Below are 144,179 nucleotides of genomic sequence, written 5' to 3' on the forward strand. Positions count from 1 at the left end.
CTCAGCACTATGCCCACCAGGAGCAGCCCCTGAAAGTCAGACAGCATCAAATCAGGTATTTTAGGAGAACTGCTACAAGGTATTTTCTTCTTTTGACTGGCTGAGTCAGGCTTGCTAATTTTTTTCATTTACAACCATCAAAAAATGAGGATGAAATTAAACAAAATAAAACTTTTTACTTAGTGGTAAATAAATATGAAAATGCAATGAATAAAATTCTCTATTTCTCATGTATTCCACTAAACATGCAATCCAATCCAGCCTTTACACTTCAAAGCATGACTTGTATTTCACATGCTTTCTAGGGCACAGAGTTCTGTGGCACAATTAATACAGGCCGCAAGTTTGAAACATAGAAGTTCAACTGGTTCTTCTGAGGTCATTTATTTGGTTGGATTCCTTTTGAGTATGAAACATTTTTATAATGTCTGACAAAATATGGAAACATTCTCAGATGAAAGGATACGTGCATTCCAGAAAAAATTCTACTGAAATCTAAAGGAACTCTTATTGGGAATATTGAAGTGCAAACTCTTCATTTATGCAATTTTAATATGGTGGAAAGAACGAAGTGTAAGCTATTAAATTTGTTTTAAAGCTTAGAAAGAAAATTAAAACAAAATAACATACATCTTATTAATGAATAGCTACAGTGCAAGGTGCGTAATTACATGTTAATTAAATTCTCTCCTAATTATATCTGCAGTGCCTCAAAATGATATTTTCTCTCTATGTATTTTCCTTGTAGCAAGCAACATTTCCTGAAAAAAACCCTAGGTGTAAAGCAGAAACTGTTAAGTATTTCACAATTGGAAGAATGAAACTGCAGCTTTTTTTCACAAAGTTAGAATTTGTATTCAGAAATAAACTGAACTTCAACATGTTTTAATTATGTGTCCTTCTGTTTATAATCAACTGAAGTCTAAACTAAACAACATCACTGGCAGAACACCGTAAATTTGAGGGACTGGGATGAAATACTACTGGGATGAAAATCTTTCCAATACTGTTAATGAAATGTTAACCATTTTCCTCTACACAGAAATAATTTGGTTCAGGTAGCAATAGCAAGCCAGCCTTTGTGAGTACCATCCCCTACTGCCCAATTCCTGAAAAACCCAGCACCATCTTTCTTATCTGGCTATTTAGGACTTGTTTTTCTGTTCTCCAAGTCTAAGCTTCTTCCTGCATTTGCAGCTTTTCATTTATGGCTGCCTGTAAAGAAAATCAGAAGAAAGAAGTGGTTATGATGAGCTATCTTAGGCTGCACATTGTCTTTGTGGTTTTGACACAGTGTAGTGCAGCAAGGCAGACATTATCCTCCACCTTCCTGTTTTGCAGACAGGACGATGTTCCAGTCTATCCTATGTGATAACACGTTATCATATTGCTGTGCACAATTCCGATGGATGGCGTAGCTGCCATGAGCAGGAAGCGATCTGGGACAGACATTCGTCATGTAACCTTGTCTTGTGAGACAGGCTGATTTTCCTCTATTCTCAGATAGCCTTTACCAATAGACACCCAACCAGAAAAATTGCTTTGGGACCTGGTTGTTGCCGTTGTTTTCCTTTGCTGCAGATGTTTGTTCTCCACTGCAACATATTTTATTGAAACAGTGCTGGAATTAAAAAGCATTACTGAAAATGAACAATAAAAAAAGCGTATTTCTGTGATGCTACTTGTCTGTCTTAATTACAAACACAATGAATATGTATCTCATTCTGGAGATCCAAACTGCTGTAGACACTGAGTGTTTAATTTGCAATGTAACATTTGTGGGGAAGGTACAGGGGTTGTGATGTATTCTAATGAAATCTTTGGCAGTGATAACGCACAGCAATCTCTGATTGTATGGCATTTGAAAATGTGGGATCACTGTAAAAAGGGCCACAAACACTGGTGGTTTTATGGGTAATTTACGTATATTTTTCAGTATGAACATTGATTTCTGCAAAAATACAAGAGAAATGGAAGGAGTGCAATGACAATACTTCAAAGAGTCATCAAGTTCAAACAACTGGGACAGGCTCACAGGTCTTCTACAGAGTCTGCGTAAACTGTTCCAAACCTCAGAGTTACAGTCTTAATGGAATTCAGGTAATTTTGATAAAGCAAATGGATTCTTACCAGAAGAGCTTGCAGTAACCTGACATTTTAGGAACTTTGTGGCTTGTCAGTCCTAGAAATCCCCATTAGTGCTATTCTGCAGTATATCAATGGGTAACCACAGCTGAAATGTTTTCAAAGTCCTCAGTAGCTCAGATTGGAACCAAAAGTCTGGAATTTCTCTCTCAACTTTGTATTTTTGGGGATGGCCTTCACCATATTCCCATATTCAATCCAAGTATCATCAAATATGTCTTCATCCCTTTATGTGATGTGTGTACTTGGTTGCTGGAACAGTGATCCTCTAGATCCTCCAGATGCCACCACACTTCTCTATGGTTGCTGAGACCACTGAGTGTCAGCACTGTCATAGCAGACTAAAAGTTCTTTTCTAGACTCAATTAGAGCAACAGCTGTCTTGTTAACGTATATGTCGAGACATAATACAGATTGTGAAACCATATTTCACATGTAACAAAATATGGTATGAGTTTGATCACGAATCAGGTAAAAATCCAATTATAAGATTACTTTGGAAGTCAAGAAACTGAGAGAACAGGTTAAAATGATACACTGGTGAAAAAAATAAAACCTGAGGGGAAATTATTTTCTTTGTATACAACCAGAGTTGCAAAATGAAGAAAAAAAATAAAGCATTTTTCTCATCTGTGCAGTTCTGTAAAGAAAAAACACTCTTAGCACTGATGTTAATGGCATAAAGGTCAAGTGAAAACCAGGTATTTACTGTTTTCTATTGGTAGGGACAGGAGTAAAATAACACAGGCCAGAGATTCCCTCCCATTTCTAAGGACATGTTGAAATGGAATATAAACCCAAATAGGTAGAGCTAATGATCTAATTATTCTAATTCATACAATAATTCTAATTCCTGTTCCCCACTGATGCATAGTCCAAGACAATTTACCAATACCACAGAATTTTCAGATAATATTAGGTATTTATTAAACTGCTGCTTAGTCAATAGTGTCTAATGTGCTGTATCTAAAGTTCAAAGTGCCTAATGCCACCTGGTTGTTGCCAATAAGACCAAATTCCAGCAATCCCTTGGTGCAAATCTGTTCTAGCAGGTTGACTTTCAATCATTTCCTGTTAATTCCAGTGACAGTAGCTTCCTTCCCTTCCATGAGCCTCACAGAAATCATGGACCCCTCAGAGTCTGTAGACCACTTACTGACAGCTGATCTGTTTCATTAAGACAGCTCTTGTGTAGTCACACACCTACCAGAAAAAGCCTAAAATTGGCATAAGTAATTTTTTACACAAACTGGAGGGCATGTAACATAGATGCATCTAACAATTTATAGGAGGCACACATTGCATATACTCCAGCACAGCAGCTGGTCCTGAACCCATAAGAAGGAACTTTATCACTGTCATCACTGAGAGCAGGATTTGGCCCATGCTTTTGACACATAGTAAGGTTGAAGATATATGTTGTCATATTTCTGAGTATTTTTTATCTTATCATATGTAAGCTGACTAAACTAGGAGTTATTTATAGAGGCTAATTCACATTTTTACAGCATATGAATGTGCTTTTTGCCAGCTTTAGCACAAGCACAGTTTATACTCATTAAGACTGAGCTAGCTAATTAACCAAAGACAGAATTAGTGAAGAGCTTTCTAGTAATAGTACCTCAAGGTTGCCAATAATTTCATTTGGGATTTCACACACTGCAGACTTCTCATCTTCAGCAGCAACTCCAGCTACAGCATCCACCTCGGAAGATGCTGCCTCTGGACAGGACTCTTGCAGGTAATCCCCCTTGTCAGACCCCTAGCAGCAACCAGCCACAGTAAAAACTAAGTTAAAACATCCTCCTGCCCTCTGTTTGACCCAAAAACACCAGCACAAAGGCAACAACACACAGAGCTGCTTTTGGGAAGTGCTGCCTTGACAGACACCATCGTGATTTGCTCACACTGCCTAGGCCAGGCAGACACAAACTCCCACAGGGTGAGAGCCCAGAGTGGCTCACTCAAATAAATGTCCTCTGCTGTCTGACTAATGCACTATAAGTAATTTTATTTAATTTTATTCAATCTTAGAAGAGAATGTATGGTATGTTTTAGAGAATAAATCCATCAGTGACTGGGATCCAATGGAAATTTGTAGAAAAATAGCTTAAAAAAACCCCAAAATAAACTAAAAGGAACAAAACTATACCTGAGATTCCATCACTGAAGCTGAGGGAGAAACTGCAGGTTGGTCAAGTTCAATCTCATTCTGGTAGTATTAAATAGAAAAAAAGAAGAAAAAAAGTAATTCATGTTTAATTATTGCTCAGAGGTTTCTCACAGTTTTGTTTTTTTTTTTAATGGAAATGAAATGGCTGGCAAACATCAAAAAACATTACCTTTTCTGTTACTATCCAGGTGCTCAGAACTGGAAAGCATTCTGAAAATGATTATAGATCAGCTTTAATTTCTAGTTGAATCTCAAGGGGCCTTCTTTATAATGCTTGCAAAGAACAGAAGATTTTCATAATTTTGTAACAGTACAGCTTCTTACTCATGAGGATAATTACGTTTAGAAAACACAGTGCTTAGATAACATTCTGTCTTCCCAGTGCAAATTTGTCACTCTTGAACAGGGATATTGTTGCAGTTTGGAATTGCAGGGCAGTATCAAAGGAGTAAGTTGGTGTGAAGTTGCATTGAACCAAATAAGGCCCTTAGGCAAATATTTTAATATGCAACTATAATTTGAGACTTGTTAATGGTCCAAGTTTCAGTGCTTCATCTTGTTCCTTTGCTGTGACCATAGGAACCTCAGTGGTGTTCTGCTGCTGTGTGACTTGCAGCTGCAGGAATGCTCTGACAAGGGCATGGCTTTTCCCCCTTGGAGCAGCTGGATGAAGCATCAAGTCCATGCTCAGGTTATCAGGAGTGATGCAGAAGGAGTGATGCAGCCCTGTGTCCTCTAAATGGATAAGGTTTTGTGTCCTACTTTAAAAAAAATGGATGACAGAGAACGTATGTGCCAAATAGGGTGAAAAAGGCATTTGTCACCAAGCAAGGAATAGGGTACAGCACTGAAATGGTGTGTTTGAAGCCTCTACAGGGGAAGTGCCCATAGAGAATACAAGGCAGATGTTACAGTTCTGAGTCAGTGATTACAAACAGGATTTTGCTTGGATGGTATAAATAAATGACATTAATTCACATCAAGGTAATTGCAGTTCCCATAAATTAATTTTCTCAAACTTTTGAAATTGTAGCTAGGTTGATATTTGATTTGGGTCATTAAGTTATTTTCTAGAGTTAACATGCCAAAAATATTAAAGCTTCTATACGTCTGCAGAAGTGATAGCAACAACTGAAAACAAGAAGTTCAACCTAGCCACTTCATTACAATAGAAATCTCTTTTTTCAGTCCTAAAAGCTTTTCAGAACTTCTGTTTGGACTCTGTCACTACCTACAAGGTTCCCTGCTATGTGTGAGCTCAGTAAAGTAGGTAGATAGTATTAGCCATGTTTATAAGAACCTAAAAGGCCGACACAAAGATTTGCAGATTTTAACTGCAAATAAAAACAGTTATAGAATAATTTTCCTCTATCACTTGTAATTCAAATTTTCAGTACTTTGTTAGTGCTACATACTCACAGAAGAAATAATCAGAAAGCTTGGGTTTTGTATCAAAATGAAAAAAACTGACCCAAATTGTGCTTCTTTCAAAAATAAAGACACTTTGTTTTCAAATTCCACTTTTTTAAAAACTAGAGCTTTTTTGAGTTAACAGCTATTTCCATTTTCTCTGATTTCTTACCTTATATTTTCTTATTAAAAATATTAGCTGAAGTAGATGAGAATTCAAAATTCCTTTCTGTTTCCTTAAAATACTATTTTTTTGCTTAATTAGTTACCTATTCACTCAAAATATTTTTTAATTTAGATTAAATTATTATTTTATTTATTCTCTCCAGTCCAGCAAATTTAAAAAAAAAAAAAAAAAAAAAAAAAAAAAAGAGTCAAAAAATATACCAGGTTTATAGAATCAATGCCAAGCCAATCAAATACGTTTTTGTTGCATGGATAAGATTTTCAGAGGCTCTGTTTTTCTGAATAATATTTTTACTTCACTGCATCTTTTTACAGAGAGCCATTCTTTACTCATCTGTTCCATGTCTAATAATAACCCTTGGATCATTAAGAAATAACTAAATTACAGCAGAACTAGTCTCTTTAATGAGCCATAATAGTCCCAACATTCAGCCAAAAGTTTTTTTAAAGACTGTGAAACTTCAATGTAGAATATCAAGCATTTTGTTTAGTAATAACAAGTTTATGAGCAGGACTACAGTTTACAGCCAAAATACAGTAACCTAAAAATGCCATTCACCATTGCTCCTTTCTATACATTGTGTCCTTAACAAGTCCAGGGGAAAAGTAGAACGAATTAATTGTGGTGAGAGCCTGAAGCCAACAAGCATATTTAAACTAATCCTTCTGATGCAATACTTTCCTTTAAAAAATACAATTAAGTCTTTGTGTTTCCTTTGAACAAAACCTCATGTTTATTAGCACCAATGGCTCTGTAGTAAAATCTATTTAAAAACAGAGAAGGAGACACAGTAAGTTTTATAGTTACAGAGGTTTTAAAAAATGTTGCTAGTTTCTGAAGTCTGAGTAAATTTATGGTGAATTACTTCCACTGACCTACATTAAAAACTTCACCCTCCTTTTTTAATTCCTGAAGATTTGTCATTATGTGAGCATTATTCACTATGACAAAGATGTATTACTCAAAGTGTTCTCTTGAATCAATATAATTATCAAAATGTGAGAAACAATTTTGCAAGATGATAATGCCTTAAAATTAATTGGCAATATTTTTCTGCCCATTGCAGTCCAGTGGGTCCACAGGAATTCAAACATAAAGACAATGTGAGGCAGTTGCACAAATGTAGCCAGCATATCAGTGTCAGCTGCTCTGAAAGAGATTGAAGGGACAATTAGGTGCACTATTCTTACCAATTCTGAGGCGAAGTGGGGTGCCAGGAGACCACCTGGCCAGGAGAAGTCAGCACAGCTTGACATGGGACTGTGGGTCAGCACCACTTACCCAGCCCAGTGGCACCAGCCCAGCTGAAAACTGCAGCTGGTGCAGACCCTGATCTCAGAACACAGCCTCATGCCACAATCCTATTCTGGGATTCTTTCTGGTACAGGTGTGCATAAAGACATAAAAAGCACTGTTTTGTTCTGCATAAAAACTCACACACTTCCCTTGTTGAGAGGTAGCAAATTGCCTTTTTACAAATGTAGGCAGAGAAAAGACAGTAAAATAGTACACAGGGAAATTTCTAAAACAGAATAATGACAGGAAAGAAGATTGGTAAAACATTCTAATAGATGAGTTCCACAGATGTGGTAGTTATTATAAAATTAGCTTTGCATAACTTACCAATATACCATTACATTTTCCCCCCAGATGTTATCTGTTACTTAAATTAATTTTTCTTAAGTTACTATTATTGCAGATTTTATCCATGCTGTATTTTATTATTTAAAGTTTCTGCGGCATATAACAAGCCCTGGCTGATACCGTTACTTTTAATAACATATATATAAGAGGTTTTAGTATTATAGAAATGGCTGCTGGGTAATAGTCATAGCACAGAACGTCTGCTCTCAAAATATTATGTAGATTAAAACTAGCTATTTACTTACACTCTAATGCATGGCATTGGAAAGGTTTGCAGTATTTATGTATGTGGTATGAAGGGGAACAATCTACTCCAGGAATAAATATCAGAGTTTGGAAATTAGCAAACATAAGGTCAAGGTCAGTTTGGCTTTACTAATGTGCTTGCTGAAAATGAGAATTCACAGTTTATGTTTACTTATTTCATAAACAAGAAAAAAAGACTGAGGTGGTGATGCATTTGCCTCTTCAATAGAAGGCTTTTGTATCACAGAAATATTTTAAAACCACCTTCTCATCTTGATATTACCTGAAATTCTGTACCCCTTTCCACACAGTCTTAAAAAATTCTCTGCAGCTTACCAAACACAGGAAAATAATTATTTATAAAAATTGGAAGAAAGATCCCACATTCAACATGGACCATTTCTAAAGCCTTGCAACATCTTTCCAAGCCTTTCAATTGATATAGGTTTGATTTATACAAATGGCAGATGAGTTTCAAAAAGGGAGTTCTTTGTGCATTATTCTCTATATTCCTATCACCTTTGTAGTTTATACTTATATGCCATGGGACCTTATGCTACCAGATGCCTGCACAGGTTTCTCTCATATATATGTGGTATTTTCTATCAAACAAACTCTGTAATACAGGACTTACATTAGTTTGCTACTCATGCTAAGCATGGCTGGCCACACACTTACTAATGAGCTGAATTTCATCTGCTGTAATAAAAGGCATTTTCCAGAGATTACATATCATATTAGAAGCCCATATTTCATGTGGTTGAATTTGAATGGATACTTAATGGACAGAGATGCACCGACTCAAACCAGCCTGCTTTTTTTTATCCCTCCCCTTTAACCTGCCAGCATATACAAACACAACAAATCCACCCCACCTGCCTGTGGAGGCATTGCCCATGAGTGATGGAGGTTCCTGGGGGGCTGCTGATAGTTCTACAAATACATCTGCCATCCTCTTTTGCAGCATTTAATACATGAGGCCCAAAGGACCAAAGGATTTGATGAAGTACTCAAAAACTTAATCCAGATATCTGATCTCTGTGACATGACTGAGGTGGCAGAGCTACCTCCTGCACACCCTTGCTACACCCATTTGTATTAAAAGTAGATTTAAGATCAATGAGGGCCTAAAACACTGCCTCTGAAGGATGTTTCCCAGTTGCTAATGATGCACATGGAAATTCTGTGTGTATGTTCCTGGGCAGGAGTTTTCAAACCCCTATTCCTACAAGAGACAGAAGTTCAGTGAGTCAAAGGTAGGCTTTATGCTCTTTTTCCTGCATTTCAAAATCCAATTCAATATGTTCTAAAAGAATTTTCCATGTTTGTGATCTGTGATGTGAACCGACTTTTTGGCAATACATTAGTAAAGATAATAAAGATAAAGATTCTAATCTAAAATAGCTATTTGAAGCAATTTGGTGCCTACATTGACGAAACAGGATCTCCTCCTCCCCCCAGGAAGCTGTAAATCAGTTAGTGACATCTGGCCTCAAGGACATCAGAGTCATCTGAAATGTGGTAATTTATATTAATGAATATCAATATTAATTTTTAAATAAAAAGAATTTGCTACTGCCATTATGTTTACATAAGAAATATTTATAATTCCTCCTTTCCTACATTTTGTCCATAAATTACTGTAAGGAAACACAATGTCACAGTTATAAATATTTTTCCTTGGAGTTAAAGCTTTTATATATCCTCTTACTGTTTTCAGTAACTATATGAGGACAACAACCAGGATTTTCTTGCTACTCCAGGAACTGCTGCCAATTTTAATGCTTGACTGAGTAGAAAAGGGTGCTTCTAAAAAAACAACCAAAGCCTCTCTCCTCTCCAGAGATATCTTAATGCAGAGTGCCCTTAATACCTTGATTCTATTGGAATCTATCTGTCTTAACATACCAGGAAAAAAAACCAAAACAACAAAACCCCCTGATTTTACTAGGCTGCAGTCTTCTACTGCTTTTACAAAGCTTCCAATTATTGCTGCCAATTTGCAGATTATTTAGAAAGACAAAATGAGAGACATAAAAAAAAACCAAACCAAAAATCCCCAGTTGGCTTTAAAGCTGAGGACACATCACTAAATGATTCACCTTGGAATGGTCACTCTAAATTCACATTGTATTTATCATTGCCAAATCTCCTAGAGTTATGGGATTACAAGAGAATCTCAGCTTTCATTTAAAAATAAAGTTAGCTCTTATGATTGCAGAGGAAAGACTGGAAACATAAATCTTGAAAGTTCAAAAACTAGACTGCAAGGAAAAGGAACCAAACCATTATTTTTAAGCCACTCATGATTTTTTGGGATATGTCTCATAATTTTAAATGCTCAAGGCTAACATAACCCTTTAAAAAATACATACAGATTTTAAGGAGGGGTGAAGGATTATTTTTTTTAGTTCTTGAAAGTGCAACTCTTGCATGTCTGTACTCTTCAAAGTACCAACACCACCTTTCCACTTCAAGGACATCCATCAAACAAGCAAAGAACAGCCAGCTCTTATCCTTTCTGTACAGGCATAATCAACGGAGATCTAAAGTCATTTAAAAAACAAAACAAAACACACCCCACAAGCATCTTTCCCACAGGAACCACCTATCTAGAGCTACAAATGTTTTTAAAAAATGAAGGCCCTTTTAATTATTTATTTTATTTTTTATTATTCATGTGATCACAACTGAAACCCATAAAGGTAAGTTCTGTTGAACCCAATGAACAACAGGCAGTGGCAACCTTTATCAGGTTGGAGCTTTACACTTCCTTGTTGTGCATCTCTTCTCCCACGTTATTTAATCAGTATAGAGCCAATATGAATGCTGAAAACATGACAAAAATGTGAAACAAAACTTGGCCAGGTGCATTTTCATACCTCTTTCTGGGACCAGGATTCAAATATTTTATAAATACTTGCTGCAATTCCATACTCTCAGAAAACCAATTTGCATGAGGGCATGTGCCTTTGGTAATGAAATGGCCTATAAGAATTAAATTGCTTAGGGGGCTGGTATTTATCACACCTTTAGGGGCTCTGTCAACCCCCTAAACTCCTCCTTTCAGGAAGTGCAAAGACAATTGCCTCTCCTTAGAGACAGTCAGAGTAACTAAGATGAATTAAGAACCTAAAAATTCTTTAATGTACCTGCCCTGGACAGCAGCAAGCACAGCTGGCTCTCTCACATTTTCCCAAGGGGTACCTAGGAAAGCTGGCTTCCTCACTCAGGGTCCCTGGTTTGCCTGGTGCTGAGAAGTATGAAATATTCCCTTTTTTATTCAAATGGTGATTGTAGGAATTCAGAGATTATCACCAGCACCCCTGAGTGTGTAGGGGAAGAGTCAGACAGTTGATGGCACTATCCTGGGCTGATTTTTCCATGTGTTAAATCTGAGATGCAGTACTATCTCACCAGCTCTTACTGCTCCGCTGTGCTTTAGGTCGGCCCTAATACTTCCAAAATAAGCCTGCTAATGTAGACATGCCTGTTTCCAGCACATGTAAATCTCCAGTGTGTCTCATGCTCTGCACACACAATTTCAGAGCAGCCTGTGTGCCCCTGGAGCTGAGCCTCACTAGATTTCTCTTAGTTCAGCAAGCACAGACTTCAGGCTTTACCTAAACAGGAGTGCCATGTACAGGAAAAAAAAGGCACCAAGATTCCAAAAACCTCAGAAAACTTAATCCCCCCCCACCTTTTAGAACCAAAAGTGCTCAAGAAGAGCCTGGGGCTCTTGCAGAGAAAGTGTGACAGAAGAAAAATAGCGTTTTGCTGTTGATAAAGAGTAGTCACTGCCTGATGCTGGAAAGAGGTCCCACCTCCTGCCTTTGTCTGCCACTGCTCTTGGACAGCCTTCCCTTCCTACCCACCTCCTCTGAAATCAGCGTTTTCTCCACACAAGATTGGTCATGGACAAGCCCCTCACACAACTGCCCTATGCTCTGCACATTCTCTCAGCACCAAACGGCAGATGAACAAGCTGTCTCCAAACTGCTCTCAGTCATTAACTGCATTAGATGTGGATAGGCTTGTCTATATTTATTCACCCCCAGCTAATGCTACAGAAAATAGCTGTACTAACATTTGAAAGACTGCTTTAAAAAAATCCCAATCCAACACAACCTAAGGAATATTGATCCAGCACTAAGACGGGGAAAAAACTGCTCACATAATTTAAAAAATACAATATAGATTTTTTTTTTAAGAAAAAATGCCACGTTAGAAAACTTTCCACAATATATGGCCACATAAAAATGGGGAGCTTGTGTTCTTTGTTATTAAACCTAAAACATAAGGTCTTCTCCTGCATGTGTAAGTTTCTGTTAAAACAACAATTTGTCCTGTGGACTGTAAATTCAATTACTGTTTTTATTGGAATCACATTTTGCTTTGGAAAAAATCACGCAGAAAAACAACCAGTAACTTAGACATCTTAAAAACATCTCAGAACAGGCATGGCTCTGAGAACAGATGAGTTATGGTAATTCTTCCACTGTGAACTGCAAGGTCTTTGAAATCCATTTCCATATTTTTAATTAACACCTAGTTAAAAAAAAACCTTACTGTAGGTCATTTTAATCAAAAATGGGAAAACAAATTTGTTTTATCAGAAAACGGATTCAACACTATTTTAGGGACTTATTTTTCATGTTTTTATCTTAAAAATTAGGCCATTAGCACACACTTCCCAATTTGGGAATGCAGAAGCAAGCCAGTTCTCTGAAATTTCAGAATTATAGTTTTCAGTCGCACTTCTCTATGTGAAACCAGTCTATTTTAACACCTGAATATTTGATCAGCACACATAAACCCCCACATAAGTCTAAGGTATTGGTACTTCTTTACAACTTCATTTCTATATAACTTGAATCTGCAGTGTTCTAACCATAGCCTGTTAGTCAAAAAGAAACACCTCTTTCTTATGTGACACTTGGATTTTGTGCCCCATTGTAAAGAGGCTCTTCTCATTATGTGTATGATCATAAATCTGTTTATGCCGCATCTCAGCATGAGTGCCCATGTTTATTTCAACTCTTCCTTATAATCCTGTCATTCATGTTAGATAAAAACGCAGCTGTGGGTAGGGGCAGGGCTGGTCTGGTGAATGCAGGAGTTAAACAAAGCCTTGCCTCAGCATAGCTTGGCTAGGTGGGTGATTTGAAATCTAGTAAAGCTTCCCCCTGGTAAACTGCCAAAGCCAACCACACCTTGGATGATGCGAGGTTGTTTTTGAGAAGGTAACATCTCACAGATTATCTCCTCCCACTTCAACTTGGATGGTTTCTGAGAACAGTCATTTCCATTTCTGCTGGGGTATGAAATGATTTCTGCTGAAAAAGAGCATAAATCTCATTCTGCTTTGACTTGTTAGGAAGCTCATGACAAATCATATAATCCAATGTGGATTTGTAGAATTTGTTGAAGCAATGCATGAGAAGAAACAAACATTTCTACTGAATAATTTTTTTCTCCAATTAAAAAACCAAACAAACAATAGTCTCTTATCTCCTTATCAACTCTGTTAACTATATCTTCTAGAAAATTACCATACACACAAGTAACAGAACCAACAAAAATCTAACATTTGCTCAAAGATTTCCACAATCATTCAGAATTCTATCACAACTCAGAATAGAGAGCAAATACTTCCAACTCCGGAGTGAAAATCTTGAGTCAGCCATGGAATAAGTAAAGCTAAAGGGTACTGCATTCAGTTGTACACTGCAGTCTTTCCTCCCATTGTGCTTTGTCTTTCTGAGAAACTGTTGTACAAAAATAGGCAAAGAACATGTGGTCACAAAGTTTGCATGCAGTTTGCCTGATGAGATAAAGACAATGTGTCAGTTTTTGATGGGGAAAAAAACTAAGCAATGATGCCAAAGGGTCTTATTTATTCCTTTCAGCAGCACCTTTTCCTTGGCAGATTTCCTAAATAGCAATGTCATAGATACCTAGAGGGAGCAAGCACCCAGTGGCAGCATCTTCTCTTGAGAATGCAGAGCCATACCCAGAAACATGACATCGCCTACTCTGAAGTTGCTGTCTTTTGATCTAACCCTTAGAAGAAAGTACTCAGCAGGTGTTCAATGTGTCTGGATTGCCAAGCAGAGAAGTGGAGAAGATAGGAAAATCATTAATTGCTGGGAAGCTTAGCTGGCAACAGATAGAAAGGCAGGCTGGATGAGGACACAGGACTTAATTTGATGCTGTGGAAGAAAAGAGGAAGAGTGATGAAAAGCAGCAACCATATCTCATGGGTGGAGGAGAGGCAGTAAGGCTGAGCATAACCTGGTGATGAGATCAAAGATCACACTCTGAAGACTCCTGGAGGTGGGCCCTATTCACTTCCTTACCTACATCAAACTTTTTCCCTCCAATAGTCTCTAGCTCCATCTAGACAAAAATGTCACATATCCCAGGTCCTTCTATCGTGTGACTTTCCATATTGGTTTTAAAAATTGGCAGAATGTGAAGCAATTCTCACCACTATCACTGGGTTTGTGCTTTTATGCTGGCCATAAATATTGCACAGAAACACAGTCCATGCACACATATATGTATGCAACTGATAATTGTTTTTTAACCCTGGAAGGAGTGAAAAATAAAATTTAAAGAAGGCTTCTGAAGAAGGAGTACATACCAAGAGCTGAAAACGAAAATTACTCAACTGGAGACCCTAAAGGAAAAAGACCTTACCAAATATAATAGACAACTTTTCAAAAAATACCCTCTGTACAAAATATTTTCACATTTATAGAACAGACGGGTTTAAGAGTTCTTTACAGGTGTCCTTTGTATCATGTATACACCCTAATAAATCATACTGGATGCACAGCTCCATGTGGAAGAAATAGAGCTGATAGGAGGTACCTTTAAAAACTTGGCCTCAGAACCAGAGACAGGTTATTTTTCCATGTCAAGTAATAGATATATTTCTCTCTCTGTGGTAAATTAGTCTCAAAGCAACACCCTCCATCAGGGAAAGACCTTAAGGTGCTCTTATAATACAAGTGAAAGCCAAATTGAGCACTTTAACTAGATTTTTTAACAGCCCTAAAATTATTAAAATCGTTAACTTTAAATAATTATATTTCAAACAGTGGTTTACTAGTTCTCTCCCTACCTTCTCTGATTTTAATTTTCTCACTTGTCAGTATGTCTTGGCAGTGAGAACAAGAAAGACCTCAAACCTTTGCTGATTGCTTTCCATGCAATCTGATTTCTATAAATTAGAAGTTGCTGATGGGAAAGCAGACAGCAGTACCCTTTGATCAAGATACACATCTTGATCCCTTTTATCATTTTTTAAAAAAACAATAATATTACAACAAAAAAACCCCCCATCATACAAGCTTTTCGATCAAAGTGTGTCACTGTCTGCTTCCTAGTCAACATACTGCCAGTAAATTGGCAAGGTGCCCAGAATACACAGGCAGCAGCTGGTGGGTTTGATTACCATCTGTATAGCCACTAATGAATAAAATATTGTGTCTCCATCTAGTGGGCATCTGCAGTTTACAGGAAATTTGAAAATGGGTTGGAGCCGTCTTCAGTGGGTATGGGAACTGAACCGGCTGGGATGGATAGTGGCTTAGCTCAGGTGACTAGTACGGAAGGCATGAAACCGAGACTATGGGAAGCAGGATACTGAAAGGATGGAAACTAGGATGCTACTGGGACCATTCCATAATAGGCCATGTTCCTGGTTCTGGCACTCAGTTGGTTCAGGACCTCCCACATATAAGGTCACATCCCTGGTCCACATTCACAATTGGACCTCTGCCTTCAGGTACCCCTAAATACTGTTAAGTTCACCATACTCCTTGGTCTTTGGAACTTGCCCCCAGAATGTACGGTTTCTGCAGTTTGTTATTTTACAATCAATAAATTTTTTGGGCAACTCCATTGTTCCCATCACTCTATTTTTCCATGCTCGCATGGCCAGACCAGACTTGGAGCCACAGAGAGCCGACTGTGACACGTGGGCAGCAGAAGGAGCTTCTCTCAACTCCCCACCAGCAGAACTGGGCTATTTGAAACAAGGAAGGCTTTGGAGCCCCGCCCTGGTTCCATCCCTGTGCTGGCACTAGACTTTGAAATAATGTTTTCTGCAGAGGCATTCATAGAACGACTATTTCTGTTCTCACAACAAACCTCTTTCCAGTGCTCTGCATCACCCTGGGAGTCTTGGTGACCAAAATTGGAAAATGCAGAAGAGGTAAAAGGAAAAGGAAGGTGACAGCAAGGATGCCATTAATGACCAGAACTCCTGAAATAAACAATAAGAAATGAGATGAATATGTCAAGACAATGTTTGCTCTTATATTAAAATATTACAAACTGCTCCCAAAACTACTTAATGGCAGGACATGGAAAATGTCTCTTAATTCTCTCATATGGTTTCTGATAACATCCTTGACTGAAGAACAACAGGACTAACACAAGATACACAAACCTGCTTGTCAGGAGAGTGCCACAGAAACAGTCCTTGGGACACAGATTTTAGAATCCATGTTGTCACCCAAAGGAGAAACTCAGGCATGAGCTATCACTATGACAGCTCTTTCACAACAGTCTCAGGACCAGAACAAATAGTTAATAAAGATGAATTCTACTCCACTCATTACACCAAACACCTTTTCATTGATTACCATCTTTTTTGACAACTACTCCACTAGCAATGTACTGACTGAGCATATTATATGCACAGCCATCTCCTGTGAAAACTGCATCCTAATGAAGAATATCGGTACAGGAAAATGAAATAAAAACCAACAAGATCATCCTATTGATTTTCTCCATCCACACAGACCAGACCTTAATTCCCTTAGCTCGAGAAATCTGTTGAGATAACTCTCCAACATAGCATGATTACATTTGATTTAATGACTTTTCTGAATGCATGATAGGTCCTAAAACAACTCCTCTTGTTTTTCTGAATATCTTTTAATAAAGTTGTGCTAGATGTATTTTAATTTGACACCTAAACTGGTTACAGTAAATTTTTTATCATATTTTTATCATATATTCTGTTACATTAAAGTTTATTACTCAATAAATAATTCATTCAAAGGAGCTTCAGTTTAACAGCACTTAATAGACACAGTCACTTAAGGTAGCACGCTGGCAAATTTCAGCTTTAAATTAGAAGCTGATCTGTCTTCACGTAACAAAATGGCAACTTCTCAGAAAAAAGCATCAGATTTAAGAAACCCAGGCATGAGCACTTAAAAATGAAGTCAGTACATGCCAACAGCTTTTGTACTAATTTGTTATATTGCTTGTTTGTGCAAGAAGGGGATGAGATTTGTTTCAGTCTAATCTCATACTCTTTATTTCAACAGAAACTAGAAGAATTAGAAACGACTGTTGCTCCCCCAGCAATTTGCTGTCATAGAAGCTTTATTTTTCAGGTCAGCATTCTCCATTTTTGATTGCTCAGTGGGAGTACCACAATGGCTAAAAAAAGAAGGCTCTGAAACTTCAGGATATAGAAACTGCTGACTACCTGGTGAAGGAATAATGATTTATAATATATGAATAGGGGCAATAATTGGATAGCAGATTCTACTCAAAAAAGACTTAATTCACAGTTCTGACACCAGAAAGGCATAATCCATTGATCTAGCATCAGAATGATGGATTATGACTATTTGAGAACATGTAGATATGTCAGCTTCATGAGAATTCCAGGAATCATAGTCCAAATTGTTTTACTGAGATTATTTGAACAATTTCAGCTTTTTCCAATAAAGCTGATGCACTAATATTTTAAAATATAAAAGTTTGGTTGTTTTTCTTTTAAATCCTAAAAATTCACCAACTAAATATCACAGGTTGCCATAACCTGAGATTGAAGAATGTTTTTTTAAAATTACTTGAACTTGTGTAGTTTTCTAACAGAGATGACAAGTTTAAATCCTAATTGCTTTTTATGTCACAAAAGTTTTGTATTCAAGTTTGGCGGCAAAATAAACAAGGTGCAAAGTGACAGATTAATTATCTTGTTTTCTTTCAGGAAAGAACTGACATATCCTCTGTGTGTTTTCCCCCCTGGGCTACTTAAAAAAAAAAAAAGTTACTATGTGGATTTAGATAGAATCCTTTATGAAAAAAATAATACTCTTGCAATGCTTTAATACCCAGAGGTTGAAATGTATGTTTTACACAGAAGCTTTTGACATTTTAAATTTTAAAAAGGCAATAGGAACTTCACTTTGCCCATAAAAACAAACATGGGTTAAGTTTATTGAATAAAATATTCACGAAAGTCCCAGAGATCATTTCACTGAGCATTGCATACTTATTTAAAAGTAAACCACAATCTCATTCATAAAATTCCATTGCAAAATCTTCCACTGTCTTTTCCCCATTACAATTAAGTGAAACAACCTATCGATTAACAACTGTGACATTAGATTAATATAGTGCCTCAGATGGGTAAGAGTTCTTCCAAAAATGCTTTCTGTTTCAGTGAAGTGTTGAGAATAAAAAGAAAACCCCACATTAAATGTAAGATATTACGAAGTATTTTCAGTGTATACTCATATTAAAACTGTAAAAATCCTGTGACTAAAACGTCTTCCAAAGGTATAAAAACTTTATGTTACACAAGTAACCAGGGCTAAAGGCCAAAAGAAACAAACCAAACCAAGCCAGGGTCTCATATCTCTGTATTTATTTCCTGGAAATTCATTTGTCTAGGAGGTCGAGTTTCTCCTTCTCTGTTTTTTCCTAGCCTTATTTTCCTTACTTACAAAATCTTCTAAAGGGGGCTTATTAACAAAATAACTACTTCGGTGGAGTTTTTTATTTGATTCCTACCCCCTGCCACTTTTGCCTGTGTTTCTGAACAAACGTACCACAGAGGAAGTGTCACAGGGCTCTTTTATAATGGCTGAAATAATTTCTTCCAGTAAGCCCCATGTATATATTAAGTAAAGACATCCTGGGTCCAGTGTCAGCCCAGATTTCAAAGCAAACAATGACAACAACAAGACCAAAGTAAGGGAAGAGGCTGAAGGAAAAATAATGCACTTTTTAGAGCAGACAGAAGCAATTTACTTTGTTTTGACAACTAAATATGAAATGGCTAATAAAAAAATCACTGCCATGTTCCACAAACTCCTTCCTCTAAACACACCTAATGTTCATAAAGGTCTCACATAAAGGAATCACATCACTGAAAAGCAACTACTTCTTTAAATGAGCCTTAAGCAACAATCACACTGCACAACTGATCAAAAGAGAGAGCACCTCATGAGATTAACTTTTCTGGGGAATTACCACTGGCAGGCTGTAATTACTTGGAAGGCAGTCATGAGGACACCATGGCCAACTGTTTTCTGGCTGTGATTTATAGGCCTGAAGTAATGACCAGTAGCAGTTCCCTTCAAAGAGTCTGTTGTGCAGCAAAAAAACAGGTTCCCTATTATTTCATCATCAAACCATCTTCTACCTGCATTTTCCTTGGATCCTTTTTGACCTAAGTATTTACCCAGCTCAACTCAATTAAGTTTATGCCATCAAATGAGAACAAGTAGGGTAGCTACAACCTTTCCAAACTGAGGAAGGACTACAGCCATTAGGACTGCATGCAGGGGGAGACAGGAGTACATTTGGTATCTCCCCTTTTTTTGAGGTGTGCATTAGTCCTAGCCTTTTTCTTGTTATTGAACTGGTTGTTTCCTTTCCTTGTCTCCACTAACTCATTTAATGTATGTTATGAAGCACCGGTCAGATGTTAACTTTCTGCCTTTAATGATGTGTCCTTGAACCAATGACCTTGAAATGCAAAGCTGAGCAGATCTTTATCATTCCCTCCATAGCTAAGCCTTTATTCATCAACTTTATAAGCAAAACCTGTGTGCAAAAGGAACGCTTACTCACAATTACTATTATGGTCATTCTGCTGGGGCTGTACATTGCACTGAAAGAATATGACTTATAAAGTGCATGAGTTAGTAAAATTTAAATCAAGCAAATGTTTAATATTAAGCCATTTCATATTTTTCCAAAGTTCAGCAAATTTTTTACAAAGCATTGAAATTGAACTTCAAGCCCTAAGGCTTGCAGTGTTGGAGCCTGCCTGATTAACATAATTAAAAGAATAGCATAACTGAAAATTTATTAAATAATTAAATATACACAGACTTATTGTTTACTTCCAACTGATAGTATGATTCCAGCTAAAAATTTCCTCTGCTTCATAGCTGAAAAGTTACTACAGCACATCCCCTTTTTCCTGCTGTGCATATGATTAAAAAAGCAGAGGTTAAACACAGCAATAAAAAAAATAATTGGGGAATTCTGTTTTTGTTCACAGTGGTGCTTAGTTTTTCCCTTTCTTTTTTACAATAAGCAGGTGCTGCTGAAGAGGTGAAAAGTCTCATGGTAGGAGGACATTGAGTTTGAAAAGGGTAAGAAATTGCTTCCTTGAAAAGAATCTTCCTCTCTTCCAGAGTCAATACATATCTTGTACTGCATTTTTCTACCTGAGCCAACACCTAGCTTGCAGGAGAAGCCATGCTATATCCATCAGATTAGTGGACATACACAGTTTGTGAGACCTGATCCAGAAGATTGCTCAACAAGGGCAAAGCTGACAATTTTATGTGGCATAAAAAACCTGCCTTACACAGTGCTTGTGAGCCACTCACACCTGCATGGCCACAGAGGGCTCCCAGAGGTCACAGACAGGTTTTATGGGATGGAAATCTTATTTTCTTGATTCTGAAACCACAGAGAAAAAAAAAAAAAAAAGACTACTTTTTCTGCAAATGTTGCCTGCTTATCTTCATTTTCTCCTGCAACAATTCTGCATTCTCCTTCAGCCACTGCACTGATCGGCAGCCACTCCGGAAATATGAGGAGGAAAGCCAACGACAAAATTAAAACAAGTTGGCAAATGTACTTATATATACATATTTCATGTTAGCACAGTTATGCTTTAGAAATTATGGCAACAGCAATAGAATTCTGCTGCTGTGATCATGGATAATCAAAGCAAACGGAAAAAAAAAAGCCAGTGCTGAAATATTTTCAAAGGTATGAAAGTCTTAACTGTTGTGTAATTTAAATTTACTTGCCATCACTTGAAATTTTCTTTCATCTGCATGATTAGAATTTAAATGCCCCCAAAGTACATTAACGAATATAATTCTCATTATACTGTAGAAATACTGCAGCAACCTCCTCTTAAGGCTGAAAACTAACTAGGCTCCTAAATTTGTTACAGAAAATACAAAGCATAATTAGTTAAAATGTTTTCAAATGAAGTCTTATTTGGGAATGATCCACAAGATGAACCAATATAGCACTTTCTACTCTACTTATACATACATACACACACCTACACATCACAAAGCTGTAGTAGTATTTTCTACAACTGTAAATATGGGATGTTTGCATTTAAGAGAGAGTATTTTTAATGCAATAGCTTCTAGTTTGAGGCCAAATTTTGCTGACATTGCACAACATGGTAATGTAGTGTTTATTTTCGATACAATCCTAGCAGTTCCCCTGAAATTACTTGGGGCACGGTGGATTGAGGAAACATGAATTGAACGGTAAATCTTAGCTGCTCACTCAAAATTTATACCTGACAACAGTAACAGAAGGACAGACATTACAAGCCTTCTCATGCATTATTGCATGATAAATTTATCTATAAGTCACCATCCCAAATTTTTTTACTTTTCAAATTCAAGATGTTTTTGATGAATAGAAATTACTGTTCCCCGAAGACAGAGTTCCAGAGCACATTAGTGTCACATTGAAGATTTTATGCAGCCTGGGTAAATTTGGTCTTAATTGGGAAGTAGTTGACAGTCAACCTGAATGCCAGGTAAACATGAAGCTGCAATACCCTGCTGAAACACCACTATTTATTGCAGCATTGGTCAGGTTTAGTGTACTCTTCATGAACAGCTTTAATGACCCACCATAATGATCTTATCAGATTTGACATGCAGAATCCTGTAAGTAGCACAAATTTATAAAAATGACCTTTTACGTAACTGAATTCCACAGAACAGGGTTTAGTTTGTTAGCTCATGCTACCTTTTCTTTACTCTTTGTCCATTCTTATCCAACTGATTTGGTGGAAGGAGAAAATGAAAATAAAAAAAAAAAATCAAATTCTGTATGTCTATATATATTACAGTTATTTGTACCTATCTGATTAAGCAATTTATTTTGCTACTAAAATTGCTATAGTACATTAACAGATAAATGTTAAGGAAGAAAGCAGATTTGTCTTTTTAATTGTACTGGTTCACTAAAAAATGAAACAAAACCAACTCATGTAATGGTCTGCAAAGCTGTAAATGTATTAAAATGGCAATCAAACTCTGAAAAACTTTAGGGCTTAATTCCCAATTTCCAGAGCAACCCAGTTCCCTGTGTAATACACCATGCCCTGTTGACCATCTAATGTATAACATTTAAACTTTCCTGTTACTTAATAAGCTTCCTTACTACAGACTTCTACATTTTATTCTAATGCACATGGTTTGCCACTTATTAGTTTGTGTAATGTTCCCACTACTATGAAAGAAATAAAAAACCCCAGCAATTCAGGAGACAAATTCTCATTTTATCTTACACCCGTCAAATATTAACTCTCCTAGTCTGTCAGATTTCTAAGCTTGTCTAATGTCTTTAATTTGTATCCAAAATTAATAAAATTTATTCCAGTTGCTCTGATTCTGATTATGCACAATAATTTTTAATTTAAATTCACAAAGATTTGCCAAAGTCACAATGTGTTTATGTTGTCACTTCTAAAGGCTTGGCCTTTTTGACTCTGATACCAAAGCCCTGTTCTTTCGGGTTCAAGTAACACTTGGACTGACCAATTACTGCTGGTAATTTGATTATGTACCTCTTTCTTTTATTATTTACCCATTTAACTGAGGATTGATCAGAACAAAGAGATAATTAAATATACTGCAATAAACCAGTATGACTAACAAGAGTAGGAATTGAAGACAAACCAGCAGTAGTTCAGAAACACAGAGATAAGACTGAAATCCTGTCTTTAACTACTCCCATTATGTTTGGCCATGTTAGGCTTGCAAAGAAAAGGATATTAATTTTACACTCGGTATTTGCAAGAAAGGAGGATGGACAAAAGATAAAATCTGTGTCATGGCACAGTAAGTTACATCTGGCTCCTTACTTCCACCTTGACAATTTCTTGATTTCTCAAACAAAACGTGAGTATTAAAAAGAAATTAATGGTTCAGTGCATGCAGTATCAATAGACTCAAAGGGTCATTCTAAAAATCCACAGAAACATACCGACATTTTTGCAAATTCCACCAGAGGGCACCACAGTGGATGTGGACCAATGGTAGGATTATTTAAAACAATAGATGTGAAAAAAAAAAAGTCACACAAAAACCCCAAACATCCTCCCCCCCCCCCCCCCCAATCCCTCCAAAGTCAGCAACCTAGGCTCTAACCCTCACTTTCTTTTGATCTAGGCCTGCCAGGACAACATTATACTAAAAATTGAAAATAGCTTATTGTGAGAGTAAAACTTTTCAATACTTCATTGGAAATCTGACCATTACAGGTAATTTAACATTTCTCCAAATGTAAGTCTTCAACTACATCCTGATTCTGGAGGAATACAAAAAGCTGGCACAACATCCTTCTTAGAACAAATGAAAATAATTAAGATCCTAAATGTATAACAGATAGAAACAAAAATGATAAATGGGTACCATGAATACAAAATGACTGCTAAGAAAAATACTGAGAGACAGTAAAGCAGATATTCAAATTTGAATAATCTCTAAGGAACATACCTAGCACTCTTTGTTTTATTACACAAGAGTACTATACACATCGGCTGCAATGTATTGCAATCTTTTCACAACATACAACATCCAATAAATCTAGAAATAGACCTGAAACAGCCTAGATCAATGCAAAATTCAAGATCCCTCAAGCACAGGATATTCTCACAACTCTGAGACCATATTTGGATGGCCTTCTAAATGAAGCATTCAACATTCATCTTTATCACTTAAAATCTATGCCGTTTCCTTAGATTGTGTTCACAAGCCAAATTTGATATGCACAGTCAAAATAGACAACAGTGCAAGTACACAGGAGATATTTTCCATGCCTAGTGTTATTCAAATAGAACCAAAACAACACATCAAGCACAGGAATTCTAATACTAAGAAAATAGTCATATGCATATCAGCATGTAATTAATGCAGAATGTCCTGTTCTGTGGAAGTAGTAATGATATTTTCTGCAATATATATTTACAATATTGTGGGATTCTTGTAGAACCAACCAAAAAGTCAGAAGGATCACTTGTCATAAAAGTGGAAAGCAGAACGTTGAGGTATTTCAGCCAAAATCATCTGCATTTGTTTAGGTTTTATCCTGGACACAGCACTGTATGCAATGTAACTCTGCAGAACCTGCATGGGTTCTGACATAGGCTTTGCAGTCAGAGTTCAAAACATGAGGATGAAATCGCCTAAAAAAATAAGTGAACACTCACCACATAAACATCTTAAGGTCAAAGAGTCTTCCCACTCTAACAATTAGGAAAAAGCAAACATTAAGTATAAACAAATAAGTATTTCTTCTCTTTGCTTTAAGTTGGCCAAGAGGAAATTCAGGATGAGCTCACCACCAAATTTCCAACAGCACATGTAGAAAGCCAAACCAAAAAATACTTCAGATAATAGTCTTAAATGTGAAGAACACCAAAAGGCTCCAGCTGCTCTGTTTTCAAGCCTGTCCTGAGGAGATACAGTATATTCTACCTATTCAATGTTTTCTGAGTGCTTGAAACACATAATGAAGTCTCAGATTCCACAGAAATGCAGTGGATTTGTGGGAGACTCAGGCAGCACAAGTTTAGCTAAGGTTGATGGAAGTCTATTTCCCAAATCAGAAGAGGAGACAGGAAGGCTCAGTGGGCTGGAGCTGGTGGGAGCTGGCCATCAGCCCACACGGAAGAAGGGATTGAAAGGACAGAATTTCCACCCTGCTCTGTCACTTGCAGCTTGCAAATGACTCCTCCCTTGGGATCAAATGATGAAGGAAACTGCAGACAGGAGAGAAAAGGGCCAGAACCAAGCCCCTGCACTGCTGTATCTGAGCTACCTCAGCCTGGTGTCTTTGAATGCTCACCAGGTGCAGGGAAAGGAGCATTGAGAGCACACTACCCCCAAGTATGTATATGGTTCCCCTTCCAGCACCATTTGGCACCTTACTCCCATATTTCTGGTGTATTACAATATTGTTGAAGTGTATTCAGACTCTTGTGAAAGAATCAAACATGATGCTTTGGATAAACTCCATCCCTTTGCCAAATGTTTTCCTCATTAAAGCGCTATTAAAAATATTTTGAATGATTACACTGAACTTAAATGGTTCTGAAGTCTTCCAAAATTCTAGCAAGCTACAAGGAAGAAATAATACAAATGCTGAAGAAAACAGTTGTTTTGTTAATATTCTATTTAACACAGCTGGATTCTTAGGAATTTTATCCATCTGTATATTGAGTAAGCAAGGCAAATTAATGCTTAGAACTGGCATTTCCTCAGTGAAAAACAAACAACTAAAATGAAAAAGCTCCCCCACAATCTGTCTCTCTCTGCCCCGTTCCAGATAGACATGCACACCTCCCCTGTAGCCATTGAACCATGAAGTAACTGGAGAGGATTCTTCACAGACAGACGTAATTTATAACAAAGGCAGGAAAAGGCAACCCTAACACAGAGCTTGCTGCCCTTCCTATAAAGTTCACCTCCTTACCAAAAAAAAGCAGAGAATAATTTGTTTGGTTTCTGTACTCAACTCCTTTTTCTTTTATTGTCGAAAGTTTCCATTGTCCTTTTATGTTTTGATTATTGAGTAAGTCTCTAGACTTGCCAAATAGTCCTAGATTGTTAACAGACTACCACTATTTAACTTTGAATGTTTTGACAAAATAAATGCACAGTTCACATTAATATTCTATACCCTCATTTTATTTATTATCTTTCCTTTGAAACTGAAACAATTTTCTTAGCTAAGGTTTATTAAATGTAAACCTAAGTAGCAATATAAGTTACCTCACATACCAATCAGACATCCTATAAAGCTTAGCTTTCTAATGAGTAACACCACATTTTGCTGAGCTTAGCATATTTATAGGAAATCAAAATAATCTTTTATGAATTAAATATTGAAATACAGCAGATTCAATGTTCAGTAAAAATACTTTATGTTGTATCTTATGACAAGTTGTAAAATTCAAGGTAGAATTAGAAGACACACAAACTTTCTGGTGCATTTTGAAAAGGATCATTAAAGGATTGTAAAACTCATCTGTTATATAGACTTGGATTATATTTGTCCTCATAGCATCAACTAAATGGATGAAAATTTATTAAAATGTATATTGATTATAAATCATCATGGTAAAGAAATGTCATGCTATTTATTTACATGAATAAGGTCAACATGTTATTCATAACATAAGGTCCCAAGATGTTTGAATTTGATACATAAATATTCACCCATGGGGATACATTCCTATGAAATATCACATCACTTGCCCATTCCACAGATACTTTCATGAATACAATTTAATTTTCAAGATGATGAAAAGCTGCACATAAAGGCAATGGGTACAAAACAGTTGTTAATTGTAGTATAAGGTCATGGATTTCTGCCTGCCAATTACCAAAAATTATGCAGGAAATCTTGGAAACAGGGCAACAGCTCTGGAAAACCAGTCTCCAGTAAGTGAAATTATACAGGCACCCAAGTAGTACCTGCTGGCAAAGAACTTTTTAAAAGGGCAGCTAAATTTGAACCAGCAAAATATTAACAAAATGTGTCACATTCTTGAATTACTGCTTGATGCCTGCTACATTACATGGAAGAGTTTAATACTGAAAATAGCATTGTTCTGCAGCAGACATAACGCACTGGGCTCAAAATAAAATTTGGTTTTGGAAGATTCCTTTCAGGTTCTGTTCTTTGAACTTCCTAAAGTTTAGTTATTGTGCAAATAACTTTCTGCCAATGTGCTAGCAACAACCTACCCAGCTCTCACCAGCTTATGTAAAGCCCTTCCAACAGTTTGCCACACTGGCTGATAAAGAATCCTGTTTTCTAGATTCCTGTCTCCCCAGCATCATGCCCTGTGGCAACCTGAGGACCCCTAGATCATGTGGGTCTTGCTTCAGCAGAGCCAGCTATGCTGTATGGCACGAGGATGGAACTGGGGCTCTGAAATGACCTTCAAAAGCACTACTTTTGTGTCAGGGAGTTTAAACACAGACATGTAAAAATAGCAATTCTGTTAAGTGTCTTTTGGGGTTTTTTTTTGTTTTAAACTGGAATTAAATCAAACTGCAAAATTATCAGATTCTCCTATGAAACAAAATTACTGATCTTTGCTCAGCTCCAAGTACTTTCTTTCATGTTGGTCAAGTTAAACAAATAGAATTCCCAAAGGGCATCAACAGAGTGAGCTGTGTCTAGTATCTGGAATACTAGAAAAGTAAAGCGAAATTCATATCCTAATAGTCTGCCTTCAGTTTGCTTAACAGTCAGTTCAGTTTGCTTAACCACTTTAATACTTCTCCAAATCAATACATTTCTGCCAATCTCAATGTCTTGAATTAAAATTTACAGCTTGATTGATAACCACTTTTAAACATGCTGTAGTCTTCTGATAGAGCACTTCATCATTTGGGTCATAGAACATTTTGATGAATAGCAGAAACAGGCTGTCATTAATGTACTGACTATGCTTCCAGTCAAAGTCTACAATTCTTAGTTGACCTGCATTCCATCAAATAAACAAGCCATTATTACTCTTATGACAATTATGTATGTTTACACACATACAAACACATATATGTAAACACACAGAAAGTAGAAATCAAGCCACTTTCTAAATAAATAATTAAAAAACTCATAGAGCACATCTGTGTATATATCAATTCCTGCACAGTTCGAGAAATATTTTCCTGCCAAGAATTCAAGTTTTTTCCCTCTCTCTAACATCATACAGTCAAAAAAGGTGGTGCTTTGTCAACTGTACAACTGAACTAAACAGAATTGAACTCATAGATCATGAGCCTCTTTTTTTCTCTAGTATCTTTAGCTTTTCATCCTCTAGGGCGCTGAACAATGTGACCCCAGTCGCTTTCCAGTTTAATTCTGCGTATGCGAATAGGTCAATTCAAATTAAAGTTCCCAAGTTGTTAAAAAGAGGTGCTTGATGAAACTCTGGCCGGTCAGAACCATGGTGCTCTGTACAGTGAAGGCATAGCCCATGTCAGCTATTTGGCACTTGTCCTGCCTGAATTCTTTTCTTTCGTGACTTCACATGTTACCAAGTTAAAAAGCAGGCTTGTTTTGTATCTGATGTTTCTTAAGAAAATAATTTAAAAAATGTTTTGTTAATCATTCTCTAAAGCATTGTAAAAGTACTCAGCACTGGCTAATGAATTCCACAAGCTCTCTGGAGCTCTCACCAGCTTTTAGGGCAGAGCAGTTCAGCTACCAAAACTCAGGAATGTTAAAACTGCATTAAAAGACCATCAGTATGTGTCCTACATAGAGCTGTAACTGCTAAAGCTCAGTGTAGCTCTCCTACTGACAAATGAGTATATCAACACTATCTTTGGAAAACAAAGGCTGTTTCTATTAGACAACAGATGCTTAAATATTTGAAGTACCACTGCATACAATTCCAACAGACTCCACTTTTCATTCAGACTAATCACAAGTCCTTCAAGATCTCTGTTTACAGCCATTGCAAGCCTCAAGACCAAAGAGCTGGATATCTGTGAATTTTGTCAAAAACCCACTGGCTCTCCAGCTGCTTACTTCAGTAATCTGGACTTGGGTACAGCACACTTCTGTAATGGACATCAAAAATTTCCCCTCAGACATCAAAAGACCAAGTATCAGTTTTAAACACCCGTAATCAGAAAATAATGAACCTACTCCTGAAGCTGTAGTTTTGATCTTCATAGCAGTAAAGGCCAGAGGAACATGTTTTGAAGGAAAAAAATGAGAGCATGGAAACGAAAGAGAAATGGAATGTAACACAACATCAGTTTATCAAAGATACATGATGCCAGACTAATTTCATAGTTTATTAAATAAATAACAAATGCAATGTGAGAGACATGATCAAATTATGAGCGGGCAGGAATACCACACAGATGAGCACCCTTGAAGTCTATTCACTCTTGTATTCAATGACAAATTGGGAGGTGACATTGTGGGAACATGGGACATCTTTTTTTTAAAGCCTACAGGGCACTGGGAATACCTCAGCTAGAAAACACAAATAACAAAGGAGAACTAAAATAGCAGATATACGATGAGATAGCCACAAAATACAGGTATAAAATGTGCTTCTAGGACCTATCATGTGGGCTATTCCCAGCACAGGAAAAGAAAGCGCTATTGATATTTTACAAGGCCTTGCTTTTATCTCAGCAACAATATTATGTCAGTTTGGTCACTTATGTTCTAACAAAATTGATTTAAAGTGGAACAATTATAGAAGAAGGCCAATAGGATTACAAGAGGCTGGTACGAATGTAAGCACATGTGTATCAAAGTCTACCTTTAAAGCAAAGATCAGAGAAGGCTGGCTTTTCTAGTCAAGCTGAATGAAGGCTGACAATCAATAAGATTGCTGTCTCTTTATACACTGGAAAAATAAACACTGGGGATGGAATGAGAGCTAAAGGTAAATACTGACACAAATTGGCACAAGGACAAATGCACAAAAGCTTGTCATGAATACACTCAGACCAAAACTGAAGTTTTATAACAATTACAGAACCAGGTACCAGGCTCCCTAACTAAAGGAGCAAAGACGAAAAAAGAGTAACTTTTTAAACTGGAGTTTGACAAGTTTCTGAAGAGGAATATGAATATTTCCCTATGAAAAAGCAGCATGAGAGCTGACAATTGAAGACATCCATTCCAGTCCGATGCTCTTCTTCATATCTTTGCCATGGTGATATTTAGAAAACAATGCTACAAAAAATCAACTCACTGGTTTTCAGGCACTAAAAATATCTGAAACCTCCAAGCTTTGAAAAGCACTCCATTAGCTGGGGAATGAGTTTCCATAGTGTGAACTGATATGCTTATGGAAATGTTCTGGTTTCATACATCTCTAAAATGCAGTTCTCAAGAAATTATGGAGCAAATTTGTTTAAACAGTGATTGATTAACCAATCTAAATATGTAACACCTAATGAGGATTACGTATCAAAGTTAAGTCCCAGACTTCAGGGTTTTTGGCATCAGAAGAAAAAAAAGCTTTATTAGCCTTCAAAAAGCATATTCTTCCTATCCACCTCCTTAAATTCAAACAAAGAAGGGATTCTGTTCAAACTTAAAAAAAAAACCCAACTCAACCCACAATTGGATAAGGACCAGACACAGTCCAAAAGCTTAATGCTTCAGAAAGTAAGGAGTATATGGAACCAAAGCATTAATGGAGACTAGTCTGGAACTCTAAGTACAGAGGATGGTATCTCGTGACTACTATAATACTGAATCTATACTGCCATTAAATTTAATACTCAATATTCTTGTTGCAACCTGACCCACTACGACATCTCTAAAGAAAATTACACTGTACACTACTATTTCAAGAAGTCAAACTTAGCTAGTCGTCTGGGCCATAAAATAGCAGGTTACTCCATCAGGCTGGCTAAAGCAACTAGGAAAAAAACTAGATTTACCAACCACATTATTTTTACTAGGAAATGTTTTAAAGCAGACATAATCCCAAAAGACCTTATCCCCATACCATTCAAAAATACACAACAGAGAGCAGCAAAAAACATGAACTGCAATGTAAGGTTCAATTTGTAAATGAGAGGAAAAAAATGTAAAATATATTGTATTATATCATCCTATTAAAGCAAAATAAATTAACTAAACATAGAAATAGAAAAGAATAAAAACTTCTACACAATTCATGTATTAACAATTTAAACCTTTGTAATAAGATCTGACATGTTAATAGGAATTGCTCCACTGAATCCCTGCACATTAAGATTTAGTCTGTACTCCTTTTGCTTTCCTTGAAATTGCAAGCTAATATAGGTGTACTAAATCACAGCTAGAGAGCAAAATGTCCAGAAAAGGTAGAAAGAAAGAAACCAGTATCTTTAACAACAATATTCCTGAAGAATTCTAATGGTAGCACAACTTGCATTTTATTTTGGATCATAGCCACAGAACAGCTAAAGAATAGCCTCTTCTGTAATCATTCTAAATGGGGGGAATTGCCCATAATAGTAACAGGGGAAAACAGCAATTAATTTACTTGGCAATGTTAACACTTCTCAGCAATTCTTTATACCATCATGTTTTCTAACAGGTATTCATGCATACATAATATATAGGTCTGTAGATCTGGAATGAAGGAGAAGTAAGGGACTTGATATCTAGAAAGGTAAGTTTTAAATTTTAAGTACTGTCAAAGTAGGTTATGTGTGATGTGTGTTTTGTCATCTAACCAAGAATTTATTTCTTTCTGTTTTAACCTTTTTTTTCCTAGGCAATATGATCACCTCAAGCAGTTTGAGGTTTAAAGGCTTTAGCCAATGTAAAAAAAAAATTATATATTTAAATTAGCCCGGCATTTGTTACCTTTTCTTAAAGACTTGAACACTGTGTTTTACAGAGGTGGCTTTATTATACTAGCTGCATCAAGTGCAGAATATTAATCAGACTGTGAAGCTGCACTAATTATGTGCTACATTTAAATAACTTAGATTTTGTTAAGTGGCACAACCACAGTTGTATGTATAATCTGAGTTTTGAGCCATTTCTCTTTTCTCGTCTGATTTTATTCTACACAGGAAATGACAGGGTCATTTGGAAATAACTGCAGTGAAAGATCAAAAAAGAAACTTGATTTAGAACACTGTATAATTGCCTGTGCTAGAGAAAAAAAAGTTCCAATGATTTTACAACCCATCACTATAAGATTTCTCTGGGAAACACACACTGTGGTCTCCCTAAAAGGATATCCATTACAACATTGAGTACAGCTTTTATTTACTGTACCTTCTTCTCTTTTAAAGAAGCAGATCTTCTCCTGAGGCTGTTGGGCTTTTATTCTGTAGGTAATTCTTTCGGCACACATACTCACTGAGCTAAAGCCATTTCAGTGGAAACAAATCAATTCTGTTGAAGTAATTTCACTGACTCGTCTCAAAGTGTTCATTTGCAAAAGGAGATAATGCTGTAATTAAGCTCTTGGAACACCATGGTTCTTGTTATTTAGGCAAATCTGGCTGTTACAATTTACAGTGTCTTATTCCAAAAAAACAGGCTTTTATTGCTGGAGATAAAGGAAAACTTTTTAGACATTAGTTGCACTCAGCTTAGAGTCAGGATCACGTTCTGCTTTGAGCTGTGGTGTGCCTGCAGTGGCTTTTTTTTTTTCTTTTGGTAAGGCATTGGTCTACATAACATGACAGCAGCCAAACTTTCAGCACAGATTTACTATCTACTTTCAGGACATGGATTTCCCAGTTGATCTCCTGTTCCCTGAGCAGATGGACTGCAAAGCAAGTGACCCCAGGTGTGCCCCTACCACAGCCACACATCCCAAAACACTGCAGCCCAAAAGCTATGTTCCTCTAAGAGACTGCAAAATAGAAGTAATGATCTCTTTTATGCTTAAGAATTTTTAAATAAAACAAAGCTACAGCGAAAGAACTTGAAGTTTATGCTGAGTTCACCTCTCCTCACATTTTAACACATAAAGTGCAAATAATGCCATAAATTTGTATGTGCAGCTTCAATACCTTAAACTTTTACTTATTGAACAACAATGTCTCACCCTATCAAAATGAACTCTAATAGAATATAAGTATTGATTTCCTTGGGTGTTGGAGTGTACTTGGACAAATTAAAAACTCTCTGACATGGAGCTCAGAATACAAAACAGATGGATTAAAGTGAAGTGGCACCATAGGTAAGAAAAGGCCATAAAGGAGTTATAGCTAAAGATTGTCATGCAGGGGTTTGTGATAGTTGTAGCTGCAGATGACACTTGTTGCTTGGATGGACCATCACTGAAGTCATTCCCTGAAATTCATTTCTACCATTGCTCAGAAGTACTGGTACCCTCAGCAGAGGTGGTGCTCCCCAGCAGAGCCTGCCCAGGGCAACCCCTGTCCTGTGGCTGGGAGAGTGCATGATGATCTCACCATCCCAGAAATGAGACTTCAGGAAACACAAAGACATTTCTTTTAAGCTAGTCTAAAACCTTCTAAGATTCATGACTCAAGTTTACACAAGAATTACTTAATCAAAGCCTCATTAAAATCAATTTTACCAATTAAGGAGTGCTAACCACCCACTGATCTAATTACCCAATATGAAACCCCCACCCTAACATAGTAATGCTGAAGTTCTGCTCCACCTTTGTATTGACAGTTTTGTCACCAATTTCATCATAGTTGGAATTTTAACCCACCTTGTAAATGAAAAGAATAATTTCCAAATATTTCCATCCATGCCAAGAAATAATAATATATATAATATATATTTTATAATATATAAAATTTTTATAATATGGCTACTTAAAAGCAACATGGAAAGCAATTATCCCACATCACCAGAGTCAAAAATAACAGCTGAAAGTGTAAAGGAATATTTCCAGTGTACCAATTTTAACTTCATTTTGTACTGATAAGCTAAATATAGGTACCATATTATACTACTGTGCCTCTCAGGGCGATCAGTTAGCTCCTAATACAAATTTAAGATGCAAATATTTTTTAATTTATCATAACATATATCCTCAAAAAACACTGTCAGGCTAAAGGAAGGTTTATTTGATTAACCTGTCCATTTCATTAAAGGCCACATTCTGCATCAACACATTTTCTTATGTATTTTTTCACATGTAAGTTAGGACACATGACAAAGCTCACTGTGAAACCAACTCACTATTGTTAAGCAAACTCTTTCAAAATGCTCAGCTTCTAGCTTGCTTCTTTCTTTATAGTCCACCATATATAATACAATTCTATATAATTAACTCTTGGTACAATAGAAACAAAACTCTGTATATGCACATGCATACATCTCTATTAGGGCTGTGGTCAGACTAGGCAATGGCACATGACATTTTATGATTTTGATTGCTGATTTTAAAGCAGACTCAGACTAACATTGCTAATTCAAATTACATGCATCAATTTACAAATACCTATACGAAAGTGTTCCTGATTTACACAACTTAACCAATGCATTTACACTTTTTTGAAATCTCAAATTAATTTTGAATATGAGGATCCAAACATCTTAACTTGGGCTCTTTATTCAGGCATTTTACATTAGTAATGCAGGGATGTTGACATGAAGTTGCTTTGAGCAATACAAAACACATGCCATGATGCACTCGTTAAGTAACTGCATAATGAGTTCCATCTATATAGATGACTCACCTCATTACTTATCACAGGTTCTTCTCCACGACTGTGGAAGAGGTATTCATACGCTTTATAGTTTTTAAATAAGCTGAAAAACAAGATAATACAGATTACCCCAGCTGTAAATTTTTGGAAAGGTAACAATATTGTAAGTTTTGTTAAACTAAGAGTTACCCTCCAGCATGTAACATTCCAAATTTTAAAAATAAAGAGTTGTTTAACTTCAGATACAAAAAGCAGCACATTTAGTTTGCAGGATTTATTATCAGATGGCTGTAGAAAATACAGTGCAATACTTAAAAATACATCCACTTAGTCCTTATGAAATTGAACTCTGAGATGACAAAGTTCTACTCTGAAAAAAGGTAATTCCTGAAACACTTAGCACCAGGATACTTACACCTTTTATTATCAGCAACAGCAGACAAGAAGGAAACAAAGCTAAATCAGCTTTCAGATTCTGGGACGGGCTACCAGTACAGGGAGAAAGTTTGATCTTGGAACACCAAAACAATAAAGAATAGAAGTATTTATTCTCTCAAGGTCACTTTGAAAAATCATTGTAGTATTTCCTCAAAGAATAACTAAAAAAAACTAGATTAACACACAGCAGTTTTATGTATTACAACAAAAGTAATTTTAAATAGACTTTGTCAATGGACTAAAATATTTATCTTCCTTAAAACACGTATAGCTATTTCACGTTTTAAATAATTTTGTTTCCTTTTCTAATGATCAATGATATAGCATTTGTTTAACCAAAAGTTTTGCTTGTCACAGTCCATCTGTTACAATTAATTCTTCTCTTACAATCATGATACAGAACTCCTGCCTTCTGTCATGTCATTTCAACATATGATTTAAAACTCTGTGATTTCATATAAAGTCCAGGTTGAAGAATGATTCCAAGAATTTACCACAGTCCTGCCTGCTGTATCCATGAAAGGTGTGGCAATATTTGCAGGGAACATCTGTAACTGGTTCCTGTGCTTTCTGGCTAGGGACAGGACACAGGCTCTTTTCTTGGAAGACCCACCAGTTGGGTCAGCAGTACCACTGGCTTGGTACCAGCAAGGCCCATGTAAGAAGTCTGGCTGCCATCAGCTAGAGGCTGCCTTCCCCCAAACCCAAAGCACACAGGAAATGAATTAAGTTCTGACAGAATTTGCAATTTAATTTAAGTACATTTTTATTGCAACACTTCACCAAAGAATTCCTGACATGTTTCATCAGAGACACAGAAATTATGTTTAAAGAGAGTTCAGGACTTAACCTGGAAATGACTCACACTGATTTATGTAAATCTATGTTCCGTTTCATACACACCTGTCATTTGGTAAAATTCTAACACGGATTATATGAAAAAAGACAAAAAATATTTTATGAACATCACAGACACACAGGAAATAAGATATATATCCTTCCAATCAGATTGACATAAATTAATATTTCAAATTTGTTCTCTTATCCAAGTGCTTTGGAAATAATCCTGATTTACAGCACCTAAAAGTCAGGTCTTTTACTTCCCCTTTCCCCCCAAATGTGTTATGGTACTCTTTATGAACTATGCTACAGCTACGTATGATTTAATATAAGTACCCAAAAATATAAGTAATTATTTTTGGCATTTCTGAATTTTATGTCTCTATTTTTAAAAAGATCTGTGTTCAACCTGGTGCCCATAATCCTGTATGAAGGAAAAAATTCCTCTATTTAATGCTCTTTAAATCAAATCACATAAATTAGACATCAGCATTTATTTAGAAAAAGCTGTAGTTTTCTTTCTTCTATCAGGCATTATACAAAATGCCCCTTTTTGTTTATATTTGTTGTGAACAATTGAAAAATTCCATAACAGTGTTTCTAGCAATTACACAGAAATAATTTTACTTGTTTAAGTAATACTGTTAAGAATAGGCCCTCCTATGATGTCGTATGAGAATCTGAAGATGATTAACAATGACATATTTCCCCAGCTCCACTGCTTCCTGAAAACAAAATGTCAGGAGCTGTGTTAATGTATATTTGCCCAAGAAGACAAGATAAAAAGATGATAACTGTAACCTTCCACCAAACCTGAAGGTGTCATTGTAGTTGCTGCACAGTTTCTGCCAATGTGGTTAAACGTTTGTCCCTGTTTCCATTCTAAATCCCATCGGTTTACAGCTCATTTGTAAAAATGTGATCTGAACTACAACATGTCATACTGTTTTGAGTAGGAAAAAAGCTACAGGCTTATCATCTAAAATTAAACAAGAAAAAACATATAGAACTAATACAATAATTTGAATTGTAGTAAAACTTAACCTACTTCTGAGTTCATAAAGTTTAAAGTACACCCATTTAAGTGTTCTAATTCCATTCTTATTTAGAAAAAAAATATTCCAGTGACTGAAACAATAGATTGCATAAATTGGACACATATGATACATTTCAGTGTATGTGTGTACATCCATGACATCACCACAGCACACATTTGTAATAAATTGAGTAGTTTGGACATGCAACCACATATTTGGTGGCCAAAATAGCACTCTGCTGCAAAAGTTTTGCAGTTTGATTGCATTCCTGCCCAGCTAATACTTTGATGGAAGTAGGATGGAGCACCTAATTTCTTGGATGAAATTCTTCCAACTGTGAAGGAATTACTTCATGGACAAGATACCTCTCAATAGATAATTTACACAAGAGCTATAGATATGCTGTTTGGAAAGAACATTTGTTCCATATAAATATATAAAAGACAGACAGGAAGACATAAGTAAAAGGAGCCGAGACATCTTAAAATGCCAAGTTTCCTTTTAGTTTAGGGCTAGTACTTGGCAGGACATTAATTTGCCTTGACGACAGAAATTAGGGATTTAAAGAGATGTTCCCACTTCTTATGGGAAGAACCTTAAGTGTTTTATATTTTCCATGAAAAAGCAATGAAAGAAAAAAATCAGACAGCAGGAGAAAGGGACATATTTTATAGTCCAATCATAAGAGAAATTGTCTGCAATGGGTTTAAATCCCCATCTGAATCCAAGTACTCTAAACTGGAAAGCTAATAGCTACCCTAGTATTTTACCTTTCTTCAAGAGAAAATACTTTTCTGCATTCAGGAAAACACTCTAAAAAACCCTTCTTTGCTGTGTTAAACTTTTCCTAAAAAACAGTCAGAAAATTCCCAACAAATATATATATGGATCAATCATGATCTTACCCAATTTTTATGCCCATATGCCACAAATAGCCCCACCCCTCCATCACCCCCTTTCAGGTCAGAAAATGGGCTGAAGAGCTACAGCTGCAGTGCAGTGGATGAGCATATACTACAGGAGTAACTTACTAATTTTCCATCTCCTTGCCCCTGACATTCATGGATGGTTAAACAGCTTGAGAACAATTCTGTCCATCATGTACCGCGAACAGGGGTACATCAGTACAGCCACTGCCTTAACCACAGCATTCCAGTGGAAGAACATGTGTACACATTACCATACAGTAAAAACTTTATACAGGGGCATTACTGTTGCTATCAGACTCAGTAATTTTCTCAAATAAATAACAAATTTACTGCTGTTTGCATCTCTTTCTGTGTCTCTGTTTAAAAGCTAAGACCTGTCACAAAATATTTTCATATACATACTTAATTTTTGCTGATTTTGAAATGCAACATTTTTATGAGTCACATATGATCAAAACCTTAATTCTGTAAGTACAAAACTTGAAATCACTTCAGTCCCCTATAACTGTCAAGGCCAGACCAATACTTAGAATAACAGAGTCTAGAGAAGATGTAAATAAGAGAAATAAGAGCTAAAATTTTATTCAGATGGAATGTAAAAGTAGGTTTTAAAAGCAAAACAAGAATATTGTCCATCCACCACTCTTTTTTGTTTTAGCACGTGAAACAAAATCCAAAAGTAATATTTTCAGCATAATCTTACATTTTGATAAACTTCCAGTCTAAATTTATTTTCTGGGCTTTGACATCTGAGGCCAGATCTTTACTGTTCCTTGCATATTCTCTCTCCTTTTTCATGATATAAAGTTTGGTGTTTGCAATACATTGGCATAGTTGGAAGGTATCCAGTGAAATAAAAGTAAAATACTAGTAGTAGTAGTAGTGTAATAATAATAATAATAATAGTAATAATAATAATAATAATAATAATAATAATAATAATAATAATAATAATAATAATAATAGAGTAGTTGATGCTGTATTTGTTGTTAATGCTATTTTATCAGTCATTTCCCCACTATATAGGTTACTGAAATAAGAACAGATTCTGCAGAAATAAATACCTGGTAACCAAGTAATCAATGATTGCTTTGGCTTGCTCAATGCTGAATAAATTCAGGTCACCTCTTTCTGCTGACTCAGTTTCTCCTATTTCAGCCAATGCTCTTTCAAGTTCTTTTAAATTATCTCCCAAGGTCATATGTTTGCCTGCAAAGTAATCCCAAAGAACAAAAGCCATGTATAAACATAACAAGGTGGGATTGGATTTTTTGGCCCATTTTAATTCTAAGACTTCTTGAAGTTTTAGTTATGACCCACGACTTAAAAACCAACAGCAGTCAAACCATTTTATTGCCATTATTCTCATCAATAAAGTGTCCATTAAAATTCCACTACAAAAGCACCACTCTGCCTCCACAGTGGAAGGATCGCATTAATGGGTGTTCAAGATACTACAGCTTCACCTCTTACCTATGCTGAGAGAACCACAGGCAGAATAATATGCAATTTTGAGAGGCAGAGTATGTTTTTCCTTAAAATAGTCTGGTGCTTATGAATTGTAAAAGATTATTCTTCTGACCATGCCTCTTGCAACATTAGCCATTAATACAGGAACAGATATAAAAAAGGATGAAGACTATTTTAAAGTGCTTCCAGTCATAATAGATTAAACATGAATATTCATAAGACCCTGCATGTATCATCAAACTTGGAGATATTTGCATCATTCCAAACAAGATAATTACTTTACATTTTTACCCTGGAAATCAAAACTAAATGCCAAAACAGGTTGGAATTAGAATTTAAATTCTGTTTGACAACTGTCTTGACAAAGAGGACAATCTGAAAGAATCAGCGCTTGATGAACCTCTGAAAATAAAGGATTCATCTTTCTGATTTGCACATAGCGCATGCTGTTATAAGTAAACCAATAGTTGTAACAAGTTTACTGATTGTTAACATTGGGTTATAAGTTTATGGTTATTTAATATGTTTCTAGTTAATGGTTAGCATTTGTTGTTAGGGAGTTCGGGTTCTCATGGTTTTATAAGGGTAATGGGCAAGGTCTGATGGTTGGTGTGGGTGTGGTCAGGTGGAGTTGGGGGTGGCCCAGGGCTGCCAGGGTATTGTTGGGCAGTATGGAGGATTCAGCAAACCAAGAGAACACTCCAGAACATGACCTCCTAAGAGTGACATCTGTATCGTAGACAAGCATTGGTGGAAGAGGCGACAAATCACTCAACGCCCTGGAGGAATGATTGGCCTGGAGTGCACCCCATTAAGAACCAATGAGAGCCCTGGAAATGGGCCAGTCAGAGAGTGGATCGTAAAGAGACCAATCCTGGACAGAGGGGAGTCTATAAGGGTGGCAGTGGGACTTCACTTGTGGTCCTCCTATGGAGATTGATATTCCAAAGGAGAGCGTTTGGTATTGTTGTGGTGGAACTCAGGCTTATCCTGGGCTCCTGCCTCTGTCAGTGTTTTTTTTGGTTTTTTTTTTTTTTTGGTTAATAAAGGATTTGACTTTGTTTTTCACCCAAAAAGTCCATATAATATATGCCACCAATAGAACCATAGGAAGTTTAAAAAAAAAAGCTTCAAACACCATTTATTTTTTCCTTTTATGTCTAAAAATATCTACAGAAAAACCGGGGAAATATCCTCCAGTGGTGAAATAGAATTATTTTCCTCATTGTTTTATCTCTACTGATACACTCCTTGGGTTTTTTCATACAGAAAAGAAAATACTTAGAAGACTTCTGTTTTTTCATAGTTTTGCCCTTTAGTGGTACAGCAATCAATGGCTTGAAAACTTTACATTACTTTTCGGTAAGAGAGGCAACAAAATATAAATAACCATATGGGAAGGGACAAGAGAGAAACACAGAGAATGCAGAGGAAATAGAAGCCATAGGAAATGAGGAAAAGCAACAGAACCAGAAATAGCACTCTTTGTAGGGAAGAAAAGGCACATAACAGGATCACTTGGGCCCTGAATATGTTGCCAACTCAGCTAAATTTTCTCTTTCCTCTGCACACACCTAATTTTGAGTCCCAACCACCTGTCTCAGGAAGACTCATGCAGCATTTCTGTGAGGTAAGGAGCACTTTACCCTCAATGGATAGAAGAGAATCAAATCATCAAACTCATTCTGACTCCCCATTAAGCAAGGCCTCCCATTTTCCTTGCTGCTTTACCAGCCTTAAATGTATTTCCACTACCCTCCTTGTCTAAATCTATTCTTCCTGCTCTCTGCTACTCTTGCTATTATGGCCAAGTCAGCTTAATTCTTCAGGTTGACTGGGTCCAGTGCAGGGAAAAGAAATGAAAGGGTCATTAACATAAAAGACATTAGAATTTTGCTTTTAGTTGAAATGTTTGATAATTACAAGAAAATACATCTCAACCATGGACTGTGAAACAAATATAAGAAGTTTTCTGCAAGCATTTATAACAATATTTTCTTTCTCTAAAAAATATGTATATCTTAGCCAAATCTAAATGGATTTTCAAAGGACAGCAAAAAGCAAATTCACAACAATTGCTTGCCAAGCCTTTATCTTTACCTCAAAGCACCAGGGCTTTAGACCTGTTAAAAATAAAAAAAGACACAAAATAGTATAATTTTTCCCACAACCTCTGTCTGCAAGCCCACTGAACTGGTTCAGTTGCAATTTTATATATAAAAATTTATCAAAAGCAGTCAGGGCCACAGAAAATTTCAGCTTAAAGAGTTAAAAGCTTGGCAAAGCGTAATGCAACTAAGATGACATTCCTGAAAAACATCAGTCAGCTTTAATAACTGGTTGTGCTTCCAGCCTGTCTTGTACACTTGTATTACATGGACTCATAAAACTAATTTCTGACGGGTTTTCATTGTGCTCCATTGTTACAGTAATATAGTTAACATATGTTAAGATACTTTCTCATTGGAGATAGGAAGGGCAACTCGAATTCCAATGATCATAAAGCACATACTTATTCTGTCAAAATTCCAAGTCAGAAAGGCCCTTGAACTAAATTACAGTGAAAGAGTACAATAACTATTATGAGTTTGATTTTAAACATTTGCCTTCTCTTTTAAATGAAACTGCTGAGTCCTTTCACTCTTTCTCTGGGATGGACTTTTCTTAACATAATCATCTTCAAAGTGAATGTTAAGCAAGCATTAGAATCTCTGACAAAGAAGATTTTAGAGGACAGTGCTACCATTTTTTTCAGGTTATTTAATTTCCAGTAGACCAAGCTTGTGCTTTGTGGCAAATTTCCTTGTAGCCACAGGAGCTAAAGTCCTTTCATTGTCATTTTTCATTCTCAGCAGCAATGCCAGTTTACTTCCCTCACCAGCCCTTAGTTAACATAAATTCTGGGCCAGAAGTGCAGCATTTGCCATACAAAAAGCTGAGAGTTGACCTCCAAGGATAAAAAAAAATGTAATTCACTTGCTGTAATGTAAGCAGGATGTACTGAATATCTTGAACAGCAGAGAAATGTGCCCAAGGCTACAGTGAATCCGTCACTGAGAAAGCTGGAATTGGAATTTAGGAGCTCCTTGCTCTCACTCTACTGTAATTATTATTATTTATTCTACTGTAGCAAAGGAAAGGTCTCTTCAGGACCTCACCCATTTGTACCACATACTGTACAAACAAAGAACAAGGAATATCCTACTCAAAAAATTGTGATATGTCAGTAAAAATTATTTTCAGGTACAAGGTCTAACATACCTATATTCAAGAGGAAAATAAATCACTTCACAATTACTTGTAATTAAATATCACTTTATTAAAATGACTGGGAAACATTCTTGCCTTCCACTTCAGATATTTATTTTACAGTTCTTAATTATACTTACTGCTGAGGTTCTCCAAGGTGAAATTTAATAGATCCATGAATCCTGAGAGTTGCATAAGACTGAAGTTCATTTCTTTAGCCCACCAAAATCCTGCAGTATAATAATCTAGTAAAATAGCTTCTTTCAAAGATGTCTTTAGTTGTGTAAGATTCAGAAATTCTTCCATCTTCCTAAAAAGTTTGGAGTAAAATAATGGAATTAAAAAATAAATTCCAAAGTCATACATGGTCTGCATGCAATTATATCTAAAACATTTGTTTAGTTGCTATATTATTCATATGTGCATATAATAATACACATAATTTCTTAAATTACGATGTATATTATCATTATTAATATATAATAATGAATTAAATAACTATTAATTTATTACCAATATAATTATTAATAGTATTATATTAATGATATACATAATTTCTTGAATTTAGCTACATCAATTCCTAGATAACATTTATGATCAGAGGATACATCAAAAAGTAAACAACTACCTACAGGTTTCAGCAGACACTACTGAAGTGTTAAGATATGACTAACAAATAACAAAAATTAGAGCATTACTGTCATGGTTTTAAAGCATTAACTAAAAAAAATACTAGAAAACTTACTTATTTCTTGCTGTGAGATATGGATTAGAACAAGAGCAAAACAGGCTTAAAACTTAAAAGGAACAAAGAAAATTTATTAACAAAAACTACAAGAATAAGAAACCAGAATAAAACATCCAGAAACCCTCTTTTCCCCACTACCCAGCCATTCCCCTGTTCACATGACAACATAGAGACAAAAAACTTGGTGGTTAAAACAGTCTCAATTTTGCTATAGTATTTTCATCAGTCTTTGTAGAGAAAAAGAAGTCCTCTTCTGCTAATCTATGGAGTTTTTTCACAAGAATACAATTTTCTTCATGGCTTTCTATTACTCTGATGCCAGCTGCCCGCAAATTCTGCCATCAGTTCTCTCCTCCCATTTCACATCACTCTGAGATGTGTTATGGGTCAATGAGTCAAGATGGGGCGTCATTTTTAAGGATGAGTTATTCAAAGGCAAAAGTTCTCTTCATCTGCTTTTGTGAGCCTCTCTGGAAACAGAACTTTTCTCTTTGTCTCTTAAAGGCCACAAATCTTCAACTATTACTTCTCTTTTTCTGTTCCAGCATCTCATAGGATCACGACTACTTCACCATTTGCTTAAATCTACACTTTGAAATACTCTATTTCCCCCAAAATACTCCGTCACGAATTAAAGGAGTTTTTTCAGAACACTATTGTCCATCTCCACAGCTTTAACAGAAAAATATTTCAGCTTATTAAAGCATCTCTGTATTTCTCTTCCCCCTCTGAAGCTTAATTCCTTTCTTCACTGTCTTTGATAGTTTATGGTGTCTCTTTACATGTTGATCACTCTCTCTGGAAAAAAAAAAGATTAATCTGCAAGTCTCATTTTAAGATTAAAGAAAGAGTTAAAATCTTGCCCAGGCCTTGTAGATGGTTCTGTGATCTCTGCCAGAGCAGTGGCTGGAGCTGTCTACGATAGAAGATTTTTTTTCACAGCTGCTCTGGAGGAATGTGGTCACTGTCTCAGCACGCTGCAGGTCAATGGCTTTCTCTCTCCTTACTTGGCAGTCTCTGGTAAAACTCAGCAGCGGCAGAAACTGCAGCTGAGCCAGGGACTGGCCTGACCTGGCCTGGTCCCACTTCCCTCCCCTGCCCCTCCTCCGCGGCCTTGTCCGGCCTGGTAGGGGGAGGGAGGAGGCTGAACCGGAGCTCTGTTACCTCTTCAGAAGCCAGAAACCAAAGTGAATGAGAAATTCCCAGGCTTAGGTCTTAAGGTGGTGTTCACAGGTTGATCTCACTTTTCAGTGGTCAAAACCACTGACAGTTCGCAGAAATTGCCAGTTATTGGTCAGGAGAAAAAACTCCCATCAGCCTCCAACAGTTTGAACTTCCCTAGCTCTCAAAGCTAATCTTAAAGGTGAAGAACTTAATATATAACATAAACCAGGCGATTGAGGATACCAGTATCATAAAGTCATCCCAGGACAATTACAAAATCAAAGAGAAATACATTGAAAATTCTGGAGGAAAAAAAGTGTTTCATCAGGAATTGGTTTGTGGGATGAAATGACACAACTAATCTCCACTTTCCACTATCATGCTTTCATTCTGATTTAGATGGTTTTACAGTAGTAATATGATCTTGTTGCCATTTCAAGGTTATTTTTCATATAGCTTCTGATTAAAAATTACATTTGAAAATTAATGTAAATAATATAAAATTACTAAAAGTAGCTAAAATATTTAGAAGTTTAAATTGCACTTCCATAATGGTCAAAAGATTTAAAAAGAGCCTTATCCCATTTTACTGGTACATGATAAAATTTTTTCTGCTTAATTTAACTTGCAAAATTTATGAAAAAATACACTCCCTTGTAGGAGACCATACTGTTGCTGATACATTTATGTCTACTCTATCCAAAAACAGAATTAGTTACGTCTTTTATAATAGCTGTGTGCTATTTTCCACATGAAGAGAGGGGATTGGGGCTAGGACTTGGTTTCAATTCTTCCAGTATTAACTTCAGACATGTCTCAGTCAGTTAAGTTTTACATTAAAGCAATCCTTGGCTTAACTACAGCTGAGGATACAGGTGCCAGTGATCACAGTTCTCAGTCCCCTGCAAAAAAGCAAGGTTATCTCAAGCCCTGCTGCCTTCTCATTCCTTCCTAAGAAGGACATTAATTCCAGACCTACTGATAGCAGCCACAGTACACATACGCTGTCAAATGAGATGAGTTTCTTTCTTTAATTACTGACTCAATAGCTAACAGAGGAAATCATATAATCTAATCGGTTTTGGACTTGGAATCCAATCCAGTTTTTTCCAATACATGTTTTAAAATATGCATTCCTTTGTTCTGCATGACAAATTTGTATGGCTGCACACATGCAAGTTGGTTAAAAACACTTAACTGTGTACTGGAATAGAAGTGGAACGTGGCCAGCTGAACTTTCCAAGGTTTGAAACAGTCCATATCCTCTCTCTCTGAAGCTTCTGCCAACTCTGTGTTTTCATAATCAGAGTTTCTCAGGGCTTTAGATTTTCTCTGATTCTGCTAAAAATGCCAGTTCTCATCTTTTCAATATTGAATATTGAATATTCAATATTCAATATTCTGTAAGTAATTTCATTCTGTAAGACATGTCACTGACAACAGTATCTGTACATGATTGAGAAATGATGGGGCAGTTAGATTTCCTAGTTATCCTCCCTGCTTTTTCTTTCTTCATAGGGCTCAAGTCTTATGAAGATGGACAGCAGTACAAAATTCCCTGATAGACAGGACTGCAGGACATCAAAATTCTCATACTGAATCAGATCTAGTCTGATTTTCTAACCTTAGCTATGGCTTTCAAACTGCTCTTGTAAATAGACACAATGCACTGTGGTAAACAAAATTTTAATGCTGCTGCTAAACTGCTTAGTGTGCATAAAATACCCTGTAACTATGCTACTTCCACTCAGATACAGTATATACTTTACATTCCCCTTGTACAGTCTGTAAATATAAATACATATGTGATCAGCTGAGTCTAAAATAGCATATGATCTTTCAGTGCTTTTTAATCTTAACGAGAAAGTTGAACAAAGAATTGTGTCATTAAGCACATTTTAGTCTCCATGAGTTGTACACTTCAGTCTCCTCTAAATTTAAAGAGGCCTATTGTGCAAGAGAGAACAGGAAAGGAAAGAATTTTTGTATTGTTATTTGATGGTAGCAACTTTTCTTTCCAGTTTTCTTTAAAAAAATCCAGGAAGACCTTTTCTCCCTAGAATAGTGACAAATAGGAAGAACAGAATATGTTTCAGGAATAATTTAATCTCTGGTAAATGGTAACCTATTCAGAAGAACAAACCTGGATTTTATATAACCCCCACCTCTTCCTTCCCAAACTAGACCAGCAACCCAGCCCTTTGGCTTTCAATTCCCTAAGAACCTGCTAACAGACACAAGTGCTCCTAAATAATTCTTGCACTTCTGAAAAGTCCCATTTTCATATATAAATCTGGAGCCTCAGGTTGAACTCCTGGCCTCCAAAATTTAACTGCTATTTAACACTAATAACAAGGGAGAGTGTTGGTACAGGAAAGACAAAGACAGCCTGACATCAGAAGTCTTTGGCTGCCTCCTATTACTCCACTGCACCATAATGGTAACCCACTGTTACCTTTTTAAGCTTTCCATCCCTTGCTGAACTATTAAGACCTTTTTGATTTTTTGGTAACTTATGTTAAAGTACAGAATTTTGAATGTTTTAGCAAAGAAAGTTACCCAGTGAGACTTACAAAGAACATCTCAGCATCAGCCTGATGTTCTTATTTACATCTTAGTATTTTGTCTACAGCATATTTAAAGCTATTGTGAATTCAGAAACCACAACAAGGTGAAATACAAGTGGAAAAAATGGAGTCTAAGCAAAATCAAGAGCTATAGGAAAAACAGTAAACCAAACTGGATCTGAGATCAAAAGTATTTCTTCCATCTTTTGTGAATAACATTAAATATCAATGATTTAACTGAATAATTAAACACTAATGACATAACCATCACAAAAGAAATCTAACAAATAGTGTACAACTTTTATTTCATTATTATATGGGTTCCAGCATTGTTCATTGTTACTTACTTTTCAACTCCTTCCAGATTTTCTTCTGACAAGGCAATAATTTGGGAAAGAGAAATAAATGTCCTATTAGTAATCTTCTTTCCACCTACATCATCCTGATCTTGGACTTCATCCTGCATACAGGTATATAGGAATGTAATTTTAAAGATGTTTATTTTATTATATCAGTAACTTAGCTAAATAACATTTTTATATTGAAGAGGTATACAAGGGATTAGTTCAACAAATGCCAAAAATGTAAGACAACTGTAATTATACAGCAGTAGCACAATACCTTAACACATTCTCACTAGAGAAAAGCTGGGCAGATACATGGAACATAGTATTTTTATCATAAATTCATATGGGAATACATTGACATATTATGTGCTGCACAAGATTAAATTAACTTGCAAGTAAAAACAACAGAGATTTAAAGGTGCAAAAGAACCCATGAATCTAAATTTGACCAACATGATACTGCATTGCACAATAATTAAATTTTTAAATTAACATTCTCCTAGACATATGATGAGAATAAACACATATTACTATGCTATTTGCTCTCCACCATGCACTTGATTGCATTTTCAAATTTACTGTCTACACTCTGTCCTTCCCCTAGCCATAAAAAAGTCAATGATGTTTGTTGCAAAAGAATGATACACAAGTATCTGACACTACTGTTTCTAGAAAGGATGCACATGTTTTAGGGGATAACAAACTGAGCATGAATTAACAATGCAGTGGTCTATAAAAAAAAGTAGGAATATTTGATGATATTTTCTTTTGTGTTGTCATTGACAAAAAAGAAATTTCAGTAAGAAATCTATGAAATGCAAAAAACAGTAGGAAAAAAATCCCATAAAACTGTTTCCCAATAGAATATGGAGATGGCAAAGTGAGGTGTGAGATGAGGCAGCCCCTTCAGAGAGGTGCACAGCAGGGGAACAAGGGACAATGGTCACGGGACAGTGCTCCAGGTGAAAGAGATCCACAGTAGGGAATCATAAGGAAAAATACTACACTATGAAAATATTTAAGCGTTAGAACAGATACTTCAGAAAGGCAGAGGAATCTCCATCCTTGCAGGCCTTCAAAACTAAACTGAAAAGAGCCCGGCTGGGCACTGGGTGCTGGCCCAGCTCTGATGGAGCAGCTGAAACAGTTACAATATGCCTTTCTGTTGCGAGTCTGCCAGGCCTGACCAACACCTGTCACAATTTGCTAGTAGCAGGTACGCTTGTACACCTGCAGGACCTGGTGTTTAGAGAAGTGCAGCAAGGCAAAGATTGCAGAATCCTGCTTCCAGTTCACATAGGGAGAGCAAAGCAGAATTCCTGACATACACTGATTTTTGAGCCTGACCAGCACTGCTCTGAGCTGCTATCAATTCACTCCAGCGCCAGTCAAGGAGAGACCCCAAATAAAGCTACACTACTCCCCCTGCTGCTGCCAAGCTACAAGATGTATTGAAATCTCTGACTAGCTGAAGAGTTAGTCAGGCAGGACAAAACAAGACTGCAAGCAACAAAGAACATTCATTCAGTGGACAGACTATTCTTCCCCTCTCTAATTAAGTACTAGAGTACTTTCACATATATTTCAATAAGAAAAATTATTGTTCCCAACTGTAAACAAGTCAGTCTCAGATACAGTGTCTCATTGGAACAAGAATGGAGTAACTGAAGGCTTCCTTCACATAGTTAAAAGCATGATGTTAGCTCACTTCTATTAGCAGTAATTTACACAGAATAAAAAAAACCCCAACTCCTACAGTCAGTTATGCTGCTATAATTGAAGCTGAAGGGAAAAAACAATAGCAATTCATGCTAATATTCTACAATTATTGAAAGGCATATTTCAGTAAGTAGAAAAAGTATAAATGCTTTCCTGCAGTGGTGTTAGAAACCTGTTGAACATGAGATTCTTTAGAAGCTGTGGGAGCTGAATTAAATGGATAGCTGATACTGATATTTTGAAAACTGAATTAATGCTCCTCTCTCACTTTCTCTCAAAATGTTCAATACATAGAATACTTCAGTTTGGTGACCACCACTATATAAATTACATATTACTCGTATGGGCATAATTGTCAGTAAGGCATAATTACATCTCACTGGGCATAATTGTTAGTAAGGCAAAATGTTAATGTTTTACAAGTTGCAGTTTAAACTGAAGAGGTAGGCAGTTGCTGTAACTCAGTGCTGCAGATAAGGCTCCGTAATCTGCACATCAAAACACAATAATTTACAAGGCAAGGTGAATGCCTCCTAAGAAACATTTCATCACCTGGAGCCTGGAACAACATTTCCAGTAGCAACATTCTCACCAGTGTATTACTGGTTTTGTTAATGCTTATGATAAGGATGGGGTTGGGGTGCCACTGTCCACTATAACAGGCACAGGTATCAGATAAGAAGAAATACTGTTACAAATACTGTTACAAAGATGAGGAGCTATGGGAGAGAAAGCACATGAATTTTTTTTTTTTTAATCAGCAATGTTTCTGTAATTTAAGAAAGTAGTGAAGGTCCATAAATCATTTAAACAATTCTATGTTTACGGACAGCTTCTGTTTGGGTTGAACCTGCACACAGACCTGATGAAAAGCTTATAATTATTTTGACTGATTATTTTTGTCTCTTGATTGCTGTCTTTAACCACTACTGAAAATACCAGGAGATTATTTTCATATGCATTCACTGGTGTCAAAGAATTTAGTGTTCATTTTAGTGTTAACTGCAGTGACTGACTGAGGTAATCCAAGGTGAGTTAATTCTAGTAATGCTGTCTTCATGTGTCACGCTCCTGAAACCACTCCTACAAATGCCCATTCCCAGCAGTAGACAGCCTACTTAAGTACAAGCTACTTCTAGAGAATTATTTGTTACTGTTTTATTTTTCTTTGAAGGATTTTCAACTGTTCTGAATGCATAATATGTTCCTGCCTATTCAACACATTATTGCAAGTGCTGTGGGCATCCCTTGTTAACAGCATAAAATCAAGATACCAAATCATACATTCTAAAATAAAAGAGTAAGATCTTCCTAAATCTCTCAGCCAGTGTCCACAAACCACCATGAAGCAGGAAACAGCAGCAGCAGCATGATATAGTTAAACAGCAAATTCCTAAAAACCTCTGTGTTTACAGGGGTAGGGAAGAACTCTCAAAACTCCAAACACATACTGAGCCACCCCTGGCTAGGAAAAATGCCCCACCACCTGCAGTTTTGGTGAGAACCTTTCCAGAGTGGCCAAACCTTGAAACACAGCAATGGAAACGAGCATTCCTGAAGAAAATATAAGCTTCTTCTTTGGCATGAGCCCTCTGCAGTGGTTGAAGATAGTATTTGCATTTGTTTGAGAATACACCACCACGCTTTGCAAAATCATGGCTTCCAAAAATATACACACAAAGGAACAGCTTACCAAATCCTGTCAACTGTAGCAAATACTGAAAGTGGAAGAAACCCAAGATCCTGCTGTCCTCACCCTACCAGAGAAATCAGACTGTACTCAACTTTCCAGTAGCTCATGTAAAGCAAGCTCAACTACTCTGCCTGGGCTGACAGCAGTGCAGATGTACCCTAGAAAAGTGTTGTATATCAGTTACAACTATAATCAAAGTGGGAATGAAAAAAACCAAACCAAACGACACCAGCAACAGAGGCTGTTATTTGTATTATTATACACATTTTGTTATCAAGCTGTCAAATGCTTCAGTAGTGGCAGAAAATCCTGAAGCTTTCTCCATAAAGAGTTAAGACAGAAACAGAAACACATTCACTCTGTTTTTAAAGGCCCAGCTTGTCTGCTCCCACAATGGGAAGATCCAATAGTTGCTATTTTTAGTCATAAACATTTCTTTTGTCATCAAACAAATGCGGAAATAAAAATAGCAGCTCTAGTTTCAACTACCTTCAAAAGGGGAATATGCAGATGTGTCAAATGCAAAAGACAAAACCTATAGGCAAAGAAAGCTTTCAAGGACCATTATAAACATCATAGTGTCCTTTTAATAACAAAATACATTTCAAAAATTTCACAGTCAAAATATCAAGATTTATGGTTGACCAAATGTATGATGACGTTAAATTTTACTGATGTTCTCACAGCTGCAGACCACTTATGAGAAAAAATGTTGTTAAAAATAAAGCAGCAGCAGCAAGACTTGCTAAGATCAGTACTCAGATTTTCTAATAGACCTTCTGCTGAAAGTCATTACAAATTGGAACAGTTATAAAAATATTCAATTTAAATCAAAAGGAATTGTCTCAAAATGTAAGAAATTATATTTAAAAACTATCACAATTCAGAATTTCCTACACCTTACTTACGGACCATGCTAAGCTACTGTCAGCTAAAACTAGAGACTATAGAAGGTGATTCATAAAAACAAACAATTCCACAGGGCTTACAATAAAAAAAAAATCATAAAGGAGAGACAGAAGTATCACAAAGATAAGCAACTGTGCTAGAAAAAACTTCAATACATAAGGAACAGAAAACACGTGAAAAAAAAATGTTCACTGAATTCCTCTAAAGATTTTTTTATAAAGGCATGAAGTAAAAACTACAAAAATTTCAGTGGTACATTTTGAACAGATGTACAATATATTTTTGACAGCCTGTCGGTTCCCATTGAGCACACGCTGTATCCTTTCACTGTGATTTGACTGCATTACCCCAGTGTTACACTGCTCCAACTGCCAAAATATTTACAGAGAGCGTTAACGGGAGCACACAGTGAAAGATGCATATATTTTTCATAAGGCATTTAGAATACTTAATAACACATTTCACATGGAAGAGGGTTTATTTATTTAAGGAAGCCTAAATGGTAAGCTTTTTGTACTGACAAAGACACAACCATGACACTACTCCACATTAACCACTCCCGTAACAGTCACAGCATATTCTCCACTGTCTCAGCCAGTGGAGAAAACAAAGCAGTTCAACCAGAACAAAATTATCTCGTAGTAGCTACAACTACATAGGTAAGCTTGAGGGAGAAATTCTGAGTTGATGCAACGCCTCATACATTCTTGGGAAGAATAAATTTTATTCTTATATCCCTTCACATGCAGCATGAGATGAGCTGCCTGTTACAAACCACATCTCTGTCAACCAAGTCAAAAAGGGAAACAGGAAAAAAACAGGGAGGAGGCCTAAGCAAATAAAGCAAATACTAATGCAAACACTGTGGATTTGTAAAATCCTCCAGAGCACTTCAGCTACCTAAGGCAATGAAAGGCAAGAAATACAACTGTGATATTGCTGGAAGGAAAGTGTAAGCTTGCTTCCACTCCCCCAGTGCCCTTTAAAAGGAAACCACAGGCCTTTCCCTCAACAATCAAAAATTGGAGACCCCTGCCACCACAAAAAAGCTAACTATGGTGGTTTGACCTAGGCTGGATGCCAGGAATTTACCATGGCCTCTCTGTCAGCCCCCTCCTCAGCTGAACAGGGCAGAGAAAACATAATAGAAGGCTTGTGGGGAAAGATGAGGACAGGGAAAGGTCACTGACCAGTCACTGATATAACCAAAAGAGTCTCAGCTTGGGCAGAAAAATAATAATCCATTACCAATTAAATCAGAGTAGAATAATGCAAAATGAAAACCTACATTTCAAAACACTTTTTCCCCACCCCTCCTCTCTCCCCAGGCTCAATTTCACCCCCAGTTTTCTCTACCGCCCCCCCCCCCCCCCCCCAGGAGCACAGGGGAATGGGGTAAATTTCTTGCAGTCATTTCATCACATGATGTGTCTGACCCTGCTGCCTCCTCATGGGGAAGATTCCTCACACTCTAACCCTGCTCCAGCATGGGGTCCCTCCCATGAGGGAATCTTCCATGAACTGCTCCAACATGGGTGTCTCCTCCGCTGTGACCTCCATTGGCCCCGGGGCACAGCTGTGTCACCATGGGCTGTAGAGGAATCTGCTCTGGTGCCTGTAGCACCTCCTGCCTCTCCTTCTCTGCTGGCCTTGGTGTTCACAGGACTGTAGCTCTCCTATATTCTCATCCCCTTCTTCTATCTACTGTTGTATGGTTTCCTTCTTCCCCCTCCTAAATCTGTTTTCCCAGTGATTCCTCTCTCTGGTGAGGTTAGCCTAGGCCAGCTGTGGGTCTATCCTGGAGCTAGCTGGCATAGGCTCTAGTGGACATGTGAGAAGCTTCCAGCAGCTCCTCACAGAAACCACTCCTGTAGCTCCTTACTACCAAATCCTTGCCACACAAACCCAACATACCAAGAAATAACCATACATTTGTGAAGGAGCATCTGTAACCAAGTGAAAGCTGGTGAGGCAGAGGAAGGTCAGAGGTAGATGAGGCACTCACCAGCAGTAGCTCGGGGTGAGGTGAGAGGGGTGAGAGACAGACCTGGCTGGGCTGTGCCAGCCCAGGCTCCACAGTCTCTGCTGGAAGAACTGCCTTGCTAGGGCTGGCAGTGTCTCTCCATTGAACTGCCTGGGGGGGTGACAGTGAAACAGGTGTACTTTTATGTATACATATGTATATATTTACAAACATGCACAGCATTTTTAACACCACACTCTTTTCTACACAAAATCACAGAATAGTTTGAGTTGGCAGAGACCTCTGGAGGTAATACAGTCCATCCCCCAACCGAGATGGGTGGCAGAGGAGCATGTCCAGGTGGGTTTGGAATGTCTCCAAACATGTCTGTCCAGAGATGGACACTCTACAACCTCCTTAGATAGCCCGTTCCAGTGCTCTACCACCCTCAACATGAAGTTCTTCCTCATATTGAGATGGAAATTCCTCTGTTACGGTTTATGTCCATTGCCCTTAATCCTGTCAGCGGACACCACTGAAAAGAGACTGGCACCATCTTCCTGACCTTTGAGACATTTAAATATATTGATGAGACCACCTCTCAATCTCCTCCAGACTAAGCAAGTCCACCTGCCGCAGTCCCTCGTCACAATCGATATGCTCCAGCCCCCTCACCATCCTTGTGGCCCTTAGCTGCAGCTCAGCATGGACAATTTAACATAAAACACCCCAACACCGGCTGAGGCCCGCCACTCCCCTACCGGCGGTCCCTGCGCGCTCTCCGCCATGGTCACCCAGCCCCGGCACGGGCGGCCCCGCCCCCGCTCCCCTCAGAGCCCAGCCCCGCCCCCGCTCCCCTCAGAGCCCCCGCCCCGCTCCCCTCAGAGCCCCGCTCCCCTCAGAGCCCCGCTCCCCTCAGAGCCCCGCCCCGCTCCCCTCAGAGCCCCGCTCCCCTCAGAGCCCCGCTCCCCTCAGAGCCCCGCTCCCCTCAGAGCCCCGCTCCCCTCAGAGCCCCGCTCCCCTCAGAGCCCCGCCCCGCCACTCACGGCCGCGCTGCCGCCGTGGCAGGGCCCGGCGCCTGCTGCTTTTTCTTTAATGAACTGGCAACAGTTGTGAACTAAAACTGCGTCGAAACGTTTTCTTTGTCAGCTTTCTATTGCATGCAGCAGCAGTAATTCAGAGTAATAGCAATTACCTCCAAGACCAAATAAAATGCAAGCATTTGATAGATGAACAGTAATGAAAACAAAGAATGATCTAACTTTGTAAAGTTTATGGATGTGCTGAGGGAGCTGGTATGGCAAAACAACCTCTTTGTAGTGCCCCACATAAAGCAAGGGCCTCCCGGGATTTTCTGCAGCTGTTTCAAGCTCTGCTACTGCTTCGGAGCAGTGTGCCACCTTCAGAAGTTTGTCAGCCTCGGCTTCTTAAAATGTGCAAACCACAAAGTACAGTGTGTGTCCTAGCTGGGGCACAAGAGACAAGAACATGCCCATTACCCACTAAGATTGTGATGTATAGTGTGACATTCAACACGTCTGTAGCTCCTGTTCCTGCTCAAACACCCTGACCCTCACTGACACAGGTAGACCAATCACACTTCCAAAAGGAGTCACAAATCTTTGAGGTTCAGAGAGCTGGATCCTGCAGTGTTTTGTAGAATTATTCATAGTATTTTAAAGAAACAGAGCCCACACTGTGAATTTTAAAGAAATAGAGACCATACTGTGAATTCCTACAATTTGTGCTGTGCTCTGTGTCTGATAGCTGTACAGCTGCGTTACTTCCCCTTTTTCAGTGTATATAAATCTAATCAAATAAGAACATTATTCAGAGCTGCAAGCACTGCACATAGTTAGGTGTCAAAACTGGGAAATTAAATGTGGTATTTGGATGCAATGTAACATTGGGTACATTATTATGTTATCTAGTTGGTACCAGGTAGATTCTAGACTTAACCGTGCATTCCTCTGAACTGAAAATGCCCGTTGACTTCCATGAACATTTTCAATGTAAAAGACTTGAGGGCTTAAAGTCTTTAGAAAGATCTAATTCTGTTTCTCTTGCTCAATATAAAAGGACTGAATTCTCGCTTACACAAAACCTGAACTGAGCAGGTGATTGAAGCTGAGCAATGATTGAAGCTCAAACCGCGTTTCCAGTAGTGAGCTCCTAAACTTCCTACTTTTCAATTTAGATTTTTAGATAGTTGGTGTCAGAAGGCTTAGAAATAAAATAAAAAAAGGATTCAAGAGTCACATCAAGCCATGCCATCTAATTTCATGTGGATCCTTCATGTTTACAAAATCATGTTCATGTGTACGTGAATAGTTAAGGTAGCTTTTTGATTTCCTTCAAATACAAAACTTGTTAAGTGCAACACAAAAATACTGAACCTAAAATGCTGACATAGTCTTTTCCTACTACAGGTAACCATGGTAGATTTCCTATGATTTCTAATGGTCACAGAGACTCCAGGTTAGAGGAGAACAGCAGAGCTCTTTCTCCACTGTGCAGCTGTTTTTGATGCAAAGGTTTCCTTAAAGTGTCTGTCATTTAATATTGAAAAAGTTTAATTTAAACAGAACAGATTTCAAAATCTGGGTTTACAAATAAGTGCTCTTCTATTTCTCTGAGAAGCAACCAGAGTTCAGGTTTGGGAGATGTTTTGCCAAGTCTGGTATCACTCAGCACATGAGGATCTTGGAAGGAGCACTTTCTTTATCTTCTGTCTTTGATTAAAGCTCTTTAGCTCATGGTGACTGGGCCACCTCTAGCCTGTACAAGATAACCACCACACAGCCCACTAAAACTCAGCCCTGGCAATGGCTGGGCAAAGAGCTGGTTGCTCCCCTTAATTTTCTTCAAGTCCTCAGATTTTCATTTTGTTAACTATGCACTGAAGCATCACCAATATAGCATCTCCACACTGCTCCCTGCACAATGAACTACACATGTCTTTGTAGAAATACTTTCCTCTTCATCACTCCATCTTTTGGGCAGGGAGCAGATTACTTGCATCACACAAATCCATGTCAAAAGGGGAATAAAGGTCACAGCTGCAAATAAAGCTTTGATAGTGCAAGCCACCTGCAATTGGAACACAACCAGCAGCTGCAAGTTCTCCAAAATATTCCACTGAGTCTTCAAAAGTTTTAATAACCAAGGTGATTCCATCTGATTTTGTTACTCATTGCAGAGATCCTGGCTTTTCAGGAGAAAGTGAAACTTAATTTAATAAAAATAATGAATTTTCAGAAGTTGCAATTTATAAAGCAAAGGTTTTGTAACACAAAACAGGCCCACATAAATATCCTTATATTGACAGAGATCTTATAAAAATGTCAAATTTTATCACAAACACATTTGCATTCACTTTTAGTTAAGCATCATCAAGCATAATAATTAGACATAGGTTAATTTAAGATGAAAAGCATATGGAAACTCCTAGCAGAGCCTTGCTTGTTACATCAACATCAGATGGACATACAGCTCCTCTGGCTGCCAGCCCTCATGACAACAAATTTCTTATACTCATGCCCTGTGGTTCAAGAATTGAGAAGAAACCATGGGCGTACGTGGAGAACTTGCACACAGTATTTGGATTTGACCCTCCTAGTAATAAATGGGTAATTTGTGAAAGCAACAGGACATCAGTGCTACTTGACTCTTTATTAAGAGCCCTGCATTACTGTACATGAGTGCATTAACATAGTAATTAATCATCCCTTCCTAGCTCCTTTATAACATTATTCACAGATAATCTATCCAGGGAACAGCATTCCCCCTAGGTAACAGCATTCCCCCTAGGTAATGTTCTTATATTTTACATATGTAGATACACACCTTCAGAAAAAAATTCTGGGCATGATTATGTACTAGGAAAAGAAAAACATAAATCCCAGGTTGCCAGGGAAACTTTTTTTAAAACAAAAAGATAATTCTGCCATTTGTCAGTCAGTATCCAATTAAAATGAGAGACAGGTATGAGAGGATAACTGCTTTGGTGTATCAGCAGCAGGATAGACAGAGCTTCGAGTTATTTAGGGAGAGATGCTGCTTCTTTTTTTGTTCACTGTTTGTCAACACAATCTAGCTCAGTATGTCCCTTCCTGTTTAATCAATGGGTAGGCAAAAGTTTCATGTGATTTTACAGTGATTTTGAGAGACTTGTAATGTTGGCCCAGCAATAAGAAAGTACTAGTTAAATGTAGCAAATCATAACTTTTCAATTATTCAAAACAATATGCTTACGGAGAAATGAAAGTAGTAAAATGTGTATTGTATCAATGTTTCCATTATCTTCTTGCCATAAAGAGAGGTGGCTCAATGGAGGATAAAAACAAATTTTAGATTGATTCTCTTCTTGATTATAGCCAGAAGACTGCTATATCTATTGCCAAGAAATTGAATTGAGGTTCATAGAGATCCTAAAAATTAGATAGAAAATACCTAAAAGAACATGTAACTCATATCCAGAGGACCTGTACTTTTCCTTGTCAACAAGAACTTCAAGCAGAAATAGGAATTTATTTAATCCAGTAGTTCAAGACAGCTCCTTACTATGTATTAGATTGCAGGAATGATGTAAATGTGTGTATAACAGTAGACCATCAGCAGGAACTAAGAAAGCTTAGGTTTTTCTCCTCTCTAAGTACCTTTTAGTATAAAAACCTGATGCATAAGGTAAAGCAAGATGGATAATTTAGAACACAGCTGTTTCAAACTACCTACCCTCCACCAATTGATAAAACAAAACCCAAAATCTCTATAGAACTCAAGGACTCCTCACAGTTATTATTCAAACCATAACAATCCACTCAGAAGTCTCAAATTCAAAACAAGAGACAGAAAGAAGAGCACTGACAATTGACTGACTCTAGGTCCCCTAAGTCTTTAACAACCATGAGTACACTGGTGACAGTGGACAAATAATTTAACATAAGGATAGTGTAGGGTTTGGGGTTTGTTGAGAGAACTGTTTCATTGATAGACAGCTGCATTCTTCAGGACATTCTTTGCAGAACATAATTTGCCAATTAATGTAGTGGTGAAAATCACCAGAAAGAATAATTTAGATAGCAAATAGAAATAAAATTTGTAAAATACAGGAGTAGATATATTCATATTCTATATAAAATATGAATATATAGAATTTATATAGAATATGAATAAAATATAAATATATAATATATATTTAAGTATTGGTTCTATATAATACATATGTTTATATTCTCTTTTCAGATTTCTACTTGCACTCAGTGGAAAATTCCCATCTACTCTATATCTTTTCTAAGGACATAAAGTATCGTTAATCTTGGCAAGTTTACATGAACTGGAGTATATTTTACTCCACAAAAAAGATGAGACATTAATCTTCTGGGCAAACTCTTGAAATTTCATTTTGATAGACAAAATTTGACTTTTTAGTTTGAACTACTGTTCCATTTTGATGCAAGACCAAAGATAAAAAGATACAACTGTGGGAAGTATTACAACTTAGTAACAGAGCAAAGTTTACAAAAAAATATAAATTAACTGATTCCTTTGTCCTTGCCCTTTTGTCCCCAAATGGGAAAATAATTTCTTCCAAAGATTTCATATTTTACTCCTTTCATGCCTTTGTTGTGAAGCTCTATTGATTTTTTGCCACCTTCTCCATGTGATGTTAACCAGCTTATAGAATAACATATAACAATTTAGGGCAGCAAATGAAAAAATACATCCAGCTGAAATTACAGGGGGATTTTCAATAGAGAGACTATAGTTATTCAAGACAAACGTTGTTTTGTATACTAAAGCTGACTGAATTTTTTGTTTATTTGTGAATTGTTTTCTTGCTGGACCACACAAACATCTTCCAAGGTGTCTCAATAATTCTTTAGTTATTTAATAAGGGCTGGCAAGCCTGAATTACTGGGACATAATAACATCATGTTTAAGTGATGTCTTGGAGCAGGATCCCAACTACAGCAGCAACACCTGAAGAGTCAGTATGGCAAATGTATCTCCATTTTATAGAGAAAGGTCTGTCCAAGAGGGTGAAATGTGTCACTCTGCAGTCTAGCAATACATCCTAAGCATCCCTGCCACCAGATCTAAGGAATAAATTGGGTTAGGTGTCACGTCTCTTCTCCTTGTGTACTTGGAATCACAGAGTACAAATCCCAAGGAGTGGATGAGCATATCCAGGAAGAACATGTCCATGTAGTCTCCTTAAATATGTAAGCATAGAGGCTATTCCATGATCACTAGGCAATAGGGTTAAGTTATGATGAAGCTGTTTGTTATTGCCCTTCCCCTTTTCTTCCCTGACTCATTTGAAATTATGGACTCATCTTGGCAAAGTACATTAAAATAAAAGGGTATATAACTCAGTAGTCAGTCCTGGGAGCACTTCCTGGATTCTAAATTTGAAGAATCTGCTGTGCAAGCATATGTTTATAGAGAGCTGAAAGGAGGCGTGTCCTAGTTTAGGGCAAATTAGGGAGGAAAACTCCAAATGGGGGTTTCTCCAGGGAAATGACCCCTCCCCACCAACTGGTCTGGGAAAGGAAAAAAATTTTTTGGAGAGAAGTGGGAAAAGCTGTTTATTTAACAGAAAATTGAATAATATTAAATAATAAAACCTCTTGCTGTTCGATGGGATGGCAAATCTAGGAAGAAAAGTCCTTTTCATGTGGTGTAGCTCGGCTCGCTCAGGTTCTTATCAGTCCTTTCGGCGCTGGAAAGTGCCGAGGCCCAGGCCCCGGTGGGCCACAGGCGTGAGCTCCCGGGGTTTGGCTGGGTGTTCAGTCCAGAGGAGGCTTGCACAGATCAAAGAAAAAAAGGGAAGAAACAAAGGTCCAGGGAACTCCTCTGCCTCAGCCAGCTAAAGCTAACTAAAAACCAGAGAGAAGCTCTGTCCCGCTGTCTGTCCATGCTGCAGACACCACAGTCCAGGAGCGGGATGTGTGGGAGTGATGTTTTTCTTTAACACAAACTGCGCGCTGCTTCTTCCCCCTCTCACTTTCAGAGCCAGTCTTAAAGGTGCAGAACTTAATATATAACATAAACCAGATGATTGGGGATACCAGTATTATAAAGTCACCACAGGACAAGGAGTTAATGTCCATATTCACTCGAAAAAGATTACGTAGTTGCATGTAATAAATGAATTTGCAGAGCTCTAGAGAGCTTAAGTATATTTCTTCTTGTAAAAATAAAACTCATTGAGCAGAGGACCCAGTAAGGGCCAGTACATATATTTTGCTAAGAATATCACTTTAACTGATACGAATTCTGCATGTCATGTCATACAGAACATTATGGGTTTCTTCTAGAACAGGGGTCATTCAATAAGGTATTTATTAATGTAATTTATTGATTTAGCTGAGGCAGAATTAGCCTGTTGTAGAGTGGAAGTATGATTAATCTAACCCATTCTTGAATTCCTCAGTATCTTGGAACTCAAAATTCAAAGGAAGAGAAAGACGGGACACAACTCAAATATACTCTGCTGACACTTGTGACTTGGGTTATGGAGAGTAATGGTATATCTTGGTCCACAGGGAGCAGAGTTACCCACGTACTTATCCTAGGAAATTCAGAAGGAGAATGAAAAAATTCAGTGCACTGTTTGACAGTGTTCCTTTTACTGGAGCTTATGCTTTTCTCATTTACTTGAAATTTGAAAGAAGATGATAGAAATTAATGAAGTTTCATTATGGTAAAGCAATGTAAAAGGAATTATCCTCCTTGTTTTAACATCTGTGAACACAGTCTTCCTCGCAAACAAAACACACAAGATTCTTCTCAGTTTTAATGCTGTTTGGCATCTGTGCCTAAACTGCCAGAGACATTCAGAACCATTTACATTAACAGCAAATATTTTTACTCTAAAGAAGGAAACATATCCTTATTGATATTCAGCAAGTGGTGCATTGTTGCAACCAAGATATAATTTACTCACTTGTCTGACTGGATTACATTACTCCATGCATTTTGTAGTTTCATCTGTGAATAACTGAACTTTAGTTCTACAGCTGTCATTTCCCGTAATTCTTTTAAAACAATCCATGACAAAAGGATAAAAAAATATCTCAGATAGAAACTGCTTCTGGGGATGGCATTTGAAAGGACATTATTTAGAGTTAATGAATTAGACTAAGAATTTTGTCATATTCTTTACATGAGCTATGAGTCAGACTTTGTATACAAGTGTTTGTGTACTTTGTAAAGGCCATGACTCCCTTTGTTCCCTTGGAACCCTGCAGTGAAAACATTTGTCTTCAGAAGCACACAGCTTTGTTAGGCTGCCTGGGTAATATTTCCAGTTGCTCTCCTCAACCTTTTTTTCAGTTCTCTCCTCAACCAGAACCAACGATGCACCCACCCACTGCCATCCCTTGTCAGGGCCCCCCTATCTCAGCACTGCAGCCCCTGAGCAGGGCAGCAGCTCAGCAATTCACAAGAAAAGTCACAGGATTTCAGCCAGTGCAAGGTTGGGAGGACTGAGCCATTACTTATTTATAAAATTAGCAATTAGAACTCAACTGCAGTAAAAATGAAAAGTCCCCAAAATGGAGGATTGGGATTCTCTTTCAACTCTGATTTCTGCCTCTTTACTTCCTCTGATGTAGACTTTAAAGCTCCCTTTGATGAAAAGAAGATCAAGCTCCAAAACCAGACTAAGCTTCAAAAGATGACTATAGACTTTCCTACACAAAACTGACTCAAAGTTTTATTTCCTGGGTTTATCGCACACAAGGTAATTTTTCTTCTACCTCTTGCTTTTATACTAGCACATGGATCACACATTCCTTCTTGGTAACTACCTTTTGCATGTTACCCAACACAGACATTTTTCTTGATAAATGACTATTTAAATTTTCACTGCCTCTGCTGTGTTTCAAAGTATAAACTGTAACTGAATGTTTTATACATATATCAGAGAAATATTTTTCTCACAGCTACAGTGAAACATTTTGTTGAAAATATAGAGAAATTAAATGCAATCCAAATAAAGCATTTTTTAAGTTGAACTCAACCATATAACTTTTTGGTGCCAAATAAGAATTAAAATCAGAGGCTGCAAGTAGGGGATTATGATGGAAATAATTTTTCCAGTGCTACCTATACCTTTTGCTGCTATGCTTAAGTCCTGTTATCACTCACATAATAATTATTTCTGTATTGACTAAAAACATTCCCTGTATGATTTCATCTGATGGTAAAAAGTAAATTATTATACAAATAGACACTTTCTGTCTGCTTACAGAAAAAAAATGGACTCAATGTTCTTTCTCTCCATCCTATATAATTAAAAAAAATCAGACACCAATTTTTAGCCAAGCATTCATCAGAGTATGTATTGTTAACAGGTGTTGTGTATTACATTTCCCATGCACGCAGTGTTGGAATGTAAAACTGTAATACTGCTACTAGGAACAAGCAGCATAATTAAAATTCTTTGTGAGTTTGATTTACTGGGTATTTTCTTCTTTTAAAATAACCACATTGCAAACAAGAGCCAATTTCCTAGATTTGATCTACAGGTCATACAGCTTATACTCCAAGTTCAAAATGGTGATTTAGACAATAACACATACCAGCTGAATAGTTATTTATGATGGCACAGCACTTGTGGCAGATTGTCAGCTGAAAAGGCCAATCTAAATGCTTTTAAATTTTCTAGTGTATTATGATAGCAGTAGTAGTGGCCACTATAGTTACAATAGTTAGGCATGTAATGTAACTTTTGTTTCTGATTGCTTGCCATTTTCTCAATTTTATTCTTCTAAGACTGAAAATGTTCATACTTAGTGTCAGTCCATATGCATTTTAAGAAGCTCAGGCACAATTTAGCTTGCTGGTAATTTTGGGGGCAGGGAATGTCAATGAACTTAAGTACTAAAGAGAACATCAAACTCTTTTCTCATAATTTTAAGATCTTCCACATTTACCAGACCATTACACATGCATAATTAACACAATTTTTTTTTTTTTCATCTTGATTAATGCTGCTGAGAACTCTGGAAAAATTTGATCTTAAATTTTGAAATTGTAAAGACATTTTTCTTACCTCAATGTGTGCCAGGATTTTTCTATAAGCCTTCTAGCAGAAGCTCCCATTTAAAAATCTCAAATTGTGCACATGCAGTTTCCTTTTAAATTTGGTTCCTTCCTGGACTGAACCCAGCATGGATCGTTTGTGTGATGATGTGCTAATTCTGCAGTCATGTGAAACACATGTTAGGAAGAAATGTAACAGCTTGTTGCAGCAGACCCAGGCCCATCCAAAACCATCACTGCACTGATGTAAACCTCCACCCACAACAGAAAATCCATTTAGATACACAGTCCTCCAAGTAATGTTCAGGTTTCCACCAGAAGGAACAGCTGGGATATGAATGTGCAAGGATCATTCCCAAAAGGCAAGCACTCTAAACCCATTAGAATTTTCCAGACAAGTCAGAAATTTAACTCCTTTTGTCTATTAAATATCTATAAAATTACCTATATACCTTCTGAGTGTTGGGAGGCATAAAATGGGCCATGTGCTTTGGGATCTTTAGTTGGAAGGTGATAGACAGTCCAAGAGAACATTTCTACAAGAACAATCAAAGCCATATTAGAAAAACATAAACAGAAATAGCACTTGTCCCCAGATAAAAGGAAAAATAGTTTCCAGGGAGCTAATTGCTTTAGAACACAAACAATAGAAAAAGAAAATAAAGAAATGACTGCTCTGTAATAGAGATCTGGAACACAGGCTAGGAAAAATCCACTTGCTCTGGGGTTGATGGGGTGATGCCATTGACAATTAACATGAGTGCTTTGTTTTATAATATCCATCTACTCACTGTATGACCTGTTTTACTGTACACCTCAAAATCATCTTTGGAGTGCTTCCCCTGGAGCTAAGGTAGTTAATCCAGGAATTAGCTGCATCAGTGAAGTAATTCATACGCAACAGAAAGAGTTACAGAAACTTCATTGGAAAAGAGTAATGGAGAGAAATTCATGCATACTATAAATCTTCTTGGCTTTGTGCTAATGTTGTTTATCGACTTGAGATAGTTACGAGGTTCTGTGATGCGTGCATACTGTACAATATGGGACAGTGGATTTGCAATATAAACTGTCCATTAGTAATGCAAAGTAACTTATTTTCATTTGCTTAATCATTACTGCAAATTTTTCTCTCTAGTTTTGATATTATAAATCTTAATGAAGTCCACATTTGTTCTCTTATCTTTTACTTCCATTTAATTCACTCTATTTTAAATGTATGTAAACACACTGTAAGACCACTTAGCTTTTTGTAATTTCAGGAGGGCAATGCTTCCACTCCTAGGAAGAAATTGATGCCTCACATCAGCCTGCTGGCCCAGTTGGGGTCAACTCAGACGTTCCTCTGAGTTTCCCTCACTTCACAGTGCCTGTACCACAGGATAGACACAAAGGATTTAAATGGGTTGAAGCACAGTTTGAGAGAGCTGAGCAGAGCTGTGGTACCCAGCAGATATCAGGGAGCAAGGTCTAAGAGCTTGTCAAGCATCCCCTCCCCAGCAGTGACCAGTGTCCTGGTGTCCCTGTAGAGCTGCGAGCACTCAAGTGCCTTGGCAGCAATACATGCTGAAGCAGCCTTGGCCGTTTGGAGGATGGCTGACTCAGGGCTGGTTCACATCCCGTTCATCCTCCCAGCCTTCAGGTGCATAAGCCTTCCTGGCATCACTTCTGTCAATGTAACACTCCAGAAGTGCTTGCAGGATGTGTGGCCCCAATGACACCAGACAAGATATGACCCCTCCCACCAGCTCACAGAACTTACCTCTCAAACAAGCTGCTGCATGGTCAGTTTGGTACACCTGGGTTTATTTAATACAGTCACAATATTCCCCATACTCTTCTGCTAATAAAGAAAAGATGGAACGCAAGAAGCAGTAGGCTGCTACTCACTCTGGAATTACTTCAGGTCTGGTGAGAACTGTTGGGATTGTTATTAATCCTTGCCTTCACTGCCTATGCAGTACAGACAGATGTACTTAACTACTTGCCAGGGATTCCTCCAGCTGCTTCTCATAAGTAAACCTGTGTCACTTTGGTGCAGCAGAATCCACATTGTTGCACCCAACTCATTCCCTAGAAGAGAAGTTGTATGCTAAAGGAATTACATGGTGTTCCGTTGCCAGAATTATTTTCATACCCTATATTATTGTGATTACCTTATAATAAAGCATTCAAAGAAATAATTGGGCTTTTGTAGGACACCTGTCCCATTCCATTTCCCACTGCAGATCTGCAGCCACAGCCACTGACAACTCTTCAATGTTACTGTGGTTTCTCTATAGTTTAATGTTGTTTTTATCTAGGTGCTACTGTAGCTGCTATCACCAAACATTCAAAGCAGGTGCAGGAGACATGAGCTTGCTGCTGCAGTTGGCTTTTCAGCTAACCTTGGATATATAAGGTCCAGTGAGGCCTGTGCCTAGTATCTCATCATCATCCACAGATCCTATAGTGCAATTTCTCTGAAAATTCAAAGCTGGACCTACTGGCATATCAAGCCATTTGTATATTTATGGAGTAAAGAAAGCTGGAACAAAGTCAGTCCAATGCACACAGGCTGGTTACGGCAGAATAATTTTAAAAATGAAAATAAGGACTTTCATTTCCAGCTCTTAAGTTCTCACTAGTTTTTGTGGTTTTGATCAAACCACTAGCAGTTTTTAACTTAATGCCGCAAAACTCAGCACTCAAGATTTTTAATATCATCAAGGCACTAATGTAACTTAGAACCCAAAATGTTTTTAAAAATCACTGAAGATATGTATTGGAATCTTCCAAGTAAACTTAAATTTTTTTTCAGGGTTTGTCTCCACTTCCTTCAAACTCTTGATTTCATTATGTAATAATTGCATACTTTCTAAATATCTTCTAAGTTCAAAATGCTCTACTAGAAATTATTTTATTAATATTTATAGACTACGAGTAAAGCTGTAAAACTCTTTTTCTTACAATAAGAATTATACTTTTAGCATTGCAAATATATATATATATATATTTGTAGGAAGTATTTATTGGATTTAATAATCAGTAGTCTGTGGTAAGCCAGCAAAAATTAAGATATAGCTTCTTTCTAGGACCTTTATCTAGGAAATCCTGATTACTGGAATCTTTTATATAAGAAACAGAAAAGTAATGCGGTTTTACATTCTCTTTAGGGATAAGCTCTGAAGATCTGGATTTTCCCTTCTTTGGACAAACACCTCCAGGGAATTTCAACCCAGGAATTAGAGACTTTTGCTTCTTCCTTTCATTCTTTTTCGTGCACATAAGCCATGTCCACTCTTTGAAGACTATTAAATAGCTGGCAAGGAAATGTCCTTTATTGTTAAATAGCAGTTAGCTCATTAAATAGTTCACTGACTAATAATTACAGGTTAATAAGATAAAAGCATTAAACACATTATCTGTGTGCACTTCACCTGAAATTCCCAGACGCTTCCTGCCATACATGAATAGTGCATTTTGCAGGATAACCAAACCAGAGCCATTGGTAATTGAGCTGACATCCCCTTGTTGCAGTTCTCAAGAGTTATAAAGGCCTGTGTATATATTCCACCCGTGTCTGTGTTACACACACTAAAATGAATCAGGGTTCTGTGTGCTCTAGTTCTGTTCACATTGGCTCCCAGACAGGCACGGTGGGCCTGCCTTGAGCCCAGGATGCTGCCATACTCCTTACTGTGGACACAGGGACATGGAGCAGGCACTTTTTTCATGCTTTCCTAGTTACCAACATCACTCCTTTTTGGGAGGAATCTGTGATACAGCCCGTCACCATGACCTGTTGCCAAGCTAACAAGAATGCAATTTTTGGCTTCAGGCTCCAGAAAATGTTAAACAGATCCCTTGCAACTTCCCCCTCACTCTGGTAGGCAGGAAATGCCTTTCCTCTGCCCACATCTATGAGGGAAGGTTTGATGAAAGATGATCCTATACTATCAAGCATTTACCTTGAAGTGGCAGAATCACATTGACCTGCTATCCCACACCATGTGATGGCAGTCCCCATGCTACAAATACCCTCTCTTAGATGATCACTGTAAACTTGACAAGCTGCCTGACAGCAAAAACTAGCCCATAGGTTGTCTTTGACTATTGGAGATAAACAATTTGTTAACAACAATCCATCATATTTCAACCCATTTGGCAAAAGGCAGAGAAATTCTTAAATGATGTTGTAATTATAATGCTGAGCAATTTCTTAATATTTATTTTAACAGTATGGATTTTAAAGTGCCCTCTGGGAGAAAAAAGATGTTTGTAGAGATAAAGCTGTAGGGAGCAATACATTCATGCCAACACATGTAGCTGAACTACCAATTTTGCTTTATTAATTTAGTTGCTGGATTTGTTCCTGATATCTACAGCTGTATTATTCGCTCATAAAGGTGGATGAGTGGGCGGGCAGAGGTTGATTACAATTGATTTAGTAACCAAAGAGTAAATTTTTCCATTGTTTGTTCAGCACATTACTAAACATATGGCGTAATTACAGTTGCCTTGTGTTCTTTTCAGTGTTGTGTTGCTTATTTTACTAAACACTGATTTATGCAAAATATTAATTGAAATAGGAAACAGACTTGCTATGATAGCTGACATCCATAGAAACATTAGATGCTTATATTTTCCACTGAACCTATTTGACTTCTCAGGGGAATCAGTGTTTAATTTAGAACAACACGGGCTCCCTCCCTCCAGAAGCAGTGGTAGAGCATGTACTGCAGTCTGGAGCATGGGTAAAAAATTTACTTCTATCAGCAGCTGCAAAGGGAAATCCTCAGAGTTCTTGAGCCAAAGTCTCAAAAATGTGCTTAGGTAGCTGTTCCATTTCAGTGTGATTGCAATAATTGTATGCAAATATCTCATTAAAAGTAATTCAACTTTATATATCTATAAATAAGCTACTATGCTGTTATAATGTGTTTTCAGGCCATTAAGTAGTATAATAAAGATGCATGGATTCTCTCAATAGATTAGATAATCACAAAACCACCCACCCCCAAAATCAAGCAACTATACATTGGGAGATCTTGTTTTGTTTTCAGAGTCATCTTTATAATTAATCTATTTGGAATAAATAATTCACCAAATATAAATATAAAATAATGTTCAGTCACAGAACTCATGACTCAATATATCCAGGAGGAATGCTTTTATATTTCCTATCCAGGATTTTAATTCAATGCACTGAATTTTGCTGTCTCTTTCAAAAACCAGATTTAATATACATTCAACTTTATAACCAGATAGTCAGAATACAGAATTAAATGGTTTTGCAGAGGCACTGAAAAAATCCCCCCAAATATTTTTAGGAGACAGTATGAGAATTTTGTAACCTTCACTGCCCACTAACAGGATTCAGATATCCACTGTGAAATGATCTAATAATTTCCTGGGTAACAGCCTCTGCAGTTATAATACTAATATAAAAGAAAAAAAAATAATACACATATCACTATCCTGTTGTATAAAGATAGTCCTAGGAAGCAAGACAAGACAATGAGGGAAAGAAAAAGCAAGCCACAATATCAAAGTCAGCAGGACTAGCAAAGAGAAGGGTTTGGATACCATCACTGAGACCACATCCAAGGGCTGGCAAGAATAAAAAACATAGATCAAACCAAATTTAAACTTTGTCCTATGAGGAGGTGAAGATACCAAATCTCTCAGTGGGGTCATGAGCTGGAACACCACACATGGCCAGTACACACCATGTTAACCACAATTGCTGCCTCCCATGGGCCCCTCTGCCTGCACTAGGCTGCATTCAGATGATTTTCTTTTGTTTGGTTCTTAAAACTAAGAGAGGAAACTCAGATGACCCAAGAAGAACAACAATATTAGACATTGTTGTGGGGCCACAAGGAGGCATTAAAATGCCTGTATAGTATGCTCTTGCCTTAGTTCAACCCCCAAAGATTTTCAAGGCTTCAGAAACTGAAGAAAATACATCTAGGAGAAAAAAAAGGAGAGAGAAGGCAGGGGAAGAGTTGAAATTTTAGTGACTTTTCCTTGTGGTATTACACTGGCCCAACACCAGGCACCCACTAGAGTTGCACGCTCACCCTCCCCTGCTACAGCTGCTCAGAGGAGAGGGGAAAAAAACCTTAGCAAACACTTTATGAGTAAGATAAGGATTGGGAGAAATATTTCATGGGCAAAACAGATTCATCTTAAGTTGCAAAGTGAATTTTATTGCTAACAGAGTCAGAGGAGGATAATGAGAAGCAAAATAAGCTCTTAAAAGAGGCTCCTTAAAGGAGTCCTTCTCCTGTGGTATCGTGGGTCCCTCCCATGGGAGACAGTCCTCTGTGAAGTCTGCAGTGGGTCCACTCTCACAAGCAGCAGCCCTTACACACCTGCTGCAAACGTGAGTCTCTCCCATGGGCGCACTGCGACGTGGGTCTCTCTTTCCACGGGGTGTAGCCCTCCAAGGACAGGCTGTTCCAGCCTGGAAGCAAGAGCCCTCTCTCTCCTCTTTCTCCCGTGTATTGGAGCACATCAGTGCTCGCCTTCTCTGAGAAGGGCTGACTGCAGCTGCAATGCATTCACAGCTCAGGGCTCACTGCTGCTCCTGCCGTGGAAAGGAAATGAAGGGCACAGAGCAGAAGTATTAAGGTTACTCAGCTCAGAGAATATGCCAGGCACAGGGGTGCAAGCCACCAGGTCTCCAGAAGAGGCATCTTGTTCTCCCTCAGGGAGTTCTAACCCAACTAGCTAAACCTGAGCAATTTCCAGTTGGTGCAGCTCTTAATGAAGCTCATGGGGAAAGGGCAGCACTGATAAGCATGGTCTGGTGTAATAAAACCTTTGAATACTGTTGAAAAATGCTTCAGCTGCTAAAGACTTCCCCATGCTGATGTTCTTGCATCCTTGAAAGACTTAGCAATCCATTAAACACAGTATTAGTATGATACACCCCAAAACTTTTCCTCTTTCTGGAACGGAATCACAGCATGAGGCAAGATGCAATTCAGTGATATAACATGCATAGTGACAATTTTCCAGAATGCAATTATAGGAGAAAAAAATTCCAAACTCATCACAATCACTCTCACAGTGAAAACTTGAACCAACAGAAGAAAAATAAACCAACAGAGAATGAAAAAGATAGAAACAACTCCAAAATAAATTGTTAACTCAAAATTACAATATTATCTGTATAAAATATTTAAGATGTTTTTCTATTTATTCCTGAACCCAGAGTGATTAAAATGCTGCGATAGTACACTGTGTTGCTCTTTTTTTTAATCACAAATGTAATTTTAGGCAAGTAGACAAACTCTAGGAAATTAAAGTGAATATTTATGTCCATATAAACTTCTCAATGGTAACATTCTTGCTGTGAGCACAGCAGCTGAAGAGGGTGGATTAAATTATTTTGGCCATATCCTGTTACTATTGTTTTCACTGGCAAAATTCCCACTGACTTAATGGGAACTGGATTAGATCCTGGCTTGAATTAAGTACAAATCTCAGACGCATATATAACATAATCACTGATATTCCGTGCATACACTCTAGTTTTCATGTCTATTTTCTCTCTGTGAGTTTTACTGATGCTCTGAAAATACCAATCAGATACACTATATACTAGTGATTAAAGGTGTGCAGTCTTGTATTTCCAGATTTGAGAAAATTTGTGGTTTATTCATATTTGAAATTAGAAACCTCATTCTGAATGATATTCAGCCTCTTGAGTACAGGGCTTCAAATCATGGTATGTTTAGTTCCTCTTCTTGCAGGCTTTGCAATACATATGAACAGCATTTATTTAAAAGGCCACAGAATTACAACACATTTGGCAGTCAACAGACGCTGTTGGTATGATACTTTCTCTCTCTCCCATTTCCATAATTTGGGAATATTCAAGAGAAAAACTAGGAAGCTTTTGGGCTTCATTCCATCTGTTTTAAATGACAATCTCATAAAAAGAGAACAAGCCTCCTGAAATTTTAGGAGGACACATTAATGCACAAGGCCCAGGGCTTCATCAAAGGTCTTACAAGAGCCATAGTAGTTCCATCTCTCTCAGCAGAGTGCTTCAACAACCACAGTTCTTGGGGCTGGCCCTGCTCAGCTCCCTGTCGAATGTGGGACAGGCCCTGGCTGTCAAACTGGCAACTCCACCCCGAGGCACTTTGTCCTGGCACATGCTCCTGGCTTCGCTGTTCTCACCAAGCCTCTTTCCAAGCTTGCTAAGTGTGTGCTAAGGGAGGAGTTTGCATGGAGCAGACAAGGAGTCTGATGCCTGACTACCTGACTCCAGGTATACATAGAGCTCCAAGAAAGGGAAGAACAGCTCTGCAAGGAGGCTCAGTAAGAACACAAAAGTGCAAGGTGCCCTTTAATGTATCTTGTTAAAAAAAAAAATTAGCTGAAGTGGTAATCTTGAAAGGTTCCCAGGATCCCCAAAGCAAATGGGAGTTAGTAACTGCACACTCCATATGCCCTGTGTCAGGCTCTGGTTTCACACACAAAACAGAGAGTGGGTTTTCTAAACAAGTGCTCCAAGTCAGTGGAGATTTACCTGTGATTACCATGGCCCATCGTTGCTTCAGCTCCGGTAAGCAATGTTACTTATAAATGACAGGGTAATTTCCTATGCAGAGGCTGTTTCTTTGTATGACTCATGTGTATTGCATTCCTAGAGGTAAGTATGAATCATGGATAACTGATAGAAAAATGCAAATGAATCCATTAAATTTTATTTTTTTATTATGCTCTAAACAGAATAACTTTTTAATTTTTCTCCTGACTGTGAAACTTATTGGAAATAAATTGTATCAAATCAAATTGAGAAATATTTTCATTCTCTAAAGTCACAGGTTTTCTTATTGATGTTTCAGTCGGGCAGGGGATGTGGGGGTGGTTGTTGGTGCAGTTGATTTAAATTTCATTTTTTTTGCACTAAGTGTACAGCTGGAGCTTTATGGCCAATGTCAGCAGCAGCAATGCAGTTAGCTTTTTGTTTGTTTTAAATATAATAAGGGAGATAGAAAATGAACTGTTGATGTTTATTATTAGGTATCAGAGAAATGGGCTGTAGGTGAGAATCTAAATCCTGTAATTCCAATGTTAATACCTGACACTTAAAGAATGACTGTGAAGAGGTTTGAGAAATTCAATGCAGATCTGCTTTAAAGAAAACAACCTAGGAGCTCATCCCTACAGCATAAGGGAGTAATTTATTTATGAGAGTAGAGAAGTCACCCACCTTGAGTGGAGAAACCCACCTACCTTGGAGAGGAGCAGATTGTGGGCACCAGTGAGCCAGTTATCAGGCACTGAGTTCAAGAACCAGCCAGCCAAAACCAGGCATTCTCTGTTTGGAGCCCTGCAGGGAGGGCAGCCAGGGGACACATGACCCTGGGAAAGGGTTTGGGATCATGGCTTCAATCTCCAAGGACAGCTGTGCAGAAGAGGATGGTCAGAGTTAAAGAAGGACAATCAAGCTAACTTATTCATTTCTTTCCTGGACTGTGCCTTCTCTTCCACAGAACAGGGGAGATGTGTCATTTCAAAGACTACATAAATTTATGATTGAAGTGCTTTGGTACCCAAATCTATTTAGTCTTTGCACTGTCATTTGGTCTTAAACTATGACATTGGTATCAACTATTCAATTAAGACTGATTTGAACTCTAAGGAGTGCAAAACCAAATCCAAGGTGTAAGGAAAACTACCAGATTAACAGTATTAGATACAGAAACAAAGACCACCTAATTTCCAGGGTTGGAATTTTACCATAGTTTTATGTTGTCCATTACAGACAACCCAAATTAAAGTGCATGGATTTTTTCTATATACTGCAGTCTGCATGATAATGCTTTTTTTATTTGAAGCCCGTAATACAAATTCAGAAAACAGACTATTATGCCTGGCATAATGACCAAAACTGAAAATACCTTTTCCTGGAGTCCCTAGGGAACCACGACATTTGCCCCTTTGAGGAAATTAAACTGACAATGTCAGCCTAATATTCTGCCATAAGGAGATTAGGATAGTTTGTATTTAACTGTATTTTGGGATTCAGTACACATCTACCTGTCCAAACCTCTGCTTTCTGGAGGGACTACTGCTAGATCTGATTCCTTACAAATAGAGGAATTTTAAAAAGAAACTACCAAAGTAAGATAATACAAAACTGAAATGCTGGCTATAATATTTACTTTATGCTTTTTTGAGACAATATGTCCTGAAATGAAAAACAAAATGTGAACTTCATAAGTCTCAAAATCTAAAATTAAGAACAACACCTAACAATTTTTTTCAGCTGACAAATAAATCACTTTTAAAGTCACTTTTTAAGGAATCTTCCACAGAGTGATACAAACAAGCAAAGGGGCAAAAATTGTTCTGTCTTCATTGGCAGAAAACATGGAGGGGTTTTGCTAAGTACTTACAATGACTGTGCTGTTGACTTGGCAGCCACATCAAAAGTGTGACAGACTTGATTCATGTTCCTGTACAGTACAAAAAATGACACAGGGCTGGATCTGAGTGGCACTCAGCAAGTAATTGAAGGGAGCACAAACACATTGTAAAGAACCAGCGGTGCACAGTTCTGCTGTTAATAAATAGAATCATGAGTTAGACCTTGTTATTCCATGGTTTCCTCCAGTTATTTATTTAATTTTAAAAAAGCCCTTTTTTCCTTAGGTCAGGGACTTTCCAAGATTAACTAGTCCAGTTACTCTGCAGAAAGCACGAATTCCTGTCACTGGTGTGGTATCGATGATTGAGAGACAGAAACATCCGTGTTGAGATCAGAAGCCAATTTTAATGAGTATACAAGGTGTTTATATAGAGTTTTACTTGTATGGCACTTATATAGGGTTCTATTTTTGGTAACAATCTCCTGTTGGTTATACATTCTTCATGAGAGAAACAACACTCACTTCTTTAAAATTTCAAAGGTTTATTAGTAATCTTAACAAAATACAACAAAAGACTGAATAAGGAAAAGAAGCTATGCTGAGAGTCTGCATTACCAGGAACCACAGGGTCACCAACAAAATGCCTGCTCTGCCTTTTATACCTTTGGTGTTGCATCAGGTGACCCTGGCCCCTCCCAAAGTCTGCCAATCAACTCTTCTTCACCGTCCATTGGTGGAGACTGCTTTCTTGCAACTTGATTGGAGGTCAGGTGTTGTCATGCCGCACCTCCTAGTAACAAACCTTCCCTCTTCCCAGCTGCCTCATGCAAGGGGCAAAGGTACACGCCCTCCCTCCACCTGTCCCAACTACCAAGGCCGTCCCTTGGCAGCCATACAGGGGGAAAGGGGACTACAGAGAGAACAGAGAATGTCTAAACAACAAATCACAGTAATATAACTATACCTCAATATAACTTCTCTTAACATACACATTATTTTCATTCCTTAATTGCAAGAGCCAGCCATTGCATTACCCATCAACACGTGACATCAGTTACCTGGTAATCATTACAAAGTTTCACAACATATCAATTCTACCCCAGGGAGCAGTGATCTGTGTCTGTCTCTCCCATGTTTTCTGTTTGATTAGGCCTAAGATATTAGGCTCCTTCATCAGTTCCATTGTGCTGTCTGTTTTATTCCCCATACTTCAGCCTTCCTGTTCAACCAAAAATAAGTGACTTGTCTATTAATTTTTGCACACACTGTAAAATACAGGGAATAAGTAAAAAAAATCTAGTATAATGCCTAATACATATAAGCTTATTTTAACTAAATTTCTTGTCTCTTTGTTATGTCTCTAATTTCTCAGAAGCTGACTTAGTCAAGTCTGTCATTTATTTGCAGTTTGTTTCAGAACTTGATTGCTTGCATGGATTGACTTTGAGTGGTAAAAAAAAATTATTTCATGATAAGCAAAGGATGTGGTGCCTTGGAGACCCATTGAGAGAGAACATCCCTCCCTCATAACACCATTGGCACTGGTAATTCAAATGGTTTGATTGAGGCGAGGTGTCTCTCGGGACCTTTGATCTGTATCAAGTGGTGTTTTTTTCCCCCAGTGCCTGAAAGTGCATGGGGCACTTCAGCAAGGGACCACTGTGGGGGCCATTTAGCTTGAGAGAGAAGTGTAATGTCGACCCCTCTGTCTATGAGACTGACAAGTGTTATCTTTTGTCCTTTTAATGTCAGGGTACATTGGCATGTGGGGAGTTGTTCTAATACAGGTTGTACCCAGTATACTTGGGGTATTCCAGTGGACCCAAATCCCCCTGTTTGGTTATGTCTGTGAAAGGTGTGCTCATGGTTTGGGGAAGTTAAATCAATTGAGCTATTCAAGTTCCCTGGGGCACTGTGTAAATTTGTCGAGGTGTCCAAGCCATGAACATTATCTCATTGTCAGAGTCTATAACCCCAGGGAGAACAAACCATCAAACAAGTTCTGTTCATGAAACAAGAACAAATCAACAAACCAAGTCCCAAATCAAAGAAGTGGATGGCCAGCCTAAAAGCAATGCATGCATACGCTGCCCTGGTGGTCTGAAAACTTGTCTGGGAAGCAAATGAACAGATGAATTAAGTAATGTTACTGTGATGGAGGTTGTCAAGCCCAGACCGGAACTCCCTGCTGTGGTGGGTTGTAAATCAGCAATGGTCCGGCAAAGGCTGCTTGTGGCAGCTGGGCTGAGGCTTGCTGTGGTCTGCTCTGAGGCACTGGCTGGGGCATTTGTCTCTCTGTGTGGTGCCACCCCACATTTCGGCTTTGGTTTCCCGACATCGGACGCCCCTCAAAATCATACTTGGAAGGACACAGATTAGCATAGTGCCTTGCCTTATAGCACTGAGGGCAAATACCGGGAGCTTTAGATTTGACCTCCCCCTTTCCAAAACAGTCCTTCTTCAAATGCCCAGATTTCCCGCACCCGAAGTACATTCGGGGGTCCCCTGGCGTAATCGTCATAGCTACAAAGGCATCAGCTATACCAGCCCCCACAGCTTCATAAGTAACTGCTGTATGCTGAAGCGTGCCAAGGTGATTACAAGCCTCAATCATTTCCAGCAAAGTGAGTTCCTCCTTAGGCAAGGGCTTTAGCAGCTTTTTACAGTCCTCATTAGCATTTTCAACAACTAAGTTTAAAAGCAACACTTCTCTGGCAGTATCATTGTCAATTTGTCTTTCAAGAGCTTGTTTTCAGCGGTCAATAAATCGCATATAAGACTCAGTCTGTTCTTGCTTTATGTTAGTAAATACTTTTTGGGGGATCGCAGCATTGGGAACCTTTAAAAATGTGATATGAGCAGTTTCAGTATTGCTCTCAAGGACCTCTCTAGGAATGCAGGCTTACCCAACAGGGTGTGAGTGTGCCCCCTCTCTGGCTAGGTGGTCCATTGTGAGGGCTGCAATAATCTGGTTTCATGCCCTACAAATTTCACCAGCAAAGCTTCTAACCACTGTTTCCACTGAGCATCAAAAATAGCATACTGAGTTGGCATTAATAAGTTCACCAGTCCCTTTAAATCATGAGAGGTCATCAGATAAGTTGACAATGTAGACCTTAAAAGAATAGCAAAAAAAAAGGAGACTCCAGCCCATGTTCTGTAGCTGTGTGACATAATTCCAGCTAGGAGTTCCCACCATGGGTGGTTTTCCCTGCCACCGTGAAGCATGACTGGCATGATATTTGTGCTGCATTATCAAAATCACCATCCTTAATTGTCTTTTTCTTTAATCGCATCCAGTCATCATGAGGGTCATGAGAGAATAGGTCAGGTTCAGCATCTGAATCTATCGGTCCTGGACTGAAAGGGTGCCCCTCTGCCTCACTTCTAGAGCTGTGGTCAGCGATATAGGCTACTAACAACTGTGATATAGAATGCCTTCCCCTCTTCCTTTGACTGGGTGGAGCGGGGGGGTTGATGGCTGTGACTGTTCTTCAGTATCAGAGAGGCCAGTTTCAGGTGGGCAGGGAGAGTCAGAGTGGAGTAGGGGTCCAGTGGTACCCACAGAGGATACAGACTCAGACTGGTCTTGTTTTTTCAGTGTCGCAAAAATCACCCTTCAAGATGGGAGCATATGCATTTCTGGCTCATAGTAGCTAAATCATACAGCGTAACCCCCACATCATCCCAAATAGCAGTTGTAAAACTAAAGGAGGCAATGATGTCAGGACGCATAATAGCCTCCCATCTAAGAATAGATCAAGAGACGGGAACATCTGAGTCGAGATCAGAAGCCAATTTCATTAAGTATACGAGGCATTTGTATAGAGTTGCACTTGTATGGCACTTATATAGCGTTCTATTTTTGGTAACAATTCCCCATTGGTCACACATTCTTCATAACATCAGTTACCTGGTAATCATTACAAAGTTTCACAATGTATCTTTTCATTACTTCTACCCCAGGGAGCAGTTATCCATGTCTGTCTCTCCCATGTTTTCTGTTTGATTAGGCTTAAGATATTAGACTCCTTCATCAGTTCAATTGTGCTGTCTGTTTTATTCCCCATAGTGGGGCAGCTTTGCACTACCTGTATGTGGTTAGACATAGCAGGTGATCTGCCTCCTGCTGCTACAGGAGTGAAGAAGTCTTTGCAAGTGAGCACATGTCGACCCCGTGTACTTAAAGGCAGCAGAACTGGAATGAGTCTTGCTTGATTAGGTGTAGCTGCAGTGGTTCTTCTCTGGTTTTGGAGTACAATACAGCATAAGCAGTTCTGCTTTTAAATGCAATGCTCTCTCTCTCCCCTGGTACCAAGACAAATGAATACGAAATTACCAGCATTCTAGCAAACTACAATAGGTCAATACATAATGCTTTCATTTTCCAGATGTCTGAATCCAAGCCATTTCCTACAAAGATGTTAATATCTACTCCAAATTAATATTTACTCCAGCTTTTTCTTGAGACATCTTATGGAAAACTGTGCTAGTCCATCACTCACACTGAAGTCAGAGGCAACATGCACTTAAATGCAAGAAACTCGAGAGTACCTGTAGTGAGGGGGAGGAGCTGAATCCAAGGATAAAAACTAACATTTTTTAAAATTCAAAATTCTTAGCTTTGGTCTCTAAAGCATGATTATTTTTGTGCTCACCTTCAGCATCTGCGATCATAACTTGTTTAGGTGAACTATTTTCTGTGGATACTCAGGGAAGTAGAGGAAAGAGAGTCTTACTTGAAACAGAATGTATTTGTAAGGTTAGGCACTCTGAATGCAGCACTGATTAGCAATATAAAATTCTAACTTCCTTGAAGTTCAACATATATTAAAATAGGCATTAAAGTAATTATTAAAGTGAAAGAAGAAATAAATCAAAGCCTTATAAAAACCTTATGTTTAAGCTGTCATTTCACCATGAAAGTGTGAGTTTTCACTAAACATACTAAGCAGCACAGAAAAGTTTCCCTTGACTAGAAAATATAGCCCAGGGCTCCACTTAAATAGATGAGGTTATATTGAATCTCTAATAGCTTACATCATAATTTTAAAGCCAAGACATCTTAGTTTCTCAATTTTTATTGAAATCAAAATTTTGTCCAGGTGTTTTCTGTTCCTTTAGGAATTTTTATGCTCATTTTCACTGAAAATTAGTTCAAGCAAGTCCATGATTTAAAGAGCTTCTATGTTTTAATGTGTGAAGAACTCTTTCAGAGGGCCCATCCAGGAAAGAAAAGCAATAATCACATCTGGAGGCAAATAAAGCATAAATCACCATGCTGGAAACCATCCAAGACAGTAAAGGACAAGTGCAAAAATGTAACTGAAATGGCAGCACACTATTCTAACCACATGCTGTTAACAAGACAAACCAAGGTTGAACATTATATTTCTATTGTCACAGAACATTGCATATGAGAAGGAAAGAAGAGCGGAGATTTGCAAACTGAGGGTCAAATTCCCTTCTGGAATAACAGGGAGAAAGTCCTTTGAGATAGGAAAATAGCACTTCTTTAGACCACACTTAACCCACAGATATTCTAGTTGAGAAGGGCTAAGCATTCAGAAGTTACTATTTCCAGTAAGTGTTTTAATATTATAATATTAATTTAAAATGCAACCACACAGTTCAAAGCAAATCAGGCTGTAATGGTAGAGGGCATTTGGAATGCTATACACACCAGTAACATTTTAGCTTGTCATCAAAAAGTAAATATTGCTGCATGAGATGAATGCCAAAGCACTTCATTATATAAAGGTTTACATGATGCATAAAATTATTATCATATAATGTTTAAATATGAGCAAGATTCCAGTCCAGCTCAAGGATGCAAATTTTTAGACATTGCTGAGGAATAAAAGGGGTAGGCTCTGCACAAGAAAAAAAAAAATAGTAGTTAGAAATCTTAAAAAATATTAATTAGATTATCATGTGGGCGAGATCCCCAATGATAACATTACAATCTGCAGTATCCAATGCCATCTGACATCATATCTGTCACTACCTTCATATAAAATGTTGCAGACTCATATGAATGCAGCAGATAGGAAATCTTTGACTTTCTGGAAGGGGCGAGACCTCAAGAATGTGGCACAGAACAGAAGTGATAAGCTATTTCTAAACATTAGGTGAGAATGTACCATAGGTCTGGCAAGATTCATCTCCATATTTTGAGTCTGATGAAAAGAAACTGAGTTTTTGCTTAAAACCTATTAACAACATTCTAAAGTATATTAAATGCTAACAATAAATGCAGCAAATGGAAATCAGTTATTTGATGAGCTTTCCACTTAAGGATGGAAGTCTGAGAGGATTTATGACTGACACCAGCTGTAATAACCTGGAATTTCAACCAAATACTGAAATTTTGCTTCAAGAGCAGAAAACCTTTCTTTCTATTCCTATGAAGGTCAAGTGAGCCATAAATTCAAATTCATTGAAAATGGGTACATTTAATATGTGATTAAAGAGAAAAGGAGTTTTCTGTAAATGCAAAAAAAAAAAAAAATAAAATTACTAGATAATGTTCAGTGTCAGAAATACAGAGACTTGAAATACCATTGTATGAATAATGTTTGCTATCAAAATGTCTTACTTGCACCATGTAAGGTCATGTAGAGCTACATCTACAGAAAGAGGCAGTCCTGGCTGTACACAGAATCAGCTGATTGCCAGCCAGCTCCAGCAATCAATCTGGCTTGGTGTCAGGGCCATGGAGAGGAAGGCTGGCTGGGATTTCCAGATCGGCATTTGGCTAAGCATCAGCTTGGGTGGTGGGGAGAGCACACACTGGGCTACCTACACCTGGCTACTTGGATATGTACTGAGATGTGTACTCCATGCTGGAAATAAAACCAATTACAGCATATTTCTGTAAAGGTGATAAACATTAAAACAAAAATTCCTGAGTTCGGAAAGCAGGAATGGCAGATTTGCAGACAGAATTAAACAAAAAACTAACCAGGTACCAGGTCTCCTAATACCACAAAAGAGATTTAAAATCAATTAGCATAAACAAATCCAAACTGGGAGGACATTAATTTTGTGCTATTGCTTTACCACCTAAAACCTCAGAACTACATGGAGGGTAATAGTTTCCTGAAAAAGATTCTTTTATTAAGGTTTGGAACACATTTTGCTATTTCTTGCCAGGGTCAGTAATCTGTTTGGAAACTATTCTGCTGTACAGCAAGAAAGCACTACTATGGGATAGCTTTCAGTTGGGTGACCACCTTGATCTCAATACCAAACTTTGAACAGTAACACACAATACAAATGTGAATAGATTTTCTTTTTCCTTTGCATCGAAAGCCAAGGGCTAACAGTCACGCAAAGCAGAATCCCCTATGCTGTAAATCATACAAATCTGGTTTCTGTAGAAGAAAACCACTGTACAACATGCTCTTTGGAGGAGATCTGAGAGGAAGAGATAGAAGTTTCAGAAACAAATCAGAAAGCCAGGGGAAAGAAACCTTAAGAATTTCGATGAAACAGGATAAAAGCCCAATTGATGACCCATATTACTCCTATTCCTCTCAGCTAAAAGAAATTTGCTGAAGCACAAAGTACATGTGGTTGGCAAAGGATATGTGCAGTTAACTGTCTGATGAGAAAGCGTGACAGATTTCATCCTTTCTACTGTTAGCCAGTAGTTAGCAGTGGTGAGACTTATTTAATCTTGTGTTTTCTCTGAGAGCAGATACAATGAAATGGAATTATATTCTGTGCTTCTACACCACACTTGTGGGGCAGCACTAATTGGGAACTGTCACTGCTTTGGGCAACTGTGTTTCTGTGCTGCTGCGGGGGGGCTGCACTCTCTGGGGTCCTTATAATTTTCCAGTGTTCAGAAGACAAGATGCAGTAAATTGTTCTGAATTGGCACATGTGTGTACATGTCCTGATTTCAGCTTTACAGTGCAAGATTGCTGTGTATAGTAGATCATGCAAATTCTTCTCTGAATATCAACCCTCTCCCAATCATTTCCATCTCTGCTCCCTTTCTCTGAACTGCATCAGGGGCTATGAGCATATTCTTTTTTGTTTCACCCAGAAACAAAACACTGTTAAAACATTGTCACTAACAACAGCCTCTCAAAAATTATTTCAGAAATCTATTCTGGTTTCCCAATATTTTGTTCCTTCCTAATTCTGCTATATCCCCCTTCCCCTACCACAACTCACTTCCAGTTCTCACACTCACTTCCAGTTTTTTGTCTTGCAGCATTTGTCCATGAAGTAGAAGATAAGGGATTTTCATCAGAACATAATAATTTCCACCCGGGCTCTTTACAGCAAGTTAAGAAAGGTGTGAAGAAACTGCTTGTCCTTAATGTACAGTCACAGTTTAGAGTGAAAAACAAAATCTCCCTATAAACCAAAATAATTGTTTAAAAAAATATAATAAGAAAGTCTGGCTGGGAAGCATATTTTCTTCCCTGTAGGCTTTATTTACTTCACCACAGCTGGGGATGAAGCTCATGAACTGCGGGCACTGAGCAAAGCAGCCACAGTGCTGACTCTGTAACTGATGACAGCAGCAGGAAAGTGGCATTGCTGCTGCCCAGTCCGAGCAGCTCACCCACAATGACTGATAGCTCTGCCAGGTGCCAGGGCACCTCCAGCCTGGGGGCATGAGATTGTTGGGCTGCAGATGCAGAGCTCAGAGAGAGCTGGGGATTCGGGTATTTCTCAGAGCCAGGCAATCCTCATTTGGGGAATACCCATTCTCCATCATTGGAAACAATTACTGAAGACCTTCAGGAAGATGAGAAGCATAACAGGCTCAAGTCATCTTCCTTCTGCCCCCATCTTACCCCCTATGTATCCCTCAGAATAGGTAAGTGCTAGTTTTCTCTCACTGAGATACTGCTCAAGAGGATGAACTCATGCCTACCCTTTTCTCCTTTTCCTGTGTCTAAAATACAATTCTGAGTGATCCACCTGATGGAACATGATCATGCTGCTAATATTTGAGTGCAATCATCAATCACAAAAAATAAATATGGTTACAAAGCCATGTGACAAAAATGCCAAACCAATTAGATTCCTGATAGAACTTTACCATATTCTATTACTTTACTTTGTTTTCCATACCAGTTTCTGATCTTATGCCAGTTTTATGCTGGCACAACTTTGACATCAATGGAGCTGATGCTGATTTGTAGCAGCAGGCAATCAGAATAAGGCTCCTTTATTTCCTTAGCAATGGGTCCCCAGAGAAAGCCTGTCCATCTCTAACAGCTGTTGCTCTGCTACATCTGTCTAACTTTCCTTTTTAATGTCTGTTTTTTCAAGTTTGTTTTTTTTAATGTCAGTGTGAGATAACATCATTCAGTTTTTCCTTTTGCAATCAAATTTTAGCAATCACAGCCAGATGTTGTTTTCATTACAACACCAGCCCCTTTTCAAAAAAGTTTCAATGCTTAACTCTCCAGAACACTTTTTATTTTCCTTAAAATTGCCAGATCTTCATGCTTTCATAATAATCTATTTCACCCTGACATCCTGTCTACAAATATGGCACATTTGATCACCACTGAATGTTTGACTTTGTGTTCTTTTCACTTTCTTTTCCTGTTTCTTCTGCAGAGTGAAGAGGTGAATCCACAATACTACAATGGATTTCTCTGTCTAGAGATATTTAGACATCATAAAGTAGCAGGTGGGGGAGGGCAGATGGAGGCAAGTGAAAATTTATCAATTTCAGGATCTGAACTTTAAAAAACTGTTTGATCCTTCTCTTTCAAATTTCTGCACTTATTGAGGAGAGACAGAGTTGATATATTCAGTATTACATTCTGTGTCTATGGGGATAAGTCCCTTCACATCCCAGTCAGCATTTGATTGATGTTATAAAATTCAAACAGTTTACCATCTAAGGAAATGTTTCTATAGGAGATGAAAAAAAATAACATACTTAACACAAAATCACCCTTCCACATTGTGCATTGCTCAGGCTCTGTGACCACACCACTGTGTTAGAAAAAGGATACAATCTCACTTATGGAAGGAAGTAAGAACAGAAGTTTAAATTCCTCACAGCAGAACGAGGGGTTTCACACGTGCAGCCAAGGTACAAGGAATTCAAGTAAGCCTAGAACAGGCATGGTGAATGAGTAAGCAGAAAAAAAAATTGAATGAGTCCATTAACTGTGGACTTCTGTTTTGAGTGCAGGACAGGTTTTCCTTCACCTGAATCAAGGCAAGGAAAATCCAGGGCCAAGCATTTACCACTGTGTATTTATCAGCTCATAGCAACTGAATAATGACTCCACTTTCCCAAAGCAGTTGCCTAGCTCTTAAACATGTAGGTTAGTGTGTGTCAGGTAGAGGAAAAATTTTAGAGCTAATCCTGCATTCATTTTGATTGCACAATTAATTCCTAAATGGGGCTATCTATGAGCAGATCTTAACCATACAATGTTTCCTCACTGCAGAATACACAGGTTCTTATTAAGGCTCCAATCTTGCAAACCCAGTCAACAATGGCATAAGGATAAGCACCTACTTCCAATGAATTAATGATACAGGCTAGATCCATATAGATAAGATTGAAGGACATGACATATTCTGAAGGAAATTTATATTCCTTAAAAATAAACTTGAAAAGAATAAAAAATCAAACTCTAATCAGCACTGTGTTTACTTTGGTTTGAGCAACCTAGCATATGAAATTAGTCAGAAATGAGACAATGAAAGTATTTGTCATCGCATACCTCATCATTATCTGCATTGTGCCAACTGCCAGAATGAATGGAGAGTGGCATAACAGCTGCTAAACAAAGAACAGGGAAGTGTGGAATTACCTGGTCTAGAGCAAAAACTCTGAATCTTTTAGTGCAGAAAGAAAATCCAACCTGTTCAATTAAAACACAGCTCATGACTACATCAGTCAACATGACTGAACAGCTAAGCATGTTACTCACCTCTCCTTTTCAAAATTCCATTTCAACTTCTGTGGTTTCTTTGCCAAGAGCAATGACATTTAACAGCATTCTTTAGATCACTTCTGTAATGCAGTATCCTAATTACAGTAAATGCTCTCTGTACTCTACCAGCAGCTTGATAATATTGATTTGATTTTTCTTCTCATTAGCAAAGGAAACAAAAAACTAAAACCATGGTTACAGACAGGTTGGAAAACAGTTGCATTATGCTTCAGAACTGCTACAAAAAGGAAAGGCAAGCTGAAAAGAAAAAGAGGCCTAAAAAATAAAGAATTTGTTGTTAGCATAGCATAACAGAATAACAAATGTATACATAACAAATGTATACTCTGCTTCTAATACAGTTTGGATACCTATTAACATACTTAGAGCTTTCAGGAAAAAAACAAAGTGCTTGATTACAGCTATTTGATACTGAGTATTCACATTTTTATAGAGAAATGACGCTGTGTAAAAACTCTTCCTATGCAGTCAAATAGTCCTCGGCCACAGGCCTCAAGAAGCTGATGAGCCACCTCTCACAGTGGATTGTTTAAAATGGCAACAGGAAGGCTTTTGGCCAGATTCTTTGCTCTGGAAGGTAAAAGGAGCTCATAGTAGCAACTTCAAGAGCATGCAGAACACATTCCACTGGGGCTGTTTCATGTCCACAGATGTGTTCTTGGGTGCAACACCTACCTCAGCATTATGACCACAGGTGACTGGAACATGAACCTCAGCTCTGCACACTTCCACATGGCCAGGACAAGGTGACTCATTTTATTGTGCTGATGGCAGTGCTTACTGAACCACCAGGGCAGGTTTCTGATGTAGAATTGATTAAGGTATGTTCTTAATAAAATGGGTAGAAGAAAGAAAATGTTAGCAAAAACATTTTGCTACGGGGAAAAACACGGGTCAGCAGATGCTGCTGGGAAGAAAGGGTATGAACTTCATCTCTTTTACCTTTGCTCCTGTGCACTACTTCATTGTAACACTAAATTTAGTTAAACTGGAATTTTATTCTGAGTTTCATTCTGAGCCTCAAAACCCAGATCTCTTACAGTCCCATTTGCCCATACCATTACCAGGCTAAATATTCACTTCTTAAAGTAAGGATGATGTGCTGCTGGTGGCTTTGTGTCTCACATCACCAATAGCCTGACACAGCTTCCCACACTCAGAGAAGATCAGGAGAGAAGATCCTCCTAGCATCTGTGAAAATCACAGCTCCTTTACAGACAATGGAAGGAAAGACAGGCCTCTCAGAAGTGGTTCACTGAGAAAAATAAGCAAGGCATTCAATTTCCTCTCCCTCCCTCTACCCCACCCAATTAGCAGGGTTGAAGAGTTTCTCAACTCAGCTGCTATTGTGAAAATAAAGTCGCTCTATGCTCATGAGGCATTCGGTCACTGCAGAGACAATGCCGTATGTTAGATAAGAGCTTTCTGTGAGAAAGTAGTTTTTAAATTGTGGAACCCAAACAACTACTGATCTGGGAACAAAGAAGCAGGATAAGATAATTTCTCTGCTATCACATTTTTGAGTGTTACAGTTAGGAAGAAAAAAGAAGTCACTCAACTCTAACATATAACAAGTATGTAATACTCAATTATCACTAGAAACATTTCTCATTTCACTGTTTTCTTTACCTTACAAGGTCTAAACTTGAAAACTTTCCTCCAGCACATTTTGCTCTACAGGATAACTGTGTTTTGTTGATTTCAAGTCATGGGCACTGTAGTCATACGAATGAGGAATAAAGTGCAGTGTAGCCTTTCAAGCAAGGCAGACACCCTGGTTCAGAAGCCAGCACTGTAGCCCCCCTTGGCCACTTGGACCATTTACCCACAAGACACCAATGTGATGGATGGCAAAAAATGGCGTTTATTGCAGGAGAATTTGACATTTTATAACCTAGGGTCACTATGCTACTCCCATCTGCTTTCATCACAGCTAGGTGCTATTGGCTAATTGCAGGAGTCATTACCATACACTGTGGAGAAGGGGGGTGACTCTATCTTTCCGTCACAACCCGATATCTTCCGTGCCGCCAGGCCTTACTACTACAACACTGCAGTAAATAGACGAATACAAGACATGAAGAAAAACACATCTTTTATTCCATTCCACATATCCATAAATTCTCATACATATTCATACATTCTTCTTAGGATCTTTGGTGTTCTTCTGTTTAGTTTTCTCTTGCCCCCTTCCCAATAGATCAATCTTCTTGGCGCCGTCAAGATTTACATTCCCTGATACCAGGAATGCAATAAATTCCTCCCCCCCCCAGAGTTCTGGTCACTGCTGTCTTCATCTGGATAAGATAGTTTACAAATGCAGGAGTCTCTAGCTATTTTTCCTCAGTCTTTGGGTTATACAAACAAAGGCAGTTTTTATTTTAATACTATGCCATAACCTAACATATATGTATTATACTACTATTTCTAAATTTCATCAGTAACAGAAATAAAGAAAACTATATTAATACAACAAAATTTCTCATTCTTATACACATAACATTCATTTTAATATTTGCAAAAAGCCAACAATATAAAATGTATCTATAACACACTCTGCAATTTGCAGTTCGCTTAAGCAGGACCAGATCAAGAGAGAGATTATATTAATTTCTGATACAGAAAGAAGATCCTAAGTTTGAAAGGAAGAAAATCAGTTACAAAAGTTGGGGCGTTTTTCCTTCTCTTTATGTATTATTGCATTATTTAGATTGATTAGTGAGACATAACATCAATTTCATTCATGTATCCAGATTGTAATATATGTTAGTATACTTCATGTTTTATTGTACATATATAAAATCAAGTATAAGAACATGTTTTATGTAAAAGAAACACAAGCAGCTTGAGATTGCAAAAGCAGCTGCTGGAAAACCAGGAATTTCCAGGAAGATGACCCAGCAATTAAGATAACACCGAGAAAAGGTGGGTCTACCCAAGCAAGATAAGCCCTCTAATGACCCTGTGATTAACACCTGATACCGACCTGATCTGATTCTCCAAGACCATGCATCTCAAAAACCACTCAAACTTCATGTCCTTCTCAGAAAACTCATCAGCAGTAACTACATAGCCTCAAGCTAAAAAAACTCTATAAAAACTCAGCTCTCCAAAAGACAGTTTGTGAACTTGGGGAATCAGTGCAGCAGAGACTGGTTCAGGGTTCACCCAGCACCGACCCTGGGCTCGGCGTTGTCTTTAATTGTGGCTGGCCCCAAATTTTTTTTTTGCAAATTTATTAATAAAAATTATTATTGATAAAGTTTGATTAATTTATTTGTAAGAAGATGATGTCCAGAATTATCACAAGTTTACCCAATGTCTAAGTGATATATTAGGACTTTTATTTCTGATGATATTGAAGATACAGCCAAAAAAGTCCTATTGGTCAAACATCTGAGGAGGGCAAATTATTCCAGCTAAATGTAGAGATAACTTACTCTTACTTCCCCTTTCTCCCATCAACAATACTGCAGCAAGTAAACCTGCAAGCAGAAAAGGCATCTCAAAGGGCTTTTGCCCTCTCTATTCTATGCAGGAGCATAAATGTAAGGCAAGGTAACAGGGATTCAGGGATATAGCTTTTTAGGTTGGAAACCATTGGAGACTGATGCTTTACTTGCTCTAGAGCTTAATTCATCTTGCTATAAAACAAAGATAAATACAAGCTCATTTCCTATTGAAGCGCACAAAATGTAAAATAAATATTGCCATATATGAAGAGGATTTAATTTCCTGTAACAGCATTCAAACACCCTCACCAGTGTTTACCTCACTACTCCAACTCAATTTTATTTTTGAGTAATGGAGTCAGGTGACCCATTTTACAGGATATTCTCTCAATAAGCTGTCAGATATAGGCCAAGATATTTCATGTGGCATTACCAAGCTATTTTTCTGGGCTGCCTAAGCTGCAGTGCATGAAACATATGTCGCAGCAGAGGACCTGTGATCTCGAGAGCGGACCAGCTGGAGATGATGTGGTGAGATAATTGAAGGAGAAGCTTGATTTAGTGACCTGCAAATTAATGAACTTTAATACAAAAACAACAAACAGACAATCTGAACAGCATAAAGGGTGCACCAAAAAGGGCAAGGGTCAGCATGATACAATAACTTATACGAACCAAGGTTGGGGTGGAGTCTGAGAGTAAGGGTCCAATAGGGAAGGGTGATTAGCAGTATGTAGAACACTACACCAAATGTAAACCAATAACAGTAGGGAGAACAGAGAACTTTCCAGTAACATTTACATGGCTCTGAACAGGGGGAAGTGTGGGTACTGTTTTCCTTGCTATGATAATGAAGGGTTTTCCATAGCCTTCTGTCTGGGTTTTCTACAACCCCAACAAACAAAAGCTTGGGGTAACTTGCTCAGTATGGTGCTCCCCACCCAGATACCCAGATACAGACTGCATTAAACCAAAAGTACCGGAGTGTTTGCTTAAATACCACCTTTCCATGAGCTGGTTTATCTGGTACTGAAGATCTGGAGGGAACATTCAGTAACTTTGGCCTACATTCTCCTCCTGCACACACACAGCCCCATCTTTCCTCTGCATTTGGAAGGACTCGGTATCTCTCAGCTTGTTTCCTATCCAGAGTGCTTTGCCTGGCCTCCTACAGCAGTCCCTGTTCTGCCTTGTTTCCCCTCCAATTCACAGGACTCAAATGGTCCACAGAGTACGGAGGAAGCAGAATCTACTGCTTGTGCAAATAAAGACTGCCAGAGAAATGGGAAGCTTAGTATCCTTAACCCTAACTCTGCTCCCTAGCTCCTGCTAAAAAAACCAAAACAAATCAAAGATGAGGGAGCAAGAAAAGGCTTTTGCTGTATCTTGAGATGAAATGGCAGGTCACAGATCTTCACCACTGCTGCTCGTATCTTCTATAATTATCCATGTGCTTTGCACCTGCTCTGCCTCTCTGTAAAATCCAGCTATGTTAAGGAGTGCATTTGGCCCCACACTATTACTTTGTTTTAATTCCTTTCCCAAAGAAATTTTGCTCCAACAGTTTGATATGAATGATTTTTCAAAGAATAGATGATATTAGCTACTAGCTGCAGGTAAGACTTCTGACTTTTAAAGTTCTCTGTTTTCATTCCAGTACTTTGATTATAGGTTTAAAGAGATTCAATTTGGTCATTTTAGCTTCTTTTCCCTGGAAAGCAGTAAAGGCTAGGGTGAAAAAAAATAAAAAAAAAATATTAAGGCTGCAAAAAGAAATTCCTGAAACAGGACTTCTATCCCACTTTTCTGTGTTATATATAGTAAAATTTCCCTCTCTAGAAAAAATTGGGATGGTAGCATACTAGGTAACCCACATTCATCCTGTTTGACTCTTGAGGAGCAGCCTGCACATGGGAAGATACAGGTCACAGTTCAGTTGAAATACTGGAACTGTACTGGTTCAAAACTGGAATGACCAATAACCTAATATGGAAACTTCTGTCAGGCTTGAACTGTTGGTAGGACAACAGCAAAAGAAAACAAGCCTCATAAAAAAAGCCCTAAAAAAGCTATTACACTGTGTGGTGAAAAAATCAGCACCTTGTCAGGACAGAGAAAAGAAATATCAGGTTATTGGGTCAGGTGCTGGGATCTACAGAGGCAGTTCAGTGTGTCCAGCCCTGCACTGGGTTCCATGAGGGAACAAAGATACCGCGAAGTGTACAAAAAAATTGGACATTCTTGCCATGAATCCACAGAGAATCCAGCTGAGTGTTTCATATGTGTATTACTATTTTGGTTCTCTTCACAGCCTTAAGAGTTGGGTGGCACCTCCCAGTTTCATTTTATATAGCTCTCCTGGTTTCTGGAGTATTAAACTTACCTGTGATAATAATCAATGTATGTAGAGTCCATTCATGAAAGCCTGTCCTTAGCAATGCTGTTTTTAGCAAAGCCTGCTTTCACACCCCAGCAGAAAAGTATCTTAGCAAAACTTGCTACAGAAGATAATTTCAATCCTTCTCATTCATTGCTTCTTTGTCTTTAAAAGCATCTATTGGAAATAATTTGCTTAAAGCAATGTAAATTACATAATGTACATTACATTTACACAGCTTGCCAACAATAGCAGATATAATGTGCTCCCCTGCTGCATTAAGACATAATAGCTGAGATATTTGTGTTTGTTTGGGTTGGATTTAAAGAGTTAATAAGAGCAACTACTACTTAGTTTTTGTGCAGATTTGGTTTTCTTTTCCTTGATCACAATGTTTGTTCCTGCAATGAAAAACAGCTCATCATTTAGTTTCACATCAAGTAAATATCTAAATAACCTCTGGCCCGCTGAAATGAAAGTTCACTAAGAAACTTTAAAAAATTAATGCATTTTTAACACTCCACACCACAGGTTTTTTTGATCTGATATTTTAAACAAGCTGTTTTTCGAAAAATTCAAATATCACTGCTATACAAATCAAAAACATATTTTGAGATGCCTATTGTATATTATTTCTTCTACAACTCCTATCAGTAGTTTATTCTTTAAATTTTATTTACCTTGTGATGTTTAACAACTTTAAAGGCTTCAAAAAATGCTATTTTCTTCCACAGCACACAAGTTTGCTATCTAGTAGAGAGCAAGACACCCTCTACAAATTCATATCCAACATTGTCTACAGGAAACTGGAGTACTTGCATTTAACCTGGCAATCTTCTTTAATCACTGCCATTCAAACAGTACCTGAAAAGATGTCCCTTCATTTAGAATGTGAGAAAGACAAGTATATTATGTTTTCTGGTTCAGCTGGCCTAATTTACTTTTCCCACACACCTGTCAGACATTTCCCCTCTTTCTCCACCACTGCCTATTTCAAGATGTTTTCATTTCAGGCCCTCTTGTTTATGCTTTATTTCATTTACATTATATTAAAATGAAACCTTTCATTATATTCCAACTTTGCTACTGCCCCAACAACTACATAATTTACTGTTAGTTTCATGTGTGTAGCCAACAATTTCACCTCTCTGCTGTCTTTTTTCTCTTCTGATTCACAAGAGGAGCCATGAGATTTCTTAGACCACCAGGGAAAGCAGAATCCATGACAGCAAAAGGAAGAGGTTACAAGTATTAGGCAGAGCTGCCACCCTAAACTTGAAGAATTACAATTATTCTCCATTGGTAACATGGACAACTTTATTTTGTTAATGTAGCAATATACTTAATGTTTAGCTGAGTCTTTAAATTGGCTTAGCAATAGATATTCCTCATTTTTATGATGCAAAAGCTACATGATCATCAGAAACTTTTGGTTTTTATCCTTCACAGTGGATTTTTGCCCTCTTTAAACCCTCTTCACTAAGTGCTCATACTGTTTCCATTAAATTCTGTTCACTTTCACTTAACACTTTCCTTGCTAAAAATTCTGGATATATTGGTGTAAAATAAGCATTTATATGTTAAGCCTTAATAGCTACTTAGTTGAGAGTTCCCTCTTATGCTAAACACTGTTTCCAAATTATATTCAGATTTTCCAAGGCCTGCATATTTCATGGTTTTTTTGGGGCAGTCCCTGCTGGTTTGACTCATAGATCTCACACATATCTAACCTTACAGCTATTGTTTTTCCTACATTATTCCTAGTGAAGATGTCAAAACCTGCTATCATTGAAGACCTGGCAAAACAGGTGCTCTGATCTGCACTGCTCTTTATTTCACTGTTTCTCAACCAGACCATGATTCTGCTCTTCACTCATAAAGAGAATATAGTTTGTTTCTCAGATTGGAGTTTGGCTAAGGGTCTGCCAAAGGATATTTGTCCACTCATGTTCTCTGAGGAAACTGCCAGTGATTTTATTCCCATCTGAACTGGTCACTTAGTTGATTATGCTGTAAAATGAGTGATAGACCAAGCCACACATTATAAATCGCATTCCCCAGCAACTCAACATCAAGTCATTCAGTCTCTTTTCAAAGCTTATAGAAAAAACACCCCCAAAAGCTCCACTCCATCAGGGGTCCCTTTAGGCCAAGATGAAAAGCAGATTCACATTTATCAATCCTCAATCAAGAAAACTAGTAATCACTGAAAATATTTAATGCAAGCCAGTGAAGAATGTTTGCTGAAGACAAACAGCATGGAGTACAGAGCTTCTCAAGAATACAGGGTAAAGACTGTTTCTTTAAGAATACAGGGTACTGATTGTTTCTGCAGATATGCACAACCTATGACACAAAGACACGCTGTCCTTTGCCTACAGAAATCAAAATCTATAAATCATGCTGACACTCACCACAGTTTGCCTCTCTCATCTGAGAAATTACAGCATTCTTGCTGTTTATGACGTGCAGAGCATGGTGGGATAAAGTTTGTCCTTGTGAATGTAACCATTTCCAGGGCATTTTCAGAGATTTGGCAGTATCAGGGAGCCTTGACATGTTGCTGTAAGGAGTGATGATACATTATTGCATGGTATGCACTTTGATCCATACTGCTGCAACAGAGCACTTGCAATTTCTGCCTTGCTATCCAGCAAAGGCAGATCTGAGACCGCCTGTTTGAACACAGCAACATATTTCTCTAAAAGAGTTGGCCATATTGACTCTCACCAGCCAATTTTAATGAGACAAATTTGTACTGAAAAATGGATTAATGATGCAAAGCAATTACTTAGCACTTGCATGTGTGCAACTGAAACAACTTTTTCAAGATGGGAATAGAATCAGCCACCTCTAACAAGGCCTGTGCCCATAACTTAATTTCATATGCTCTGTGGGGGTCCTAAGATGTCCATTACAGTGATATTCAGTTTTGTGTTTCAGTTATTTCCTGCATTCAAAGAAACCAGTGTTTTATTGACTAAACTGATCTCAGAGCAGGAAAATCAATGTATTACTAGAACAGAAGTCCCCAGACAATTAGCATGAGCCACATTTACTCAGTGAGTCACATTAGTCTCTGGAGTGTCATTGAAGGCTTTGAAATGTGCCCTGACTACAATAGTATTTAAAAAATCCCCTCAAATTCCCACAAATTTTGACAAAGTGAAACTGAGCAACAGACAATCTCCAAGAGACCTTCTGTAAAAAAACAACTTTTTGACAATTAAATTATCACAGGAAAAATATGAGAAAATGTAGTATTGTGAAATTAATTCATTCAGACCCAAGGAAAATTAGCAGGGTAACAGAATAATTTCTTTAAGATTTGGTGTGCTGCAGTTGATTTGCTTCAATATCTGGAAGGGTATGTGCAAAATGTGGTTGTAGATTCTCCTACTCTTCTGTGACTTTCCATAGTATCTATCAAGTAGTATGACAGCATTTCTCCTAGTTGGCAAAACATGTAGAAACTTGATAATCTCTAGCTTATATGATGCCATTAAATTTAGGCAAAATGAGCGAACAGTTATTTGGTACAGAAAATAAAAACCAGACAGACTTGCTTTTATAAATCTAAACCTAATCCAAATAGCAATGCAATTTTTGAAAGGATTCCAAAGGTTAGATTTACAAAATGTTAACATACATACACATGCATATATATATATATATATATATATATATATATAAGGAACTTTATCCACTAATCAGTGAAGTACAGCAGTTTTTCCCTGATTCTAAGTAAGCAGAAGAGCTTGCTCTTGGTCCTTGCTGGTTTGGATCCCTCCTCAGCAGATTGAGTTGGAGTAGTCTAGCACGCAGATGGGGCTGTTGTGACCTCTGCCAGCTGGCTCTGATCTGAATGCACAGCCAGCTAGATAAAGGCCATAACTACCTCTGATTCCAGTTACATTCCTATCAGAGCTTGAAATGGAGGTGCTGGTATAGCATCAGGAGAGGGGATCCCTTGGTCTGCTGGGGGAGCAGAAGACCTCACCTGCTTGACACCAGTGGGAAAAGAACTGAACAAGGAAAGCATTGGCATGTAAAGTGTTTTTTTGGCTACGTGCCCACCAACATTTATGTTGATTTTCCCCCTAAATATGAACCTCACACACTAATATAGATACAAAGTAAAGCACAGCTCATGTTCTAGTACAGCATTTTGGGGACAGTTCTCATCTACAATTTTCCAAATGAGCTATGGGCATAACTCAAATGCAGACACATGACAGACACACTTTTAAAAGAGAAGCCTACAGTAGTCAAAATGTGGGGAACTAGCTTGCTAAAGTGAGAGCAGCTGCATTCTTTTGTCCAAAAACTGAAATGAAATGAACTTGTATTACAAATCGTTGGGGAAATATTTAAGATATTTATTTGTTTGTTAAAGTGTTGGTAAGTTTGTTTGGTAAAGTGACAGTATTACAATAACAGGATTTGTAGCAGAACTTTCAGCCAAGTCTAAATGGGGAAATGCTGAACCTCTCATGCGAGACATTTAACTCTTGTGTCATCTCCTGCCTTATGTTTAGAAGAGAAAGGACTGAACAGGATAAAACTAAATATTTGATGATTTGTGTGAATATAGAGAAGCAGAGAGAGAAAAGTGCTACACAGTGGTCACTCGAGTCACTGTTTTTCCTCATTATTTGCTCCCCAGCTAGGCAAACTAAAGTGCCAAAGGGGATGCCTAGCAGGAGTGTTTGAAAAGTCAGCTCCCTGGTGACCTATATATCCTTATGTGATTACATACTCCACTCATGTCAATCACTGCAGCTTTGTTAAACTCAGTGCTGCTATGCTCAGCCCCTGTCCCAAGGATTTAGGATTTGTTTTCTTCTTTTGAGCAAAGACAATAGCATCCATTTCTTTTATCATAGTGTGGTAGCAGCTTCAGGTGAGTAAGGATTATGGTGATAGTCACCCATCATGACCAAAGCTGTTTCTTACTTGCTCCATTGTGCAAATATGAGTGGGATCCAAGGTATGTTGGAGGAAACAAGGGAATTGTTCTTAGGCTTCATCCTTGTATCATACATAACCAGCTTCATTTGTGAAAGCTGTGCAGAGAAAGAATGAGCTCCATACAGGGAGAGGAAAGCAGAAAACAAGTATACAGAACCTGAGGCTACTGAAAAGAAGGTAGCAGGCACACAGCCACCTTATACAAATGGCTCATTTAAAAAAAAAATTCAGTTTGTCTTATGCTTGGTAAGTTATAGGATGAGAAAATTTTCATCTGTCAAGAGTACCTGACCTTTAAGGTGGAAAGTAAGAAAAACAGCAGCAGGACAACCAGCAAAAATCTTTATGATTTTGAGCATGATCATCATTAGATGCTTTGCAATTCTCATTGCTCTTGGCTGAAACTATACTTTTGGCCTGTTTATCAATTATAGAATAAATGATCTATTGACTACTGCATTTCCTGAGGGTGCTGCTGGTGACTCCCTCACTATGCTTCTGCATTACATGTCCACCTCTGTTCTGATGATTACCAAGCTTCCCCCACAGGGCTCTACTTTGTATGTCCATGGTTCACATGCCTCAAGTCTAAGGTGTCAGTAAAATACTTTCATTTAGAGTAATTTCTATAACTGTATTATGGAATAATTGAAAATTGTGCCTATATAATCAAAACATGCTAAATGCCTCATGTAATGATGATATTTGCCTTCAAACAGTCACTTCATGAAATGCAGGAATTAATCACAAAGGAAAGTTCACTTCAGCAGGCTTGGAAGCCCAGTGCTCTGAATGAGGGGCACTTTCTGGAGAGCCAATGAGCCTGGCTCACCAAGAGCTCCCAGGAGAAGTTTCCACAGCACCACGTCAAGTAGCTTGATTGCAACATTTAGGACAAAGGCTATTATTATCTTATTTATTATGTGATTAAAACTTGAGAACATTTCAGGTGCTAGGTTAAATAACAGCTACATATTTTCTGCTGCTTCTCTTTGTCTCCATTTGGGTACTAAGTAATCAAAGCAACATTTACCTGCACTGCCTGTTCAACAGAACTATAAAAAACCCCATAGATTTAACTGACAAGTACATTTTATGCTAGGAAGCTAAAGAGTTATTAGAAAGTGGTTCTTCCTTACACCTCAGATGATCCGGGAATGAGAAAAGTCTTTCACCCGTACTGTCTCCCTTTATATCTCTGACCCATGTAAAAGATATCTAGCTTTTGAATTTTTTCTTCCCCTGCTGGCTGATTTCCTGTCTCATTTGTTTCCTGCTTTGTGAAATCTTAATTTCTGACAGTTTTCACAAGCTGCACTTGAGAATTATTCCATCCATGTAGTGACTTCATCTCAGAACAGCCAAAATAAACAATTCTAGCTATTTTATGCATTTCTTGATCAGTTCCAGATTTTCATATATTTCTTATGAATGTTGGTAACATAGTACCATGCATTTTGGCAACTTGATGTTATTTCAGTCAACAGCTGCAATGTTGTGCTCTCTGATTTAGATTTTTTCAATTCATGTTAAAGCTGTAATGCCTCTGATTACACAGGACTAAAAGCACTCCTGAGCTGGCAAAATTTAAGATCTACTCAATCCTCCAGTTAATATTAAGAAAAGTTCTTCAAATAACATAATTTATTGAATCATTAATTAGAACTCTACTTCACTGACCTTTTCAGAATGCCTAAAACAGGATGCATGAAAACAAGCTTCTTGAAAAACAAAATACTATAACATTCCCTTTAGTTATACTCCAGTGCTGCAATACTCCCTCATATGTTAATTTATATATTGAAAAAGAAGCAGGACAATGCTGCACCACAAAGCTGGAACAAACAGGTAAGTTCAGGCAATGATGATAGCAACACTAAATATCTTTCCAGATGTCAAAGGTCAGTGTCCTCAGGTGAGGGAATTACCCTATACCCAGTACTTAAAAGAACTAATAGAGTCATTGATTTAGTTGCCTAGCTTTAGGAGTCTGAGTTTAGGGTCCATTTTGAAAGAGAAAAGAGGAAATAGAAATCTAAGGCAAAAACAATATTCTGTTACACAGTTCACATTATGAAAATCTCAGACTTATCTAAATCTGAGAACAGATGCTACCAGCCAAGTAGGACAAAAAAAAATATCCAATGGATACCAAGTACATTAGTGTAATTTATGCTTTCATAAAACTGATAGACACATTTCTGAAAGTCTTTAAAATAGAAGTAATAATGGAGCTAGTCAGCAAGTAACAATTAGCAATAAATCATTCTTACAATATTCACAACATTCAGTTTTGTTCTTGTTATTTGAAGAAGTAATGATTAATTGATAAAAGTTTAGCAAGTGCACTAATAGCAGGTGCTCCTAATTGCAAACTCTCAGGGATAATTTGGTCTGAGCTACTTTATGCTAATTTGCACAGCATTAGGTATAACAGTCTGTAATTTCACTTTTAGAACAACTTTTTCCTACAGTCACTATAATCTAATTAAGAATTTTACCTAGTTATTCGTATGAGGATTACTGCTGAATTGTAAATGTGTGAGCCTGATTACCATAAAAGATTAAAGAAGAGGTCCTTAAAAATATGTCCCCACCAATTAAAAGCCCTTGCTAATTTGTTTCAGAGATAACCATTTTAAAGTTCCTTTAATGACAACATTTACCCTAATCTCATATAGTTTGAAGCCCAATCCCAATATCTGTATCCCTTATTTTTTCTTGTTTCCTTTAGCAGCAAGTACTTCTCTTGGAGTCTGAAAATCAGTGGGAGATGCTGCATTCAGGTACCTGTTTTCCATTTCTGCAGTTGTTGTGCATCCAGAAGGCTCACTGAGGTAAATGAGCTCAGGCTACTGGGTGAACAAGAATTAGCAAAAAACAGATAAACAAGCACATTCTTACAACAGCCAAAGAACTGAACAATGGAATTTGTTACCCAGGTTCTTGTTGAGCAAATTGGCTATATCAACTCTTGTTCTTCTAAAAATGCTCTCCATTTATTCCACAAACCATTTAATACTGTGCTTTTCAAGCAAATTGTGGTGTATACCAGGATCCAGGAAACCCCTTGATCCTGTGGCAAGCCCTTGCAGATGTGGTAACAAGGTAAAATCAAAATATATGCTACAAAAAGTCCTTTTCTCCAATGCCATTTTACAGACATAACTCTTCTTACAAAGAACAAATACAAATAGCAACTAATACTGTGTTATTCTATGTGGAACATATAGTCTTTTTGCAAGGCACTTAAATAAGTACTTCCATGTTTCCTGGACTACAGAAGTACTCCAGGCTTTTCCATGATACTGGATGAGGTCTTTTCTCTCCAAGACCTGAAAACAAGTGATCAGTTCAAACACATTTGCAAACACTTTCTGCATATATTCAGTTTTATAGAAATCCGTATTGTGGATTATCTGACAGCTAAAAAGCCATGCTTGGTGAGCACTCTCTACATTACTGGTTACCCCATTGGTCAGCTGATCGCACAACACAACTGGAAGCAAGGCACAGCTAACTTCTCTCATCTGCATATCTTAGTAACTTGGGAGGTTTGACTTGAAACCAGAAGCAGCTGCCAAATAGATGTTCTTGCTGAAGCATGCAAAATTGTGAGCTATATGTCTTTGACTAAAATGACAGTCCAAATCTGCTAGCTAGTAGTTAAGGCATCATCTTTTACAAGGCTTTGGGAAGAGAGATGCAGTATGGACTTGGCTGTACATAAGAATTGCTGAACCTTGTGACTAGGAGGGAAACTTCCCTTTGGGATGCTAAGGAACTTGTCTGTTTGCATTCATCTAGGTAGTGTCCAGTGACTGTAGGATCAGGTGAAAATCACAAGCCCTGAGCTCCTCCCTGACAAGGATCATGCCATGTGTGCAGTATCTAGAATTTAATAACTGAAGCCCAGATCTGTCTTTTGTAGAACAGCTCAATAAATATTCTCTTCTGCAGAAGCAGTACTTCAACTTAATTTTTTTTCCCCCCTGCATTATGGTTATCAAAATAGATACATGCACAATAGAGGTCCATTAGCATCTTTATCAACACTGCAAGTAGTCCAGAGAAGAACATGAGAGACTTAGAGCAGTACATCATTGAATTTTCTCTTCCCCCTTCACATGCATGTACTTCTCATACCTCACCATTATGGACGGGATTTCAAGTTCCCGTGAACTTAAATGATTTATTACTAATGCACTGCTACAGGGCTGTAAAGTAACTTATTTTTCTGCCTGAGACCTGTCCTTCACATGGCTGGAAAATAATTGTCAACCTAGTGGCTAAAAACCTGAAAGCCAGTGATTAACTTTAAATAGCAACATAAGCTCCGATTGTGTTATTCTAAAATTTCTTATGCTATAAATATCTCTGTAGCACCCAACTGCCTTCCAGTGGAGTACAAAGTGGCCATGACTAAAATCTGTCATGTGTCATTAGTACTCTCATCCCTCAAGGGGGAAAGCATTTGCAGTGAAGTGTATTGTTTTGGTAGGAAATTAAAAGAAAAAACTGCACACAGCTACATGTTTATCTTAAAGGAACTAAGACCAAAGAGATATATTTTACATGAGGAACAGGGTATGAGATCACTGAAGGTCCCTAGCTCTTGGTGTAATTTATAAGGTGCTCTTACAGTGCCTCCTTTGGAAAGTCCAATTTCTGGCACTGACCTCTTGATCATTAGGATGCTTCATCGGGTCTGAAGAGAAAGATGTCAAACCCAGAGCTGTCAGCTGCCTTCTAGCAGGCCTGAGCCCAAGCCATGAGTCTTTGAATAGGAGGATTGAGGAGCTGAACTTGATTCAATGCCAAGTAATAAGTCAGCACTGTGAAGATAAGCTTGATGTACTCTGGGAACTCCTGACGAGATTCCTGTGCTCTTTGGAGTTTCTGAGACTCACAAGGCTTTATGGCGAGGTACTGCTAAGCTCCCTTTGGAAAGTGTCCTATTACAAGGGCATTTACAATTTCCCCTGCTGGCTTACTGGAATCCCTGCCACCCAGCTCTGCTTTACCTTCTCCCATTTGTTGTCCAACACCACTAACTGTGTCGCGCTGCAGCAGCATGGCAGGGTTGGGGGACAGCACGTTTGGTCACATGGAGGAAAGCACAAGCAGTGCATCTCACCTTCACGGTACTGCCCCATCCAGTCTTCTGCAGGCAGTAGCTAGACAAGAACTGGAATGGAAAGAGTTTGCTCTAGTTTGAAGTACAGCCTCTCACCAGTGCCCACCAAGACCACCTCAGACCAGCTGAATTGGTTAAGCTTGGAGAGTTCTCCTCAAAGTCCAGGATTCTCCTAGGACTGCAATATGAAGCTTCAATTATGCTATCTAAAACTTGTCCAGCAGTATTTCAAGGGAATGTCTGAAAACTGGTCTCTGGCTTAGCAATGCAGGCTCAACCTATAATTTTACAGTGACTAATCACTTCATTACATCTATCATTGGCTTACAGGACTGTCCTTGAAGACCTAGACTGATACAGCATCATCCATGGCAAGGAAAGAAAACACCCCCAGACACTTTTTTCTTTTTGCTCCAGACACTCACAGGGATTTCCTGGCTGACATCTCCAGAGCCAAAAGAGGGTTTTGATTCATCAACATATTTTTAGTCTGACCTTTAGTTCCTTCTGCATTGGCTTCAGACAGGAACACAGCAATGCATCAAACCACTTTTAATCCAGTAGCCAGCATCAGACAGAGCAGTGGCTTATCTGCCCAAGCTTTAGTGCATAGCTGACTTGCCTGTGGTGGTAGCTTTGCTCTCATAGACTTTGTGTCGAGAAGAGGTCCGTGAGCAACACCCAGGGGCCAGCTCTGCCCACCCTGCTGCAAGGGCTCAAATCTGCTGATATGCAAGTACCAGGTCAAAAGTCCATTAAAAGCTTGCTCTTGGAGGCTTATACAAGAAATGGAATGAACCCATTCAAAATCCTAATTTAAGTCCCTGCAAGTTTGTCAGGGACAGACTCTATATTATAAAGAATGTTTTATACAATAAATACATTGCAAAAGAAAAATGCACACTTCTTTGTGTGCTATTATTTGTTATTTAAAACCACTACACTTATTTAGCTATTTTATCACACATTTTACGGTTGCACCTGTGGATGGTATATAGTTACCGTAGTGACAGAAGTACTATAATACCTTTAAATACCTCCATGGAGAAATCTTTTTTCACCTCTTTGGTACAGCTGTATTTATAGCAATAGCAGTGGCCAGTTTTTCAAGACTAGTTACTTTGACTTATGATATTTTCTATATCCCACGAAATGTTCCGTATTTAATATGCTTTGCTGTGACATTTCTCCTCTTCCAAATTTTCTCAGTATACAATATACGGACAACAATGCACAAATATCTTACTCTTAAAACAAAGAAAATCCTGTTCTTGGAATGCAATTATCCTGCAAATTAAGAGCTAAAAGACATCAGTGGTAAGTGTGGATATAACCTCCTCCCCCCTCACAAACTTTTGGTAGTGACAGACTGAAGAAGCCAGGTGCACTAAAGAAAGTAACTTTTCTTTTCAAAAAGCTGACACTAAAAAAGCTATTTATATTTCTGAGAAAGAAGCTGAAAAAAGATGAGTTCAAGAGTCTGCACAAACCTGCAGCACAAACAACAACCAACCAACAAAACCCTAAACCACCACCAAACACCAATCCTGCTGCCCCAGCTGAGTTTGTAAAACATTTCTGCTACCACTGAATCAGTAATTCCATAATTTCTCTACTTTGTTTGGGTAACTTCCTCAAAATACAAAAGGAAGAGCCAGTGACTCCAGATTATAAGAAACCAATTCTTTCTACTCTATTTTGCTCAGCTCTGACTGTAATCATATTTATGTACAGCATAATGCAACTCTGGTTTCAGTTCCCAAATGCCTCATTTTTTGAATGTTCAGCTTTATAACTTTGGCTGATGTGTAGGACTTAACTGTGGAGCTTGCCAAGAATGGGTGGACAGTTCATCCACATCCTCCAGAGTATGCACAATGTTCCCTTAGGACACCTCACAACGTGCTACATTTATTACTAGCTGTATTAACCCATGCTTCACTACTGACATCATACCAAACAATGCCGCCTCCTCTCAGTCCCTGCTACATTTGTAAATCTGCCCTTCAACATCTCCAACACAGCTTCAACTCTGCATTATCTGAAATCTCAGCCACATCTTGCCTTTCTGGCTCCTCATCAAGCTCAGGACCTGATTGTTATTACGAGTTCAGGAATGCATGTCCAGTCAGCACACTGGAAGATTCTCGAACTTGGAACACCAGCAGATGAGTCATTTTATGAGGAAAGCTGGAGAGCAACTTTTTAACAAGGGCATCCAGTAATAGGACAAGAGGGAACATCTTGAAACTGAAGCAAGATAGATTTAGATCAGGCATTAAGAAGAAATTCTTCTCTGTGAGGGTGGTGAGGCACTGGCACAGGTTGCCCAGAGAAATAGAGGATACTCATCCCAGGCAGTGTTCAAGGCCAGGCTAGACACGGCATTGAGCAGCCTGGTCTAGTGGAAGGTGTTCTGCCTGTGGTGGTGAGCCAATGACCAGATGATCTTCAAAGGTGCCTTCCAACTCAAACTATTCTATGATTTCACAGTTTAGCTCTCATTGTCCAGGCTCACTTCTTCCTTTACAGATGCCTCTTTCAACTTGTGCCTGTTTTGATTACCCTAATTTACCTACAGGTGACCTTTCATTACACACTAACACTGCCTAATTTCTTCATTTGCTACACCAACTTTCTCCTGGGCTTCTTGGAGACCATAGCAACACACAAAAAGCTCATTCAAGTTTGCATCTTATTTTCCAGTGAAATCGCAGTCCCACTACCTTTCAATTTGAATGGGTGATCAGTTTGGATTAGTTTTATTAAACACACTGTGCAGAAGAAAATGGTGCCATAGGAAAGCTATTAACATACAATGACAAAAAGAGAATTGTAAATGCATATACCTGGATATTCCTCATATTACCATCCTATCAATGTAATAAACATGCTCATAAGTAATCACAAAAAGAAATAAAAAACCCTGTCTCTTTCTGGTAGAACTTTTCATGCTCCAGAAATGCGTATTTGGAAAGTATATGTTTCCTTTGTGAATCACAGCTCACAGACTTGCAGTTCATTGTTGCCATTAAACAAGAAGTCATATAAGACAGCCATACACCATATAAGACAGCTAAGAATAAAAGAACTCCTGACAAGGTGAAGATCAGTTAATCAGTTAAATATATATATAAAGTTTATGCAGAAACTGGACCCAATCCAGAACTACTATATTGCAATATCAGTGTCTCGCAATGTGGACTAGATGGGCTTCACATGGATAGGATTCACATGTATTACATTTCCTCAAAGTATGCCAAATTAAAATTTATAAATCATATGTTTATGTGCCATTCTGTCACACTGGGGCTTCAGATTTGGCAGACTGAGGGCAGTTTCCAGTTCTGGAGCACCACTGGGTCACTTTAGTCAGTGCTTCTCTGTATCTACCACTGAGTAAGTGCTACCTGACTCCTACAAACAACCATGGCAATCCAGGGTCACACAAGGCAACATTCCTTGCTGCAATAATTGGGAGCCACACATTCTATGAATTCAAAGAATAAAGATTTCTGAATATCTGACTTGCAAAGCTCTCTTCTGCCAGTATTAGACAAACTTTTAAAAAAGTGCAAGATTTCAAAATATTCTCAAGAAAAGTACTAAATATTTCCTGACTCACCATGGAAATGAAAGAATTGGCAAAATATCTTTAGCTCAGAGTGCTGTAAATCAGAATCCTGAGCTTCTAGGCATTTTGGGCTGCAGTTCAAACTAATATACCTTATCATGATTTATACTACCTCTGTGCAATGAAAGTAGTTTGGGACAGCTTGGTCAGGACCCCAACATCCTTGCTCACCTCCCTTTCCCTAGTTCCTACTCTCACCAAATAAACACACACCAAACTCCCCTCACATATACCTAAAACAAAATCCTGTAACAAAAACCACTCAGACTAGTTGCAATTACTAACACAAGGTTTTTTGATTTAACTATAACTGTGGTCCATTCTTGTAGCACTTGTCAATGTAGCAGCTCTGTCTTTGGGCTACACATTGAGATCTACAATGTAATGGGCTTACTCTAAAAGATTTTGGTTTTACTTGGTGCAGTCAAAGAGAATAAAAAAGTTCCTTCTGTGAAGAAGATACCTCCCTCCTCAAATCTTCCAACAAGCACATTAAAAACCATGTTGTCTGTGCTTGAGACCCTGAAAGGGACTTTCAAGTAGAGAACTGAAAGGGTCTTATGAATCCTGTTTTAGAAGAGCCTCTGTTTTCTAATTCAGTTGCTAACAAAAAGAATCCATTAGTAGGATTCCTAAAAATATATTGCATTTGGATAAACTTTGAATCTTACAAAGTTAAAGTAAGAATACTAGATGAGCAGATCCCAGTCAGACCCCCCAGAACATGGAGCTACTGGAGAATATTAATCAGACAAGGTTTTTCAAAGAGCAAAAGGACTAGGTTGCCCTACTGAGAAACTTCACAAAGATGGCATAACTAAAATACTCTGGTGGGATAAAAACAGTAAATTTTTGCTCTTGAAAAAAAAACAACAACCAACTGAACCACCACCACTACCATAACAAAGCTCAAAAAATACTGAGCTTGATGCTCTATGTCTGTTATTTAGCAGGGTAAATAGTCCTACATAGTTTGGATATAGTCCTAAACTTTTCTCTGAAGGAGCCTGAGGATAAAGCTGCCATAAACACATGCCAGATCTATCACTACAGACTCTTTCTTTTGCCATCTCATTTGAACCCTGTAATGTTGTTACTAGTATATAGTAAACAGGGAAAAGTCAGCAAGTAGTTACAAAACTTGGTTTAAAAATCTCTCATTATTTCTTGCCAGATACTGAAGATTCTCCTGTCAAGTAAAATTTTGCTATTTCAAACACTGTTTTATCAGACTCAGCAAATCCACAAGAATTAGTAGCCCTTCGCAGGGATCATTAGTTAGTTTTATTGGGTGGTAGGTTTTTTTTATTTTTCTTAAGTGGTTTTTCCTATCAGCAGTACTCAGAATTGACATCTAATTTCAAAGCAGGTTAAAGACCATTAGGACCACACTGTGACATTGCTGAGTCTAAACTCCAGAAGATACTTGGATGTGCCTATTACACCATATAAGCTCTCTTTATTCACATCTCTCAAGTAATTATGCATACCAGGACCAGCACAGACAGATATCTCAAGAAAAGGATGAGGGAAGTTTAGTCAATGGGATAAAGCACTCAAGAGAAGACAACAGATGACATTATTTATAAACAAACTGGCATTGTGAGCTGTACAGTGGGGGTGATCAGAAACAATGCTCACTCGTTTCTGGATATTGTCAGACAAGTCAGCAATATTGTTTTACTCAACAAAAATTTTTTAAGATCTCTGTGGGTGTCAGATAGGTATTAATAACTTATGGGTAAACATCACAGGAAAAAAATAAATTCTGGCACTCAGCCTCTCTTTTTGCCAGGAGAGAAAATGATTGAGCAGATGGTTTGTTCAGAAACTGCAGCCTTTCGGAAGAAGCTTGTTTGTGAAACTGAATATATTTTGCAACTAACAAAGATGTGGAAATTTTTGTCCTTAGAAAGTTTTCACTGATAACACGGGGACAGGAAAGTCAGTACACTATTCCAGTTCAAAAGGAGTATCTAATCTTACTTCTTTTTTTATGTTTTTTCCTCTTAGCAGGTCTCCAACAGTCCAGTGCAACAGACAATAATTAAGCATCTAGACAGGTTTATGGAAGCCTTGCTCTTAGACAAAGATCCATGTCATTATATTTCTACTGCAGTGATGATGAATATGGGTAGCAGGGTTTTTTTGTGGATAGGAGAGTTGTTTTCTTTACATCCTTCCTCTACCCTTGTCTGCATTTATGAAGTAATTTCCCAAACTGAATTTTGTGATACAGTCCTGTCTTTCAGCCCCTTCCAGCACAGAGATTAAAAAGTCACCTTAACTAATTAGCTTGTAAAAATATTATGGAGTTTTGCACACTGCTTCATGACTGTTTTCTTCACTAAATTCTGAAAATGTGCCAGGGCACTGACCAAATCTATATAGGTATATAAAAATATACATAAAAAATACACACAGATGATCATCACTGGTTCCCAGTATCACCAGGAGGAAAGTGGCTTGCTATGACCACAGCCCATTGTTTAACTGTTCTGAGCACAGATGATAGCAAAGGACTACATACAACGTGTACAACACTAAAAATAATAAAAAAGAGCCAAAACAAAAACCAATGACATTTTGTCAGGCACAGATAAGAAGAGAAGCCAGTGTCCTTTCATGAGTCTCCTGATGAGATACAGCCTGGCTTTTTGAGAGCTGACACAGTACATGTACCCAGGTACCCGGCAAAAACATTAAAGGTGTGAGGATATTCTTTTTACATACATTTTTTTATCCCTCTTACTTATGACTTGATTTTATCAGAGGCATATGATGGTAATTATCAAGACACCATGCCCAAGAAATTAAGTTGCAATGAGACACAGGATGTATTGGCTTGACTTCAAACTCATTAGCTTAGGCTAGGTGCCATAATAAACACTTTCATAACAATTCTAGTAAATTTAGACCATGGATGTAAAATATAATTGTTAAGACCATGCAGAGGTATGCAGAGGGTAAACAAAAACAGTGCCACCAGTTTTTAGCTTACAGCTTATCTTGACAACCATTGTCTAAAGCCTGAGATATTTTGCCTGTGTGCCCAGTGTTCCATCTGGGAGAGGAGCTTGGCCTTTTCACTGGCAATAGCTGTACCAGAAACCTGTGCCCAGCCTCCATTTATTTGTGCCCCAAACATGAACAATGTTATCCCAGTCATCACATTATCCTTACAATGGAAAACAGGAGAGAGAATGACTAGAAAGACAATTCAAAGGATTCCTAGCCAAAAATTGAAAGTTCTCTTCTTTGCTGAGGACAAATGCTACAGTTTTTCACTGTTTGTAACTTCAAGTCTTCCACTTCAGTAACAGTTGAAATAGTGCCTGCAGAAGGATTTTGCTTCTGGTCTTCTTTAAAATATACAGTGCTGCAGAACTAGTGTGTTTTCCCAGAAATAGAACCCAGGTTGAAGGAGGAATTACAAATGCTAATAAAGTACCTGAAACCTTTTCTTCCTTTCTATTCTTCAAGAAAAAATGGTCCTGCCAGAGGGCTTTTTTTTCTGAACTTTAAAACAAACAGAAAATATGTATAACTGTAGGGAGCTATAAACTGCTCATATGCTTTCCCCCAGCTTTAATCAAAGGGGGAAACACACCTCTCTTTGCCATATTTTGGGGCTGCAGAAGCTTTGATGTCAGTGGAGCTCTTGCAGCTCACAGCATCTCACACTCCAGCCAGGACCCTGGTGTTTGTGGCAGACCCACGACCACTCATAACCGTAGTGCCAGGCAGTCAGTGCTTCCACCTTCCTTTCTGAAAGCCTGGACCCACAATGCACGAAAAATGAGCTGAAGTTTGTGTAAAGCCCACCCTCCTTTACCATATCTGAGTCTTGGAAAGCAATGGCCCACAACAGGTGGTAGCTATCCAAAACAGCCAACCATTTGATGGCTCCTCTCCTCCAAGGAAAAGGTATAGAGAAGGAGATAAATGGCTACAAGCACAAGAAATGAAGCATGGAGAGATGCAAGAGTGCAGGCTGGCCATTGGAAGCCTTTTGCTTTCTTGCTTCATAGGTGCATGTTTGCGCTTTGGATGATAAGCTCACACAAGTATATTTTGAGACTGGATTCTGCAGTTGGTGGCCTGAGGGGGGCACTTAGACCTTGTGGCTCTTATAAACTTAGTGGGAAATAGAAAGGTGCCTGAAAATACTGAGGGTTTGATTTTCAGATGAGGGTGTTTTTACATGCTTCCTTTTCTCTGAACAGAAACAGGGTACCCTGCTAAATTGGAGACTGAGTATTTTACTACTTTTTTTAAATAAAAGGAGGGAGCAACAGAAGCAGGCTTATAAGAAAGAACAGAAAGGATTTGTAATGTTCATAAAGTCAAAAGCTATGAAATTAGATGAAAGAAAACTATCAGGGGTAAATTCTTATGAAGACTGAAACTGAGATTGAGAAGTTCTCTAAGTGAATTATGATTTACTGGATAAGAGATACAGAAAGATTTCACTACCACTACCTATAAAACTGCACTGGTTTTTTATCAAGTAGCTCCGGTTTAGCCCATCTAAGTTGATGACCATTCTTCTCAACTAGCAAATATAAATGACCTAGGGGGATAATATTTCAATATATGATGACATTGATATACCTTAGATTCTTTTAAGATCTGGGTTATTAAATATTAAATATCAAAGCTGTAAATTATTGTAGCAGCTTTATACAGCTAAATTAAATTCAAACAAAACCTAATTTCCTTAATCATTGACTGTAATCCTCCAGGAACATATGCTATTAACTCAGCTACAAATGGCATAGAAATTGTATAACTTCAGTTAAATTATTTTATATCAAATTCTAATCTAGGGCAGAGTCTTCAGTAAGTCTCCTGCAGGGATTTTAATGCTTCTGCAATCATATTGGCTCTTTACTAGAGAGCTAATCTTTATACTCTGTTTTTTTTCACTCCTTTATTCATTTCCTTCACACCCTTACTGAGCTATAGCTAGTATCTTCTATCACATATCATATTTTGAAAGATTTGGCTTTCCCCTCTTGCGTTTGATCAGCAATAGTTAGGCTTTCACTTAGGACAGAACTGGATAGGTTTTTTTGTTTCACATGTATGGCTAAATCATTCCCATTTGTTTCAACATATATGTTAATTACCACTTGTGGTGATCTCTTTATAAGGCTGTCATAATTATTCACAGTTTGGAGTCAAGCATTGAGAAAGCAGAACAATTTCCTCTTCTTTAAGAACCCTATGCAAGTAAAACTAAACAGATTTAATTTTAGCAAGAAACCTCCTTAGAGACTCAAGACAATGATTGGATAATAAAGAAACAAACCTTAGAGCCCTAGGAGGTAAGACTTGAAGAAACCTCCAGAGATCACCTAGTCACCCCTCTACCCCAAGTGATCAACTAAACTGCTGTCATCCCTGACAGACATTTCCCTAATCTGCCTGCAACAGTGGATATCTCTCTCCACAATCTATCTTAGTGCTTCACTGTCCTTCCTAGCAAGATATGTCTCCAGACATCTAATTGCATTTTTTTTTCCCTTTTTACCTCTTTAAGCCTTTTACTTCCTTCCCTCTGCTTTGAGACTGGTGAATGGGCTATTCCTAATGCTTGGCCATTTCCATCTCCCCTCAGTTTTCTTTTCTGTACACTGAATGATGGTATCTTATTTTTTCCTTAGCAGTCTTGTCAATCTGTGAATATTCTATCCTGTCAGCTCTCCCTTGGAAAAGCATCAATAGAATTAGGGTAGTTTAGTTGAGGTTTTGCCCAGCAACAGTGAAGGCAGAAGAAATAACTGAAATTTGACACATTACAGGCCTGTTTATACATCCCAGTGTGCCTCCTTCATAGCAGAACAACACTGCTGACTCACACTGAATTTATGACCCATTCTCATTCCTGGTCTCTTCCAGCTTAATACCCTATAATTAGTTCTTTATGAATATTGTAAATCAAATCTTCAAAATCTCTTGAACTGAAGGCAACAAGCCATTACACCTAAACTTCACTGCCTAAAACATCCCATTTTGTAAGCAAGACAAGTAAATTCTGTGAGTCTCTTTATTCAGAGCACCCACAAAGAGAAAATAGAACAACCTAAAACAGAACAAAAAACCACTGTACATTATCACAAAATCTCATGGAACTTTTGTTCTGGAATTGCTCCTCATAGGATTTCCTAAGCCCTGCACTCCCTCCAGGGGCTTGAACAGGAGCCTTGTGATTCTATAAGCAATGCAACTTGACAAGGATGTCACTTTAACTATCAAAAATGGAACTGTTTGTTTATGTAAGTAATTTCCTACTATAGAAACACTTCTGCCTTTCTCCACTGTTTCCTCTCTCATTGAGCCAAGGTAGGGCAGCACCTCAGTTAAGGCCTTCCCCTATAAAAAAGATGGACATTGGCAGGTTTCAGGTCTGTATCTATGTGCTGATGTGACCCTCCATTTAAGAGCAGTGTGTCGTTATTGACTCATTTTCAGCTTGTGAACCACCTCCAACCCTAGTTTGTTGTTGGGAACTGGTGCAATTTCACACTTCTGACAGTTAGGGAGTCTGCTTAGTGCAATCATCATAGTGACTGGGCCTAAAGGCAGGAATTATTCAATGCAAGCACAGAGATCCTGTGGTACAGTTTTTAAAGTGCCAGATGCCCTATTCCTGCAGAAAGAAGGTCACTGGTTCTGGGGGCACAGTAACATTTAACTTTTCCCAAATGCAACAAACATGCTGCAAGTGGCTGTTACGTGGCAGAGTTGTGCAGCTGATCTTGCCAAGGTGTCTTGGATAAAATCCCACATAGTGGGGTGCCTGTTCAGACCACTGTGTCCAGGCTTTGCCAGAGTACAGCAGCTCCTGCAAACATTAACTCTGAAAGTTCTGTTTCCCAGACAGAAACCTAGTTTCCAGAAAAAAAAAAAAAAATAGGGAAGATATATCATTACTAAAGCACTCTATACGGGCAGATATGGGTCTTGCTTTCAGCTTGGATCCAACCAACACTACAGCCCACTCCAGATCAATTTATTCAGAGATCAGAAAGTCTCTACTAATGCAGCCATTTCAGGTCAGAGCAAAGGTCCATCTAATTCCACTGTCTGCATCCAGCAGTAGACCTAACTCCATCCCCAGGAAAAGAGTACAAAAACAAGGTAAACAAAGTCTCTCCCTCAAGAACTCTCTAGCCCATGATCAATTAGCCTGACAAGTCTAAGCTGCAGATCAGCAGAAACTACAAAAAGGAATTGAACTGGTAGAACAATAGCATGTACAGTGCCATAGAGGGGAAAAAAAATACATGAAGCTGCCCATAAGTACTTTCTTCTCCCTCTACGCAGGCTGTTGTGCTGCCATCATGGTCCACCACTGAGTAGGCAGAGCCAATATTGTATCTTCTTCCTACTTAAGTTTGGGACACATCAACTTAAGTTGATGTGAAGTTTGGATTGTTCATTGATGAAACTACCTTGTTAAGCAGTTCAGCTCCCATGTGTCTTCAGTATGCAGAATAGCTGTTAGCAAAGCTCTCTGTATCCTTCCTGAGCACAGTATCATGAGAATGTTGCACTGATCAACATCTTTACGAGTTTTGTGACATCTATCTCCCATGTTAGGATCTCCATGAACAATAGGACATTATGAGTTCCCCCAAGTCATTTCTCTGACATTAAGCACTCCCCCTTTGTTTAAACAGTCTCTTAAATATGTCTGTTCCCAGTTTCCTCTTGAACTACATTTGACCTTAATGCCAGCAGCACCCAAGGCACAATATGGCAGGGTGGCTATTGGCAGGGATTATCAGTACTAATCGATAGTCCTTGACTTTAATTCATTTTCCTCTGAGCGTGAGGGGGTTGGTTTTTTCCTTCAAGAAGGCATGCTACATAGTCCATTTATTTACTCAGGCATTTCCCAAGTGAGTCATCTCTACTGTGGAATGGACTTTCGTTTTCCTTTTTTTTTCTGGGCAGGGTTAAAGTAAAGTAGTCTTCCTTTCCCTTATCCCCCCACCCCCAAGGGTATCAGCTGGCCAGCATCAGCAATTCATGAAGGAAGAGGCATGCCTTTGCAGTAAGGAAAACTTGGATCTTAGCAATTGAGGAAACATGCCTTCTTAGAAAGGTCACAACTCAAAGAATATCATCTTTTGTTTAAATAGAACAGGATTTTTTAAAATTAATTTTAGGAAGTTAGGACCTCTGAAACACCACAGTACTTTACATGGACTCGATTCTCCATTTGCATTTTACAATGGTGTATCTTAATTTAAGTGTTTTGGCAGTAAATTAACAGAAAACTGGAGTAACAGTGCCAATTTTGATCAAGAAGAAATTTCTCTTTGGTTACCCAAGTGTGAATTCAAATACAATTTATTATCTCTATGTGAAACATCAAGGAAAATTTAAAACAAATTCTGTATTTCGTACACTTTTCCCACAGGATACAAAAAATCCATCTAGAAGTAACTGACCTAACAGTCAAACTTTAGTGCATTTTTTGTATATGCCTTTGTTGACCAATTCACTAAAATTAGTGTTAGCCCAGATTTCATCCCTGTTTTTGTAGTTCTGCACCTGGCCTGTTTCTTAGTCTTGCAGCAGGGTGTAGATCATACAATAGAGTGGTTTGACCAGATTTCAGTTTCTGACTTATGCTGCACAAGGGATTCCAGTATTGAACTAAGCATATAGATTCTGCTTTCTATATTGCAATGTTAAACAAACGATTTTGAAAGCTCCCAAATATGAATTCTCTTTCAGGGGATGCAGAAAGGGGGGTTTGGTTTGCTCTCAGAAATGTGGTGGAGCTTTCAGAAAAAAATATTCAAATTAATAACGTGCCTTACACTGTGACTTTGCTGGAAATGAATGAGGCAAGAGCAGCAAGTGGGGCTGGAGAGCGAAGGTAATTGGGCGAGAGGGAAAATCCCACCGTGCTTGGTCCTTGAGCAGATGATAGAGGGGACAGAAACAACGCTCCCCACCCTTGTCTGGGACCGGCCAGGGCTGTTCCGAGCCTGCAAACCATTGCAGCATGGACGAGTGTCTTTTTTTTTTTTTTTTTTCCCCTTCAAAAAGTTTTCAGGAAGTCTGGGGGAGGGGCAATGCTGTTTCTTTTTTGTTATAATGGGCCCCTTTGTGGAGATGGAAGAGAAGAGAAGAGATCTGTGTGCTGGCGAGGCGCAGGCTTCCCGGTGACTCCCAAGGTAACTTGCCAGGGCTCCGAGAGGCGCCGGGACCCGCGGTGCGGGGCGAAGGGAGGGGGTGCTGCGGCATGGAGCTGATGGTGCTACTCAATGCCTTGGTCACTCGGCTGCTCTTCGTCTTGCACTCACTCATCGGGGTTTGGAGAGTGACTGCCGTGAAGAAGGAACCCAAGTACTGGCTGCTGGCACTGCTCAATCTTCTCCTGTGCCTGGAGACAGGGCTTACCCTCAAGTTTAAGCAAGGCAGAGGCTACAAATGGTGAGCATGTTCCGCCGGAGCACCTCTTGTTTCTTTGCATGTACGCTGCTGCAGATCCGAAGCTGCCCCCCGAGAGCAGGGACTTCCCTGGCGCCGGCGCTGCCAGGCATTCAGGGATCGCGTTTGCTCCACGGCTGCTCCTGGGAAGCAGGGATGGAAAGCTGGTATTGTTTGGTTGTTCCACTGCCAGACAGAGGGCTTTCAGGAGGGGCAATCGTACAGCAGGAGCCACTCTGTGTGGCTATGCGCGTCCCTTGCTGCAGTCAAGGGGTGGATGCTGTGCGGCTGCAGCGGGCTGAGGGTACCGGGACACCTCCTGAGCCACAGCGGCTTGGGGCTGCGCGCTGCAGGGGCACAGGGCTGCGGAGGGACCCTGCAAATGCCCTCCCTGTGTCTTACATCCCGCCCTGCGTGCCCTGCATTGCACCTCCTTCCCTAGGACTGTATGTCCCTTCTCTTCTCCATGCAACTGGGCTAACACCACGCTACAGCATGAACCTAAACTTGGTAAAAAAATAAAAGATGAGCAGCAGCCACTCTTGATACAGCAAGAGTGGCTTAAATATTTGGATTTGAGAGGCTGTTGCAGAGAGGAACTTTCATGCATGAAAGGCTGCCCGAGAAATGAACAAAAAAGCTAGAGCTTGCCCAAGCACATGGGATTTTACAAGTATCTAAAGAATTACTGCTGTCATCTACAGCTCATCAGCGTTCAGGCAGCCAAAACAAAATGCTCTTTGAAAAGGAGGTGGTTATGGAACTAACCTCCGAGATTTCACTAGGACCTTTTATTGTTAAAAACTTAAACTGCAGGCAGGCCTTGAAACAAAACCAGGACTAAACAGCCCTGGAGCATTTCCATGTTCTTAAAATCCTGACCATTGCAACCTGTGAAAGTCATTATAACATAAGAAGTGTTGTGTGACAATTCACACAAGAGTTCCATGCTCTAAATTTGAATGTAATAAAAGCAGTGATAAAGTCTGGGACACTGGAATAACAGCAGAACCCCAAATGCAGTTATGAGACGAGCAGATTGAACAAGCACAATTCTTTTGGGAGAGGAGGCAGCAGTATAATCTTCATGAAGGAACACTTGCAATAGGAGCTTTTGAAAAATCCAAACAAAAATAGAAACCAAAAGCAGATCCACATTAGATGAATACGTAGAAGACAGGGCTAAATTTATCTAGAAGAAAATTTTGAAAATGGATGTGGTCTGGCATTTTAAGCAGCAAAATAAAAGTACATTTATAGGTGAGAACTGTAAACAAATGGCCAGCATATATTTGTATCAGGATAATTTTCTGCTCCAGTGGAAAAGTCACATTCAGAACTGGCATCATCATCAGCATTTGTAGAAATACCTCCACAGACAATCACCAGTCCAAACAAAGGGACAACTATGCAGCAGGACTCCTGCCTCCAACACCCTTAAATTCTCTGTTCATTATTGACAAGAGGACTGTTACTTATTACAGCAGCATAAAACATTTAATGGCACTGTGGAAAAAAAGTCTTCTCATGAGCCTGGCCATGTAATATTTCCTCCAGACTGTTCCTTCTGAAGGAAAGGCAGGGTTAAAGCCCCTGAAGTCTCTGGCTTGATGTGGTATCATTAGCTCTGTATTGCTAACCTGCCAGCTGGATGGATTTTTCATGTGCTCAAGTCCTACAGGGAACATTGTAAAATGTTAGTTCTTCCATTCAAATGAGAGGTGTGTTTTCTCCCAAAATAACCAGACTAAAAACGCACAAAATCACTAACTTTTTTTTTTTTAAGGAAAAAAAGAAAAAAAGCTAAGAACAACAACAAAACCCCACAGCCAAAACAAACAATACACGCCCCCAACCCTGAAAAATAAATGCAATCAAAACCCAAACCCAAACTATCTTAGAAGGGATTGTTTGAAACATTTCAGAACAGTTCAGCAAATATTTCAGAAACAGTTGAGAGCAAGTTCAGTTATATCCGTAAGCAGCAGGATATTTTGTTCTCCTTAATACTTAATCTTCACTGGAAAAGTCATGATTACCAAAATAAAGGTACATTCAACATAGGAACAAACAGTAAATGCAACAACATTTGACCAAAATGTTGCTGCAATTGCATATTTATAAGCAGTTTAAATTCACTACACAATGTGCCAGTGGCAGGATAGAAGGAACCAAGCAAATGGCTCGGGTTGGACCCCACTGCCCAGTCCCAGGGCATTGCAGCAATGCTCACTCCATAGTGTAGCATGCAGAGCTAGGTGGAACATTTGTGGCATTCCACCTCATTCCTACTCCAAAAGGACAGAATTGCCAAAAAAACCCACCCCAATCAAATGTCATGTGTTTAATAAGGAAACATCAGCAACTCTCATAAATAATCACTACCTGCAGGAGTCATGAAATCCCTCCATTACTTCTGAATAAACCCAGCTAAAGAAGCTGAAAATAATAAAGCTTCATCAACATCAGTTATTGTGCTGATTTTATTTGAATAAATTATTTTTGTGGGTGCATTGGTGTTTGGCCAGCGTCAACCCATCAAAGTTATATAGAAGATGGGCAGGGAGAGAACGAGAATATTCTACCACTGCCAGCACAAGTTGGGAAACAAGGCCGAGACCCATTTTCATAAACCATTTTAAATGCACAACCTGCAACTAAAAGATCTCCTACTGAAGAAATGCTTGTTTTAGGCAAACTGATGTTATTTTTACCTTTCCTGTGTAAATGCACAGGATTGTAAGCAACTGCCTTTATCTCAGCATCACTCAGTGAAGTGAATCAATGTATGAATTCAGTCTTCATGAAATCGGAAGGAACATGTTAGCTACAGGCTTTTTAAAAATAGAAAATGCTGTGATAGAAATACAAACTGCAAAGTGCCTTTGGTAAGTTCTTAAAAAAGAGATTTTAAATAAATTTCCATATATGACCTAAGATCAATGTACAGATAAATCTATTATTTATAATACACAACAGAAGCAATTCAGCAAGAATAGTAATTCTTATTTGCAGTTACCCTATTTCTTAACATCCCATATGGCAGAGGCACAAGAGACCATGTATCTGAATGTTATCTATGTTGGAAAGTATGATGTGTCATAATACTAAGATATCTTTTCTTTTCCTCCACAGGTTTTCACCAGCAATATTTTTATATCTGATTTGCATAGTACCATCACTATGGCTACTAGAAATTCATCATGGGACTCAGGTATTTATGATAAGACAAGATGGACTAGTTTGAAATTCATGCATTATTTGATGGCTTGGCTTCAGGCATGCAGACTGAGGTCTGCTAAGTATTGTTCCAGTTCTCTCTTTCATATTCATGGGTGTCCCAATCTAGCTACAACTATATTATGACTATTGTGCACTTCCTAATTATCAGATAATGAGCCTCTTTCCTAGCTAAAAATAAGACAATTTATTTGCATTTATCTGAGGAACTGAGGACTAAAAGTTTGAAAAAACACAGCTCCCAGGTTACCAGCATGAATCTTGCTCAGTAGGGTAAAAGAACTTTATTGCTTTAGAGGCCTTTATAAAATAAAGTGAGTTAAATAAAGTGAGTTTCACAGTGTTTAAAAGCAAATACCACAACTTCAAGCAAGTCAAAATTGAGACAGGTATCAATGAAAGGGGTCTTAAACTCAGGTTACCTCATATTTGCTGCAATGTAGGAGAACACACAGATTGTTACCACAGCTGGAAATATGTCTGACAAGGTTTATATCCTTCCTTTCTTTGTGCTACATAGTAATCTGGGGGGCGGGGGTGGGGTGGGATTCCAATTCAGGACTAAAGCACATGGTAAAATTTTTAAGGGCAACTGTTCTGGGGTCAGTTTGGGCCAGAAAAAAGCCACTTTGCTCATCAGGTCTCACTGAGTCAACCTCATGCAGGCTTCGTTTCAAGTCCCTATAGCACTTCCATGCAGGGAAAAGGAAATTTCATCTGTCCCAGCACTTGCATATATGCAGTGCCTTACATCCACTGCAGTAAAGGTTCTGAGTGGAACAAGAACAAAAAGTAACAGAAGAAAATACATAAATTAGACTAAAAAGACCTAGTGCCTCATTTTCTCCTTTGAAACATTGTTAGAGCCCACAGAAACATAATCAAATATTCAAAATTGTGTTTACACTGAAAATGCCTGAGGCTTTTTCTAAATACAGCAGCAGGAATTTATTGTCCTTTTATTTTCCCAAATCTCTTTAAACAGGCACAGACAGGTAATGTGGATATTGAGAACATTTGTCATAGTTAAATCTGGTCCAAGAAACAGGCTAATTCTGTAGTTAAAGGCAGCAGTTTATTTCCCAAAATGATGTTAGAACATGGAACACTTTCTTCTTATTGATATACTGCTATTGTGAATTAACAAGGGAGTATATCAAGTTAACAGTTTAGGTTATACCTGGAGAGATAAGATAGAGTGTTCTGGAAACACACAATCTAACAGATTCAAAAACAATACCTCCAGAAGGGGAGCAGTTTTCCTAACAATTTATCTCAAACACAGCATCCAGACTAGTACTACTCTCGATAATTAAGTATTCCAGGGATTTCATTATTTAAATGCAAAAAGAATGGGTAATTATGCAGTTACTAGATCCACGCTTTTAATATATACACTATGAAAACAGTATGTGGTCTTTAAGGCAGTAGAACTTTGATCTCCTGTTGAATCTTTACCAGGAAGCATCAGCTGCTTGTGTCAGTGCTGTTATTTAAAGCAGGTGCTAATAGGCAGTCTCTCTTCCTGAAGACACAGGAAATTCTACCTCTCTGTGTACTGCAGAACTGGACATATACTACTATTCATATATCAAGGGTGAAATATTGTCTGCATAGAAACTACTGCTTAGTGGTAACATATTTGGGGATGAAATATACGTTTGGGAGAGATGATAAAGTCAGTTGAACTGTACAGAGAGAAAAATGGCTGTCTGCTGTCAAGCAAATTGAAACCATTTAATCCATGAAAAAAACCAGACATACTTTTGTAATTATGTACAGGATCTCAGGGCTCTGCTACCTTTTCAAATGCCTGGTGTGTCCCTGCCACAGAAAGCAGTAACTACCTTTTGCAGGGCTTACCCAACTACCAGGGCTGTAGTCAATGCAGGCTTCCTGTCAGAATAAGACAGATACTTGGTAAACATTTTAATTATTTTTAACCACCTTAACCTGAACATTTTGGAGATCTAGTGAATATTACTGTCCATTCCCTCAGCCTCATTCTAAGGTGGGATTCTCTTACCACCTAAAATTATACCACAATGAACTCCTCAAAGTGATCTTACATCTTTCACCTTTCCTTCCTTGCATACCCATTATATTCCTGAATTTGGAAAACAACTTAGGTAATCTTTTCTTAATCTTTTACATTTCAGCTTTCCTGTATGAGCAAAATGAAACAGTAGGGAGTGCTTTGAATTTCTGACATCACATGTATTTCCATAGTGACAGCCACACTGTTTTCAGCAAAGCACAGACAGCAAGCCAGGTACCTGCTGCTTGGCAGAGGGCCTGGTCCAGGGAAGGGCTAGACTCTTCAAAAATGTCCTCAGCCTGACAGCTTCCATGACATTAATAGGTTGAGGGTACTCCACCCTAATATGCAAGTGTGACTTTTAGACCCCAATGCTATATGAATAAGATTATGAAAAGATTTAGCTAACCTCAGTTTTATTTGAAAATAATAAATTGTGACTAAGGTGCAAATAGAAATTGGCTGAATTAGTTTGGTGTTTCAGGTGTCTCCCATGCCCTGGCAGTGAGCTTCTCTGCAGGCCATGCACTGGGACATCACCATGTCATGCAACAGCATTTCCATTTTGATTAGATGGGTAATGAGTCAGGGATATGTAAGCACCATCTCAGAAGAAACAAAAGAAAATAAACCAAGTCAGAATTGATACAAAATGTGTACAGCTTCTTCTGGTTTTATCTTTGCACAGAAAAAAACCTGAAAACAAAATTATTTTTATTTAGCTTGGTATACAGTCAATACCTAGGACTAACTGGGGTCTAGTAGTAAAAAGGCAAACCATGTTTATCAAATGCTCATGAAACAATAAAGCAGTATTCACTTTCTTCTTGTCACATTCCCATTTAGTCATTGCACATCCATCATTCGATAAGTAAATATGCCTGGCACCAACTGTCCTATTTACATGCATATACATGATTTAGATAAAGGCTCTTCTCCAAATTTTCAAGTGAATCACTTCACAATCACCACTTAATAAATATTCAGAGAATAACAAACCCAAGCAAGAAACGAACATAATTAAATGAAAAAAAAAAAAAAAAAAAAAAAAAAGAGAAGCCTACTTAAACAAAAAAAACAAGGAGCCTACTTATACAACTGGCTTTGCAGATGCAGATTTCCATTTCCTGCCTGAAAGCAATTGTGAAGACCTATGGACTGGCTGTGAGCTTGCCATTCAATTCAAGGTCATAGAGCCTTGCTCTGAAATAGTAACACACTTCTCAGCTGAAAGTACTCACAAAAATGACATATAAGGAAAGACACCTACCAAAGACATCAATAATGTGAATTAATTTTCTTGGAAGTATTTCCTGCACCTTTCTGCCACTAGAACAAGAGAGAAATAGCTCCCCTGCAAGCCATGGTTTCTTCCACCTCCAAGCATGGAGGCATGGTTTCTTCCACCTCCTTCTAGCAGTAAAGCTGCTGAGTCCTGTGGCTCCTCAGATTTGGATGTGAAATTCTGTACATGTTCATGGCTGCTTTCTTCTTATCATGCCAAACCAGACAAGGGGCCAGAGGGGTGAGCTTAAATGCAGACTTAATAACAAACCAAAGGCTGTCAGTCAGCCTTCCTCCTCCTGCACAGGTTAGTCATCCTTTTGCCCTACCCAGTCTACTTGTTGATGTTCACTTCTTAGTAGTCTGGGGTGGTTAGGGCAGTTATGCAATGTTTTTAGGTTGTGGTCTCCTCAGCTGTGTCACCCAGCCAGTGGAAGTAGCTCAGCCTGACTTTGACATTGGGGATGGGTCTCCATAGTCTTTGGGGTTTTTCTGTAGGCAGAAGATATAGAAAACTCTCCAGACCACCAATTAAATTTCATTTCCCAAAACAAGCTGTTCCCTCTTTCTCCTTTAGTTGAAGGGCAAACCCAGGGAGTTTAGCCCTACAAGACTATAGTCAGGCAGCACCTCCATCTCACTGTTTCCATGCCCAGAACTTCAGAGTAAATGGAAATATCATCTTTGCCACATCTGTGTGTCAATCTTTCAAGACTCTCACACCCACTGTTCAAATAAGACAAGCATTCAGCTTAAGACTCTTTACCGCCAACTCTAAAAGCAACAAGCACTGATATTTTTTCCAGATTTTTCAAGTCACAGGAAATTTATCTACCATAAGGTCAGACAAGAGGCAGCATTTACCCAGATACTGAACAATATTATCAGAGACCAAGCAAAGTATCAAAGTAGAATCTGAAATTTTCTGGAAAATATTTCTCTTATATAAAGCAGGCTTTATGCTGAACACAGCTACACAGTGTGCTCTTGAACACATTCCAATTGTTGCAGAAAATCAATCCCTGTGCAATAAAATAGTGGGGGGCCCAAGGGAGAAATGCAAATCATCTGCAGTTCTCTGGCAAAAACAGGACAGGATAAAAGTTTTTAGTAACAGCATGGTTTGATTTTCTAATTATCCTCTTTTTATTACAATTGAGAGAGCTGTTGCAGATTGTTATGAAGACAGATTTTGGAGCCATGCCCCCATGTTGCTCCTGGGTCAGCCTTGGGCGTGAAGGTAGAATGGCAGGACAGTGCTGCAGATAGAACATAGCCCCACCACTGGTTTACTGTAGTTGGAGTAACAGTATGTTTTAGCCAACACTCAATTTCCCAGATCACTGTGTTCTTGCAGAAAGTAAAAGTACCCTTTATTCTATTTCAAAGGGATGGGCAACAATACAGGTCTATTTCTCTTAAATACTCCTTTATTTTACCTCTCACCCTATGGATTTCCTTACAAAATAAGGCACAGCAGGGGCAGGAGAGGTGGAGAATACAACCCAAGCCTTGAGGGAAGTCATACAGAAAAATGAAAGTCACATTTTCAGGGAGCTTTTCTTGGATAGTAGAAAAGAGAAGCAGGTATTTGGAGAACAAGTTTGAATATAGGGCCTGACCATGACCAGTTTTTACCTCATTTGACTGTTTTAACCAAAGAGAAACCATGTAGGGAACCCAGCAGCCAGTTCAGGAGAGCTGCAAGCAGATCACATTCACAGGATGCAGACTTAAGAGCACAGAGATGTCACCCAGTCCACCGGCCTTTGAATTCGCATCCTCTTCTGTGGCACAACCCTGTACTTTCTCAGGAACCTACCAACACATCAGTCTTGTCCTCATGAGAGGAATTCCTTCCTTCTGAAAAAGAGGGGAATTACACTAAGAATGAGGACTTTTATATACATCAGATAACTTTTCACAAATGAGCCCTCTGCAGTTCAGCAAAACAGGACACGCAGGCACTGAGCACATCTGCTCCCTGGGTGGGATGTTTACACGTGTCATCTTTTTGTTCACAACAGTACTGTGGCAATGAGCCTGGGGCAGTTCAGGTGAATGTCAGCAATCAAGACTTCAATCAATCCAGAGACAGCAATCATGGAAGTGAGGGAACAGATCACCACATCATTCAGACGGTAAGGTACCTTCTCCTGTTTCTGGTAGAGATCTTACGACAATTAGAAATAAGCACCTTGCAGAGTGAGTAAAACAAAAAAACCCAAAAAAACCAAACCAAACCAAACCAAAAAGACCCCAAAAACCAAAAAAGGCAAACAACCCAAGACATATTTATTATATATATTTGTAGTTAAGAAAACCACATTGTGAAAATACAGCATGCTGCATACTAACTATTGTTGCTAAGACCAGTCTCTGTGTAAAGAAGAGATGCTCTTATCATTCTCTTGCAAATCTCAGTAACTGAATTCAGAAAGTACTTGGGTAATGATTCTATAAAGGATTATGCTAATTGAAAAATGAGAACAGGAGTAGTACACAGAGAAAGATTTGATATTCATTATCCAAACTTTGTATTAAAGTGCCTTTTCCAAACCAGATGGAAATTATTTGTTCTCATACAATGTAAAAGAGAACAAAAGCAGGCTCAAAGAAAAATACAGTCTGTGAAGGTACCTATAGCATGAGTCTCCTGAAATTACAGTATATTATTGTTGTCCTTTAAACAGGCTAAAGTCTTTGTCAATCAGCTCTCCACAATCTGTGAGACTGTATGGACACTGGCCCTGCACCAGACTTTTCTACTGCTACTAGTAGTTGGAAGATGGCTTCTTCCCATTGGGGTCGAAATCACCCGGGACCAATTGTCTCAGCTGCTTCTCATGTTTGTGGGAACAGCAGCAGATATACTTGAATTTGCTAGTGAAACCTTGGACATTGAGGATGTTCGGTAAGGATTTTTTGCTGATGCAAATAACGTTCACAGTGCAAGACATTTGTATGGTGTGCAGTGTTCAGACTGGTAAAACTGTGTTTCCCATAGGAAACAGAAGGGTACATTCCAGGGCTCTGTGTGCCTGCTCTTGCCTTTCCCTCTGTGAAAGACCTAATTCCTGTGAGCTTTGTTAGGGATTATTTATGTGTTGCCAGCAGAGAAGCATGTCACATAATCGCAATGAAAGAGTTCAGAGAGCCAAATGAACAGCCTAACTGCCAGGCAGCATCAGTCCTCACCACTACAGGAGCTGAAACACTGGATACATAGTAAGCCTACTTCAGGTTGATGAATTGCCTTAGACAGGCAAGGAAGCAACTAAAGCTGGCCTAAGTGATTCACTATCCAAGTTGCTTTTTGGTTATCTCATGTGTACTTCATGGTAGAGTGACAAAGTGTTCAAAGATAAGAAGAAAGGGAATGGCACAGTTTGGTATGAATTTTCAACACTGTGATTCCCAGAAAAAATAAGCTCACCTACCCTTCACACTGTTGAGAGATGAGCTGTGAACATTTGTCATAAAGAAAGAGTCACAGGAGAGGTTCATCCTCTCTAACAAGTATTATTTTATTTTTAGTAAATATTATAGCAATGCCTTTAGAGCAGGAAAAGAGTCCTTCCCACTTGGCAGAGAAGCTTTAGGCTTGCAAGGAATGTCTAATCACTACAAGGTTAAAGACATCCCCTCTGAGCCACAGAGTCTATTCTCATATGGTTATTATTATAGCATTAGCTTCAGATATTTAGTGTAATTACACAGCTGGAACATGTAAGCCTTAACAGCAAAAATTCCATCCAAAAGGTCCTTCTGTTTTCCTCAGTGTTGCATTGTAAAAGCACTATAAATCAATCAATCAATCAACCAATCAATCAATCACTGCTTCACTCAACTACCCTTCAAATGACATTCCAAACACTACAGGAAGCATTTTTATTATCACATAAGGAAACTGCATCTTCACTGTTATCACTTTTTTTCCTCCCATAGGAAGAATTACGCTCTCATAAATGCAATTCTTGCTGTATGGACCTGGAGTATGTTACAGTTTCCACTTGATCTTGCAGGTTAGTACTTGCACATAGACAATAAAAGAGAAAAAATGCTCTTAAGTTTTTTGCTGGTAACCATAACATCTTATGGTTATGCACACACTGCAATCTGTACCAAGGACTTCTGATGGAGAGGAATTCATATGACAACAGCTTTTGAAGAAAGCTCATTGTGGTTTCTTTTGAGGAAACACTTGTTTCTGGCTAACCTCTGATCTCTCTGATAGAGCTCTCTACTTTCAGGAAAAGTTAAAAAGGATTGCACTATTGTATTGCTCTAGTTGCCTGTTACTGCCTTCACTATGTGAGCTCTCTAGTTAGATCTGGTCTATTGTATTATGACTCAAATTTGGGGAGGTTACTAGACCCTACAGAGAAGCAGGCAACTGTGAACCACAGAACAGCACAGCCAAAAGCACAGGAGAAATTACCTATTCACAGGAGACATGAAGAACCATATGATGTTGGGATTGTACACCATTATCTTAATCTAAAAGGGTCAGCTATTCAGGTCGTGTTTGTCCCTGGGCAGAAAGGGCTTCTCCCTGTCCAAAAAGGAACAATGAAAGCTGTCTGGAGCATCACCTGTTCCAACCATTTTGGCCTCCAAACACAACAAGTTTGCAAAAACTGTAGGAGTCCAAAAATGCATTATCCTCAGTAGCATCTTATACAAAATAGATTTCTAGGATGACACACAGACTGAAATAATAAATTTAAAAAATCCTGGAATATTATTTTGCTCATTAGCCTTTTCTTCGTGGATGGGGCTAGACTTTGTTTCCAACAGGGAAGTTATGAAAATATTTCAGCTCAGCAGCTCGCCTCCTAAAAAATCAGATGCAAACACATTTCAGCTTTATCATAGCTAAAATTCCTGCTACTGCTAAAATATATTCTATTAAAGATGCACAGCCCTCAGGTTTAAAAAAAACTCAACAAACCAAATAAAAAACCTCCTATATACAGCAACACCACACAAATAAATTCAAATAGCGCATAAACAATCTGTTCATTTTTTTCCTCTAGCTGTTGGTTTTCCACTTACTTAATTACATTTACCAGTTAAAAATTAAATTACTGAACACATTTTCCTGAAATTACTATGGGTAGAGTTTATTTTAGGTAGTTCTATACAGTTGCACAGATAGTACTTTTTGTTCAAGCCTCAGAATGTTTATTTACATCAAACATGATGTAAAAGAAATTTTGATGCACTTATGATTAGACTACACAGCAATGCAGTTAGGACTCTTAAACAGCAGTGGCACAGAAGCATATTAAAAATTAGCTGCTGCTGAAGCTTTTCCTAATGGATTCAGCAAATTTCTACATTTTACAACTCACTTTCCATTTGAGTCTCATCTCTTTTTCCCCCACCCCAGCACTGACTCAAACAATAGAATTCTTTTGGCAAGTTGCAATGTTTTGCAGTTGTTACTGCATCACATGTAGTGCTGTTTTTTAAACCAATGAAATCTCCCTGTCCAAGAAACAGGTTAATTAAGCTTCATTTATTTCTGTGAGGGACAGTCAAATTTACCCCCACAAACCCTTCTGATGCTCCTTCTCTGGGCACTACATCATAAGAGAGCATTTGAGCCCACCACCACCTTTACAGCCAAGGGGAGCCCATGCATGCACATTCCAGCAGTTGTGTGAAATTGATGCAAGGCTAAGAACAAGTAACAGTGCCTCAAGTCTTACATGGCAGACAGAAACCACATAAGGCTCAATATTGCCTGGCACTGACAGGCCTTATTCTTACTATGACACATGATAAAGGCAATGGCTACCTGGTGAATATTTTGAAAGCAATGTCTTAGCCCAGAACAAAGTGAAGTGCTACAGCACCAGCTGTTCCTTTTTAGCACAGTTTCTTTTCTTAAGAATTTGTACTGGTCTGGTTGATTTACCAAAAAAAAAAAGGCTGGGAAAGTTCTGAAGCATCATTAGGTGACAGATTTCTGCTTCTTATTGTAGAAGTGTATAAATATCTTTGAGGGATACAAAAGGGGAAGTGGTTTTTAGTCCTGTTTGTCAGACCACATAAGGTGAGTTCAGTGTGTTTTGTTGAAACAAAACCAGAAACTGGATATGCTATATATTGCACAGTTTGCAGGTGAATGAATTTAAAATCCAGAGTGCCTTGTATTGTGAGTGCCCTTTGGGCCAACCCTGGCTCCACTTCAAAGTTGTTTTAACATAACTTTTTATTTCCAGTACAGCACATTGGCTGCAAAACAAGCGCATCAGCCAGGCGGATCCCCAGCCTGCTGCTGTGCAGGTACAGTGCGGAACTCTGGAACATTGGGGTCAGCCTTTTCATACAGGACGGTCCCTTCTTCATTGTGCGTTCAATTCTGATGGGTCACTTCAGAATATTCAATCAGATGCTGGTATTTTTCACAGCTAAGAATATCTTAGTTGTGACTCTACAGTTGTATCGGCTGGCAGTGATAACATTAGACTTCCGTGCTACCGTTCTGCAGAAGAGCAGGAAAGGAGAAGTCTGCTGCTGCCCATGTGAGCCTTATGAAGCTCGTGCTCATGCTACTGGTCACCAAGAGAATGAAATGAAAGAGTTTGTTGCTTTTCCTCCAAAAGAGGAATCCCGAGTTCCATCAGAAGATCATTGAGCAGTTACTGACTTGGAAATAGTTGCATTCTCCACAGCTTCTTCAGAAGGGCTTTGCCTGTTTCTATGATCAAATGCATCTTGAGTGTCTAAGTCATGTTTTCCATCAAGACAACATTAGCTTCTTCTAAATTATAGGGGAACTTTCTCGAGCAAATTCATAGAAATGGGACTTTTTAAAAATACATTTATATGATGGGTTTTGACTAGTTTAATATTATATTATTTACAGGGATTTTGTAGCCATAGTTTGTAGTATCAAGAAAGGTTGGGAGCACTAATAAGATTGGTTATTACTGTTGGTGACACTGTGCTGACCTATGTACTTGCATGTATTCAAGTAGAAAGACAAGCCAGTCCTTTATAGGAAGCACAAAAACATTGACCTCTACTAGAATGGCAGGGCTATAACTGCAGTGTGATGAACAATATGTTCACCATGTACAGGAGGAACATCAGCAGAATCAATTGTGCACGCATTTCAGTGCAGTTACTGTGACATTGTTCATTCCAGAAATTTAAGGAAACCTTCTTCAGATGTTACCTCATCTTTGGTGGGATTCAGTTAAGAATTATGCATCACCATGAAACTGCATACAAAAGACTCTTGATCTGCCTGGTCTGAAAAACCTAAATCATAACAAAAAGGGAAAAGCAGTCCTCCAGATCACTAGAAGACAACTGTGTATGCTACAGGCACTTTCTAGAGTTGCTTGCCTTTCTATTTCTACCATTTAGAACATACACGCACAGAACACACATGGACAAAACCTCACCAAAATATCTGTAAATACTTTTTTCCTCTTGATTTTACAGTTCTGTTCTTACAGCTGAGGCAGTTTTTAAAATGTCTCCATTTTGTATGATTTTTAAAAGTGGCCTGACCTAGACATAGAATCTCTCTAGAAAGATGCATTGCTGCTCAAGGCAATCTAAGCCAAAGGATTCAGGTGTGCACTTCATATTTTGTGAAGTGCCACAAGGTCCCATGAAATAGGCTGAGAGATTGTCTGGTCGGGTGAGTGTCAAGATCCATTTTTAAGAAATGGTTAATAATTAATACTTTACTACTTTCACATTTGGAGTAAATAATATAGGCCCCAATTTCTCCCAGGAGCACACTTGAGATCAGTGTAAGATCATTGACTTTGCTGGACTTAGCTCAGAGAAACTGAAAGTAAGATAAGTGATTTTTGAAAGTCTGCCTAAAAATTATATTCTTGAAGAAAATGGCAGGTGCTTTTACAGATTTCTGCATCCATTTTGAAAGATAGTGGAAAAGCATATAGAGTGACATAATTAAGGTAATTTCCCATATTAAAAACACCAAATTAAACTTTATTTTCTAAAGTCTCAGCTATCTGAAAACCAGAGTCTGGTTTCAGGAATGAATGAAAGTGTTTCTACCATCACATAAAGTAGTCATATACTTATTTATCCACAGCCTGATAAGCAATGACACATTCATTCTTTGAAAAATGAACCTGTTTAAAAAGTCCAAACACTAAAGATGCGAACATGTGTTTGTACTTGTGAGTTCTTACTGTTCTATGCAGGATAAGACCTTCCATTATGAAAGAAGAAAATGCACAGCCATAAGGAAGTATCATATGCTTCATAGCCCTGTCTACCATTTATACAGTAGTAATAATGTGCAACAACTCCTTCTCTCCATATTTTCAGCCTTTTTTCCAGCAACAGTTTTAAAAAGCCAGTCACTACTTGCCATGGTGTTGTGAGGTAGACATATGGAGAATGGAATGCAACTTCATTTAGGATTTTAATTCAAATCTAGAGGTAAAAAAGTGATAGTTCTGATGATGAGCTGTGCTGTCTAAAACCTTTCACACTGGGATGAATTTAGAATCGCTTGGTAGAACCACAACAGAGCTCTTCCTTGTGGATGCAAGCCAGAACTACTCATATTCATTTTGAGTTTACCACTTGTTCATATAAAGCAAGTTAAAAGGATCACTGTTAATTAATTTGGAGTGTACTGAGCTTTCTAGAACATCATTCTGAATTCATCAGCATAAAAATTGCAAGGATGTACTTTTTTTAAAACTTGATATTTGTTCAGCAACAAGCTGCCTATTAGACTCAGCCTGCAGTAAATGCAAGATCCCCTGGGGTCAGCAGTACAGACTGGTTACAGCAGGAATATTTCATAGCAAACTCTATTTCCTGGTCTTCAGGCAGTTCAATTTTAAACAGCAGTAAAGCTTCTTATCACATTTATAAGTGATAAGTGAGTGATAAGAACTCATTCCAGTGTTAGGTGGTCGAGATCCTATCCTCATTCACTCACAGACAAAATAGGCCAGATCCTCTTCACATTTACAATACAGTAGATTTGGACTTCCCCTTTCCTCCCCACTATTGCAAGTGATGGCAATCAGATTGCTTAAAACCAAAGGAAAATCCAGACTAACAAAGGAGTAGTATAAATTCCAGTAGCATAAATATTAGCAATAGTATAAATATTGGGTACAGAGCAGAATCACATATACCAGGTAGCAGCAGGAGTGACATGCAGCTCCCCCGGCTTCACTGAGAAGCCTGGAAATGGCAATTACGAAGTCTAGTAATTTGCATGTTTTAGTCAGAACAGCAAGCCCAAGTTGCAAGCCCTCCTCAGTTTCCTGTTGCAAATGTTTGGAGCAGGACTGCAGCTTTGTGTTTTGCAGCAGGCTGTTGGAGGCAGCTGAAGCAGCAGCTGGCTGTGGGGAGCCCTGGTGCCACCCCACAGCCTTCCAGAGCTCTGCACTAAGTAAGGGGTAGAATGGACTCGCTTGAAGATCTGCCAGCATCTGTGGTGTACTCAAAGATGTCATGCTTGATCTGCAGGAAAAGCTGCAGTAAACCTTCAGATGGGGAAAAGTCAAGCCTCCTAAATGCAAGAATTTCAGAACATTTATCTTAACCATTATTTACTCAAGTCAGGAGAACACATTACTAAATCTGTTCTGCCAATAGATATCTGACCATTTACTGTTATTTATTCTGGTTGTTCCTGCCTTATCCTTCTAAATTATTCCATATTAAACCTAACTAAGACGTTTTACCACTTGTCTTTTTTCTGAGCTGAAATGTATTCCTCCTTTCTTTTGGACATTGGCTCAAATAAGAGCATAGCCCTAAGCAGGAAAAACAACAAATAACAGTGACGATTTTATTGCATTCCTGTTGGTATTTGTACTGTACTATGTTCTCTGTGACTATGTGGAAATGGAAGAAAATGTGCAATTACTTTTAAAAAACTTCAACAGCATTTTGCAAATAAAAGGCAGTTACCTCATGCATAGCTGCCAATTTATTATGTGAGAGCTGACTGTTATATGTTCCTATTAATTATATCTTCCACATGCTGCTTTTCCTTTCCATGCTTCCTAAGTTAATTACTTAGGTCAGATTCTGTCTGCTGCTGTTGCTTTGAAAACCCACAAGCAACTGCAGCTAATTTCACTCTATTCTGGATAGGTTCTTTATTCAGAGCCTTTGCCTCCAAGTGTGCAAGTCACAGTGCAGTCCCCAAGAGGATGTGTTTAATATCTACACACAGGAGGCATTTTAAATACACACACAAATACATACATTCATTTAGATACCCTCACACACACCTGGCAGTGCCCAATATACAGGTTTTATTTCTGTAACAGTCTGGGAGACTATCAGTAAGAACCATCTGCAGATGCCTCCGAAACACTTACAGAAAATACCTTAAACATTACAAGTATCTTGAAACTTAAATACTAAGCATACCATACTCTGAGCCATGTACTGATTTAAAAAAAAAAAAATAAAAAAATAAAGAATTACCTTCCCTGGAATATATTCTTCCCATGCCGATTTACTCTGTTGAATAAAATGTACTCAATCATTAGTTTCCCCTAAAAAATAAAGTTTTTTAGGTGAGCTTTAGCACACAACACCAGCACAAGGTGTTTAAAACTGCACAAGGCTGTTTCGCTGATGCTGTGTCAAGAGAAAATAGGCAAGCTTTGAAATCAGCAGGTTGGAGTGTCCCTGACCCCTCTGTCTTTGGATTCAAATTTCCACTTTTTTCACACTGTTATATGAGGAAGGAAGTCTCTTCTTCCTTGTGAGAAGAAAGAAAACAGATCATTCCTAGTCTGTAGTGGTGAGGCAACAATAGTGGGTCACAGTGGCAAAAGAAGCAGAGATGTTTATCCAAGATTGGTCACTGCACAGTGACCAATGTGCAGGGAAATGCAGCAGTACAGACACCTAATGGAACAAATATTAATGACTGCGATAACCGTACATGAGCTGTGTTCTGAAAACCTTTCCTGGCTCTTCAGAGCCAGCACAGGAAGGGTTCTCAACAGCCAGCTCCACTCCAGTATCTCCAGCAAGGTGCTAGGACAGGAATTCCAGTGATCCCAAATTTGTCTTGAAAGTATCACTGAAATCTTCTGTGTAAATTTTTTTCCTAATTAGGTCTCCTTTGGGTTGTCTTTTCCCTTCAGATTGAGCAAAAGGCACAGGAATGAAAGCAATGTAACTATAAAAATCCCTTCATTTATCAACCTAAACCCTTACCTTACCCTCTACATACTGTTCTTTGTTCATCCACATTTCTGCCTACTTTCTGGGCCCACCTTCCAGATCTCAGCACACAGTCAAAACATGCTAAGCACTGCACCTTCCACTGCTGCCTGTTGAAGTCTTTAGAAAAACACACAAGAATGCAGGCCAAAGATTAGGAAGAGCCAAGCCTATTTCTTCCTGTTAAAGATGAAAGCTATCAACAGCTGTCAAAGCATTTCCTCCATTTGTTTTTAGCCAACTACAGGGAGAAGAATCTTTTCCTGAGTAGTATCTCTGTGAAGGACTTACTTATTGAAAGAACAGGCTCATTTCCTATAGCCCTATGGATTATTATGTCTTTCAAAACATAAGGTCACACAAAGTTTGAAATTAGATTGTCAGGCTGTAGGTAAAGATAATGGAGTTGAAAGGTGGTACAATATAAAAGTGATGCTGTTGCAGTCAGCTTGCTGTGACCCCGGACTGGTCTGGCCAGGCAGCATGGCAAAAATAGAGGGACGGCTGCAATGGAGAACCCAGAAGATTTTAATGTTCAAAGAGACCACATGGTCTGAGGGGCTGCAATTGAAAGACTCAGGGGTGTGGTGAGATTCACAGTGTAAAGGGATATCTGAGGGTAAAGGTCCAATCATGGCCGTGGGACAGTCTTTTGACCTTATTAGTCTAAGGTCCTGCCTATTCTGGGATGACTCTATTAGCATCCCCCCAGCACCCCACCTCCCAAGGGCTTCAGATTTATTCCCTCCGTGCCAAGAACCCTGTCCAGGGTATGATCTATCCCAAGTTCTCAGCATCTCAGGTATCTCAGTTCCCACATAATGCCCTACCCCAGCATTTTTAATTCTGAGAGACAGGGAAAGGCCTCCAAGCCAAGTAAAACAGGTCTGCATGAGTAAGTAGCATCTATAATAGCTGCTTGGAAGAGCTGAACTAAAAATTGCTCTAAAATCTTCAGTCTTCTGTACATCTAACTAATATTATCCTAAAATAATCAGACAAAACGAGTATAATCACAACTAATATCTAGGCCTCACAGAAGACTCCAGAACATTGGAATATATTTACACTGTAAAAAACTGGTCGAGTGTTGCTGTTCTTTCATTTTATATTATTCTGAATAAACTGATACTTCACATTTGAAGAATATGTTTGGCTTAATTTTATCTGACATCCTGCCTAAGTGCTTCACAATTTCATTCCCATGATAGAATTCATAAAAAGCTTGTCTTTCACAGCAAACTTGATAGAAGTCTTGTTGAAGCATCTTTCAGGATTGCAAGAGACAATAGTATGCTCAGCAACCACAGCACAAGAAGTGAGACAGCTGTCACTATAACTCACTGCAGGCCTCATCCTGCCTTCAGTAAGCACTCACAATGCCACAGCTGAACAGCAGTACTATGTCTGTAGGATTAATAGAGAAACATAAAGACAGGGCTCATTTTCTCAGGCCACCAATTAGAACAGTCAAAAAGCACTTTCCAAAGAGATATATCACAACTGCCAAACTAATTTACTCTATTTTATTCTTTAGAGGTCAGCTCTGAAGCAATTAAGAGTTCTCTGTCACTCTGGGGGGTGGCTTTTTCATCTCCTTTCTCCATCCAGATTTAAAATTCAGGTGAAACCTAGTTGTCCTAATCCAGTAACAAACCAGTGCAAGTTAACATTCTGCCTTAGGAGCTGCAAATCAAGTCTAACTTAAAATTTAAGCCCATTGTGTCAGAAAAGAATTATTTTGTGGTCTAATCCAAGGAATACTAATTCATTTTTTAAAAAAAAAACTCTTACATGCAGAAGAAGGAGAGAATGCATAAGTAAGATTTGCTACAGGGGTAGCCTGAAGCCATATGCCAGCAGGTTACTCTGCTTGTATATTATGAGAATTTTTATCCATCTAATCAATAAGAAATAAGTAGTTACTATGGCAATTTCTACACTACAAGGTACTTGTGCTGCAGTAGAGTATGTTCTAGAAGGAAATTTTTGCACCTTTTACAGTGTTGCAGTACAGAATGTAAGCTGGAGAACAGTGAGAAGAATAAAATGAGTTAAAATATAGTGGTGTTTGTAAAGGATGGCTTTGGAATTCTTAACAGATGTCAGGTTAGAGCAATCCACAAACATTCAAACAAATCCAGCATCAATTTTCCAGATCTTTATTTGAAATCATGTATAATGAATCTAAGATTTCACTACTGCATTTCCTTTTGATTACCTTCCTCCAGGTTTAAACTAATGGGGCTGGAGAATAATCTCCCCTATACCACCATCAATTCATACTAATATTGCTTTCAGAGGACAGCAATACACTGCAGTAGCCTGATTACAATGAATGTATTCCCTTCAAGCACGATGCTCAGTAACTTTGTAGGGACTGCTGACACAGAGAATAAGCATAAAAACTCGCTCACAAAATACAGAATACTGTAACAGAAGCACAGGGTTCTTCTAAAGGTTTGAAAATAGTTGATCCCAACCATCTTTATGAAATACACAGAGAAAATACATATGCCTTCCATTAAATATTTATCACAATTCTATCACCTTATATTTTGAATTTTTAATTTCCCCCCTACACTTCCTCAATATATTATCCTTCTTCAGGTAATAGAACAAACGCTGAGGAGAAACCTTAACCCTACAGAGGCAGGCAGTTCCCTGTGAGAGCTCAGACAGGAAGAGATGGCTGCATAGGGAGACAAATTAAAGCACACCATTGATGATGGGCCAAGGATTGTAGCATGAACCTGTCAAAAACATGGTTGGGGGAGAAGCCTAAATTATCATGGGGACAATTTCAGATGGGAGAAGCAGCTACATATGAATGCAGAGGTCTATGGATACTTTGAAGCCCCCACTAACTTCTCCTAGAATCCAGGGTACATATACACTGTGAAGTTACAAGTGGGTATTTCTGATGAAGAGATGCACCCAAGAGATGTTTAGATTTTTGATGCTCTTTTCCCAAATGAACAATGTTGGGGACTGAAAGCTTATGTGACTAAAGGTACAGGGGTTCTTTTCCACAATATTCAGATGCAACTGTATTTTCACTCATATAATGTTACTGACTCTAAAGTTACATTAGAAAGAAACACTAATTCCTATATCAGAAGGCTCTGAACTTCACTGTAGTAGCCTCACAGGTAGCTTATAATTAAAAGAAGCAGTAAGTATAACCTACTATAACATGTAGGTTCAAAAGACCTCTTTGAAGTGGGACAATGCCTTTGAAATATGAGAAGAATTGAATAAAGAGAGACCCTACATCAAAAGATGCTAAGCTTAGGCAAATCTTGTGAAGGCTGGAAAGTTAAATGATAGTTGTCTATCACAGGCCAAACAAACACTGAGGTAATGGATAAACATACAGACAGAAATCCCAATCTCCATCACTGCACAAAGGAAAAGCTGTTAAATTAGAGAGACTGCCTAATGAGCTTACAGTACACACACCGTTATGAAGGAGAATGCTAAGAGGCTGGGCTGCTTCTGGAGAAGACACTCAACTTTCACATTCTGCCTGCAGCTTATCCATCACAGTAGCCAACATTTAGCCACTTGAAATTAAGACTATGTTTGGATACAGTTTTCTAGGACTCTGGAAAGGATTCACAATTGGACAAGTAGGGTGTTCAAAAGGGCTTTGTTTTCTCCTGACTGTGTTACTTTAACAGCTCACTCATCAGATGATTTCAAGCCCATTTCCTTATTGAAAAGGACCAGCTACATCACTTCTTCCACTGCAGAAAAGAGGGCATGAAACACAAGAGGTAGACTGGCCTAGAGACAGTCAACATCATAAAACTAGACTTGGAAAAGTTTTTATTCTCACCTCTTGGAAGTTTACTGAGGTCCTTAAAGCCACAGGGCAATTCCTCAGAAAATACCATTTAATACAGCTACCAATATCATAGTTCAGAAGTTACAGTATTTCCCTTCAGTTTGTTAACCGGGTACAGGAAATAATGTCCTTCTGAAATTAAGAAGGACATAGAAGGTGAGATTTCTATTATTTCTCCCAGAAAAACTTTAGGCCTGTGTTGTGAAGGTCTGTGTCTGTATATGAAATATTGTACATGAAGGCTCTTAATTCAATACCTCCTTTAAAAAAAATCTTCAGCTGATGATATTTTAATTTCCACCAAATGTTGTTGTGTCTACCTCCATACTGCTTATCCTAGACAGAACTTTGTTAGAGCGAGTTGTCCTTTTTGTCAGCTCTGCAGCCAAGGTTCTCTTTAAAGCAGTGAAAATGGAAAAAACATGTGGCCTGTAAGGAAACAACAGGAACTGACTACACATCTAAGGTACTCCTTGAGAAGTGACTTTTCCATGGAAGTGTTTCCAATAACAAACTTCAGCAAATTTCCATTTTGCTATTTAAAGGGCCTGGCACTGTGGTTTCAACAGATGTGCCATAACAACTGTTCACATCACATGAAAACCAAACCTTTTTAGAAAGGTAGCTTCACTGTACTTCACTGAGAAAACTGGTGCCTACTAGAAACTAGAAAAAGCAGTATTTTCCCCACAGAATGATTAGGTCTTAAAAGGTCTGAAGCATATCTGCCACTCTTGGATCTCAAAGACAGTATAACCATGACAGAGCATGTCCTGTGGTTATAAAACGCCATAAGCTCTCCACTTTTCTTATTTTACACTCGCTACCCTCCCATTACCTAATTTATATTGTATAATGTCATATTTATAGACTTCAGGCTCTTCTCTGGTTACTTTATTGTTACCAGAAACAATTGCTTCTGCTTGCACTACTTCCTTACCTCGGATTTATACTGCCCTCACAGTCTCTAGAAAAAACAAAACAAACCACTAATTAACAACTATCTCAGTTTTGAAGACAGGTGTGTGCTAAGGAGGACAGGAGCCTCCCTTGGAACGAAAATGTAGACGCTCTCCCTCCGAATTATTATAATTTTGAAATCAAGGGGCTTTCAGGCAGAGATCTGGGGATAGGAATAACAGTTCTTTACTAGTATTTATAACCAGGCAAACAAACAACAATAACTACAGCATTAGCAAGAAAACAGAACCAGGGGCCCCGGGACAGCTTTCTCTGCTGAGACGGGAAGGGATGGAGGAGAGGCTTTGTTTCACAAACCCCTCAGGCAGTCAGTCCCGGTGCTCCTGCAGGGCTCTGAGGAACAGTCGGCTGGAACAGCGGGGATGAGCTGAGATCCTGGGCTGGTGGATGAGGTGGATCAGCAGGGATGAGCTGAGATCCTGGGCTGGTGGATGAGGTGGATCAGCAGGGATGAGCTGAGATCCTGGGCTGGTGGATGAGGTGGATCAGCAGCTCCGCGGCGGTGCCTGGCACTGCCACACGTCCCGGCAGGACAGGGGGTACGAGAGCCCATGGATGAAGAAAAAGAAGCAGCAGCTCTGTCTGGGTGATGGTGAATTGCTTTCTCCAAGCAACAACAGCGTCGAGCGAGTCCTGCTCTGAAGCTGAAGAAACCAGCCAGCCCCCAGCTGCCCCCGCCCTCTCTTTTTCCTGCCTCCCTTTTCCCCTGGGCCCAGGCGAGCTCTTTCTGTTTCTCAAGCACCCATTAAGTAACAGCAGTCAGATTTCCCCTCCACTGATAGGTAAAAATTCCATTGGTGAGAAGGAGCAAAAGGAAGGACACCCAATCCCCTACAACAACCCAATCCTACAAGAGAAAACCCACAGTTTCACAATATGGTGAGGAGTTAGCAGCACAACTATCATTAGCAGCTTGCAAGATCAGAGGTCTAAGCAGAAGACTATATTAAACATTACACTCAAATTAGACCATGAAGGGTTTTATCCTAGGATGAGTCACTTTTAACAGTTTAATGGAAAATAAGATCTTGCACTGTTACAAGTGTTTAAAAAAAGAAAACAGATTACAAAATAATGAAGAAAAAGGTCTTCACTGAGTCATAATGGCAGCAAGAGTAGTTAATTCTCTTTGTTCTACCTTTCTTCTTTGTCCTGCAAGATTACTTTCATCCCCTTGCTCCTACACAGGTTTGGTTCCAAGGAGCTGCATGGACAAGGATCCTTTGTTACTACTATTTTTAAATACGGGTTTCAAACCACAAAAAACCTGAAAATAAAAGTGAGTAAATCCTACTGCATCTCCCTGCAGTTTGGAACACTAGTTAAAGGAAACAGAAGCTGCATAGGCACCTTTGTCCTGGTGGAATGCAGTGTTACTGTAACTGGAGATACTGCTTTGTTAGGAGAAGCAAAGAGTCACTTGAACATGGAAAAGGGGATATTACCACAGGGAGGTTCACTCAGCTACATACAGAAACGTGCAGCTAAACCCTCTGCACATTCAAAGAAACAGTGAGGGACTGTGTCTTCCTCAAAAACGTAGTAACATTTCAGATAAAAATAAATGTTGCTTGTAAGTGCTTTGCTTATACACAAAACTATTGCAATGAGACCACAGGCACTGGGAGGGAAGCAGGGAAAGCAGAAGGGTACTCATTTAGAAAGAGGGCATGCACTTACACCTGACTCTGGGGAAGGCAACCTGGTTAATCCCAGCGTTACCATAATCAAATGCTTCCTGTAACAACTTTGACACAATTTTGCGCAGCCATGAAATAACATACAACTCTTCACACCACAGACCTTCCATGTTGAAAAGGTAGGATTCATCATTTGTACTTATGATACCCTTGCTTTAATTGTCTTGTAAATGGGAAACCTTAAGGACAGACTCAAAAAGGACAAAGTCCCATTAGAAGGGGTTACCTTCCTCTCAACAGCATTCAAAATACAAACAAATTCTTCTAAATGAGCCAGCCTGGAGAATGGTGAACCACTGTTTGGTCTTCCTTTCTCCTTACTGTAGGACTATACATGTTACGATTACCATCTTTCTGAGCCTGCCTTGACCAAAGGCATAGGAAAACTTTACAAAATAACCAGCTTCCTAATTCACAATTTCATTATCAACACAGGAGAACAGAAAATGTGTTTACCATGTTAGAGTGCCACTTCATATCTAAGAGCCCAAGAATACATACAGATACATAAGAACTTAATCTAATTCCACACCTGCAACAGGAAGCTTATACCCTCCAAACTGCCAGTTCACTGAATCCTTCCCTTCCTTCTTGCAGCTCCTGGCACTCACCTGGTGGCAGCTGGCAGCTCCTTGATTGAATTCAGCAGAAAACCAAGCAGCAGAGGCAGAGGAAAAAGGAGGTGCTGTGTGTTGCTGCATAAACTGAGCTGTGCTGCCTTACTGCCTGATGAATAACAATTCACATAACCTAAGTGGAAAGAGCCAGGATCAGATCAGGAAACTGTTTCCACACTTAACTGTTGAATAATGAGGTTTGCATTTAGTGGATCATTACTGACTTGAAGGTCTCTTTTCTCTGTTGCTGACTCCCACAATATGACAGGAAGATTATCCAAGGCTATCTCTGTCCAGTGCATAACAGAACAAAACAGCAGAAACCTGTTCAGATTTGCCTATGCTTGGAAAACATCCCAGGAAGGACAAACAGCAATGGCTGGATTCTTTCCTGGTTTAAGTGGAACAAATGTATTGAAAATAAGTGCTCACAACTGGAACAAGACACTATGAGACATTCATGAGAAAATAGAGATGAATCCTTTCCCCAAGTAGAAAATGGCACCGCTGCCAGTTTTCCATTGTTTTCCCCATGATTCTCTATTTCCTTAATAGCAAAGAGGATTGGGATACCACATGGTAATGACAGTTGTCACGAAAATTAATCCACAAACACCAAAGGTTTATGTCCAAAACAGGAGACAGAGGAGTCCTTTTACTTTATTTGAATAAAGGAAGAGGCCATGGGCCATTCCCCTGGGGTTTCTCAAATTTTTGGAGGGCGCAGCCACCCTTTTATCCTAATTCCCGGCCGCTTGTCCCTTCTCTCTTTCCCCATAGGCTGAGGTACTTGAGAGGTACAGGCTTCCCGGAACGCCTGATACCTGGGATACCTCCCCACCCGCCATGCATAATCCCTTCTTAATTCTTAACTCTTGTGGAATTCATGGTGCTTCTTCAGTGCATCTTTCATCTTTCAATGGAATCCATCTCATTGTTTCTGTTATCTCTCAGTTATAGTTGCATTTTATCAGCAGACCCACAGCTTGTTTGTAAAGACAAACCCGTCATCCCTCTTACAGTGAAGACCTCTTGGGCCTCATCCACTTTGGGCTCTGACAGCATTTAAATATGTCTGTAAAAAGGATTAACAAGAAATAACTAGTACTGCTGTAATTGGCTTATGAGCAGAAGAAAAAAAATTGCATTAAATAGCCATTTTAGAGACAGGTCTAAGACTTAAGAGATTTTTTTCTAAAGTGACAGTCCCCACTTTTCTTCAGCAATTTTTACAAGATCTAAAGTTCTTTAGGGCTCCATAGGTTGCCTAAATATCAAATGATTAATCTAGTTTCTATTTGTCTATATTGATATTTTCAGCCACAGTGAGACAATAGAGACTGGATATGAAAAGCACAAACACAGCCTTGTAGTCACGGTCTTCTAAAACCATCCCAGTCTGTCAGGCCATAGATCCAGAATAGTCAGTAGTGGACAGTCAGTTTCCTATTCATGCTGCTAGAATAGCATATCAAGTGGACCCTCATGTTTGGATAAACATGACTTTTGCTAAAAGATCAATTATCTTTTCTTTGACAGTCATTAATTGTATAAAGGACCAGGGTTTTGTGTGTCTCAGCCACCAATTTCTCTGGTTCTGGCAGACTTTGATATTATAATTATCTTTATTCACCTCTCATTGGAGGCTACAGATTTTTTGATCAATTTCTTCACTTGAGTTTCAATAAATGGATCTGTCACCTATTGTGCTTAATCTAACAAAATTTCTTTGTCCTGCAATTTACTGAACCAAGATTTAGCACTTGGGCCAACACCCTCAGTCTCACTGTGAGCCAGTGCTGTTACATAGAAGACCAAGTCTAGGCCTGGGCCCCCAGTGTTCAGTAAACTACAGGTGCAAATATAAAAAATGTTATTCCTTCTCCTCAGCCTCTACCAGCAAGCAGTCTTCCAATCTGTTACAAGCATGCCAGCATAAATGCTGGTTGAAGTGCTGTACACAATGGTACTGCATCTTCTCCATTCCAGAGCACAGAACTTCATCTGCAGAGCCAGGTGACCAAAGGGAGGGAGCCTGAGGAAGAGCCTGGCAGCCAGACACGTGAGACTCTGCACCTCTTGGTTCACTTGTCAGAAGGCTATGAGATCCTGTGTGAAGCACAGCAGAGCAATGCTAAATAGAAACTACTTCAGAGGTTTTTAGAGCATGACAGGATCAGATGTGTTACAACTCACAGCCAATCATAATGGTTACACACCTTCCTCAAATTTTTTGCAGCCAAAAAAGGGCAAACCTTCAGGTTAGCTGGCAGCCATGGAGACCTCTGTCTATCATTCCATGTATTGCTCTTGATTTGCTCAAGCTGATTGTCAACGATTTATGCAGTATCCAAGATGACTCATTAATTGCTTTCCAAAATTTTCCAGCATTGTCTGAGAAAAAGAATGTGTGAACAATCTTCATCTAAATGAGCTGAACTAAAAAGGAATGTAGTTATTAGTAAAAGCAGCAAAGTGTCATGATAAGACACTTATCTCATTTAGAACATGAGATTACATCAACCACCATACCATTTGCACCTAAAAACCAGCTAAGTAATGCAGCTCAAGTTTATACATATAAATCTAAATGTGGCTAATCAAATTAGTCTGTCCACACAAAATGAAATTACCTGTGACTAATACTAACAGATGAAACTGAGGAAAATTATTTGTAGCGCAATATGAGCATCTCTTTGGGCTGCACTCAGTTTCTCACTGGTTTGAAAGTGAGGGCAGTAAGAAAAATAGGACCCTTATGCTCAAAAAGGCTGAAAGCTCAGCAAGCATATACAGTAAGAAATTATTTTGGAAAAAGACAAATGGTTCAATATTGTGCAAATGTTGTTTTTCCCTCTGAAGGACAGTTATTTGGTTTGATACATATCCATGATCTCCAGGAAACTACACAGAAACAAAGGTGCAGATGAAGACAGAGAGAACAGTAATAAAATCAGATGTCCTGTGGTATTGCTGATGTACTTTCAGGTCACAAAGGAATTAGTTCTAACAGCATTTTTACTTAGTAGAGATAGACACAGTTCAGAAGTAGAAAATTTGAGATGTCTGTGAAAAGGTCAAAAAAAGCTGTAACAATACCATCTGAGGATGTGGCTGAACATACAATCATGTTTTCATTAAAGACTTCAGGTAAGGGCTAACAGGTAGGTGCATTTCCTAGAGGTGAGTATTTCAGGTAGAGGAACAGTTACCAGCGGTTACAAATATCTAATGCTTCCTGAACATGCATCAGCACCAGCATGGGAAATTGCTGTGTAAGGAAGAAATATCCCCAGCTAGTCATGCATTGTGGTGCTGGGAATATTAGTGACTACATTAGGATGTGTGATTAAAATATTATGTTTTTTCTACTTGTAGGTATTAAGAAAGAAAGAAGGTTCCCAGCCTCCTCATTTTAACACACAGAAAGTACAATTTGATGCCACATATATTAACCACATAAAGTAGCCTTAAGAGGTAACCACAGATGCCATGACAAATGCATGTTATGCCAAAGACAAGGTCCAGTTCAGCAGGTTTTTCTGAGTCTGAACTCTACTGAACAAATGAACCTTACTAGACTGTCTGGAAAATAATGACCTCACACCTCTTCAAGCTGCACAGGCATTAATGTAGAGACAAGGAGAGATGACAAGGATAGCTTGAAATTTATATCAACACAAAATTAGTTCAAGCCAGACCTAGAAATCAGAACAGATGACTGCAGGCATGTAAGACCTCTTCTTTCTAAGGCCAGGAATAGAAAGAAATGTCCTTAAGCATCTGAGCTGGATAAACCATTTTCCAGTACTCTTCTGAAAAATACAGTTAAATGGACTGCTTTTATAGAAAATGAGATATCGATTGAGTACCAGCCAATAGTATATGTTTACAAGCAACAGCCTCATTCAGCCAAAAAATTCTTTTTGGATATTTTTGTTGTTTAAGTGAGGAAGAGAGAAGCTACTGGCAGGCTGCCATTGTAATGTAATATCTTGGCAGGAAAACACTTTGTATTATATCACAACCATATGGTGGTAGAAAAGATTTTTTTCTATTAAGTTTCTGTAATAATCTGTTCCTATTTTTAATGCAGCCTTTCGGCATTAAACAAGTATGTTTGCTTCTCAGTTCTGTCACAGGAATTGTTACAGTACGACTATACTTTTATACCTAATAATGGCAAATATTAGAACAAGGCATTTTCAGAGGTACAATTAGCTCTTCTGCTGTGAAAAACTAAATGAGCCCACTGATGGAATGGAGCTTCTGTGAAGAGATAACCCTGGTTTCCCACAGGACAGCACTCATTTTTTTTTTGTTTTTTAACTCTAATGGCTGAGAATACTTAAGTAGGTATGATTAAATGAAGTCTGGCTTTCTTTGGTAACAGAGGAAACAGGAAGATGTGTGGGAAGTTGTCACTTGCATTTCTGTCCCCAGCAGCTCAGCTCCATTTTAGGAACAGCAACAATAAATAGATTTCCTCAGGTATCTTCCTATTGCTAATAGAAAGTCAGAGCAAGTGAATGCTAGGCAACTGAATCTTTCATACATTCTTAGGACAGGTTCCTGCTCTGGCCCAACTGACTTTCTCCCTCAACATGTCTAGAAATCAGCAGTTAGAAACATTAATGAATTCAATTTTTTTAGATTCATATGTCTGCACTTTGACTTTCCTGTTGGGATAAGTCTTTTATCAGTATGGGGCACAAATGAGCTTTTGGCATATGAATACACACCAGAATCCAGTAGTAAACATGTTTTTTACTATTCTGCTCATGTTTCCAACTTTTTCAGTCTTCTATCTTTGCAACACAAAATTAAATAAAAGTACACAGAATTTCTTTACCAGTAGTCCAAACACCACCAAAATCACTTTTGCAATCACCTTCTTTGCCAAGGAAGCTGAAATACAAGATAAGACACAGAGGTACTTATCTAACAAAAATTTTTCCAGCACAGCAAATAAATTTCCATTAAGGGTTCCTGAGGCAGATGCCTGCAGGATCCTAGTTCAGACCACATGAAACCCCTGCAGCTTGCTCTTGCCCAGACAACTCTGCTTGTGATCACAGGAGTGCATAAAGCAGTAGATGGGTAGCAGGGTTACACCTCTTCATGGAAGCTCTTTGGTCCTGTATGGCTGTGCTGAAGCACAGTAATGAATTAAATAATGCCCCAAACACTTGCAGGCAGCTGAATGTGAACATCTACGGAGTTTGGCAGACGGAACAGTTTCTAGCATGTTTCTGGCCCATGTAAAACAATATTCTCCCGTGCAACCTCAGGGTGGGTGTTAGAGCTGTGATGTCCCAGGAGCTATCCCCAGGCAGCAGGAGGAGGCTGAGAAGATGCCTCCTGGGGCATTCCCAACATGTGGAGCCCCAGAGAGTTTCCAGGGGTGACCATTTGCTGTTCTGTGCCAGCAGTCCTCAAGGTCCTGATATTTTCATAATTTCTAAGAGATTTAATTTAGTAGGAAATATGTAAACTAA

At 38.4% G+C, this 144,179-nt stretch overlaps 2 protein-coding genes across 5 annotated transcripts; one reads left to right on the top strand and one right to left on the bottom strand.

Moving 5' to 3' along the window:
- Positions 1–313: 313 nt before the first annotated feature.
- CABCOCO1 (ciliary associated calcium binding coiled-coil 1) lies at positions 314–73,856 on the bottom strand. 4 transcript variants are annotated; one of them, XM_058841895.1, is made up of 11 exons: positions 73,800–73,856; positions 72,634–72,805; positions 63,846–63,929; positions 63,404–63,551; positions 47,057–47,169; positions 42,371–42,540; positions 38,576–38,720; positions 34,298–34,370; positions 4,298–4,357; positions 3,767–3,907; positions 314–1,215 (listed from the first exon to the last, which is right to left on the bottom strand). In XM_058841895.1, the coding sequence occupies exons 6-11, from the start codon at positions 42,534–42,536 to the stop codon at positions 1,174–1,176; spliced, it is 627 nt and encodes a 208-aa protein (XP_058697878.1). In that variant the 5' UTR covers positions 42,537–42,540; positions 47,057–47,169; positions 63,404–63,551; positions 63,846–63,929; positions 72,634–72,805; positions 73,800–73,856; the 3' UTR covers positions 314–1,173. The 4 variants fall into 4 exon arrangements, with proteins under 4 accessions (XP_058697878.1, XP_058697880.1, XP_058697881.1 ...); XM_058841897.1 differs by lacking the exons at positions 72,634–72,805; positions 73,800–73,856 and adding an exon at positions 65,284–65,383; XM_058841898.1 differs by lacking the exons at positions 63,404–63,551; positions 63,846–63,929 and having other exon boundaries at positions 72,630–72,805.
- A 39,548-nt stretch (positions 73,857–113,404) lies between these two features.
- TMEM26 (transmembrane protein 26) lies at positions 113,405–132,574 on the top strand. The gene is made up of 6 exons (XM_058841893.1): positions 113,405–113,757; positions 116,890–116,968; positions 122,344–122,457; positions 123,010–123,230; positions 124,265–124,341; positions 126,550–132,574. Exons 1-6 carry the CDS (start codon positions 113,567–113,569, stop codon positions 126,963–126,965), a joined length of 1,098 nt encoding a protein of 365 aa, XP_058697876.1. The 5' UTR covers positions 113,405–113,566; the 3' UTR covers positions 126,966–132,574.
- Positions 132,575–144,179: the final 11,605 nt, after the last annotated feature.

This window comes from Poecile atricapillus, chromosome 6 (assembly GCF_030490865.1).
Source record: "Poecile atricapillus isolate bPoeAtr1 chromosome 6, bPoeAtr1.hap1, whole genome shotgun sequence".
In the NCBI taxonomy this organism is placed as follows: domain Eukaryota; kingdom Metazoa; phylum Chordata; class Aves; order Passeriformes; family Paridae; genus Poecile; species Poecile atricapillus.

Bases quoted from the DNA above. Each gene is read 5' to 3' on its own strand.
- CABCOCO1 (XM_058841894.1), bottom strand. From the start codon at position 54,128: ATGGCGGAGAGCGCGCAGGGACCGCCG. The intron at 47,170-54,101 runs GTAGGGGAGTGG...ACCTGTATGCAG, and splicing joins AGAGCGCGCAGGGACCGCCG to GATGAAGTCCAAGATCAGGA. The intron at 34,371-38,575 runs GTATTTATTTCT...CTTGTTTTTCAG, and splicing joins ATTGATTACTTGGTTACCAG to CTTATTTAAAAACTATAAAG.
- TMEM26 (XM_058841893.1), top strand. From the start codon at position 113,567: ATGGAGCTGATGGTGCTACTCAATGCCTTGGTCACTCGGCTGCTCTTC. The intron at 116,969-122,343 runs GTATTTATGATA...TGTTCACAACAG, and splicing joins AAATTCATCATGGGACTCAG to TACTGTGGCAATGAGCCTGG. The intron at 124,342-126,549 runs GTTAGTACTTGC...TTTTATTTCCAG, and splicing joins GTTTCCACTTGATCTTGCAG to TACAGCACATTGGCTGCAAA.